This window comes from Dermacentor andersoni, chromosome 5, assembly GCF_023375885.2.
Source record: "Dermacentor andersoni chromosome 5, qqDerAnde1_hic_scaffold, whole genome shotgun sequence".
Lineage (NCBI taxonomy): Eukaryota > Metazoa > Arthropoda > Arachnida > Ixodida > Ixodidae > Dermacentor > Dermacentor andersoni.
The window spans coordinates 154,513,916-154,651,712 of record NC_092818.1 but is presented as its reverse complement, the minus strand read 5'-3'; the positions used below and the strand labels follow the sequence as shown (position 1 = coordinate 154,651,712).

The following is a 137,797-nucleotide window of genomic DNA, read 5'->3' as shown; positions in this document are numbered from 1 at the left end:
TGTTTGTCTTTTATTTTTTTGCAATGTCTACTTTCTCGCAACCTTCATTTGCTTTTGTGTTGTGTATTACTACTTGAGTTCTGGTTTCTTTTCACTGGTCTTGTTCCTTGTTTGCCGACAATAATACCCCGTCGCCACGCCAAATTTGCAATTTGCAGGCGGGCTATTCACTGGCGGCAGTCAAAAATAAAGTGTAAGGCAACAAACTTACAAAAAGAAACAACAATCTGGGCAAGAAAAATGAGCAGAGCTCTTTATATCAGAATACATCAATATTAAAATTGGGTACGTCGGTTTGTGCATTATATTCCTCGAGTGGTACGCCCTTTACTTCATTCGGGCTTCTCCCTCTTTCTGTTTCTATATCTTGCTTCCTATTTTGTGGAGTATAGAGTCAACTGGAAATTATGTCCACCTAATCTCCCTGCGGTTCTGTATCCTGAACTGACGTTGCAAAAAAATATACTTTATTTACTGGCTAAAACGCACTTATTGAACTTCACTTAATTTTTCGAACTGCCGTCTGCGTACACTGTTTCCTTGCTTAAAGTTACAAGTGCCATCAAAAGTTTTACGCTTTTTTGCGACATTACTGTGCCAATTCCTGCCTCTGGGTGAAACTTACAAAGGTTTACTCGTTTTTCATGGAAAATAGGTCAACACGCACTTGGAACTCTTGCGGTAGGACTGAACCTCTTGAAATCATTTTCTATCTTTGTTCCCAGTACGACATTGAGCGTGAACCTATCCCAATACTGTTAAAGCGACTGGTCTCTAGACCATTTTTTCAAACGAAGGCCCTAGGATAGTGGCCGCGGGAGTCGCTGGCGCAGAAAGCAATGAAAGCATTGCTGCAACATTTTAAGTCGACAGGCCTCTGCAACCGCGTGTAGACTTGATGTGCATCTTCACGTATTCGCACTGAAGTCAGACCGGCCGGGGTTTAGCTTAAATATACACTGCCACGCACTGCAACGTACTGCTGACGCCCACCGGATCCTTGGTCTTCACTGGTGACTTCAACGTGCATCACTGCACCTATGAACCACCTAGATTGACGGCAGCCTATTGTATCGACGGATCACTTTCTTTGACTTGACTGATTTCCAAGCACTTTGCTGCGTGCACAGACAGTGTTCCCTCTATCCCGCTTTCCTCTTTCTGTTCCTCCTTTTCCTTCCCCTAGTGTACGGTAGCAAACCAGACACTCGTCTGCTTGACCTCCCTGCCTTTTCTCTCTTTACTGTCTCTCTCCTCCTCCTCACGTGAGTGGGTAACTAGTGATTTTTCTCTTGATGATTTCTGTCTGTTCATTCCTAAATTCTGTTCCGTAAGTGCAGGATAGCCTGCTCTCTCTCTCTCTCTCTCTCTCTCTCTCTCTCTCTATATATATATATATATATATATATATATATATATATATATATATATATATATATATATATATATATACCGGCGCGGAATTATTTTCAAGTCAAATCATTATTTACTTTTGTTTCAACAGAGAGTTCTTCCACAGGGCCGTTCTTGTGTTACTGATCAGCAATGATGACCTTTCATTCGAGACCCATCGCTCTGTCTTGCAGCATTTACTTAGTATCTTTTTTCGATGCAGGCAAAAGGTAAAAAAAAAAACGATCGCGCGCTTGCATATAGGCGCAGATTAATTAACTACAGGTGGTCAGAAAAAAAATATGCATTACCAATTTAAATCTTGGTATCTATGAGAAGCGAAGCTTTCATGCAGCGGGCAATCAAACGTTATTAATATGTGCCTGTCATTCCCACGTCCTTGGCGTGAAGGAAACTGGCACGAGGGCTTCTGCTCTCGCCCACCAATGCTAGGTAATGTGACACGCGCGGCGATCATCTCAAAGAGCTGGTTGGAGTTCGCACGATATAATTATATACGCGCGCCATTGTGGCGTAATGGGTGGAGCAGTGGGTGCCGTGCTGAGTGACTGAGGTTCGATTCAAGCATCGGCCTCGTAAATGAATTTTTTTTAGCTATGAGCTATTCGGCGCGACACCTGCAGCAACACCCAGCAGACACGGTCAGGAAAGTTCCTTAAGGTTCGAAAATACAGGTTCGCTGTAATGTTCCTGAGTCCTTCATTACTGTGTCTCTTCTAGCGCTGGTGCTATGTAAGGACGTTAAACCCTGCTTAACCAGTCTTTTTATTTTGTTCTCTTGTCTTCACAACCATGCATTTCCTTGATTTGAGACATTTTGAGTCGCACAGTATAAATTCGGGCAGCACCCTCAGGAAATGCGACTAAGGGCGTCAGTTTGTCTGAATGGGCAACATCACCCAAGTACATTTCACACTGTACCCGGGAAAGGTTGAAAAGTGTGTAGTAAATACAAAATGCAAAATTATGCTTAATATGCAATTGCAGACGCGGGCAGTAGCAAGACAGAGGTGTCTACGGAATGCAAAATGCAGCTATTACAAATAACATCTGCATTTAAAAATTGTGCGCTGCCATGCACACAAAATTATGAGATAAATAATCGAAGGTGGTCACATGGTGCTTGCGTGTTGAGCAAAAGTCAGAGGCTGCTCATCAAGATTGTCCTTGCTGCCCCTTTAAAGGCACAAGCCAAAAAACCTGCCTTCAGTATTTCCAGTAGCAAGAAATTCGTGTTTATTAAAGAGGCAATTTGAAAGACTAGTGTTTGCGTTGCGTAGTTTGCACGAGCAGTGCTGTTCAGCTTTTCTTGTTTACGAGATTGAAGCAAATATTGTTTTTGAAATCTTGTCTCTGTACTTTCTTTGCCTACTTCTCACTTGCACTGTGTTCATTGTAAACGCGAATAAATATGTAGAAAAAAAGTGATTCTAAATAACCTATCGCTATCTTTTTATTATTATGTTCTTTTGGGATGGTGAAAAGCCACATATAATTTCCATGTTCTGTGCCCCTTTTATCGTGTTATGCTGCCTTATCAACATATTTCAGTACATCTCGCGTTGGCTGGAATGTACGAGGATTTTAGCCATTTATTTTCTTTAATTATTTGAATGGAACCGTTTGCAGCCCAACTAATACAAAGTATTATCCAGTATGAAGATATGTGCATTTTGCCGCGCCTTCTGTAGAGCTTCTCTCGACTTTATTGCGAACAAAATACAGAGAAAGTTAAAAGGAAAGAAAAGCACGGTTACATCCGATGGGAGGATATCTCTGCGGAAAAGAAAGAAAGGGTGTACAACAACGATTCGGGCAAGAATAGGCACAAAAAATGTAAAGTGATCATACTGGACAATGGTCCGTACACCCGTACATGGGCAACGGTTTTGTCTCAGCTTTGTACATTCCGAATTTTCATGGGTGTTTAGAACTATGTGGGTGTTGCCGGAATGGAATACCCGTGTGTTCATTTTGGTGTTATGCTGTATACGTGTTTTTTTTTTCTTGGTTTTGGTAGCCTGAGCGCACTTCCTCCTTTCAGTTACGCCCCTAAGCCGCAATGGCCAGTATCGTTCATCGATCTTATTTATGGATAATTTAACAACGCTGGATATAATAACCAAAGATCAACAACCTATTTTCGTATTTTGTTTCTTCAGTTCACCTGGACCTATTCCGTGCGACGTAATCCGAACGTAGCGAGAAATGTCTCCATAGCGCACCATTGTAATTTCTTATGCTATTTATAAGTATCTGACCAGCGGCACATTTATCGATTTTCTGGAGTACTGCTGGCAGTGAAAGTACGGGCGGAGAACATAAAATTTGGAATCATATAAAGTGATTGTCGCCTCGCCTTCTCCTTCAGTGATCTTAACGGCTTACTGCGCATATTAACAGACTCTCTTTCTCGTAATCTCGCAGAGGTATTCTATATTATTTATGAATTTCCCTTTTAATCCATGACTTGGAGTTCTTTCATTCGATGTTTGGGTCCTGGGCTGCGTTTTATGAGCTGTAAAAGTTTCAGGCGCGCTAAACTAACTTATGGCAGGATCTTCGTCGGAAACCCAGGGGATTTAATTAGGGCTTTCTTATGCGTTACAACGAAGTTAAAGCGTTGATGTTCAAAAGGGACGTCATTTCTTGGCGTATGTTAAGCTTGGATCGTTCCCGTGGCTTCTGACTGCTGTTTTTATATAGCAGTTTCCGCAAATGTTATCGCCAGGGGTGACACAGGCGAAGTGAATAATGTAATATGTCGTAAAATTAATGGTTCTAGCGCGACGAATACCGTATTTTTTGGACAATGGCACTACCGTAATACTCCGCTTTTATTATTCTCTGTTTTTTCCTTTGTAATTCGCTTTCTTGAAAACCCACAGAGTTGGCGCTGCGCTAGACCAACGTTTTATGCAGTGTCACTTTACATACGCTTTACACCACTTGACGCCACTTTACATTCGAACCCAAATGAAGTAGTATTCAAATGAACAGATGTACGCGCACGAGAAATGCTTCAGTGAGGTAGCGCAGCGCCATTGCAAACTTGAACATTGCAAACTGAAGTATGCGAGTATACTTGGGAACACATCTGCAATACATGTGAGGACAGCTTTGTGTGAAGGTGTTACACCTGTCTTTCTTGCCCTTTGACTTGATAAACTCGTGACAGGTAACGTCGTAAGGTACAGTTGCCTTTCTTTTCCTGTATACACTTCTGCGTGGTTTTATGTTAGGCAAGCTTGCTACACGTACCATTGCTACTGTATTGTACATTTTTCGTTTTGCACAATTCCGTTGTATTACGTCATTCTACAATACCATACTGCCATAGGTGATCCTCGGTCACGTTATTGCTGTATTTATACATGCAAAATATAGTGCTAGAACATTGCTACTGTTGTGTCATTCGCACAGTATTGACCAATTCAATAACGTGTTTTGCGAAAATGAAAAATTAAAGCAAGAAATGTAATCATATTTCTTAGCTTTTTGTTATGTGACTTTTGTGGGAATTCGGATAAGACGCACGGGCTTGCACACTGCCCAAGGCTCGTTAAGAGAACCGGTAGCCCGCATTTCTCCTCCCTAAAGCAAAAGCACCACGTGAACATTAACTGAATAATGCCTCCAGAGCAAATGGTGGTTCCACTTGTGTTCAGCACGGGAGTGGGAGTGCGTCTGAATGCGGCCATTTCTTCTCACTGAGAGCTCCCGCCGCTGACGCTGCAGGCCGCTCTCGGAGTCCACCGCATTGATTCCACCTGTTCCTAATGGAGCGGCGCCTAATTCGGCCTAATTCTCCTGGGCTCCTTCACCGCTTCCACTGGACATGAGGCAGCACCGAGGCGCGGCTTTTCGACGGCCCGGAAACTCACTTCGAGCACCAGCCGCGCCATTCTTGCACAAAGCGCCCGGGTGGAACTCTCTCTGCACGCGGGCAACTCTTAAAGTGTGCTGTGTGCTGCCCTGCGAACGCCTTCTCGGACGCCCCATTACTTTGTCGACTTGCACCCTGCAGCTCTGTTCTTGCATGCAAGGTGTGGGCTAGTTGGTATTCCATGATGATGTAACCAGCGCAAGGGGGGACAGAAAACACAAGAAAGGCGACAAGCACAACCGCCGACTTCGAACTGGTGTTCATTACAAAAAAGCATGAATATATAACCTGGCGCACTTGATCACAACCATATATGTTTGTCAGCGCTTGTGTTTATCGCCTTTCTTGTGTTTTTGTCCCATTTCGCGCTGGTTGTATCATTCGGTTCTTGCAAACTTTCACATCCGGCTGAGCGCTTTGTTGCATCTATTAAAAACACTGTTTAAACAATACGTTAGTTATTACCGTTCTTCTCTGTATTGCGGCAGTTGGCAATGTAGTTCAGGAGTGCAGATTGCTTGCGATTAAGGATCAGCAGCAGCAGCAGCAGCAGCAGCATTACTATCATCATCATCATCATCATCATCATCATCATCATCATCATCATCATCCTCATCATCATAATCTGTCTACTGAGGCCTTTGTCAGCGATCTCCATTTACCCCTGTCTTGCACTAGCTGATCCCATCCACTGCCTACGAATTTACTAGTTTTAATACGTCAGCTAATTCTCTGCCATTCTCGGCCATGTTTTCCTTCTCTTCGTATACATTGTGTAACTATAACAAAACACACCTTTATCTGCCTACTCCTTACACGTCCTGTCAGACACCACATCTTGCACTTATTGTCAAGTATAAAGTGTCGTTTACCCCTTTTTGCTCAGCGATCTACACCACTGTCTTCTTATCCTTGACTCTTCCTGCCTGTCATTTTTCGTTCCATCCCTCGTTGTGTAGTCCTTAGATTCATCTGAAGCTTCTCTGTTTACCTCCAACACCTTTCCCTTCAATGATATTGGTAAGCCGCCGGTCATAACTTCGTAATGCCTAACGTTTACGCTCCAACACATCTTTATTATTTCGGAAATTTCCTTCTCATAATCAAGTTCCCCTGTGAGCAACTGCCGTAGATAAGCGAACTATTGAACAGATTATAGACGCCGGCAGCCCATCACCAATCCTGGTTCTCTTGCCAGACCAGACGAAGGTTAAGATTATCTAGTTGCCGCAGCTAGTTCATCTTCCTCTATTTCTGGTAAAGTGGCTATGCGGATCGCTAGAACATTGTCTTTCTAAAGGACAGTTTATCTTGTATCCCTTAAGCACTTGAATTAAACTGATTGTTTTCCGAGCTACCAGAGACAGCAGATACAGTAGCCAAATCACTAACTGTTACGTAGTTCGTAGCAACACCTGTCGCGTGGAGTTTTCAAGCCACCGCGCTTCAGCGACGAGAGCTAAGCCTGTGAATTGGGAACGGACAAATGAATAGTGGGATCATTATACCAGAGGTTTCGAGTCCGTACCTCAGAACTTGGCAACGATTGTGTGTTCACGGCCCTGCTGTACTCATGAGCCCTATGCGCTAATGTTTTCCTTATCAGTGAGCTAGGCGGCGTCACCAAGGGCAGGTTCTTTGGGTTTCTACGCGGGATCCGTATTAACTGTAAGTTACGTTTAACGTGCGTTGCTGGAAATAAAGAAAAACATAACGCGGACCAAAATAGGGTTGCCTAAAGATTCTTTAAGAATTTTTAGAACACCCCATTTTGGTCGGCGTTCTATTTTTCTTCCTATTATGCCGCTACTTCCCAGACAGAAGAGATTTCTTCAAACTCTTCATTTCCTACGTGGCTGGAGTGGGGAGGATAGAAGGTGCCATATTAAAGGACACTACATTAATTTTACCTATAGCTATGATATATGACGTAGAATTCGAACACGTATAAGCGCATGTGCGAACAGAGGGGACCTATTGAAGCTTGTTAGAGCTGCCGGTTCTGTCCTGCACCTCTGTGGGAAGTAGACCTTCACCCCACCTTAGGTGTACATTCCCCAGAGCTGCAGACTGTTCAGCGACGTCAAGTGCACCGTGCGGGTCTACATCCCAACCTGTCAGCAAACTTGCTCCTCTGGAAGAACCACATTTTCGCGCTCTTTTTTTTTTCTGTTCATTCATATGCCAGAGGCAGTGCTTCAGGATCGCGTGCAGCCATCCTTTTTTTCTTATTTTTTTTATGTCGAAGAGCAAACTACCGTATAAAAGAAAACGGCGCCAATCCCCCCGGAATGTGCTACTATGATCTCGTGTTCACCGGCGACGCACCGCAATCACAGAGGAGAGTCGGTCAGTGTAGACAAAATGACGTGCTAAAAAAAGAAAAAAAAAGAAAGGAAGGAAATAACGCATAATAGGGAGCAATATTATGCTACTGTGTTATGCAGTGTGTTAAAGCGTGTTCTTATTATGCGGTGTGGCAGAATGCAACATTTTTCTTTCTTTTCTTTCTTTTTTTTTTTTTTTGCAGTGGTCATCTTGGTATCGGGGCCGCTGGCAAATTTGGTCAGTATTTAGTCTACGTACATCCAGCTGCTGATACACACATTTTCACTCGGCAACATTAAAGAAAAAATATCATCAGCTGCGTATTGCTTCCGTAAAGCATTGCGAATGAAAACCTTTAAGATTAATCACAATTCCGAAAACTTAAATATACGCGATAACCGATCTGGCAGAATCGATTGCTGACGAACGTTTTCCTCCCGTTTCTGCCGGGGACAGCTCCTGCTGTCCCCGCTAATTAGCTTTTCCGTGTGTTTTCGGTTAAGCCAAATCTCCTTCCTTCTCATGCGTATGCCTCTTGCTTTCCACGGCTGATCGGAACTTTGAGCTCTCATTTCATGTTATGCGTTTATTCTTCCCGCGCCGCTGGCCGATATTTGTCGAGGCAAGAATTAATTACGCAGATTGCCTAATCTGGTCTGAACATGGCACCCTAATTAAATCCCTGCCTCCTGCACCTATCCATATCAAACTGGACGACAAGAAAATAAGATAGCCGTGTTCGTAGGACACTTTCTAGTTTTAAAGAAATGTGTTTCTTTTTCCAGTTAAGAACCTTACGTTCAAGACATAGTCGTTTCGGCTTTATAAAAAATGAGGAAAAATTATGCTGACCTTCCTTCTCAACGAAACTTGCTCGAATAATTACTTTATGCCTCCTTTAGAGCGAAAGTGGGCCAGTGCTCTGCTTGAACATTTATGGAAATGCTCCCGGTTTCCTGATGCTTCCATATACGAGTGATATTTCTTAAAATAAACTAGCCAGTCTATGCTGTTAAGAATGACCGTTCCTGCTTTCACGATGGAACATCAACGTCTAACAGTTCTCTTAGCTTTTATATCACTGTACGTTAGAGGCAAAATATAAATGTCCGCACCCTTTGGCAAGCTCGATTATGGAACGGCAGCTTTAAATCGCATTGTAACATTTATGCAGGCTGTCCTAACTATCAGGCACCAAGATTAAAAAATATGCAAATGCCTCGTAGGTAGCCAGAACCTAGGCAATGTTGCTTGCCGTCGCTTCAATATGCTCAGATTATTATTTGCGATCCGTCTAATTACATAACTAGTTTTATTTAATTAATCAACTTCTCAAATGTTATAATTCAATGAAGATTATTCATGCGGAAATTGTAGACCAACATGAAAAACTGCCCATACTGCTGTCTGTTGCTCAATACGTGTTACATAAAAGTCTTTTTTTTTTTTTTTTCCGAGCGTTAAAGAAGCCCGCGAATGCACGCAAAGTGCACCGAGCTGGCAGTCGCGCGGCTATATTGCGTGTATTCAGGGGCTTTTTTTCACGCTCGGAAAAATACTCTTATGCAGAACGTATTGAGCAACAGACAGCTGTATCGGGAGTTTTTCATGCGCGGAGTTGGTAATACCTTGCAGTCAGGTGGTGACTGCTGCTTCGTTCACACCACCAGGATTGAGAGACCTGACATACTGCCCTAATTACCTCCTCTGGAGAGACAGCTTAAAATATGAACGGTGAAGTTCGGGATGAAGACGGTGCTTCTAGTGACGAATACATAGATACTCGTGTTCCAGTGCTCGTCACTCCTAAGTAAAACAATTGTTGGTGATTTTTGTTGGTGTCTTTGTTTTGTTGAATGTTGTTGTTTGTAGGTGTGTTCCGCTTGAATGAAACTTCAGATAAACGGAAGGCCTTTTGTTTTAAGTCCCTTCGAATACAGTTTACGCGGAGTCCACTCTATTGTTAAAGAAACCGCGTATGAATGCTCATCTGCGAATCTTTCCTTGTTCATTTCAGTACCTTTGATCTTGCTTATTTGCTGGTACGCATATTAGGTGAACAGGTCCAAGGTAATTTTGTGGCGTGTCAATTGACGCCGCGTTCCTATATATATATATATATATATATATATATATATATATATATATATATATATAGTGTGCGTGTGTGTGTGTGTGAACGAGACAGAAAGGGACAGCTGGGAAGTTAGAATGAGATTCTTTACTGAAGATCTGGCTTGCAGTGGTGCCAAACTACTGCTTTCAAGTTGCGTAAACGCTGCATATGTTGTTTTCTAGAACGTTGATCACCTGAAATATGCTTATTGACCAACCAAATGTATGTACCTTTTCACGAGCATTTCATCATTCTCATATCATGAGTACTTTGAGAACTTCTCTTGCTTTGTTACTTGTCATACAGCACTTTAAGCTTCAGTGAGACTTGCTTATACGCGGTGACATTCCACGAGACACCAGCATGGCTTAGACCTGTTCGCGTACAGGCAAATAAGCAATATATATGGACGAAAAGGAAGGAAACCGTGGGGCCTGAATATTATTAGTCAAATATATGTTTTGCTTTCGAGAGTCTAGGTGCTAGAATACCGCTTCTGGTAGCCATGGAATGTGCGCGCTCTTTCATTAGGTTATGCACGTACATACTTATAAAAATTTATTGATTATTTTGGGAAGTTACCGCAAGAAAACGCGAGACTTGAAGAAAGGGACAACACGAAGTGGTCGTTGTCCCTTAAAGTGTGGTGTTTTCTTGTGGTAACTTGCGAAAATCATGAATAACCAACTGGCCTACACCCACACTCTATGTAAAATTTATTGGTTAAACAGTTAATTCGCATATCTTCTTAAGGCTCTTTGATATGTAAGTTGATTTAGCCAGTGCTCCCGTATGAGTTTGGTGTTCTGATAGTCTATGATTTTGTTTTATCTTGATGTTTGGCATGGCTGATATTTTATAAATATTTCGATGTCCGAAATAGTGAGCTAATCATTTCTTGTAATCCATGTTGAACTCGTCTTTCTACATTTTACAGACATCTGCTATATATACCATGTGCAAATTAAAGTGGGCTCCGTGATCAAAGTTGCATTTGAGCAATATGGGATGTTTACCAAGGTTAATAATTGCCATTTTAAAGAATTAAGGCATTCAGCGAAGGTCAGGGTGATCTAAAAAAAGAATGAAAAGACACAATCCCGTCCTGTGTTGTTCATCATTATTTGTGTCTTTTTGCCCTCTCATGAGCGTGTAGAAGAAATATAACCCGGGTAGATGACATTTTGGCTTAAATTAGGTGGACGAGGTTAACTTAGGCAGGCTGTGTGATCTGCAGAATGTATAGTCGATGGTATACCTAAGTAAACAAAAGAAAAGTTGATGCCAAGGACAGGGATACAGACCCGAAAGCAACCGCAGGTTGAATTTTGTCATAAGATTTTGAAAATTGTAAGGGTAAGCTATGTTCCCGTTGCAACACAGGCAGGGGTTCACTGAATTTCTTTCACTCAGAGCCACGGCGATCATATTTCGATGAGGGTCGAATGCATAAACACCTATGTACAGTGCACTGGGCCACCGATAGAGAACCCCAGCTGGTCAAAATTAAACCGGAGCCCTCCACCACAGCGTACCTCATGACCAAATCGTGCATTTAGTACGTAAAACGCCCGAATATAATTTCATTTATACATCTGGAAAAGATAGTCTAAAGGTGACACTTAAGCAATGTAACACAGCTTATGAGAGGGATAAGCGGAGACGGCATACGCACGCGGTCTTGTATGTCGCCTAGTCTTGTCTCCTTCAATAGCGCTTATTCTTCAATCAAGTAGGTACCGAGCTGCCCAAATTAGCACAAGATTGATAGCGATGACACCACTTGCGATCGCCTCGCAATAACATTTGTGTTTGATATTTTCACGAGGTGCGTGTAAAGTAGTAAGGCTGACAATATTGCTTAGACTATGATTTCCCTACCCTGTCTGTCATTCAGCGCTGCGAAGAGTCGAAGCTACTTTTCCCGTACTTCCAATAAATAAATACCGTAGCTGTCCCCAGATTTTGTTGTTGAATTTGACGATATGGGAGGTTTCCGTAATGATAATGTTCTGTTATGCAAATTATCTACAATGTTACAGTATAGATTTATTTCTGACGTTGTTTTAATATATTTAGCAGATGAAGTTGATCGATACACTCAAGCTAAATTTATGTCACATTACAAGTTGTGCTAACAACACAGCCTACGGTGTGAAGCCATATTCACAGATGAAGACGTCGATACGTTTCTACTTTGCTCTGCATACTAAAAAATTTTAGATACCCTCCAACTGTGCAGATTGACAAGGAACTTCATTCAGATTGTAAGAAATATGGGTGCCGGACTATTCTTACATATTATAGCATTGTTAGAACTGTGTTTCACTTCACGGCGTTAGTTTAAAGTATGTGCAATAAATTTTTCTTGCACACCGTGACATACTGACGTGGCACCACTACGCTTACGCATATGCGCACTTACGCGTCGGCTGGATTAATGAATGCTATGAGCGTCCCCTTTGAAGTGGGGCCGTGGGTAGCGCCACCACGCTCGATTTTTATATTGCCTAATGACTTGCTTACGTAAATTGTTTTAACAGGCCAAGAATTCCTGGCATCAAACTTTCTGAACATTTCTGTCATTCTCAGCGAACCTCGCAGCTACACGGCCAATTTGTTTGCTTTCCTCTTTGCCAAAACTCACCCAAACGCGTGACCACTCGGACTGTACAACGAAACCCTGCCGAAGGTTGCTCTGCTTATTGTTCAGCTCTTCAGTGCCACGACCACCTTGTTCTGCTCACCATGCTCAACGCTAAGTATATGCATCTGCTTATGCCAAGATTTGCCTGTAGTGCTTTGGTTGATATTGCACCGCACATTTCTCTGCCGGTTACACATAAATATTTAATTAAAAGGGCACATAAATGTATGGCACAGCTAGCGGTGCTAATGGCAACAGCGCACTATCTGCGCTCCGTTAACAAGCCCACGGAATCCGCACCTTGTCGTTTCCTTGGCGAGATGGGTTCACTGGGCTGCAGTACGGTCAGCAGTCATGCTTCAAAGTTATTTGCGGTCACTAAAATCAAAACATGCCGTCAGGTCAGCAGTTCCCCGCATTGGTCATCGCGGCAGAGATTTCTGGCGTCTCTGAGGTTTTCTTTCCTCCATGTCCTGACAGAAATCTTTCCTCCTTCCATTACAGTAAAGCAGGGGTCAGTAGAGCTATTACGACATGAATGTTCAAGATGAAAAGTTACTGCTTGGTCACTTAGATAAACACATGTACGATACACACTGTTTAATTTAAGGTTCATGACTTTCAGTCTATGGTGTATTACAGATCTCCTTCGAACAAAAAACGGCTGAGGAAGTCGACAGTGATTCATACCTTTTGGTATCATGAAACCTCATGTTTTTCTTACTATGCAGCAATTTTCTTTACGGTGAGTGTCAAAATTGAAGAAAGGAAAGAAAGCTTCAATGTATTCAGCGCAAGTTGCTTCCTAGTATTCTGGTCTTTTTTTGATCAAATGAGCAGAGCCTGTACTGTATTTCACCTGTGTAGTGTCTGGGGAAAAAAAAGAAGCCCGCGAGCAGCAATGAGCCTCAAGTATGCGGCCTATTTCAGCACAAAAAGTCATTTTAAGCTTCGTGCACACCCTACGTACCAAGCATTTCAATGTAGGCACTTGGTGTCGCAGTGCCCGTGTAATATTCACATCTTGGTGTCATTGAACACACATGACACACTTTGGCGCATAGGCAGTACTTACGTGCTATTTTGTTGGATCCGAAATTGTACACTGAAATAGAATGCTACACCGGGCTAATTTACATCGCAAGTTGTTGCGGCAACAGCGCGGAGAAACGAGGACTGAGACACTCTTTATGTGGTGTGTGTCAGCGCTGGCGTACGTGTTTCATTCCTCGTTTCTCAACGCTGCGCCTACTGCAACATAGTATAGTACATGATGATAACGCCTTTCAGGGTGTCTGCCAACCGGGAAAACCGGCAGTTCTCAGGGATTTTGGGTACTCTGGAAAAACTCAGGGAAAACTCAGGGAATTTATGCCTCTATCAGGAAAAATTAGCTGTAATTTTATTGGAAGGATCGAAAGTCCAGGTAATGCTAGCTCGAGTAACAAACACGAATTGTAATGAATCGTCTTTGACGCCCTGTCGTTGGCTGGAGGAGTTGCCAGTGTGCAGTCAACGACCGACTTTCCGGATGCGCGATAATTTGGACGGCTTCGCGGCTCTACCACGTACCCGATAGCGTCAATGTATCAGAACGTCTGAAATTTCGTACGCAAGAACCCTTCGACGTCTGATTTTCCGGACTTTTTGCCATGACCGCAGGTCCGAAACGGCATTAATCAAGGCCACCACCACTGCCATTTTGATTACTTCGCCGCCTCGAACCGGCGCTCTCGCAAGCAAATTTGCTGGCAGCCGTAGCCACCACTGCGGCAGCGCTAGACCTAGCTGTTTCGACATTCGCTATTAAGCTTCTTGCCATTGGGTGCCGCATTTCTCATTGATATAATTCGCTGCTGTCAGCAATGGCACCGACTCCGCCTTTGTGGTCCTCGCGATTGGCTTGGAATCTTGGAAAACACGATGTGTTTCATAATGCCGGTTTTCGAAAGTCAGCTTTGCCTTTTAACAGAAATGTTACTTGGTGAAGCAAACCTAACGGTATTGCTGTGAAGTGTAACAAGCGTGGGAAGGGGCTATTGTCACGGGACACAGTATGTATTCCTTAATTATACACGCGTGCACCCGGTATCTCCTGTCACAGTACGAGCACCGATATGCATAAATACGTGTACCGACAGGCCTTCACAGCGTGTTAGAATGTGCCTGTGGTGGTTGGAGCCCTTAAGGGCAGTAAATGATTTGCATTTATTTTTTCGAGCTGGCCGATTTTTCGGACGTTTTCGCGGCCCCTCGAGTGTTCGAAAAATCGGACGTGGGCTGTGCAACTGAACAATGCTTGAAATGGTCCGTGGGGCGAACGAGTGGCGGAAGGAGTACAACAGAAAGGACCTACGCATTGAGGAATGAACGGGAAAGTAAGCGTGCAGCCACCGTTCTGAAGGAGCTTGCGCTCAAAAAAAAAAGTGCTGGCTGATGCAGAGATGCAGGTGTCACTCATCCAAACCAAAACAAACGCTTTAAAGCAGTGAAACACAACACTGAGGCGTCGCGCGCGGGCTGAGAGTATGTCAGGAGACAGTTGAGGTTGACTTACGAGCTGTTGAAAGAAAATTTCAATTGTGACAAAGTTCAGGGCTCATACCACTGAGCCTTCTATCAGTGGATAGAAATAGCTCATATTCGAAAATATTCCCTTCTGTATGCATCTCCTTTTTATTCGTATTTGAGAATGTCTGACTCGACTTGCAATTTTTTTAAGACATTTTATTTGCTGTGCATTTTACTAACCCCTCCCTTTTATTCTCGTTTTGAATAACATAAGCACTGCACCTTAGTGTTCAAACTGGATTAAGTCATTTTTGTTTAATTTTTTTCATGTGATTACCGGAGAGTGACAGCATCGGGCGACATGGTTTGAGCCCGGCTTGACATAAAACATAATTCTGCGTCACTCAGCGAATTTTTCAAAGGCACTCAGGGAAAACCTGGAAAACTCAGGGAATTTGGAAATGTCAACTTGGTAGACACCCTCGCCCTTCCACTGAAATGCTGCACCTGTATTCCTCCACTCTCCTTGCGAGTAGTGTGCACCTAGTATAATACGTTACCGAGCGAGACGCTGAGTAGTAGATCAAGAAAACAGGGATGCACTAATGGAGACAAATATGCTCATTCTCTGAGTACCCTCGTATCACTGCACCGTCCCCAAACAAGAGCGTCAAGTCTCCAGTAAACCTCTCTTTTTCAGTAGTCACACTCACTCGTCACTTTCACTTCGTTGCTCAAAAATCGCGACACCTAGAGCGTAGTGCCGAGCTACAGACACACAGTTCGTTTGCTTCTTTTCAAGCATACGTTTGCTGCCTGAACCAACCGTAGCTACCACTTCGTACTATCAGCTCTGAATCTTAAGAGTGATTTATGCTACAAAATAACAATTTATGATCTCTTTTCTACGTGTAACCAGTGTGTTGCAAGAACTTAGCACCTGATGGACTTAGCACTGCTGTTACCTATACATCTGCAACAATTTTGACTGCTAGTCACATCATAAAAAAAATAGAAACAATACCGGAGATGAGGTCGCTGATAAATGAAACTCAAGATTGCAGTTAATTATTGCTCTGGCACTACTACAAGAAATATTTCTGTGTACATCAAGGAAAACGATATAAGCACCAACATGCAATATTGTCATTAGAAAAACACCTCCGATGAGTGGTTCAGCCAGGCATGGCTTTTTCAGCGAGAAATGTGGATATTGATATCTTCAGCATCCTTAAGAAAGATGGCTTTTTGATGTATAACCACAACACAACAGGAATCGACGCAATACTGCCAATCGTGTTGGTTTCATAAAAATATTTATTATTTGTTTGTCGCGATTGCGGTAGTTCCCCAAGCCAGCCCGGCCTTCAAAATCGCCACTGCATGCTTTGTCCACATGTCCATACGCCAAAACAGTCGACCGATGTGCTCCAAGAGATACGTGCCTGTAGAAACAACCGTTGCATTCTTCTTTGGTGTGCCCTCTTGGTCTCTGCTTCGGGTTAGCATAGAGTAGTCCACACAGCTAAGCAGCCATAAAAAGGAAGTAGTTATTTTGTCTTTGGTATTTGAACGAATGTTGACTACACAATGCGGGGCTGTTAAACATGTACTGGGCTTCAACAAAAAACATAGTTCATCACAGTAAATGGACGATAACAACGAAGGAAAGCCACAATAATTGTGGTGTTTCCTCTTAAAGGAATGCGGGCGAAACAAAGAAAGCTGTAACCATGTGTCGCCTTTCTGTCTTATATCATTCTTCTCCAAGAGAGGATACCAGATAATTACAAATATATGTGCGTATGTACATCTTAATTACAAAACTTTGAACGTCCGACTAGGCGTCCTTCAAGCTTCTGGCACAGCTTCTTCAACAAACCTGCAACAAAGGCAAGAACCAAGTGAGAAAGCAACAAAATTACGATGTAGCGCACTGTGACAAGGATGTCGGAAATGAGCGAGCCAGTGATTGCGAACAAGATCTGTCATTAGCCTTTGGGCTGGGATACTGTACTAATCCTAATACGCCGAAGATCACGGGCCACATAACTATCCTCAACTTCTGGAGCTTTGGAGCAAATGAAGGCTTACAAGGAACTCGACACAAAGTTCCTTAGTAGGGCTTGTCAAGCACGCAGTGGCTTGAAGTCTTTTCACAAAGAATGCACGCATGGTTGCAAAACTAATATGCGGCCATGATATAAGTTGGGGAGGACATCTTATCGGTTATAACAAAATGCTGCTAAATTTAGCATAGTGCCTGAACTATTGAATTTGGAGGAACGTCTAAGCAGCTCTTACTGTGTACTTAGATGAGAGGAGGCCTAGCGAAACACTGCAATTTGTGGTAAGATATTAAGTTGGCCTCTAATCTTCGTTGTTTAACGGCCGCGAGCAGTAAGCTCCTTGCCAAGTAATAACGTGAAGAAAAATAAAGCATTCGAGAGTAGAGAACGATGATGTCTTATCTTATGATGGGCAAAATTTTGTTTCAGTAATATTTGGTCGTGCCAGAAAATGTAAAAACTGTTTTTCTTTTCATAAAACTGCGGTATGATCTTTTTACTGTGTTGCTCAGCAGTAGGGAAACATATAGGGGACATATTGCACAGCAGAGACCACTTTGTGTATGCATTCGGCCGTATTGGCAAAATTCACCTTAGTTACATCATCGCTAAGGAAGCTTTATTAGATGGAGCAATGATCTATCAAAACAGTATTAACGACAGACCTACATCACAAATTGTAGCACATACCTGAGACTAGTCTTCAACTCGTAGAGGTATAGGTATCCTTTAAAAGCGTGAGGCCAAACATCAGGACCAGTAAGCTCTTTCTTGTAGTGATTTGTGGAGAAGAACCTGAAAATCAGAGTAATTTTTAAGACAAAATATTTATTTGCATATACGTAAAAATTTCAAAGTCTAGCCTAAATATACGCAGCAGAGACGCTTTCGCCTATCGCGGAACGTTCATGTTAGACACAAAGGCAATGTCAAACATATTCGAAGTAAGATACTCAACCTGAGTGCCGTACAAGTTCATTGTAATACTAGCACATGAAAACAGAACATATTGATAAATAAGATAATCGTTGATGATAAAAATTTTGCAGATACGGCACACAAGTTGGAATTTATGTGTATCGAAGCTTTACAGTGAAGCGGTTTATTAATGGCTGCGCAACTAACATTGATGGGAAAATTATGTTTACTTTCATATTATGCAACCTAAAGTGTAATCTCTAACAAGTGTTTCGGTTTAGCCACCACAAAGGTCAGAGCTTTAACTTCAGGTAATGTTTCTGCTCATGAACTGCACCACCCATAAGCTATACCTAAATGCAAACACAAAATCAGGTGTCTCTCTCTCTCTCTCTCTCTCTCTATATATATATATATATATATATAATATGTATATATGGTTGAATTCGCTGAACCTCCAACCGACCTAGCAGCAGCCAGCAGCCGCAACAATCAAGCAAACGCGGGAAAGTAGGCGAAGAAATGTTCACTTTCAAAGCCATACATAGGCTACAGAGCCCCCAGGGTACAAGAAAAGAACTGACACGACGTAATTTATATGTTCGCGACGCCAACACGTGAACGCAATAGCAAGACACCTAAAGGTCGATATTGAGAAGGAGCCAAGAAGGCCATGCGCATTCATTTTTTTTTTTTTAGAGAGAAAGAAGCAGAAGTATTACTCAAGCTGTCAGTTTCATTTAGCAAGCCAAATTGCTCCTTCTGCAGGAGCACATACTTCCTATTTCCTTCTCCAGGAGGACGTCCGTGTTACTTATCTTTTTGGCTCAGTTTTTTTTTTTCTATACATGAGGGCCGTGTTGCTTATGTGCGATTGTTTTATGTTGACAGCCTTTTTCTCCATCTGCTTCATATACGGGTACTTTTTTATTAACGTGTAGCTTTGAGTCAGTGTCGAAGTTGTGTATGTTAGTCTGCCGTCATCTGTTTTCGCGCTGTTCGTCGGGTATACGCATGCATATTACAGCCAAGCTACTAGTATCCCGGTGGTCGGCAGTTGTGGCTCACACCCCCCTAAGCAAGAAAAAATGGAATGGCTCGTCCCCCTCGTAGTGCCGAGGCGACACACACTCGGCAAAGTGATGCGAACCGTGCATACATTCGTTGGAATCATGCATACAACGTAGAGAACATCGTACGCTTCAATAAAGAACAAGCTCAGAACAAGCATCCGAACCACCAAAAATTCGACGGCATGTTACAGTCCTGTAACACGTGAAGGCGAAAGCCTGCTGTCAAAATGGTAATGCGTTAAGTTAGGCGATCGGAGGAGCCAGACTTCTTGCAAGACATAACGAGCTGCAGCGTCAAGTAAACGTATTGCGCTGTAGGTCAACCTCCTCAACGAGACATGCGAGCACCTAATGCACTACCTAAAGGTTCTTTCCTTCTTTCTTTCGTTCGTTCTGTCTTGCTTTTATTGTTTCGGCCGTTCTTTTTTTCTTGCTTTCTTTCTTTCGTTAAATCTGTCTTTCGTTTGTTCATTCATATTCAGCCATTGCATATTTGCTTGCTCACGCGGGCATGAGCCATCCCAGTTGATATTTTTTGCAACACTGGACTAGACGCTGCTTTTTCGGGTATGAGCCATTGCTGATGATGATTTTTTTTCATTCGTACACGTTTTTTTTTTTTTTATCACCGGACTGGACGCCGCTTTTTTCGAGTATGAGCCATGGCAACAAGCCGCTTAAGGCTCCCGCCTTAATAAAGTATTGCATGCCCGCCTCACCAGTTGTAGGGATGGTTTTCCAACAGCTTCGCTGGACATCCATTTTCGCAGGACCGGGATGGCGACTCACTTTTTCCCCATTTATATATTAAGACTTACCTTCAATCAATTAGGCTATCTCGCAAGTACTTTAATACGAGCCAAGGTAATGCTTGCAGCTACAGTTCTCCGTAACACAATATATGCAGTAAGCTTTATAGTCAGAAAACCTGCGTTTTTGTCCATAGTTACATGTTTTATCTCTGCACCAGCCACTTGTGGCTTGACCTTTACTGGTAACTTGTTCGTTAGCCCAGAAAGCCATTCCAGCCCTTCTTCACAACCTGAAGGCAACCGACTTGAGTGCCCGGCTGTAGACATCCTGCACCTAACTTCGCGCATGTGAAGGTGCGGTATAGACTCATGTTTTCTCTCTCTCTCTCTCTATTTCACCCCATCCTCCTCTCTACGTGTAGGTTAGTAAACTGGACTCAGTTTAGTTAACTTCCCTACCTTTCCTTCCTCCCTTCTCTCTCTCTCTCTCTCTCTTGTTCGATGTCCTACGCTACTGAAGATGCCACCAAGGTGCACTGCAAGAGACGCCCGGAGAGTGTGGTGTCTAACAGCAAACACAAAAGCGCCCTTATCAGGTTGTTACTACTCTAGTAGAAATATTGTATTGGCAATGCTTCACAAAACTCAGAAAGAATCTCCAGTTGAGGCTACTATCATGACTTAGAACTTAATGTCAAATCGTCCTGCTGGTCTTCCTCTGACTGCACTGAAGCCTTCGAATACATTGGGTAACGTTGACCCGTGATACAATCGGGCCTGTAGAAAGCCTGTAGCTTGAACTACGATCTACAATCTCTGTAGAAAGCCCGTTCAGCTTCAACTATCCATCCTTTAGCGACGATACTCATGCTTTACTCATGCTCATGCTTCAGTACTCATTCTCATGATTGAAAGCTATAATTCCAATTGTGTCATAGTTTTCCCAACATCTGAGCAAATTTCTCACCAATGTCAAAGAATGAATGAGTTTGAGTCTCCTTTATTACATAAGCAAATATTGTATACTGCTGAGGAGTAAAATGAAATAAATAAATGTACGTACCCGTCAAGTAAAGGTACCCTGGAATGGAAAGAAAGTGTCATGGTTAAAAATAGGCCAACGGGTGCTCTTGCACAGTAACAAGCACAAGACACTCAATAGCTCTATATAAAATAATGAGCCATGGCTTCCAAAATCAATATGGAAGTGGTAGAGTAGACGAGAAGACAAGGCCCTCGGCACAAACGCATAAATGTATACATACACTTACCGGAATTACTTTTAAAGAAATCTTTCAGATAAAAACAGAATTTAACTGTTGGTTTATTACATTTACTGCTTTTCAGAGAACAAAGTATGTATTTTTGCTTTACGCATAACTTGCCCTGAAGTCACTTCGAATGCGAATTTATCGCTCTTGCAGGAAACTACGTTGGCAACCACGTTTCATCTTCACTGAGGTTAAAAAATATCTAAAACAATTACAATACGCTGCGAGTTGGTGAAGCGTGAAATTACTCTTGAGTGCCGCCCTGCCTTTTTAGTCGAGCAAGTAAATGACATAAATGAATCTCATGGTGTGTCATATTCTTAGATTGCTCTTCAAGCTTTATACCGTCGTTGGACAGAAAAACTAAAGCGCTGACACTTCCATTACCGGCGCGTCACTCTCACGTTCACTTACTGTTTTTTCCTCATACACACATGACTGAAGCTTTCGTATTCTCCGTCACAATAGCTTTTTCTATTGGACTCTAATTATATTGACCGGCCGTGAATCTTTGTGATGGCATTTTAAATAACCTTATGGCATGTCCCCTTCGTGGTTAGAGAGCATCTTTAACTAAGGCGTGAATATATGCAACAATCAACAAAAGACACAGCTTTTTTTTTTTATTATTATGGCCGGTACTGGGAAAGTATTCTGTAAGAGTCCACCTAGTGGACTGTCAATTTCGGCCGTTCCTGATTGGCTAGGACCGCTCGTCTCCTCCTCGCTCGCACAGCTGCATCCACTCAGCAGCGGCCGAAATGGACAGTCCTCTCGGTGGACTCATTACATAATACCCCTCCTTTCTCGCATCCCGCATTGGCTCTTTGCGTAACGGGTGTTTCAAGAAATGTGTCCGAAAATCCTCAAAAATAATGGAAACGCGATATTTGCTCGCTAACTTTGACATTACTTTTTCTGTGGCGGCAGACGTCCTAAGATGAGTGGATACATTAATCAATTGCGGTAATAGTTATAGAAATTAAAACAATCAATTTTTTAACCGGATGAGGCCCACGGTCGGGCCAAATGAGTAAATCGAAGCACTTTCTGCAATAAGTCCATAGCCATATTGAGATGTTCCAAAAAGCGCGCGTTGGTAAGTTTTGCGGAGTGAAGAAATCCGACCGATTTCACCTGCGAAACCGAAACCGAAGTGAAACCAGTTCCGACAGCAGATCCCGGTACTTGCGGAGTGACTTTGTAACGTTTCGTAATGACTACGTTGTCCATACTTGCGCACACACACACTCAAATGCTTATTGCGTGTACGGGCATGCACATGTTCGTATTTATGATGGATAAGAATCGCAAAAAAAAAAAACAAATCTGTGCTATTCCACTGTGTGAAGGTAGATGACCAGCAAAGCTGCGTATAGTGATGACTATATTGATTTAATATGGGGTGATTACTGTATTTATTGAATAAACACCCATACATGCGACTTCTGGATTCTACCGTCTTTTATTGTACTTTGTTACCATAGTGATCATCGCTTTATGGTCACTATGGTAGAGGCCATAGGCTGAACGATGCTGTAAATATTTTTAGCAAATGTCAAGTCTCTACATCACCGATGACGCGTAGTTGGTACATTGACATGCGTATAGCATTGAATACCGAACCTATCCAGCAGGAACAACACTGATTAATTTCCGCCCGGTCGCGTCAGATCGATGTTGAAATCACCTACAGTGACGGTGGACATAGAGTCGACAGGAGTGATCCAACCGAACACGTCTGCTAGAAACGTAACAATGTCCCTCTTGGACGCAGCTGGTGGGATAGCATATACATAACGCTTCCTCGGTCTGCGCGAACCTCTTCTACGCACGCAGAAAAGAACTGAAAACTACCCATATACAGCATCGTTGTAAAATAATGGGAGAAATACGAAGGGGGCGAAACGCAGCGCTGCTTCCTCTCACCTCTATCTTTCTCCGATTTTCGCACTGTTTTTTCGATCCTGAACCCAAACCAGCAAGCTTAGGTTATTATGATACTATGCGCATATGCTTGAAAACTATTAAAATATATCTTAGCTGTGGAACCATATAGTTGAATGCGTCCTATAAGCTTACTGTTAATTATTTACTTTCAAGGTAAAAATTCGAGGGCACCTAATCATTTATGAGTTGTGAATGTGCAAGCATTACTGTCCAATTGAACGCCGATGAGCGGTACTTCGAGTTATGAACTCTTCGCGGGACAGCGAGCGCCGTGAAACGCTTGGCGCGTTTCGATTTGGCCCTACCGAGGCGCAGTTAGAACGCAGGCCAAAGCTTGCACGGACAAGGAACGAGCGGATAACACAGGCTTCCGAGAGCGAGGACGAGGGTGACCTGGTGTGGCGGCGACTCCCTCTCCCCTCACGCAATAACGCGGCAGTAGATGTGCCCTTTCGCCCTGTCTGCTTCGTCGAGGCCCGAGCGAGCAAGCGCACGCCAGAGTCACGAGCGCACCTCTCGCGCTTGTGGCGTGGCGTCGCAGCCAAATGGAAGCTAGGAGCCGTTTCACTGCTACAGACGCCGCCGGCTCGTTCGCTCAGCGGGCCACATGAGGCTTTTGCATGAACAAATAGGCTCACCGGGATTGTAGACAGTTCGCCGGCGCACCTCGTAGTCGGTGCCCGGTATCTCGAGCACGCACTCGAACGTCACTGCGGGCGGCAGCTGCTCGGCGCTGAAGGAGCGTGACAGCTCGATGTCGTACGTGCCGTTAGTTTTCCGTGTCCGAGGCCTTCCACGTTGAACCTCGGTGCGGCGCATGTCCGGCGTGATGCTGAACAGCCGCAGCGTGGGACGCGGGTGCAGCCCCAGGGCGCCGCAGTGAACCTCCACCATTGTGCCAGTGCCACTGAAGCTGCCCGAGCTCGAACTCGGTCCAGCGGAACTGGTGTCAGTGGGAACTCCCACGCGTGCGTGCGCGGCGGTTCCAAGGTATGGGGCGGCAGCGGGTGGCACAGCGGGCGCTGGTGTGGTCACGTAGGTCAGAGTGAAGTTTTTCGCTGGTACTGCGAGACGGCAAGAATGGTGCGTGCACAGGTTGAAAGAGTGAGCATAGTGCGACAAAATTACTCAGTTACCTTATATCTTCGACTGCACCAGAAGCTTCCCTCCAGTAGTTTAACTTAAGCCAGACACTTTACTTATACGAAAGGTTGCGGTGGTTTCACATGAACGAGATGCATAATTTCCAGCGCCGCGTTGTCTACAGCAAAATGCGTAGTGTCGGCAAATTCAACTACGTGATTCAACGAAATCTAGTAAGGATTGTAAGATGGGGTTTACAAAGTTTGAGCAGGTGATCTTTAAAAGTCAGTAATAAGCTATACAGCTATATTTTCGGGCAAGCCACCAACCATTTATATTTTCTCGATACGGCGGCACATAGAGCCAGTATGTGGCTCCCCAAGAAGCGTTGTCAGCTAAAAGAAACAAAGCATTGTGGTCATAAAGGTCAATGCTTCAATTTCAACAATTTTCCTAGCCTCGAAACAATGAATCTTTAATTCGTACGCACTCCGAACATGACCGGTTTCTTAGGAAAGTGCATTAACTGGAAGGAAACACGAGCTCTGTAATAAATACAAACTTTCATAGATCACTTTCAAAACGGACAATATCTGTCCGGCACATCGGTACCCAATCTTTAGGCACGCCTATCAGGCTGAATTATTACGTACACTCCACAGCATGAAATGTCGTTTCGGGAAATGTGCTTTAACTGACGCTACACTAAATTTACAAGGGAAGGGAAAGAAGACAAAGTGTTACACGATGGCGACTTGGCCATGCGCACGAACTCTGTCCAAACAGGCGCGTCTGGCGATGAACGACGCAGTGGGTCTCAGATTCATTCGACCCGCGAGCACCCGTGTCGGGGTCCTCATGCATGAAGCTCGCGGGGCCGCCTTCGCTACGAAACTGAGCAAAAAAGAAGCTCTCCTCTACAAACGACGCGGAGAAAACGGATGTGCGCCGTTCCAAGCCTCCTGTCGGCACGTACGCTCACGCGTGCTGGTTGACAGTGGACACGCCCAGAGGTAGGGACGGTGCCTGTGCCACTGTTGAACGTGTCAGCGCTACCGCACGGCATTTCGCTTTCACTTTGTATTCCTGCTTCCATACTTGGGACCCCTCAAACGGGGAGCGCCTGAATGACTTCCCACACCTCGTCTGGAGGCCTCTAGCCCTCCTTTAGTTTTTTTTTTCTTTTTCTTTCTTTTTTTGCGTGTCGCCTCATCGAGCAAACGTCGTTCACGAGGCGTGAGGATCCGAGGACCACGACGCGCTGTGGCAAGAGTATCATGTGTATAAAAGCAGGACGTGTAATTATTCATTGCAGACGGACGAAGACAATAGCGCTGAGCAATACGCTATATGTGTGTGGGGTTACTTGTAGATTTTAGTTCTCTCTTTCGTTCACTTCGCCCTTGATGATGATACTATCTGACATGAGGATGCTTTTTCATGTGGGTATTGCCAACCGAGGCTGCAAACAGAAAGTGCCTCGCCGTCTGCCCGAGAACCAACGGTATATCTGTGTGTCATTTAAGGGGGGCAGGAACTGGAGGGGGGAGGGAAGAAGGTGGAGGCTGAAGCGGCTCAGGAGGATGAAGCAAATATAACAGTGCACAAGTAGCGAGCAGCGGGTCTTTCGAGAGGCGTAGAAATAATAAATGAGAAGGTGACAGCAACTTGCAAACATCCAGACGTTCTCGGGAAGTGTGGCGAATGTCGTTACGCGTAGATGGCTTTCTCCTACACGTGTCTCATCTTGAGCAGTGTATGCGCACTGGTCCTGAAACTGCTGGAAGCGTCATGCTTTATGCATTGGGAGTAGGCACCATCCTTGTCTCTCAGCAAACAACGTAATTACTGGGCCGAGTATCCCCTACGAAACTGCTCTACGCAGACTTCTTTAGTGATAGATTCTGCTAAGCCCTACCCTTCAAAGCTGTGCTTCCGAATAAAAAGAAGGGTACCATATATGAAACCAACAGAACGCTTGGAAAGGGATGCGGGCATCGTCTTAATGTCGTATTTAATCGCAAACGTGCACATTATTTGATTATTTCATCAGAAATTCATCAGATCTAGAATTGTGCCAACGTTCTATGAAATACGGTAAGTATTTTGTATTTCTCCCTGTGCAATACAATACCCACATTCCATGAACCTAAAAGCGCTGATTTACATTTGAAGACACCAGAATAGAGATTTGTAATGAAGCAGGAAAAGGCTCGGAGGACTGGGCAGAAGCGACTCTACGCGACTACGCCGATGAACCCTGATGCTGCTTGGCCTCCGAAAACCTACAATAATTTCAGATCTCGTTTACGTGCTCACGCACGCACATTTAACTGTTGGTCAATGTGAGAGACGGAGAAAAAAATTGCGATAGTAAAGGCGGTGAGCAAAATACAGCGATGTATAGCCTACAGCGGGTGCCACGAGCTAAGCAGTGTGAAGAACAAGAAAATATATAATAAGTTTGACGTGGTGGAGCGACTGTGGTGCAAGGACGTTATGACTCCGTAGCAGTGTTTTCGAGAACAGCTGGCCATGATTCCATGGCGGACAGCCGACAACACACCGGCATGTCTCCTGCGTGAGCAAAGGCACTCTATCCCGTGCCTTGGTTGAAGAGCCCACTCATTGCAGTGTTCTCCTCTTACGTCCCAGCAGCCAGATCTAACATGTCTTCACATGTGCGCACAAAGCTGTCTTACTAGAATTATATATGCAAAATGTACAATTATCTTGGATAATTTTGTTGAGCTCTGTCCTAATCGAAGTTGTTGTCTAAGAAGCTCTTTATGTCTACTTGGTCTGAGTCTTGCAGCGCTACATGGCCTTCGTTTTAATGTTCTCTTAACGAATAAGCGTTTTGTTGGCCATTCAGCCCCCACTTTCGCCCGCAAGTAGAAGACGAAGGCCTAGGGTGCAAGAAAACGTAGTTTCTCGACAATACATAGCACCTTCATTTGCTTCACATTATGCATGCCCCACGCACCACTTTAGTACTGCGTCTTTGCTTGCTCTACCTGAATCTCTCGTAAGTTCTCCGATCTTCCTCTCAGGAATGATGCCGAACATAGCACAAACCAAAAACGTTATCCTGTTTACCGCGGCCCACTCATGTTACTCACACGCATCCTGAAAGAGTAACTATGCGAGTCTGTTTACACGATGCTTATTTCTGGAACCAAGCAGCTTCTATTTTTGGCACCTCCGCGCTACCTAACACTCTTCGTCGCCCATTAGAGATTCTAAAATTCTAGTTTCACTCAACCTTACTTATATAACTAAAAGCATACCCCATTCATATTAAATGCGTGCGTTGAACTTGACTACATTAGCTTTCATTTTCCGCTTCTTCATCCACAGCTTGCTAATCCTTTTACGCGAGGCAAATGCGAGCCAGTGCGCTTCACTTAGTCCGTCCATTCAGGACGGGTGTGTCATAGTCTGAGCCCAAACATGGCAGCGCAGACTCCTTCTCGCGCTTGTTTCTTAAGATCTCCTTCGCATCTGCCCATCTATAATTCACGTAGTTCGCATCTCTCGGTGCTCAGGTTGAGAGCCTCTTGCAGGATGTATTACTTTTTGCTTTGCTTGTGACATGCTGACGCCTCGGGCGCAGCCATTCGCGGCACCGTGGAGCTTATACGAGGGGATTATGCGGTTTCGTCGAGCCAGGGAGTGACTGGTAATGAGCTATGAGAGGGGCTTATGACGGGTCGATAAGTTTAATAAGTGCTGCCAGGATAAGCATCATGCATAACACGTGCGGGAGCAGAAACGGCGAGACAGAAGTTAAAGAAAAAAAAGAGAGAGCCCTTTGACGTGGTTGAAAAGTTCTTTCCCTTCAAACTAGCGGTTTAGTGAAAAGGCAGAACAGAACGGAAACGAGAGTGCTACTTGTTTACCACCACAGTGGTTTCATGCGTCATTTTGAGGTGCCTCATCTGTATAGCCACGGTCTGACATCGCCCCCACCGCGATATATTCAAAGCGAAAGCATATTCATTGGAACTTGAAGACTTGAAGTGATCGACAGTGGTCGAACAAGGGATGATTTAGGATACAAAGAATACGTTCAGCACGAACTTGATTATTTGAGGGCTTTCACGAGCTTTGGCGTCAATACAGCCAACCACAGTGATTCATTTATCAATTGCGCACACAAGCTCGCAATAAAAAAGACACAAAAGATGCGGGGTCCCCATTTAGGAAGTAGATATTGCGTATTACTTGTTCGTAATCCAAGGGTATTATCGCTATTATTATTTAGGCCCTCATGACTGCCCAGCTGCAACTTTTACTAAAACGGTACTCTGCTTTTCCTTGGCTCTACGAAGTGTCTACAGAGTGGCTCAAGAAAACTTAGATAACTAAATGACAATCTATGTCAGCAAGTCATACTATGTACAAAGCCACGCAAACATAGATTGATTGGTAGGCTTTATCTTCCCGAGGGAGCGCAGAAGCTTCAGAAATACCGTAATAGATGATCCCAGACAAATTTCGATCTTGTTATTCTTATGAGCGTACACTTAACGTTAACGTGCCCAAAGGAACTCTTTCTTTTCCATCCCACTTTTATTGGAATGCTGAAGCATCGGCTGAGAACTGAAATGATGACCTGGCGCGCATCAGCCGATCAGCTATAGCTAGTAAGCTACCGCAACCGGTAAACAGTCACGGGAAAGAAAAACGCCGCCTTAACGCAGCTTTGACCACAAAGGCTGCAAGGGACAGTGCGCAATATTTCGGATAAAGGTAGAGAAGCAATTCGCACGAGGCAGTGTAAGACTGAGCTCAGCACACGGAAAGTATGGCAGTCAGAGAGCCCAAAACCGAAAAGAAAGTAACTGCAATGAACAAGATCCCAACAAAGGACATCGAGCTTGTTCCTAGAGGCACGTTGCCAATTGCAAACAAGATTGAAGCTCACTAGCGTAGGATATGCTCCATGCAGTAGTGAATGCAAAAGAAAAGTTTAATTTCGCTCCAACTGTCCGCGTTTTTCTGAACCATCTCAGAGTGCCCCTTCGCGTGTTTGCGCAGTCCTGTCGTAGGCGGGTCCCAACCGGGCTCCTCGCTGCATAGATTGAGACCGAACACAAAACGATAACAAACATCCGACGAGAATTCAATATCAGCGTGAGAGTTGCCAGCTGTCGAAAGCTCGCGGCCGCTTAGGTTAAAGTCAGGCCAAGGAATTATTGATGTCTAAAGTAAAGCCACGAAACCGGCAGAACGTTGCACGAAAAGCAAAGAATGCCCTCTTTGGCGGAAAGCCCTGGTGGTAGAATGGACGGAGCAGCTGTTTCAACAATTGGTCGGCTCGTCTTTCGCAACGGCGACGTTGTAGCGTCCACGTATTTGAATTGCACCGCAGCGCCTCTACAAGGGCAGCTCGCTGGATTTCGCGTATACATTGGAAAGCTATAGCTTTCTCTCGCGTTGAACGCCTGGCTTTTATTACCACGCGAAGACTGCGCCCACAAACAACGCTTCAACGCACCATCTTCCCTCGTTCCCCGACTTCCTCCCTCAGCTTTATGTTCTTCTTTTCTCTTTTCTTTTCTTTTCTTTTTTATTGCTTCATGCCTACGAGTATCTTGCGTAACGCGCTACACGTTTCTTATTTTCATTATTCTACCACAAAAAATTTCTCGTCTTTCAGAGGGCTCATGTAAGTTGCTTGCCCCTTTTGCATTGTTCGGCTATGTTTGTTTCCTGTCGGCCCTTTATATTTTCGGGCAACGTTTACAAGTTTACATCCTTAGTTTCTTTTTTTTTTTTCATTTCCCAGTTACATCATCTCACCTCTGCGCAACTATACGGGATGGTAATTTCAAAGTTTTATGGTATATTGAAAAATAGCCTCTTACAAATCAAATAGTTCCACTCTCTGAGCTGGATAATCCATCGAGGCCAACATTCCTTGCACGAGAAATCGAAAAACATATTCAATTAATTAAAAGATGCACTAATTAGTATATTTTGAATTATTTGCTTTGCGGTAGATATTGTAATTTAGGAATTGTTCGGGTGAGTTTGCACGGCGTATCCACTTGGAATTAATTTAGAGAATGACGCTAGTTTTGAGATATGCGCCATCAAACTTGCCGTAAGAAATATGCACTGTTGCACTTACCTTCTTATCAGAACTCTCCTTTATGCACTGAAGCACAGAAGTAACTGGAACGCCCATGTGTTTCGTTCTGCACTTTGGCAAATAATACCGCGAAACTGGTGTCATCGTAGAATTTTAGTTCAAGTGGATACATCTTGCAAGCTCACCGGCTACAATTCCTAAATTGCAATATGTGCCGTAAAGTCATTAATTAAGAAATTTATTTGCGAATTTTTCTCAGTTAGTTGAACATCGGTTTCTCTTCGAATAATCCAGCTCATATATATATGTATATATATATATATATATATATATATATATATATATATATATATAAGACGGAAACCGACCAAGATGCCAAGCATTTTTATTCCAAAGACAGTGCGCGAGCCTAGCGCGAATTGTATAGAAAAACTTACGTCAGCAATGGATTTTACGGTGTCTTTTGGGAGGAGCCATATGTAAGATTACGTGAACAAAAGGGACTCGGCGAATTCCGACGGCGGGATACTATGCGACAGAGAGGATCATCAGTTGGGGAGTGGATTTTCAACAGAAACAAATGATAAGGTGTTGGGAGCATTCCCTTGTGATTAAACCTCATTGCACAATGGGGATCTCGCTGTTCTTTTCGGATTGTTCTGCGAGTGCCCATAAGTAAAGCCCGTATCCGTCCCACCTTATTTTGTCGTTACCTGTAGCTTTTGAACAGCTGGACAAGTAAAATATGCGGGAAAGAGTTAAGCTGCCTGCTTTCGGCGAACTTAAGCGGTCTGATGACCTGCACGACCAAAACATAATGACTAGACGGCATATTCGGAACAAAAAATTGGACGAATCAAGTCATTTTCTTCTGAACATAGATTTCTACGGCTCTCTCACGTGCCTTTTTAGTGTATAAACTTTAACGAATGGGGATGTTGTCTAGCATATATGGCACCGTATTTGTTGCTTGTAAAGTTCAACAAGCTGCTCTGGGCTTCACATTTTACGATATCCTTCCAGGTCGCCCGCTAAGACAAGACATTCTTTTTTTTTTACTGCTCTTCAGTTTTATTGGTAAACATTAGCGATGTGAACGTCTCGATTTCACTGCGCAACAACAGGATGCACTTACCAGTTAATCATTCATTGCACCATTTTAATGTAATTGCTTTCTTCAGTTACTACGCACGCGTTTGATGGAGTCGACCAATCTCACACAATATAAGTAATACGCAGATCCAACGCAATGATAAAATCTAAATGACGGGAAGCTTCCTTGAGTTACCGAGGTAGCAGTTGTAGCAGTGGGTGCAAGAAAGAAGCCTCGTCGTGTGTAGCTGTTAGCTCTCCGCGTCATGAGGACGAAGGCAATGTATGATGCTTTTGAGGGAAGAATTTCGATTACAGATGCTTTAACAAAAAAGTACGACGCATATCTCATTGCATTTAAGGCTTCACACGCCTACTGTCACATTAGAACATCCATTCTAAAGGATAGGCCATGAATTCTCGCTGACTGATCCAAGCTCTCTACTAGTCAAGCAAGAAACAGTAGCAATTTGCCTGATCGGGCAAATGCCCGATGCCAAACCCCGGGAAATGGGCAAAGACGGCTTTGTCTTACAAAGCGAGTGGAGAACCAACATGGGGTGCGAGGCATGCGCTGACTGCTCTTTCGCCGAGTAGACAGCTTGAGCCACTGGGTTCGAGCTACATTTTTCATACCCCCTTCGATTTTGTTCATTTATAAATTAATCTTTCCGATATAACAAGCAAGTCCTTTTGGACATCTCCGACTAATGCGAAGCAGGCAGTGTCGCCTTCACTGCAGCTCCTTGGTGACACCTGCGTTGAAACTAGATGTGACTGTCTGTGACAAGCTGCATTCAGCAAGGTAGTCCTAAGGAAACAAATAATATCTTCATTCAACAGCAACGTCTCTCCATCTGATCTGTTAGGGGGTGCCAGCATGGTATAACTTCACTTCGAAACACCTACAACTGTTCAAGAGGCGCATTTTCCGAGATGCACTTACCATAGACCATCATAGACTGCTGCTTCGAGTCGATTCCGGCCAAGGACGAGACGACACATGTGTATAGACCACTCATCTCGGTAGTGGGCCTGATGATCCGCAGCGCCCGGTACTGTGAGTCCCGGGGACCGCCCACAGTGAACGAGTCGTCAAGGCGGCCTGTGAGAATGCCGCTTGTTTGCCGCGAGTTCAGTTCCGGTATCCATTGGTACACCGGCTCCAACAGGTCATTGAAGAACCACTTGACCACAAGACGAATATCGTGCTCATTGTACACGTATTCGCAGTCCAGCAGCACGGGCTCCTCGGTGCCGTTCTGGACCCAGCGAGGCACCGATAACTTCCAGATTGCCACGCAACGAACCCCTGCAATCGTTAAAAAGAAAGAAACAAACAAACAAGAAACCATAGCGTCAATTCATTTTAGCAAAAGGAAATTAATGCTAGACAGGGACGACAACACAAACAAAAGAATGTCTGCGAGGAGCACTGTGAAATAAGCCAATAAACTGCGCACCATAACTTGGCACACATTCTTTCTTAAATATATAATGTCAATTCTGACCGTCATGTGAATAAAATTATGTACCTCACTACATGAGTAATCTTACAGTAGGAAAAGTGAAGCTTCTGACTATTATGTTTAGTGAGGATTATGTTTAATTTCTTTTGTTTGAAACTAGGAGGACACACTACTAGCTTTGGACATGCACTAGTGGACATACCACTAATGTGACACAAGATACTTCACGCTGCCAGCAGTCGTAGTATCTTTTTTTTTTTGTCCTTTAGACTTTGAGTGAAAACCGCAATGAATTCTATGACGACTTCACTTTGTTACAGTTGGAGCATGTGGCGTTAGGCGGTTGTGTCGTGCCCCTTCTGCACTTTAAGCTTACGGTAGGTTCTGACTCAGGTATGGGACAGCATGTACTCCCCATTGCGCGTATGAGTCTGCATATAATTAAATTCAGATTACTTAACACACACCTTCCACATTACACGTCATTCCTTGTATCTCTTATAACAGCATGCAGTCGGAGACCGCATCCTAGTCGATAACCAATCTGAGATTACTTTCTCGGTATGCTGCTCCCCCTACACTTCATAGTTCGCTGCACTTCCGGCAAGGGCCTTGCAAGTATATACTATGGAAATTACTGCATAGCATGGTCGCCCCATCAAAAATACAGGGCTAAGAAAACTGACTAGAAGGAGGCAGATTCGCTGTATGTCAGGGTTGCCTGTAGGATATAGTGTTGCGGCAGCTGAGAAATCTCGTGTCGTTGATGGCGAGACACCAGGACGTGCATCGCTAGATTATCGTGCAAAGAGAACTTAGTGCTTTGAAAGTCGTTCCGTGTTTCCTAATTCCGGCTTTTTCGCACATTTCTAGCACCCCGATGGGGAATAGAAATGTCGCAGCGTTGAGGAACGTCTACTTGATGGTTAGCTAAATCAAAGCAAACAAGCAGAGTCACGTAGGTAAGCCGTGCGCGTAGCCCAAATTCTGCGCCACTTTCTTTCGCGGAGCGCGTTGTCAGAGTTTGAAGAACCCACCACATTAAGCTGCCTTCCTGTTTCTGTCCAAGCATTGTGCTCGCATGATACCGTACTCACATAGTCTTTGAGTGGGCCTCCTGCGATCCCTGTCCCTGGGAAGATTGATTGGCCCATGGTTCAAATAAAGGCAAGAAGAAAGAATGACGGCGCGAGTTTCTACGCACTCCCGGGTTTCCGGAAGGCCGTCGCACTACAGCTTCCGGGTACAAGGCCATCCGGTAATTATGGCGTGCTTGGTGCCACAGAGCATGCTATATAGGCGGCCAGCATGTGTCGGTGAGGGCACTTCTTACTAGACAGGAAGGCGCGCCGCTTCCCTGCAGGCTTATTCGTAGCTTCGGCTCCTTCTCCAAGCAACGATCATATATTATATTCTATAGTCACACCTTCCTATCTAAAAGCCAGCTGTGTAGTCAATGCAAGGTGGTGGAAAAGTAATGGACCCCACCCCCTACCCCACAGCATTTTTCAAGCCTGAAGAACATCGTCAATGCAAAACAGCAACGACATCTCTGCTAGCTGAAGCAAAAATTAAGCTCAAATCCGAAATATGGCATTGCACGTTGCTTTCATTTACCCGCGTCGGCACCATATTGTATTTCTGTGATGCAGCTGAAAAGTTTTTATAGCAGCATAGGAACACGTCTTAGCGGATTTTTTTCTTGTTCAGGATGGCCCAGTGACTTGCCGTTGCACACCTCGGTGAGGCTCCAAGCTCAGACCGGCAGATATCCAATATCTATCTGTTCCAAGAACTGCGCTTCATTCAGCGTTTTTTAAAGCTTAGGTAACCATTGTGCTAAATAACGGATTGGAGGAAGGTGGCTACTTTGGTTGCACGAGCGCTGTAAGAGTCTGAGCCATGTAACAGGGACTGGAGAGGCAGAATTGCTTGATTGGGTGCAGAAATGTAACTTCTGCACGCACTAATGACGCACAAATGAAAAGCTGAAGTGCTTCTGTTTTTCTATCACTGAGCACACCCTAAATTGCAAATTTAAGAGTAATATTCCTCTCTGGTGACTGCTCACAGATGAGTATTTAGGCCCTTAACTATTTGATTCCCAAAAATCCGCAACTGATCAGATTTTAATAGCATATATTCGTGTCATATTAGAAAAATGGAACTAAACATTAAAAGTGTAAGTCGATGAGGGTTTCTCGTTTGAATACAACTCGTCCAACTTATTATCTTGACAGTCATCCCCTTGGAAGCTTAACATCCTACCCGCATCTCGGTGCCCATATAATTAGCATGCTGTACTGAAAATTGCCATATTGAACATATAGCATCAAATGCAAACAGAACCCTGGGTTACTTTCGAAGAAACTTTTTTCTTGCTCCATCATCCCTAAATATATTATTATACACCACCTATGTACGACCACACATGTAATGTGCTTCATCTGTATGGGTCTCTGGACAGGTCACACTAGCACTCAAGCTGGAAAATGTGCAGAATCGTGCAGCTCGTTTTATCTTCGCTAACTATCATCGCTCGGCTAGAGTCACCAAAATGAAAATGTCTTGAAATCTCATTCCACTAGCTACCCGCCGAAAGCACATCCGCATTTGTCTGTTCCATAAGATTTTCTACCATAACTCTCATCTTCGCTCCCGATGTATTTAACCAGCACCTTTCAGTTCTCAACGCCGAAGTCACCTAGTCTGAGTGCCCCATTGCAACACCGTAACATGTGCAAAATCATATTTTCCAAGAACTTGCAAAGAATGGAATTGCCTACACGCATCAGTGACAAGCATCACTGATTCAATTCAATTTAAAGATGTCCTTACAACGATGATTACCCAATTACCGCTTTTGTGTTTTGTCCATCAACGGATCTTAGTATCCTGTTTGTGTTCTCTGCCTAATATTATTGTTCATTAACTGTCTTATAAAGTTGTAAGACAATTGTTAGGATTTTAAATCCTTTTTCCTCAATTGTATTATATTCTTGTATGAAACGTGCTTTGTGTTCTTTTTCATTGTTGTAAATTGCCCTTCCTCTCTAACATGTACTCTGTACCCAGAGGGTAGCATAAATAAATAAATAAATAAATAAATAAATAAATAAACTGAAGAAAAAATGTAGACTCGCGCCTACAACTTTGGACTTCAGAATTCCATGACAGAAATAGATATGGTTATTCTGTAATTTTTTTTCTAGTATTACTTTTCAGGAGAAGACACCCTAACAAGTATAGCGCTCATTACTTCAAGAAAAATAATGTTTCATGATGATTAAATTGATGTACGTATAGCACATGAAAATTCATTGTTTGAGCTTCGTGCACGCAATGAACTTGCTAAAAGAATAATATAGGCTAATAGGCAGGAAGCTGTTCCTAATCATATTTAATTGCGGGTTAGTGCATAGTGTCTGTCTTTCTTTCCGTCCCGTTTAATGTTTGCGTTTTCCTTTATCCCACTTAATGAAAGACGCGTTGTTCACCTCGCGGATTATAATAGTAACGGTACAAAAACTATATGCATGCGATCCCTCCTTCTTCGTGCCATTCGTATACGCGCAGAAACTTTAACGCGGTGTTCTACTGCAACTAAGCATTGACAGTTCACCAGTGATGTATGCAGCTGCGTTAAGTTTTAATGGCTTGCCTTTAAGTTAAATGAAACAGAAATGGCACATAACGTAGCATGGAAGGCTTACACTGGAGCGTCAGATTTTAGCTTTCAGTCATCGAGAGGTGTTACGGTCACACGGGTAACGCGGAGCCGATTTTCCGCATCGAGTAAGCTCCCCAGCGGGTGCGTTTCAAAACTCACCATGCCATGCTCATCGTTTGCAGGCTTAGCGAGTACCAAACGGGTTAGCGTGAAGTGAATCTACAGCCCCTAGCTGGCCTTACACATTTCTGACTCGAGCTTGAAACTTGCTTGCAAACTCCCCGCATAAGTTGCATCGCTCGGCTGCCTTAATTGGAAGGCTTTTAGAACATTGAGCCGGGGATTATTTGCGTACTTCCCAGAGGCTAAAGCCATGTTTAGGAGGATTTAAAGCGTTCGCCCGCATGCGTGTTCTCTACCTTAACAAGACCGAGGGGCAAGCTGTGGCACTGTTTCTAAAAAAACCGGATAGTAAGAAACTAAAGTGGCCTGTTCGTTGCTATCTTTTAGGTTTTGTGTCAGAAATGTTTGCGTGGGTTACATAGATTTGCTGCATTCAGTTCATGCGCTTTTTCTGAAATGATTCCCCATAGTAAGCGACACTTTAATTTGTATAAGCAACACGTTGTCTTCAGTTAGTTGCACTCTGACACTTTAAGAGTAAAGCGAGAGAGTAATCCCTTTGAGAGTAAAGCGACCAGCTGCGTCATCGCGTCGTCTTTCCACATATAGCGAGGGTAACGTTTGTGACGTATCCATGCACCCACAGACCTTGAATGTGTTTAAACTATTTTCGCCAGATATGACAGCCTCAATATTTAACGTACTTGAAGATCTTTTTTCAAGAATCAGGCGCATTTAACGTGCACTAGGCGCCGCATTTTGTAGAGTTATGCAGCAGAAGCCCGCTTTCCCAGCTGGTGTTTATGTTCGGTTGTCTATGTTTATTATACGCATCCTTGCGCGTCTTGCGTGATGAAGCCCGCTTTTGACTGTTGTGTCTGCGTACATGTATTATGTCATCTGTACATGTCCATCCCCTGTGCGCCTTTTCATCTAAGACCACATCGCGGCCTCGTGTACGTGTTTGGACCTCGATTTATACCGATTGTCGAGACTGATAATGGCGTGTAATGCAACTTGTCCTTGTCTTTTGTCCTTGCATGTTGGAGTGTATGTAAGATTGTATGCACACTTAATTTGCTCTGATAACTACCTCTCCTCTAGAACTTCTGAACCTATTATGTTCTGAACCATCTTAGAATATTTCGTTATTGTTATTATTATTATTATTATTATTATTATTATTGTTGAACGAAAACGAGTAGCTGTGAACATTATGGGGTTACTTAATCCCGTTAATTTACTTTTATTTCAATCATAAAAAAATGGTCGATAACGATGTCCGAGTGCTTTAGGTATCTTTTCGGCACTGAAAAGTGCATGGAAGTGACATTCTCGTTGCAATGTAATGTTCGTTGTCACGTTGTTGGTGCAAACTGAAAATAAAACACAACTTTTTAAGTCGCCATGTTATAGACAACCTCACGTGAAGTTTCTCTTCGCCGACGCCAGTGGTGGTCTTTCCGCTATACCGGAACGAGGCGAACCCACAAAGGTGCTCACGCCCGTCCCTTCACCATCTGGCTTCACAACCCCGCTCACGTTGCGCGTTGCCGCTTCTTTACCAAATTTTGGTGAAAAGATCAGCAATTGTGGAACAAGAGATGTCTTTCGAGCCAGCCTTTCAACAACGGGATTTGCCTTCATCGAGCCAAAATCTGCCACGGAAGCTAGGTGGAAGCATGCAGCCGTGAAATTGCTAAGTGCGTGTGTAGAGTAAGATGATAGCAGTGAAGCTGTCCAGAAACCAAGGTACGTAGTTGTGTTAGCGAGAAAAGTGGGGGGGGGGGGGGGGAGGGGGGGGTAAAGGGGCATTGCACCTGATTCTTTCATGTGGTAGCAAGGATACAAAATTCACAAGGATCTTCAAGTGTAATTGCCCTGTCAATCCTAGGATTCAATTTTTGTTCGTAAGAACAGAATAAAGAGATATACTGTTTTGAATGTTCAGAAAACAAGCAATAAAAAATGGGAGAAAAAAGTTAACAATAAGATGCGCTGGCACGTAACATTCTTCACTCTTCTGTGTTTGAAGTGGGAATCTATAATGGTAGGTAGCTCAATAATTTACAGGCACACTAAACAAAGAAATCAAACCACCACAAGCACTGATTACCCTATTAGCTTCCAAACGGTTGTTCTGAAATAAGGAAGTGGCATGTGCAGGCTACACTCACGTTGACATTCGTTGCTTTACCTCGACATTTTACTGTCCGCTGCTTTCGCGTATTCCGCGCTAGCTTTTTCCCTGACTGCCGTCGAGAAAATTGCGGCGAGTGAGAAACTCGGAGTATCCTGCATTGCAGCTCAAGATACGAAGTCGTTGCTTTCATTTCACATTTGGTCTGCTTGCTCTATCCTCATTGCTTAGCACAATGCCGTGGGTGCTATTCTCAGTCACAGCGGTCAAATTCCGATGGAAATTAAATGCGAAAACGCTTGTGCACCACGCTTTTGGTTCGCAGTCAAGAACCTCAGGTGGTCAAAATAATCCAGAGGCCTCGAATACAGTGTCTCTAATAGCACACTTTTAAGCTTCTGGGCGTTAAACGCGACAAGTTCTTATAAAAAGAACACCTCTCGCAGTGCAGTGAAGTGGAAGAACAACAGAGCTTTATGAGTATTTATCACATGAAGGCTAACAGGGAAAATAGCGTGAATTATCAGTTCATTTTGTGTTGACATATATATATACATATCGTAAAAATAAACGCAATATGCGGAGGCACAATAATTAAATCCCCGCCTTCCTGCATTGAAAGTACGGACTGTAAATTTGACAGAACGCACATTAAATCAATAAATACCTACAATTGCTGCAGGCTCCTGAGAGTGAACATAACCTCCTGCTGACCCAACGAATAATATTTTGAAGCATTAAGTCACCGTGAGGGCTTAAAGACAAGGACTTAGACACCAGGAACCTGAGATGCGCGTTGGTACTGTATGTGTTCATTAAAGTCTCTGTCAAAATAACTGTCGTTATCGTGTTCTACATGCATGTTATACTTGCATCACGTTCACTCACTTCTATCGTTGGGGGATGCATCAATATGAACTCCTCAACGTTCTAAACAAACATGTCCTAACCAGAGTATCTCGTCTTTTCTTTTCCCACACCTCATTTAGGTAAACTGAGCTGTGAAGAAGAGTCGGTGGAAAAGCTTGGTCTCTGCAGCTTCGTTTCACTTCTGAATACAGAAAAAAAAAATATAATTCGTTTAAGCAGACAAAGTACATGCTACACCTTGAGAAGGTGAAGCCATATCTCTACCATTTATTTCTGCCTGGCTCAGTGAAAGGAATCCTAAACGACGTTAGATTATAATCACACGTCATTTAGTGTTATTTTCGTTGCTCCAGAAAGAACATACCACTGCGATTGAACACTTCTCATACGAGGGCCTTTAGTAATCAGAAACTTCGAGGCAGAGACTTTAATGGCTTTTTCTTCTTTCTTGTATAGCAGTGCTAACGTCCCAGTGGTAAAAACAGTCATTAATAAAGCAGCAAATTACACAAAAACATTCCTCCAATCTTACTTCGTTCACTGTGCAAATGAATGTGGTATGTTTCTTTAATATTTATTTTCTGCTCATAAGCGCAACAGGCCTCCCCACAGTTACGGCCGAGAGCGATGTACAAGTGCCGGAGTAGAATATCGTCATGGAAATTGACCTGCAAAATAAACAGCTTATCTGAAAACGCAATGAGCAGACAAGAAGAAAAGAAAAGAGGGAGAAAATCGACGGTGAGAGCATAGACAGAAAGAATAGACGAGCGAGCTGCAGTCGTAAACTTGTTTAGGGCAAACTACATAGCAACTATCTCGGCTCGTCAAATGAGATCCCGGTGAAAGCACCGAGTTCTTGATCACGCAACTGCTTCCGCCTTGACTTCGCGAGCTCGTTACGCGGCCATTTCAAGAGACTTTCGCTCGTCAACCAAACTGATCTCCCGATCCTTCTTGCGAACGAGCTTTCCCGGCAAATAAAGCGTGGTAGAGAAGCGCGCAACACAAAACGAAAACAAGGGAACATCGTTGCGATGAAGCCAGGAAACAGGAACTACAGAAAGAAGAAAAAAAAAGGGGGGGGGGGGGGGGCAACTTGTAGATGGGCTCTAAGGTCCACTATACAACGAAATAGCAAAAGCCAATCAAAATGCTCAATTTTCCTCCCAATTTGCTGCGGTCTTGGTAACAACTACAATCTGAGTCATCTATGTTGGCTCAATAAAAGACGTCGCATTATTCTGCGCTCTATTTGAGCGCCTTATGCGTCTCTTGGTTTCCCTTGTTCATTTTGGTTTCTCTCGTTTTCTTTATGTTGCCGTGTACTTCTGAAGAGGAAGAGCCATCGCGCTTATTTATAAATGGCATCGATACTGGTAGTGCATTATTTCCAGGTGGTGCTCATGGTCTGCGCTTGTGGCCCACCTGATGATGTCTGCAGTAAAAGGTCAATGGCGTCATCAGAGATCAAAACGGCACCAACGTCCGCGCGCCACGATACTAATCAGCGTTCCGTTTATCCTGTGTTGCTCTTTTATATTGAGTTAAAATCTACACAGCGACATCCTGGGCGTTATCGTGCCCAGTGAAGAAACATATAATGAATGACCCATCGAGAACACCAGGGCAATTGTTACATTTAACCAAAATGTAGAAATAAATTGAAGAGAAAAGAAAATATAGGAAAAGGGAAGCTGCCGAATGTGGGATCAGAACCGATATGTACTGCAATCACGCGTGCAGCTACCTCGAGTTTTCTAGTAATTGCTGACCCACCAGTTTCAGTCATACGAACGTTTGAGACATGCCAACACGTTTATCGCATCTTAACTCAAAACGAAAAGCATTCATTAAACGTCGCACTGAGCAAACAAAAGCATAAGTGACGATGTTGTTCCACAACTTTAAGCATTATGACCAAGCTTTCAATTATTCAAAGTGGATTTCGGCGACCCTCTTTGGATGTTAACAAGTTCTAGAATATAATTATCGGTCGAGACGATTAAATCTAAGAAAGACATACTCAGGGTGGCCACGCATCACCTGGCACTATTCAAAATTTACTCATTATATCCGCAGTGCATGCACGTGTGTACAGACGGTTCGTGTCATACAAATTCTTCTGCTTCAGCATTCGTCATTCCGTATTTGACGCTAGAGCAAACATTTAAATTACTCCGAGAGGCATCTTCCACCGTGGCACAACTGTTGGAAGTCCTATGTACTTTGCGTTTCATACCATCAGTAAAAAAGGTGCAAAAATGGGTTACACTCGCTTTACTACAATCCAATAAGAAATATTCTTTGAACACGTGGCTATTTCATGAGAGGCTCGAAGAATACACGAAAGCAAGCGCTATGAATCACGTAGCTGCATTTCAGTTGATACCCGGTCATTGCAGTATTCCTGGTAACACTGCAGTAGGCAAAGCTGCGATTCGGGCGCACAATAAGGCAGAGACAATCAATCTTCCTCTTTTGCAGAGTGAAAGTCGTCTGCTTCCGGGACAGATATCTGTCGTCTCAGCAAAACTACCTAGTTTGATCAGCAATCTAAGGACTCGGAAGTACACTTTATAGACCAATGTATTCACCTATAATTTTCGTTAAATCTGAGAGACAATACAAAATTCGAAACATTAGTGCACGACCTGCGGCTACTGCATTTACGTGACACATTTTGCACAGGATAAAACGTGCCTTTAGTCCGCAGTGTTCTTTGCCCATCCAGACGAAGATGTGTATCATCTCCTCCTCGAGTGCATAAAATATGATTCAGACACGCAGGGGATTGAAAGCAAATTTGTTGCTTTTAGATAGAAGACCATTCGCACCAGAAAAGCTACTTGGCCCATGGTCAACAGCTGGGCTCCAGAAAAGAGCACTTCTCGGTTTGAAAAAGCTTTTTGGAAGAGACAGACATTTTGGGGAAATATTAAACTTCAGTTTATCCTAGTGAGCTAAATGAGTGATATAAATGTTGTTTTGTGTCCGAAATTGATGTGTGTTGTGATCGTTCTCTTCACGCTATGTGTAATAACTTGCGTTCTGAGTTTTGCAGCGTAAGTACTTGTGTTCCGTGACTTGGCCATTAAAAATGTTTGACTTTATATATGCAGCTGCGTACTGAAGTAATGCACAAAACTTTGTGATTCATGTGCTGTTAGACTGTATTGTATTCATATATCTTATGTTCTACTGAGTCCAATATTTCGTGACAATATTCGCGCATTTTGCGCATATTTGTTTCCTTCGCTAAGTTTATTAATAGTTTATTGTACTCATGCTGAAGTCATTGAGCTCAATGCAAAGCGCATGAAAAGACACCGATGGAGAGAAGTTTTCACAATCATTTACATAATATGCGCTTTGGCGTACAGTGTGTTCTTTTATCTCAATTTTTTTTTATCTCAAAGATCTCGTGGAGCATTCCATCGGCCAAGTCGTCATGGTTCAGCGCCCTCTTTCGTCGCTGAGGTATTACCTCAAGCACCAAAAATGAAGTATAGTTGCTGAAAGAAACTTTCTTTCTTTTTTCTTCACCTCACAGCTCCATGGAATTATTCTTACTATTTGCTTCTCTTTTGTTCCCTGTCTCGAACTCGCGACTTCTCTGGCCAAGTTAACGGTGGCGGCTCGACACCTTTTATATAGGAACGCAAAGTTTGAACTGGGGGTGCGATGGCATTGCGCTGTCGCACAAAGGAAATAGAGGGCCGAGCGAAAAGATAACAAAACGTGTTTTGAGAGCCCCTTTGCGCCCCGATTCCTTCTTTCTTTTTTTTTTTGGATTCCTGCGCTTTTCCGAAGAAAATCCCCGGGGGCGGTTCCCAAGAACCCCCCGCTCCTTGCTCTCGGAGAGAGTTTGAGAGCCCTGAATCTGATTTCATTCCACGTGATCATCACTCAGGAGCACACTGTGACGTCTTCCCCGTCGTTCGCGAATCCGACCTTACGCCCCTGCGTTCGGATTAGCACCACCTGCGCTGATAGCCTCGGGGTCTCGAGACAGTGAGATGGCTCAATATAAGGTGGAATGGCACGGCCCCACCGCTACGGCTTACCACATTGTTTACTTCTCTGAGTGGAGAAGGCGGGATTTTCATTGCACGAGGCGTCGCTGCGGTTCGTAAAGCACGAGGTGACGGTTATAGCGGGTGCCAAGGCGGATGCAACGGTGAACGTTGCACGCATCTTTATTTGTTTTGAGAACTGGAAAGAAATAAGGTCCGTTAATGTGCTTCATTTCACCAAGTTATAAACGTAGCCAAGGCTTCAAGTACGCGAGCAGCAAAGAATGTACACAATACCAAGCCTTGCAGGTCTCCTTATTTTTCTCTTTCGTCTTACTTTTTTTTTGCGTAACTGTTATAAGGGGGGGTATTGGATTTAACTCGATCGCGCTATCAGTGTGTTTGTGCTAGAATAAACGATGCATTTTAATTTGTGTAGGCAGAACTTAGTATGAAAGCCAAGACTGGTGCCTGAGTGAGATTGATAGCCAGGAGGATTATTTTGTTCATTTATTTTGGTTTGACATTTTATCTACTTGTTACACAGAAATGCCCATTCTGCATGTGTTCTAATGCGCCACTTTCTGTCGGTTGGGTACATATACTTGCGGCATTGATAAGACTCTGCATCGTAACCCCAGTGATTTGGCCCTGAGGTTATTTAGTTATGTTGACAATTTCTGCGTTTTTAGTGTTTGTGGATAGCTCTTGCCATAAAATAGCAGTTGTAGATGCACTTAAACATTTAGAAGGATGCGGCAAAATGCTTTGTTTTATCTTACAGCTACCTACTAAAAGACATCTGCATTATTTTTAGAATGTAGTCTATTCACAGGGTGTCCCAGCTAACTACAGCCAGAGTTTAAAAATATACCGATGCACTCCAAGACGACGCGACCAAATGCATGCTGCTGATTATTGTATGGAGTACGTCACACCATTCTTTGTATTCTGTTTAATTGCATAAACCTAGGGTGTGATCAGTCGCGCTGCACCTTCGTTTTAGTTTTTCCTGCTCTTTTCCTTCTTTCTTTGCTTTGTATCTTGCACTCCATGGGCGGTTTATATACGTTCGCATTAATATTAGTAACAATAATAATTTGGTGAACTGCCTCTGGAATGAGGAAGCTTAAGCATAATGATTACCACGAACTTCAGTACTTTCTAGACGAAGCAACAGATAACCCTGGTAGGCGCTGTCAATTTATGAGATGTGCAAACGCCTTCTCATTAATCGCCGCGTGCCAATAACTATTATTATTGTTCATTCAATCTTGTGCCAAGAATCAGACGCAACGCTCTAAAAATTGCAGTTCATGTCCCAAGCCTCCACCAATGTACAGTCCGCGCTATTCTTACGTGCTGCGGTATCGCAGAGAAAAAAGAAAGAAGGAACATTTCTGCAGCCTCGGCACGCAGCCTAATATTCGGATGTTCAGTTTGTGTGGTAGTATATGCAAGAATCATAATATTCCACAGCTTTTCAGAGGCTGCTATTACAAGCTGTACGGCAATTCGACGTTTTTCAGCTCCCACAGTGCGCGAGATTTTGACGCTGACAGCGCAAGTAAGGCGGCCTCCTGTACATTGCGCGCGCCAAGAACAAATAAAAAGGCAGATCTATATATCGAGCCACACCGTCCAGCCGACAGGCTTAGCTTTTTTTTTTGCGGGGGGGGGGGGAGGGGACATGTCTTATCGCGTCTCGCTTCTCTCGAAATGTGCCGGCACTGATTTGACCGTGCAACGCAAACCCAGTTCATGTTAAATACCTGCGTTGCACGCCATGTTCTTTTTCCTCTTATTTCGAGCGCACACAAGCAGACATGGAGGCGATGGCAAGCCCGATTAATGACAGCACATTCTGCTCTCTCATACTGTTTACACATGCTCTTATCACGGCAAACTTTAAACAGGCGCACATTTTCAATTTCCTATAGTCAATAGCCGCGCTCTTATCTTAAGTAATGGTAATAGCCGGGTCTGCACTGGTTTACTTTTTTATGTTGTATCTGAAGGTGGCATTGACCGAAGTAAATAAAATACAAATGCAACGTATCTGTCCGTAAATTTGTGCCGATAATGCGCTTTCGGGGATTAAAATTTAAGTGAACTTATTCAAACGCTACATAACCCATGAATATTAGGTTCGCATAGCTGCTTTTCATTCATTTGCGAATACACTGTACGGTGTAATTTATTAGGCACAAGATTAAAGTTAAGAGGAATAAAAATGTATACAATTATAAGGGTGTACAAATAACTATACTTCAGCAAGCTTCGACACAGTCACATCCTAGGGTGCTTCGTTTGTTTTTACGACAAGGTTCGTCTACCAAGGTGTTCATACATGAAAATTGGCTGTGGTAATTTCGCATTCTTAGAGCGCGGATATAGTACGGCGTTTCCAACATGCCAGACAGCAGCCGGCGAAGTCGAATACGTTATGCTAACGACGCCAGGATCACCGATGTTTTGGCCTCTGTGTAATCGGGAGCATTGAACTTGGCCCGCAGTAGTGCGGCGCTCAGCTGTTACCGCAGCGCATGCGCACGAATGAGCGGCGAGCGAACACTTTTCATCTGGCGAAGGCGCAAATTGCGCACGCTCTCTTCAGTGCGCCCGAAACGTAGGCCAGCACGCCAGCCAGATAGTCCAACAGCCGGCCAAGATATCCATAGATAGCGTGCAATACACTCCGGTCTAACGGATCCGGTGTGAGATACGACACGTTCTATTCCCGCGCTGGCCACGCCAAAGCCCACCGCTTAGCATACTGGCTGCGCATTGACGCTATGCGCTGCCGTAGCGTAAACAGCGCAACAGTGCAGCCGGGTTATATCCATGCTAAGTGTATACGTGGTAGCGAAGCTTCCATAGAAGCTCGTGCGTTCCGGAAATGGCAGTTCATCAGGGGTTTATGGGGCTTAGCGCCATCTATGTGAGGACGGGACACTTCCGGTGGAAGAAAAAATAAAGCGGAAATGACGCCATATCCAGTAAGAAAACGAGCGAAGCCATTTTTGTTAGAGGCACTTTTCTTTTTTTTTTTGTAGGTGCGTTATTAGGGCGGCATCTTTAAACATCCTGTAACTCGACACGAGTTCGCTTTGCACTGGGCAATGACATTTTCAAACTCCGCTCAATGGGTGCGCATTAGATCTAAAGCTTCATCAAATGCGGACTCATGTCATGTGGCAAGTTAATGAAAGTTCGCCATGCTGCCATTCCGCCTTGGTTTCGTAGCAAGAATTAGCACTCTGCGTGTTGGTGACCTTGCCATTACCTCGGCCCTTGGTCAATATCCATTTTACAGCCCGCCAAGCACACCCAGTCACGTACCGTATGTTTTTTTACAGCGAAGCTGTTAAGGGCAAGTCCCAAAGGATTGTGCACATGTGTAGACACAAAACGCCCATACGTGGGCCGATCCCGAAGTTAGTGCAACAGAGGGTGGACCCACGGCGGAGGTGACGCAGACGTTAAGCACTTCCCATACGCGGGCCGATCCCTAAAATAGTGCAATGCCGGGCCGACCCACGGCGGAGGTGAAGCAAACGTTAAACACTTCCCATACGCGGGCCGACCCCTAAAATAGTGCAATGCCGGGCCGACCCGCGGTGGAGGTGAATCAGGCGTTAAGCACTCCCCTTACATGAGCCGATCCCGAAGATAGTGCAATACCTGATCAACCCACGGCGGAGGTGACGCAGGCATTAAGCACTTCCCATACGTGGGCCGATCCCGAAAATAGTGTAATGCTGGGCCGACCCGCGGTGGAGGTGAATCAGGCGTTAAGCACTACCCATACATGAGCCGATCCCGAAGATAGTGCAGTGCCGGGCCGAGCCGCGGTGGAGGTCACCAAGCATTAAACTCTCCAGATACGTGGGCCGTCCTGACGATTTCAATCAATCAATCAATCAATCAATCAATCAATCAATCAATCAATCAATCAATCAATCAATCAATCAATCAATCAATCAATCAATGGAGCAATCAACCAACACCCGAAATGTATCATGACAAGCACGGCAAACACTGATCGTACGAGAAAGCAGCAATTTTTTTACAAATTAGTTGAAGTCTTGCATGTAGGGAAACTCGTCATCAGAACGTGCCCCTTGCGTACACTGAGTAACCTCACGTGCTGCTCAGATGCCAGTCCGTCGGTCACAGCATTTGCACGGAACCGCTAAGGCCGACACTTCTCCGGTGCTGCTTACTTGATTCACGTGAAAACTATTCACTCAACACTTTGACTGATGATCTAACAGACCTCGCAAACACCCAGCTCAGCAAGCGTCACAAGAAATAATGCGCAGGGGCAAAACACCAAAACAGTTGAGTGGGCTGTATCGTAGCAGACGAACTTTACGAGCACGCTTTTCCAAAGAGGCGTGAACGCCCCCGTTTTCCTGCAGGGGCACTAATAAAAATATATTTCTCATTAATACTAAAATACAGTGCGATCGTCCCTTCTTTGCTCATCACATCTATTTGAAACTAATTAAGAATTACATTTTGTTTGAATAAAATTAAGCTTGCCACATTTTTTTTCTCTTAATTCAACATATTATTTTTTTCTTAATAATGTTTTCCCCCTCACATAGTCGCGGTTCAATCACAACTCCCATAACCCCTTCTTGTGGATGTCGCTGACAATTGGCACTGAACCATTTTTCGTCCTAAACTTTGCGACCACGTAAATTTACTTGCTATGTCCTCTGCTTTAGATTAGATGTTAACGCCGGGGCAATGGTGCAACAAGTGATACAACTTTTCACTTATTGCCAAGCAGACTGAAAGCAGGTTGCAGGCACTAACAGTTGCACTGTCGCTGTCGCCTAATGATGATAATAAACAACTAGACGCCAAGCTACGCTATTTTGGCTGCACGTCATAGGAAGGAAAGGATCACCCAGAGTGCGTACACATAGCGCTGCCCATCACATCTGCACTCGGCGATTGAAGCCAATCGATGTATGCACACAGCCGGTAGGTCAGAATTTATATTACTACACGGCGCGGCAGTTCTGCTTTACGGCTACGTGGGTTCCCGTAAATAGGTTAACATTAAGCGAAGTGTCTCTTTGGACAAGATAATAAAATAACATCAGGAATGAAACAGAGAGAGAGAGAGAGAAGTGGAGGAGGGGGAAAGAGAAAAGTAGAAGGCAGGGAGGTTAACCAGAATAACGTCCGGTTGGCTACCGTACACCGGGGGAATGGGAAAGGGGAAAACAAAGATCACAGAGAAAGAGAGGAGGGAAGGAAAGAAGGAAATTGCGGCAAGTTCGCTGACGCGTGTGGGAGAGAGAGAAGTAATAAAGGGAAAGGCAGGGAGGTTAACCAGGCTGAGCCCGGTAGGCTACCCTGCACTAGGAAAGGGGAAAGTGGATTGAAAGAGGAAAAGGAAGAAAGAAGTTAGTTCGAGTTAACATATAGGTGTACAAGATGAAATACGACTCCCAACCACTACTGCACTTACAATTCAACCACTCAGCATTCCATAATAAAACAGCCTCAACTGCTTTCCGTGTGCCTAGTTTACCTTGCACCAACTTATCTTCCCCTCCTCAGGTTGAGTTACATTTATATTGTCATTTATAGTCAAGTGCCATCTGGTAACACGTCCTAAGCAATACGTATAGTGACAGATGGCGCCACCTGCCAGAAATTTATGCAACAGCATATAAGCTCAAACCTATAAGTTGGGGCTCTAAATTCATGCCTCAGAAACGTTAGCCCCATATTCACAAAACAAACCAAAACATCTAAGCCTGCGTACCTACGGCCACAAATGTGCAAATGTTGGTGCCTGTAATGGCTGACGTGATAAGAGTGCATGCATAATTTCCCGCGCTGTCAGGACGGCACCAGAAACTCTTACTGATATGGGTACACAGGCGATCACGACTGTCCAGTAAATATGCCTATCCTGTAGTTCTAACCAAGTAAAACAGCCTACAGTTGCCAGTTCTCGTGTAAACGAAAAGCACTACCGTGCCCTGTACGTGGGCGCTATATAAGGTCGCATTCGCGTGTACAGTGTGCAAACTCTCGTGTTGCCTGAGCCGCCGTGGTCGCTGATGGTTGTTTAGGGGGAGTGGGACAGCGAGTCAAGCCAGCTACTTGCCCCGCAGTCTCGATAGCGAGCCGCGTACATTATGTAGCGCACATAAATCAAGCCACTGACCTAAAGGGCAACGCACGCAGGCGCGCAAAGCGTTTTGCTAATAGCGCCTCGCCGTCACCGAGACGCGGGCCCCGAGTTCAGGCGGCAACGAAGGGTGCACGCGGCCAAAGCAAAGGAAGGAAGAAGGAAGGAAAGCTTGGTCTTGTCGTTAAGCGAAAGGCAGCCTCCCTCCTGCCATCAACCCACCCCACCCTTTACCCATCAGCTTGATAGCCGTTGCGCTTGATCCCCGAGCCCCATCCAAGCGCCTGCTATTAAGAGCGAAGGGCACAAGCTATAACAAAAAGCGAACCAACAAATGCATCCACGTTTCCCGGGCTCCGATGGCTTTGACGAGCCTTGCCGGGAAACGAGACGGCAGGGTGGCGGCGCGAGCGCCTGCTTTAATTACCGAAGCGAAAAGTGAAAACGCGGGAGCAGCGAGTCTTGATTAGAGGAAGAGCGAGAAAGATCTCAAAGCAATGGAATACGTATAAAGAGACGTTCTAAAAGCGGCCTTCTATATGTTCTCATGGTGGCGTACGCAACTAAATCTGAGCGCCACCTAATTCTTTCCCATATGTTTGTATTTTTAGGATTCTTTTTGTTTTGTTTTTCTTCTGTTCCGCACCGCGCAACCTCGTCTCCCAAACATTCCCGACTCTGCCAGCCTCTTGGTTCCTACTTTGCTCCGCAATTCGTTTCCTCGCGTCGAGTACGTTTTTCTCGGCCTTTATTCAGGGGGTTGAATTCTTTGTTGCCTTTCGCCTTTTTTCTCTTCTTCTGCATTTCCTTATTCTTCGCTTTCTTTGAGTTGCACAAAATGTCCCTGCTGTTCGCACATGCATATACCGAACCTAGCCGTGCTGCTGATTACTTCTCGCCTTTGTTTTCAGATCCCCAGTTTTTCTTCTCACAGTGCTGAAACTCCACCGGCCCTTTTCGTCCTCTTTTATCCGAGCACTGCGAAGAAAATCATTTGTATCTCTTCCGCTAATGACCAGAACGGTGTAAGAAAACTGCACAGGACCACGGCCCATTCTTTTATTCGCAGAGCCCACGAAGCTTCCTTGTGCGCACGCTGACTTCTTGTTTGCTTCTTCTGTTTCACTGTTTTCCTCCTCGACCTTGAGCAGGAAAAATGGTTGTGCTATCTTCTGAGCTGTTTATTCATTTAGCACAGTAATGCTCTTGTGCAAATGTGTAACTTTGTACCTTGAAAAAGCCAACCTTTAAAAACGAGAGACGCGTCGCAGTGATTCAACTAGCAATTCACTAGCCACTTAAGTTACGGGTGCAAACGTCTGCATAAGATGTCCATAATAACGTAATAAAATTTCCTGTGATTGACTGATTTATTTCCCGCCTTTAAATAACAATGATAATAAGAGTTTAAACAACAAACAATTATGCAGGGTGTTGAGCGCAGGGTGACCAATAGCCTGTAATTGAAGGGCAGGAAGAATAATTCAAGCAGTTGTTGTTCCTAGTCCAGCTTCAAAGAAAACTCAACTAGCTTACGCAAAGAGAAACTGGCAATTATAAGCGATGTATTCGTAGTATATAACTTATTAACCGCTGATCACCAATCGGTGCGTTCAGCCGCTTGTTGTCTTCTTTTAAGGACGGCTCTGACCAATATGTTTTCCTTATTTTTCAATGCGTTTTCCGTATCTCTCTATATTTAAGATGAATTCTGGCTGAAGTTTAACAAATATCTCCAAGAATGCAACCTGTAGTACGGCGAAGATGTAAAAGCACGCAAGTTACATTAATTGCCATGTCATAAGTGCTTACCACTGGTCTTCACTTTTTCAGCTTGTGGTAATGTCTCACGCTAGGCAATGACACCGACTTGGAAACTTCTCTCGCTACCTAATACTTGCATTTCTCTAACGACAGGTAGCCATCCACGACGCCGCCAACAGTATATTTAACCCCTTAAGCAAATATAGTTTAGAGTGCTGAAAATTTAGTTTTCAAACGTTTCTTCAAACTTTCCCATCATTGAAACACACAAATCTAGAACATATCCTGAGCCGAAAATTTTCAGTGAGTTATGTTGCGTCAGTGAACGCTGGCGTGAACGACAGTCGCCAATGCTGTTTAAACGTGGACTCTGGCTGCGCTTTACAGCTCGTGCGAGGAAACACATTTGACCATTTCACGTGCAGTGTACTTGAACCATAAAAAATTATGAAAATATATTAGGATGGTTGCCTGAGGTAATTCCTAACTGTAAGAAAGAACAACATGATCCACGACATAACGACACACTGGCCGCCCAAACGCCCATACGTCTACGTTCAAGCTTTTCCTTTTTTTCTTAATTGTACTGGTGGTGCTTGAACAACTTAAATCATTTGACCTCCCCCTCCCTCCCCCCCGCCGAAGCACATGTTCAATAACGTTGCTTTACGGTGTACTTATCACGTCTTAAACGTCAATATTCAGCATTAGTAATGACGTGTATGGCAGCGCATGATAATTGTAGGGCGTCATTCGCCGCTACCATCTTCAGCAAAAAAAAAAAAAATCTTTTCTCAAGGATCTAAAACCGCGTAAGATCGTTTGAGCTGCTGAAATCTGCCTACGGTAAACTCAACACCTCGCTGCGGAAGAACTAATGTGGTCGAATTATACAGTGGCGTAATCCCGGATTCGGCAGATCTCAAAGGCTTGCGGCTCCTCAACTTTTCGCAGGCAGCAAACTTTCGATAAGCGGCCGCTTCGGTGCGAGAAGACGGCGCCTGCATGATGTGGGAGTTATATTTAAAGTCGAGTTCTTGCCAAAATAGGTCTATGACCTTTTCCGAACTGCGGGCTTATTATACAATCATTCTGATCATTGCATGTCGACCGTAAGGCCAGTCCGACTTTAGATCACAATGAAGGAGAGAGAGGTCGCTTCGCGCGGCAGTGCGAGTTCCTCCGGTGTGAGCGTGCGCGTTTTATCAAATTTAGTCGAACGCACGTCTCCCCCGCCTGCTTGGACTTGCGTGCTTCTGTTTGCTGCAGAAACCATAAGTCGTTATCCCACATCTCTCTCCCCTCAATTCCGCTGACAAAAGTGTTATTCTACGCGCACTTCTTCGTGGGACGTTGAAAGCGGTTACTTCACCTGTTCAACTGATGGATGCTTCATGTTTATTTGTTCAAGAAATATTCAAGCAAGTTACGTAATCTGAATTTTGTTTTTCATAGAAAACCACCATGAAAAACACCCTTCGTGGTCAGTGTTTTCTAAGATATGTCATTTTACAGTAAGCCATCGCAGCAGAGGGCGACGAAGGCACTGTTGCAATTTTTAAGGGGAACAGAATTGGACAAGCTGCTGTAGCATGAACAGATGTTCATAGTGCTGCAAGTGCTACTGTGCTCTGCGGTGACAGTATGCGGCGATAGTGACCGACTGTGATTGTATGTCTGTGCTCCTTTCTTTCTTTATCTCTACTTTATCACTGTACCTCCCCCTCCCCTCTTTCCCTAGCGTAGGGTAGCAAACCGGATCTTCCCATCTGGTTAACCTCCCTGCCTTTCCCCTTTCCTCTCTCTCTCTCTCTCTCTCTGATACATAGCTCTAGTTTGCCGCATTGTTGCGGTCGTACATGCAATGCAAAGACTATAAAGTAACCGTTTCCAGTATTATTTCGGTTTGATAATCAACGGATAACATAAAAATATTGTGAGCACAATATTAGAATCTCATCTTCCTCTTCTGTACATATCGTGCTCACCACAAGCCGCGACTTCTTTACCATCGTGGCGCGGCATCTTCGAGTATACATACTAGCCTAGTTAACCTTTTTTCATTTCTTTTACTTTGCGTTTGCTGTCTTCAAAAGAGAGAGAGAGAATAAAGAGGAAAGGCAGGGAGGTTAACGAGATATGAGTCTCCGGTTTGCTACCCTACACTGGGGATGGGGAATAGGGGTTAGAAAGATGAGAGAGAGGAAAACGCTAAAAAAAGGGGAAAAAATACGCACACATGGAGACACACACACATAAGGCGTTCCAGTTGAAGTCGTTCACACAGGCCGGTAGATCGCAAAAAGCGCAATAGCGCTTGCACGGCCTTCTTCTGTGACGGTAGGTCCTTTCGATGTTGTAGAATTCTTTTTTCGGATAGCGGTTGGTCGTCCAGTTGGTCAAGTTCGTGGGAAGGCATGCCCTCTGTGGACTGTACTGCGGGCAGGCGCACAAAATATGGCCAATTGATTCTTCATGGCCGCAGTGGTCACAGGTTGGGCTGTCGGTCATCCCTATGTGGAATGCATAGGCTTTGGTAAAGGCAACGCCCAACTAAAGTCGATATAAAAGCGTGGCGTCTCTACGGCGAAGCTGTGATGGCGCTCGAAGACTTAGTGTGGGATCAAGTGATTTCCTTTAGCTACCTCCTGCCGCCCGATTCTTGGCCTACCCCCCCTTAGTGGGTGCGAGCAATGGCAGAGGTTCATCATCATCATCATCATCATCATCATCATCATCATCATCATCATCATCGTAGAGAACTTCCTAGGAAGTGGTGGTGGTACGTTCGTTTAATACGTGCGTTTACAATTGTCTCTATATTTCATTGCAGCCGTCAGCAGCAAATGAAAGCACTGCCGCTAACCTGTGAATGTTGGTGAAATGGGATATGTATAACGTTTCCGCTACACTAGAATATAAAACAAGAAGTTGCTGAGAAAAGTAACAAGAAGAAAAGTTCATCCTTTAGGAATCGAACCCACACTTTATGCGCAGGGGGTGGAGGTGGTACTGCTTCACCAAAGTCATTTTCTTTTATTTATTGCATGTAAATATGACTAATACTTTGCGAACATTATTTACCTTACAGTTAGAAAAACACACGATGAACAAACGCAAACATGTTACGCAGTACAATGAAAGCTCAGGAATCGGTTAAACATACACCAAAGTCTAACTCAAGATGGCGGCTTTCTGACGGTTGTTATGAAACGTTGTAGATCACGTTTATGTACCTTTGCAACGTTTCCCTTTCTTTTTTTTTTTTTCTGGATCTCTGCTTGTTATACTATTTTTCTGCTGTCATTGGGCCCAAATTATATGCAAAATTGGCTCGCCTATAAATGCGGAACCTGAGGTTACCGCCGAAAGCGCCTGTCCCATTAAGATTGCGGGTAACCGCTGTGTTGACCAATAGATTTATGTTGACATTGACGCGCAGCGCTCGCGTCTGCCCCAGCATGTAGTCGCTGCAGTTTGCTCCCCGCACACACCTGCGGTGCAAGACGGGCGTAATACAGTGCTGGTGCTATTCACATTCCTGCCGTCAAAGAAGACATCGCTACTCGTATTTTCATGCGGGAACCCCTTCGCGTGCCATCGACTGCCATTGTCATAGCTGTAGCAGACGATCCGCATTCTCACGCACAAGTAGGTCATTGGTTTGAAGAAACACACAAATTACTATGCATATGTATGCTAATAAAATAACCATAATGCAACGGCATGTTTCAAGCATTCCCGACGACGAAACGTGGGTAGCCATTCGCATAGCTCGCCCGACTTACGTCAGGCACGCCCCCTTATACGTAGCAGGTGACGGGGCGGCTGAGAACTCAGGGGAGTGGCACCTCTGCAATGGGTAACGATACAGCCCTTTATAGCTTTATAATAGCTTACACTATTTATGCGGAGTGCTTAAATTTTTCACTTAATGATCAGAAGGACCTCACCTAGCGACTCAGTACGTTTGTAAAAAATTGTCAAAATTGTTACAGGTTCTCTTTAAAGGAGTACTCGCATGGCATTTAGGTATTTTTTGTGTTGTACGGATGTCTTGGATCAAAAAACAAACCTTAACGAAAACACTTGAGAGAAAAAGGTCACGATATCTCCTTTCTATGGATACCAGGTCCTTGCGGTATCATTGGAAATGATGACGCAGATAAGGAAGCTCGGACGTCAAAAAAGACCGCTGCGTCCCCATTCCTCTCTCAAGGACCGATGCAGCGAGACAACTTCGCATTCTACCACGCTCACTCGCCTTAGCAGAGTGGAATACCGTCCATACAAGGCGCACAAGACTGCACAGACTTAATCCTTCACTGCAACTCAGGCCTCCGGCCGGACTGCACCGACGCGAACCGCCTCTTCTGTATCGGTTGTGGCTGGGAGAAGCCTTCACGAACGCTAACTCAGCACTAATAGGAATGACTGATAGTCCTGCATGTAATGTCTGCGGATGCTAGGAGAACATTGACCACTTATTGTGCCACTGTCCTGAATTTCAAGCACAATGACAGTCTTTGTCCAACACATTGAGGAAATTAGATTATCGTGCTCTGAGTGAACAGACAGTACTAGAGCACCGTCCCCACCGATCATCAGCTCAGGAGGCAGTGAAGGCACTTTTGTGCTTTCTCAGAACGTCTGGTTTGCACAAGTGGCTTTCACTCAATGACTGTCTGTGCACGTCTTTATACCCTCTCTCTCTTCTCTCTCTCCCTTTTCCCTTCCCCCAGCGTAGGGTAGCCAACCAGACACCTGACTAATTAACATCCCTGCCTTCCTTATATCCCTCTTTCTCTCTCTCTCTCTCTCCCTCCTAAAAAAACGAAAACAAAACAAAGCAGTGGCATGCCTCAGAGCGTCGTAAACAGAGTACCAAATATATTTTCTACGATGTAATTTTTGTTTCGTTTCTCACCAAATGCATATGTCGTCATGCGATGACGCAAAAGGTGATCACATGGGATCAGAACATGGCGAAGTTTTGGCACTCACCCTGTCTGGCTCGCTTGGTCGTAGGTTATGCTGCTACATCAGGCCGCGCAAAAAAGTATCAGCCTAGCAGACGACCAAACGATCCGGCGTGGATGTCATAACCACACTATGTTCTGCTCCCATATGACAAGCTTCCGCGTCATGGCGTCACAATGCATACAATTATTGAGAAACGAAGCCAAGAAATGTCCGCAGAGAAGCTATAGCTGCAAATTCTTTACATCGAAGCTGTTAGCCTCTAGTTGGTCGGCATTATTGTGTCCGCGTCCGACAGTAAGAATGTGGGCCGATCCTGGCGGCAGTACAGAGCCAGCAGCAGTGGCTCGTACCCCCTTAAGGCAGAGGCTTTAAGCAGCAAGCAAAGTGAAGCGAAGAGCTCATACATTCTTTGGAATCACCCATACAACATAAAGAACAGCGTATCCATCTAAAAAAATCCACGCTCATCTAAGCGTGCGTTTACAGTCTTTTTACTTGCTTAACCTAAGCGTGATAATTTTCCACGCTTACCGATCACGCCTGCTAGGAGTGATCAGCAACCACTCTTCACGCTTAGCAGACGTGATAAGGACCCCTGTTCCCACGTTTATTATGGCGTGACCAATCTCCAGGCTTAGAGAGGGTTCCCGAGGGGGCAAGGAGGTTGGAGTGAGGAGCATGCCCAATGCCCCCTCGCGCCTTCGCGCCTTCTCTGCATGCGTTGGAAGCAACGAAAAAGCACCGGTTTTTGTCAGCTTGGGCGCTTGTCTCGCTTCTCTGAAGCAAGCTTTGCTCACCAAGCTCTTCGCAGATCTCTTCCTTAACTTTTGCTTCGACAGCGCAGACTATGACGAACCAAGACGCTAGGACAGTGGCAGCATGCCGGCGAAGTAGAAGCTGAGTATGCTGCAGAGAGATTGCGCAAGACGCTCCCGCCGGTGACACTGAAACTAATCCATTAAGAAGGCGCTTTGCAAAGCCTTGGCACGTTTCAACGACGCCAAGGAATGTAAAACGCAACTAAGCCCCTCAGTATATCCTTGCACAAAAGGACGAATGCCCTCTCAACCATGCTCTGCGGCGCGGCGCGTTCGAAGATAGCAAGCCGTGTGTAGGATAGAGACGTCAGGACAGAATTTCCCGCATTAAAATTATCATGCTATTGCACTCTTTCTGCGACTGTTGGACCAAAATAGCTGATCCAATTCTTGTTCACTGGCCTCTTTCTCTAGAAAAGACGAATATTCTTGGCAGCGAGGAAAGTATTGCGCACATATTTGTTCCTGGGGTAAATATTTTATTCGTGATATTCATTCCCAAAAACTATGATACAAAGAAATGTTGATGCTTAGAAACAAAACTTCAGAGTTAAAGCGTTTTCATATCGCTGAGTAAGCGTAAGTCTTTATACGAGTTTGATTTAAATGCGCAAAGCAGTGAACAATTTCTTTAATCTTGTTTGCGCCCATGATATTTCTTTGATTCCTATTCCTTCAAGTTTGTTGCGCAAGAATTGGCCATATACCACCGGATATGTTACATAGTACATACCATAAAGGTACAGGCACATCACTAGTGCCTTTTCTAGGGATGTGTCATGACTGATCTCAATACTTTCCTGCTCACAGCCGCAGATGAGAAGCCTTGTCCCCCCCCCCCCCCCCCCCCCCGGACAATGCATGATCTTATAAGGTCACTTAGCGCGATATGAAAAAAAGTAAAATGTCGCAATACCGAAAGTATAATACTTTAGAGGTCAAAAAAAACATGTTTCTTTTAGACTAAATGTGGTAACGAAGACCACTTCCTTTTTCACTGCTTTAATAACTGATTGCACTTCTAATATTTCTCCTACTGACTGCTCTTAAGATGTTGCGGTTTTTAGAAGTCTTTAGAAGTAGGCGATAGGGGAAAGATGGTTAAATCACCGCAGTAATGAGACCATCCATTGCAATAATAAACTTGAACTTGAAAGTGAACTTGAAAGCGAACTTGAAAGCGAACTTGAAAGCCTGTGTCGCAAGCACGCTTCTAAAGCGACTAAGAAGGCTCATTAAATTTGAGTATTTTCGATACGATTAGAAGGAACATTTTCAATTCTTGTTCATTTTCATCAATCCTACATCCAAACCTTTATCCCCTTTCAAATGTGACCTGAAAAACAAAATAACAATGTGCAAGACGCATTTAGATGAAACGCATAGAAATGTTTTGACTTGTTAAAATTCAAAACTTGTTAAAAAATGACGAGGCTGACTGCTCTCCATTTCAATCGACGCTACTGCTCCCGTAAAAGGTTCTCGCTTTCCAATGAATGTACCATTGCGGCAAATTTTGCACCGTACATCATACAACCACATACCGGAAATCATGACAAATTGGCAGTTAGCCACTATTTCATAAAAGCGAACCATAACTAATGCCTTTACCTGTATATTTCGGTCGTCCATGAATAGCAGGTGAAGGACCGCAACAGATCCATTATCCGTATGGAAATGCTGCTCTGCAGCCGTCAGACCACGGTGGATTCTCTCTCGTAAACTCGGCACAGTGCACAATGTATGCATACACCACCCGCGTTGTACGGCATGAATGTCTAGAAGTGAACATGGCGATACACACCAACTCTGACAATTAGACCGGAAGCTCTATGCTGCAATGAACGAACGTCGCTCATGGCAGTCCGCCGAAAAATCCACACCACAGATGGCCCCCGAGCGCAGCCTTCAAAACCCGACAGTCTCCTTCAGCCTCCCCAAGAAATGTTTCGCATTCCCCGCAGGGCAGTGAGAAGACGCAGAGCGTTGTTCTCCCTCGCCCACGCTCCGCGCAGATCACGTGATATGTCACGGACTCCCTATTTCGATTTTTACAAGCGTGATGGAGAGTTACCGCGCGAGCACTCCGCGGGATGTTAAGCGCGTAATTTGCGTTTCCACAAGCGTACGCGGCTCGCTCACGCTTGCACGAGACACAACAATGGCAGGCTGTCTTGCCCTCACGCTTACATGAAAGAATGTCACGCTTATTTTCGGTCACGTCGTGCTTGAAACGTCATCTGCGCCTCATTTACATGCGTGTCACGTTTAAACTTAGTTTAGCGTGAGATTAAGCCTGTAATTTTTTAGAGTGTACGTTTGAATAAAGAACAAGCACAAAACAATCATCCGAACCACATAATTGATGATAAGGGGCTCCTGAGAGCAATGCGAAGCACGTAGCGCTCCCGTATACGTTTCCCAGTAAAGATTATTGTTGCGCAAACTGCCATGCTCACGGCAGCTTGCGACGCGGGTAGGGACGTTCCCAGGCTTTCATATATGAAAGAACCAGCCTATAGCAACTGATTTCTATGCTGTTACAATACCGCTATGGGCGGTGGCGTGCTGTCAAAATTATCATTACTCCCATTACTTCCATTACTGTGGAGCGATAGCGCATTGTATACCCCCTCAGAAGTTATAGTGGTGGTCTTCAACTGCTTCGCTGAACATACACTTTCGCAGGGCCTGGATGGCAAGTCAATTTTTTAGCCACTCTGAAACTGGCTAGTATTTTTTATGGAGTTTCAAAGTCTAGCAACTTCACCGCAACGTCGACGCGCCATGTAAGGGCAAAGAGAGCAGCAGGCTGCAGAGCTTAAATGAAGCTCGCGACTTGAACTGCGGCAAGGTAAGTATAATGAAGGGGAAAAGAACCTGTCATACCCACTCCTAATCTCTGTGACCAAATTTCAATTAAGGAGGATAATTGTGCGCGTAGCCTTTCATGTGCCCTTAGTTAGCTTTGTCTTGCTTTTGTTTTCGTTCCACCTAACCATATTTATCGTCCTTCATTTCTTGAAGGGGACCTAAGAAAAGAAGCAGACTTTTTCTTCGTATAGAAGGACTTCCAACAACACACTTCAATACAACGTATTTCCGTTGTTTACTGTAAATTAACATCAATTTGCCGTCTAATTCATTCTGTTAGTGAAGTTACGTTGGTTTCAAGGCACTGCATTAAAGGCAGTTCACACACTGAAGTGGTGTTAAGCTCCCTTCCCAAGCAAAGCGAGTGAATTCCTAACATGTTGCATGTTACTGAAAAGCCTTTTAGAATACATCACAATATTACGTAAATGCTAAGCCAATCATTTAGGCGCTGATGTGTGAAAAAGTCCACTCTGGCAGACCACTAGAACAAGTGCGACACTTGAAGCCAGGGAGCGAGTTTCTCGTATAGATGTTCTTGTGGCCTCTATAGACTGATTCATGTGGTCTACTAGACCCCAGTAGAAGGAGCGCATGATAATATGTTTCATGGGTAAAATTCCTGTCACTGCACCACAGAAGCACTTGGAACGATCCAACATTACATAGTGAAAAAAAGGGCTTCACAAAAATAGATTTGTGCTCATATATAAAAACTATAAATTGCGGCAAATAAAAAGCGGTGGTGCGCAATTGCCGTGTAAACAAAATGAGTTCCCCTTGGACTTAACCCCTAGTCGACTTCAATTCCCGCCGTGCTCGTTTTCACAACGTATTCATTTATATCTTTCATTTCTGGCTGCGCATGAAGGATCGCACGCCTTATTGAATATTAAGTTTTACTAATAAGTCGGCGCGGCTACTTCCCCATGTTCCGACACCGCCGCCGGCCTGCCTTTCACTTCAACTATGAATAGCAAACGCACAAAACAATGTTCTGAGAGAATATAACAAGATCGCCAATCTGCCAACACCGCTTCCGCGTTTCTCTTTCCTCCAGGTGGAGAATAGTAGAGAGGTTTAGCGTGTACTCACAGAAGGAAAACAAATTAAAAAGAAGGAAGCTCGTAACGACGGGAGAGCGCGCACGGTTGTACATACACGAAATAAGATCGCATGATAAAGGGAAATGGAAATAATTTCGACGATAATTCCCCCAGTCTTCCGCGGGCTACCACGTTTCCCCTTTACGGTGCCATTTTCCCGGACCGCGTTTCGTTTTTGTACCGGCCACGCTTTTCCTTTTCCCCTGCCTTTGTCCTCCCTCGGCCGTCCCGCGCCAACAGCGTGAAACGGCGTCAGAGATTAATGGCTCGGCGCCACAATTTTAGTTTCCTCATTCCCTCTCGCTTTCCTTCACTCTGTCTTTCTCTCTCTCTCGCTCACATGCGCGCGAACAAGGGCGCGTGTGCTCACGTAGACGGGAGGGCGCAAAATAACAGTGACAACATCCTGCGAGAGGGACACGAAGCTGCCGGCAGCGCCGCCTGGTGGCGGCTGCTATGGCTGCTGCTTCACCCCCATCGAGCGCAGTTAATCCCTCAACTCTTTTGTTTGTCCTTTTCTGTTTCCTTTTCGCTGTTGTTTACTGTTCGTTTCTTGCTTCGTTTAGTACGTTTCGTCTATCGATGGCGTCGTTATGGACCTAGAAGTGCCAAGCGCCTCTTCGTCCGCTATACACACGGGTCCAAAGGCGAACCGTTGCCCTGTTGTGATGGAGGCTGAGGAAAATTAGTCATCCCGCTTTTGAAGAATGCTAAAGAAGAAGGCTTCAGTGGAAGGATGCTCCTTCTTGAAAAGCTGCTTACCATGGCACTTCACCATGAAGAATGTCGCAGATTTCTAATTTCTTTTTCTTTCTCTCAGACCTTCTTTCTAACTCTTCTGTGATGAACGACCGTGGCCACGCACACGTTTCTTCTGACAAGCGTCGGTGGTGAGGAAAACGACAGCAGCGCAGCGTTGGGTATTCGTCTCTCTTTTGTGAGTACGCGCGTAGAAATACGTGCACGTTGAAGCCGCGAGACGTGTATAACTATGCAGTACGAGATAAAAATGTATTTGCTGGCTACGTCGTAATTTCGTTTTGGTTCCAGCGCATGCATTAAAGAAGTCCATCGAAGTCCATCGACAGATCACTTACGGGCGTGTGCGTTTCAGCAAGTACGAGTAATTTACAATTGGAAGAACATGTTGTGGGCCGATGGAAGGGACTCTCAATAAATGATTAGCATTCTGTCCAGAAATATATAACGACTATGCGTAATTCGCGCGTACAACAGTTAGTCAAGTACTATATTGACAACTATGTTGTCCTAACTCCCTGTACGCAAAAAAAAAAAAAAAAGTTGCATCTCTGCGAAACTTTCAAACGAGCAGGTTTCTACAAAAGGCTGCACAGAGGGGGCTGAATGAGAAACTTTGTGTCAGCGTAAGTCGCCACGAGGAGCAGACTCTGAAGGCCATAATCCGTGACTTTAAAGTTGCAGACCTAACTGCAGATAAAACCCAGATATCAGAAAACCAGCGCTGACTAGAGCATTTAGCTTGCTTTGCAAGAAATTGTTTTCAAGATGTTACAAAGTTGCCCACAGTGTTACGAAGAACATTTGTTTTCCGATTTCTTGTACCGGCAGGATTGGAAAGGCGCGTCAGCAATATGAGAAGGTTGGCGACAGCGGTAGGACAGTAAAAGCGCTGGGAAGGTGGCGCCGGAAGAATGGTACAAGGTTGCGGGATTCGATCCGCGACCACGGTGGTCGCATTTTGATGGGTACAAAAAATTATTGTGTTTCGTGCTTTGGGTGCATGTTAATGAACCCCAGCTTGCCTAAATTATTGTGTCCCTGCCCCTTTCTTACCTACATGATGTCTCTCTAAACACGTGTGCTCCAATGGAAAATTATACCTCACCATCTTCATTTTTTCCCCATCTGTAATAGCTTTCTTGTTGAATTTAGCCAATGGGGTAAATAATGACAGAAAGATGTTATTGAGCATCCAGAAAAACACCGTGTGCACAACGGGGCCAAAGATGTCGGCAGTAGTAATGAGTCGGTAGAATTATCTTCAGATGGGCCATTAACAAACAAAATTCGGTGAAAATAATTTCCTTTGATTCCCTCCAGCAACGTGGTTTAATGCTCTGCAAGATTCGCAACTAATGCTTATAGTAACCGCGAAAAGCGTTAATATATCATTTTTTGCAAGCATTTTCCTAAATTCACTGTTACCGAAAAACTGGGTATTCGGACTGGTATTTTACTCACTTATATTGTAGTATTTCATACGTATCATAGGCCAACTACGATATGATGATAAAAATTTGTAAAAAATAATTCCGATTATACTAGTTAGCTATAGGGACTGAATAAGTATACCGCACGTATACATTGCTTCAAGGCTCTATGTGAAAAAAAAGAAAAAGCCATGGGAGTGTTACAACTTGATGTCACATTTAACAACCGAAACAGTTTCCGCACCTGTCTTCAAGTTATGCATTACCTGATAGAAAATAGCCACACGAGCCTAAAGAAATTCTGTTTTGGAAAAGCGGTGTGATGGAACAGTTGGCGCTTTTAAACGTGGCACCAAAGTTCTGGTTAGATAGCCGTTTATAACATTATTGCCAAATTTATTGCCGTGTATAACTTTAAACGATAGATGCTAAATGTATTACTTCACGGATTAAAAATTCTGGCAAAGCTCTGCCCACGGCAGATAACCCAGATACTCTGCCAAAGCTGTTGTGGTAGTGTGTCATGCTGTAGAAGAGATTGCGATCACTTGTCAATACAATAACGCTATAGGAAGAACTCTTTCATGTTTCTGTTTGATTAATGAACACAACTTTTTTACGCTCTGGAGCTGGCTTACTACATTCAAAGAAGCATTCGTTTTTTAGCACGATTCGCCTAACTAATTTTGGGAAAGGACCGAAAAGGAGAGTTTGCGCTCACACAGACCCACACACACACGCATACGCACGCACGCACGCAGGCACGCACGGCTCCGGAGACTTTTTTCTGGTGTGCGGTTTCAATATATTTTCCGTTCTTTTTTTTGTTTTTTTACAAGTAGATATTGCACACTAGCCAAAAAATAACTATTCCTGAAGCCCGATATAGCGATAGTGCATGCAGTAAAGGGTCGTCGTGAGGTCCCTAGATTGATTCCAAGGTAGTGCCGTTCACCTTTTCCCTCCTCCTATATTTATCCTTCTTCAAAGGGCGCCGCACTTTGAAGGTTCTAAACCTCTCCACACGTGTGCAAAAATATAAATAACTTCTAATTTGTATTTTACACTACATTTATTATCAATACTCATCTTGAAACTGTATTGAGTGCAGTAAATCCTTATTTATGCAAGTGTTGTTGTAAGCCATGGAATGTGCTAAAAACTTTCGAACATTTCGCATGCCACGTGACCACACCAAGCCAATAAGGCACGAACAATGGCGGAAGAGTACGGGGCTAGAAGAAAGAATGGTGCTACCTTGAAACTTTTTTTTTTCTTGGGCAGAAGGTGAAAGTTCCATGGAGCACTTGCTCTGGCTACTGGAAAATAAAACTGAAATGTTCATTTATTCCGCGCTTTTCTTTTACCACTGTGAAATACTCTAATAAATAGCAATCTCTCAAGACAGCATTTCGCAGATTGTTTTAGAGCCTGGCGTGCTGCATCGAAGGTCGTTTTATGGATGAAATAAGAGAGAAAGCGGAAATGAGGCGGTGTCGTGTTGGGTCAGTGGTGGAGAATCTTGTCGACAGGAACACTTGGAAAGAAAATAAGAGTTCGCAGCGAGTGGAGGCATCCACGTGGGAGCAGTTGTCCATTGGCCCTCGTCGACCCGGAATCCAGGCTGCCTCGATGTCTCGACCACAGGCGGCTAGTGGCATTCCTTCTAGCCGGAAGGAGGTGGCGACCCGGAAACAAGGGGAAACTCGCTTCCGTAAGCCGCTGCAGTCATCTCATCGCCTTTGGCGCACAGGCTTGCAACGTAGGCGACTTTTATCGGGCACAATTTTTTCTTATGTCGAAGAATACATTGTGAACCAAAAGCAGCAATCCAGGGGGATTGCTGCTTTTGCTGCTGGATTGCTGATTGCTCCTGATGTTCTCGTTGTCGAACATAAAATAATATGCGAAATGCCGTTTACTCTACCGAGAATATTTCTCAACTCTAACGCTCGGCATAAGTGGAGTGTCATTTTTTATCGGTCTCAGTTCCCACTGAGGTGTTGTGACGTCGTCGCATTTCACTTTTGACGCCATTTTTTGTTAGCCCTCAATATCTGCTGCATACTATCTCTTCTTCTAAATAGGCTGAAGATATAACTGGGAGTTACTTCATGACTGCTTCCTAATTTCACAATAGTTGGTGCGTGCATATTGTGTTTAACTCTAGTTAAATTCATATCTCAGCCACACATCAAGCTCACGACCTAAAGAAATGTCGATTCAGATCCAGGCGAGCCGATCCCTCCAACGAACGAGACTAAGGCCGAGGAGACAAGTTATCTGCGTAGGAGACAAGTTAGAGGTCATATCTACTTGAATGTTCTACCTTGTACGCGTTCTGATCAAATTTGTGTGAGAGCACAAACTTGTAACCAAAGTGCCCGACGTCAGTGCTGTCTAAACGTTGTGTGATTTCAGCAGCGCATGCTCTACCTCCCCCCCCCCCCTCCTCCGCCCCTAATACCCTATTACCAGCATTGATAGATCGATCATGGTCGGAGGACATACACCTAGCTCACCTTTTCCTAAATGTCTTCCTATGTACCTGTCCCTTGTTTTCTTTCTTAAAAAGGAGAAGCTCGCTCTTCTTCGTTAATCATCTGCGTATGCATGACTTAGCTGCGACGGAACTTTGCGCAATATACATTTTGGGTAATGTATCGAAACACAAAATTTACTGAAAGAAAAAGGGACATTTTACTTCGCCAGTGCTGTCGATGTGAAAGCACGCGTTGTCTTCAAGGTCCTTTCTTTTTTCACTATGCAGCTGTTTTTCAATGACATCGAGCAGTGTGATATTTACTCATCCCGATAAATAAAAGCGTTATAAAATGCATTTGCACGCCAACTTTTTTTTGCAAACAAGCTATTGTCCGTTCTTGTTCATGGATCGATAAGAATCCTGCTTTGTATTGCCGTAGTGGTGTCAACAGCAGACGTCGAATGGCAGGTCGTAAAGCGGAACCTTTACACTGTTGCGGAGAGCGATGAAGGGACAGGACTTGAGCGAGAAAACAACACACGACACCTGAGCGCAAACTATGAATTGGTTTATTTTCGGGAATTTTCCGGAAAACTTTGATAGTAAAAAATTGGTGGGGTGCTCACGTCGTACTTTGACTGTAGTTGCGACCACTTCCAGTAAGGTACGAGAACTAGTAACCACACGAAAAGGCCGAGTATATGGATGCTGTTGGGGAAAAAGATTGTTCTCAAAAAGGAAAAGAAAACATGGTACTAAACACTTTTATCTCTTTATTTTTACGTTACGGTACGTATCTGGAAACTGTTAGCAGTTAACCGCGCTGCATAGAAACCGTTCGCAGTTGAGCATAATTTATCTCTTGTGGTTTTTATTTCTCTTCCTATTTTCGTGTTGAAGTGAGGAAGAAAAGGGCCCTGGCAGATAATTCAATGTGCTGCCAAAGCAGTCCTTGCATGTGTTCCTTTACATTTCACTTTTAAGTAGAAGTGCAAGCCTTGAATGGCTGCAAAGCTCTTTCTCTCCCCTTTCATTGCTGTTTTTGATTTTTTTTTTTTGCGACAGTGAGGACATGGACCACAATGCGCATGGGAGCGCAAAGCGTGTAAGAAAGAGACGTGAATTTCATGGCGCCATGAATAAGCTACGTCTAGCGCCAACTTTATTTTATCCACTCGTTACTGGTCACGTTCAGAAGAGCAACTGCCTCTTACAGAAGATTGTCAAGACATGGATTATTACTTTTAGTAAAAGAGGCTATTAAAGCATTATTTGCTGATCTCTGCAATGTCGAAGACACGTTCCAGCGCGAAAGAAGAATGGAAAGATGTGGGGACAAAAGAAAAGGCGACAGAAAAGCCAGAGTGCTGGACTCTAGACCTCTTTCCTGTAATGACGCGTACCTACATGGCTCAAGTAAGTTTTCTACGCCAAAAGGACGATCATCAAAGTCAGCATTTCCGTTCTCAAAGCGTACCTTTGCTTTTCAAACTTAGGACAGCTTATGGGAACATGTTCTACGTTCTTCCAAGAATGTCCGCACGTGCAACAAGCCATAACTGAACGACGTATACGATACAAAAAGCTGCCGGTGTACACCCCTTTTGACCTGAGACAGCAAATCTGATGAGCGAAATCTGATGAATCTGATGAACGAAAGTGACATTGTATATATGTAATACTTTGTATGTCCTTAATCAAGAATGAAGCCGACAGATGCAGTGGTGCACTGTGGTAGGGAAGTTGCATAAGAAGGTACAAAGTGCCTAAGAAAGGCTGCTCTTTCTGAGGAACTTTATCTTTGTTCATCGAACTTCTCTACCACACTATGTCCTTTTGCGTTTATTCATTTATTTTGTATTATACGATTTACTTCATCGACTGACTTTTGTTTAGTTGCAGAAAGAATCGAATGTGCCTTTTTATAGCTGTTTTTTTTATACAGACTGTTAAACACGTTTAGAAATGAGCTTTGTTGCCGGCACCTTTTTTATGCCACCTCATGTTATCTTCCCCCGTTGATTACTGAGCAATTTATTTTTGTGGGGAAGTTGGCGGCACATTAATTAACAGCATTTTCAGCTTCAGCCAAATAAATCATTCGCTCGTAGGTTATGGTCGCCGGCGTGAAGGAGGACGAAAAGAAGAGGGAAAAGCCAGGAAGTTACCGAGTTGTTAAGATGTGGTTCGGGGGGCAGGTTTAAAAATCTGTTAGTCACAGACGCCTCCGAGGGCAGCAAGGAACGAACGACAACAATCACCGCACACAAAAGCATATTAAAACATCCAAAGGACAAATATACAGGCACAGGGCATGGGGCAAGCAAGATCAGCGTCCCTATACAGCGTTCATCGCGACTACGTCCGCGCACTCACATTTTGGGGTTGCGTCGCTCGGCGAACGGTAAGACTGGAGGCGGCAGGCGGGCTCTCAAAGACAGGTTGGTTAGCTGGTTGACGGGGGCGCAAGGCGTGTCGATGAGAGGTCCTCTCGTGTGTTGACGTTCGACCGGGTCCCTCCGACAGCGGTTGGCCTCCGGAAAGTTGACGTCCGACACGAGCCAATGCGTCTTCCTGGCTCCTCTTCTCAGCTCCGTCTCCCTGCCGACGGGGTCTCTTCGTCTTCTCTAGGCTGCCTGAGCCACGCGTTCCTTGTAGATTCGCTAAGCGCTATGTTCTTGTAGTTGCCGATTCGTCGGCGTTTTGCTTCTTTATTTTTCTTCACTGCACGTGCAACACCGGTCATTTCGCGCTTCCACGCTCGAGCGCGTGCACAACCACGCGCGAGGTTCACTGCTGCGGGTACGCCGTGACACTGGGTCCTGTTTATGGCGCCGACTCGGCATGCGCGCCAGCTATCTCATCACACCAGTATAAGTACCTGCTGGCTACTCTATGCTGGGGAGAGGGTTAAAGGGAATGAAAAAGAAAAGGGGAAAGCAAGTTAAAAGAAATATTGATAAAACATGCCGGTCCACACCAGTGTTCTAGGACTCTCCCCTTCGTCAAGGGACGGTCGTCCAGTTTGTCAAGCACGGTTGAGAGCGTTTTTACTTTTTTGCCACACTGTCATGGGCACAATCACAGAGAAGGTGCTCGATCATCTCCTCGCAGCCGCAGTTTTCGCAAGTAGAGTTGTCGGCCACTCCAGTGCGGAAGGAATAGGCATTCGTGAACGCCACGCCGAGCCACAGGATGCACAGAAGTGTTTCTTCAGCTCACGATATCCTTGGTGGAAGACGGAGTTCCAGAAATGGGCGTGAGCAGAGGAGACGCGTCAGGAAATTCGTTTGAGTTCCACTGAATAAATGCAAGCTCGAGCGCAAGCAAGCGAAGCCTCGTGGCTGCATCTGTTCTCGACAGTGGCAGTGATATACAGCGGGCGCCATCAAAAGTGGCATGAGGCGGCTAAACTTCCATTCATTGGTGATTTATCCTTCACGCCATATAATTTTGTAAACATCCAGAAGTGCACGCCGGGCTTTTTGACCGAGAATGCCACGAGCCGCGTATCCCGCCCGATTGGAGCTTGTTTGAGTTTGAGTGGTTGTAGGCTACTGGTGGGAATTGAATTGAATTAGGGGGTTTTACGTGCCAAAACCACTTTCTGATTATGAGGCACGCCGTAGTGGAGGACTCCGGAAATTTTGACCACCTGGGGTTCTTTAACGTGCACCTAAATCTAAATAAACGGGATTAGCCTTGCAGTAACTGCCGGCAATTGCTCCACCGTAGCGACACTTAAAATACATAAATAATATAAATCAGACACAGACCTCACAACTATTCGGGCGTCATGTGGACTACGTGGGATGCGAAGAAACATGAGCGCGACGGGTGAAATTGCAAAACCACGTCTCTCAATAGCAAAGGCATCCTTGTAGTTAATGAAACCTTGTAGGAACAGAATTGTTACCTTTCATCAGTAAGCCAATACGACAAAAACAAAGTAGACTGAGGCAGTCACTGAAAAACGATATCCGCGCCGTCATTCTTACTGGAGGAAGCGTCATTGAAAGCAGTGAAAGTGCATTTTTGCTTAATGTCTTGATGCATTGACTCATGTAAGACAATTCTCTTTGTGTTTTGCGGAACTTGTACAAGGGCTAGTAGTTTCATACTTAAGGCAATAGTTTTAGCTTTAACAATGCATAACACAGAGAAATGGCGTAGCGGAGGCTTTTAACTTCGGTCTCCAAACAGCCACCTTACATTACTATGGCGGTGGAAGTTGCTTTTAGGAGACTTCGGGTCAGGGTCTCCCTATACCGACTGTTCCATATGCATGGAACTGGCCGTACTTCCCGCTGGGTGCACCGTGTTCCTATTGTCCCTTTTCAGTGACGGAAGCTGGTGCTTATCATGTAGTATGGATTTGTCCCGGCTCGCAAGCGGAATGCATCCGTCTCCTACTGCAAGCTAGCCTACAGTACAGTGCCACTACCAGCTGTGATGACTGGATACATGAAAACAGATACCGCAAAACACTGCTTGAATTCACACACAAGAGAGGCCTCACAGCACACATATATGTGCGCACAGCACACATTATCATTTGAGGCAAATAGTGATTTAAAAAGAACGAAAGACCAGTACTGACGACGGTCACACGAAAAGTGCCAGGAGGAATGTTACAGGACACTTCAGGGCGAATTTCTTCATCACTGAGAGCACTTGTATGATTCGTGTGCGCACATGCATGTGTGTGGAAGCAGGAGTCGGATAGATTATTTTGATGGCATCAGTTATAGTGGCAGGCACGTACAGTAGAACCGCGATGAAGAGCATACGCAAAAACGGCACTTCCTGTGAAAGCACAGAGGGGCCACCACACTTGCGCCTACCTTATCGTTGAGTCGGCAACATCATTATAAGTTCGCATAATTTAAATGCAATGGCAGTCAAACAGAAAAAGTGGTGCCATGACGCTGGCTTAGTGCACTGAATGGAACGCCTAGGTGCTCTTATTAAAAGCAACGAGCGTGTGCCGAAGACCGACTCAAACTTTGAACGTTACCGAAAAGTTACCTTTCCTGTGTTACCAAAATATGTTACCAAAATGCGTTACAAAAAAAAATTCGTACACGGAGCGACAAGCACGAGTGCCAGTGTTCATCCTGTCAGGTCCAATTGTCGCCAATCCGGCAAAAAAAAAAAAAAAATATGGATGTACATTTCTTTTTTGATAATTGAAAAAAAAAATGTGTTCCTGTCTTTTCTTACTTCATTTTCTACTGCACTTATTTATTTTCTTATACATTTGCGCGTGTAGCCAGGAAAAGCGTACATTACTTTTTGTTCTTCCGGCGAAGAATACGCAATTTACTTCTCTTCGGCCAGTTCGTTGCTGCTGAAGTGATATGTATACTACATATTTAGAAGAAGCATGCTGAAAAGTGATGAACATTTTCGGCGTTGGTTTGCAGTTTCCCCACTCACCCGAAATCTTAAGCATTCAAAGTGTTCACACCGCTCTTAGGAAGCGACACACTTGCTTGCAGCTATAGGCCTGTCATATCCGCTTCTGACATGTCGCTGTAACATGCCAGAACATTATTCATTTATTAACATTATTAATATTATTCTTCCGCAGATTGATCAGATCACACAAATTATTAATTATACCGATAGTTTTTGCTCGAAATGCTACTCATCCCCTCACGAAATAGAGAAAATGGATAAGGTGTTGGTCACGAATAATAGAAACGCTAACGCGATGGTCAAGCCAATCGAGCTCTATACACGTGCAAAACCATTTTTTTAAGCCCGCGTGGGGTTCTGAGTAGCAGGCGCATGTATCAAAATCAGCCTTTCCTCTTAAGCTTACGCAGACACAAATCCCTGAGCCCGCACATGCGCGTATTCCAGTCACGCACACAAAAACACGCACGCACGCACGCATGCAGGCACGCAGGCATGCGCATCCTCTGTACACTTTCAAAAGAATCAGAACCACTCAAGTAAGCTCAGTACCGAGGAGGGAATCACAGCAGGCCGCATGATATAAAAGGAAAAAATAAAGTGATCCGTCAAGAGCACAACGAATGCGATATAACAACTAAAAAGTATTGAAGGGAAGTCAAGGCGGGCAAACGTGGGGTTTTGTGAGCAGGCAAGTCCGCCAGCAAGCAGTCATAGGAAAGCCGCCGCCTGCGAGGAAGCGATGTCGGAATTGCCGAGCGTCGCTGTCGGCGCGAGTTGCGTGTTTCGAGGGGAAACGCCACGCTGAGCGGATTCATATGAGGAACTGCCTAGTCGTGACCAGAAATGCGTTTGGCGTCTCTGGTGAACAGTAGATACATACTGTATTCTCGCAAAAATGCGGTACAGAGCTAAATAGCCACTGAGGCTGGTGAGAAAGAGGTGAATGAGGGCAATTGCTGGTGTGGAATGTGGGATGTGGAAGGGGCAGGAAAACCGGCTTAATGGTTAGCGGAATCTAGGAAACTTTCATGCTGCTGCCAGAGCGAGTACTTCTAGACATTTGGTCTGGCGCCTGGAAGTTCGTCGAGAGTACTAGGACGTGATGAACATACGGGCAAAAAAAAAAAGCAAAAGCAAAACAACGCTAGAAGAGAGGGGCTGTGTGGACAAATCGCTGTTTCGAATCACGAAAGACAAAATCATTTTATTGCGTCTTCAAGGCACACTATTCTGACTTAAAACTGTAAGCAGCCAGGGATTTTACGAGATATAAACGCTGAATCACCTGCCCGTGTTTACAGCTTTAACTGAGCCTCATATTGCTCAGCTCCGAACGTGCGCGCTCAGGACACTCCATTTATTATTTACTATTTTTCGGCCCTTAGCCTCCACCTCCCCACGTAGGCTTGCAAACGACACGTGTGCTTCGCCGGACTTCCGAGTTTACATCCCCCTTCTATCTCTGTGCGTCCAACCGCAGTCAGATCGTGTCAGATGTCCTCGTCTCGTTCAGAAAGCTCGATTATATGGAAATGAAATTCGATTGCGACTCGACTGTGATATCGGAGACGACAACTATCCCTGCTGACGGTAGCTAACCCGATGCTGTGAGTGAGGTCGCTGTGTTTACTGTGGTTCCTCGACTTATGAGACCAGGAGACCAAATCGGTAAATTGATATCTGCCGAATTCGAGCGAGCTCCGTGGTGACTTGTAATCCGGTGTTACCCAGATCCAGAGGATCGAGGATGGTTTCCCGAGGCGTACGGAGCTCTAGTGATGTCCGTAGTTGCCACGCATGAGATCGAAGAGATTCCGTGAGAGCCGCTAGGTGGACTTTGAGCTGGATTCGCGTCACCGCCACCTGCCCGGCGAGCGACGTTTCGACTACCAACCGGCCAATTTCGCCCCAGCAACGCGTCACTACGAATTGACTGAGAGTACGTGGGTTGTGCGTTATTCAAAACTTGAGGTTATCTCACCTTTGTGCGTCCTTGTGCAGGCTGCTCTAGTTTACTTTCCTGTGTGTCAGTTCTTAGAAACGCTCAGACTCCTCTTTCTGAAGGCTCGCTTAGTCTTAGGTAAAGTTCCAACTCGCCTGTTCAGGTTGTGTACTTTTTTTCCTTTTTCAGTTCTTGTGTTCTTTTACATGCCTCGCCCAACTATTCTCCCTGTTCCATAGTCTGCAATATACCAGAGATGTTAGCGCACCGGATGACTACCTTTAGTCTGTCGTTCATGCGACAAAATTGGTATGCTCAAAGAATAAGCCAACTCAAATACAGGGTAAGGAAGACGTGTTGTCATCAATACAGAAAGTTTGGCGATGTTCGGACAGAGGCTAACCTAGCGGCATCCCTGGTATGCTGGCATCAAAGGTTACAATACAACCTATCCCCAAGTAGTGTGTTTTCATAGAATATGCGTTCCCGTCTACACGCTGCGTGCTGTAATAAATCGCCGTTCGCATCGCTCACCCCCACCCCTCCCCCCGCGCATATTTTTTTTGCCTATTACGTTTGCCGCAAGTGCAGCATCCAGCTACGCGTGTAAGCAAAGAAATATATTTCCATGTAGCCGGAATGACATTCTTCTTTATAGTCACTGACGCAAAAGAACCAATTCTATCGCTTGTGGTATTCTTTTCATCTCTCCCAACAGGAACTGCACGCAGTGTTCTGCAACTAATAGAAATTCAGGCCGTGCCATGGCCGTCTTGCTCAAGCTATCGGTCCCTCCTGTGTGCGCGAGAAGCATAGCGCAATTCGGGAGTTTCTGATCATCACAGTGACCAGAATATAATTTACTGTTTTCCCAGTGAATTTCATCATAGCCAATGTAGTACACTTAATCTGACCACACGAAGAAGCGCAAGCGCCACCGCGTCACCCGAAAAGGATGGTATAACAAAAGTGAGGAAACTGAGTCTGAGAGCAAGCCAACTGCCTGATGAAACCAAGAATCAGCGACGAAGGTTTGGGTGGGAAGAGGCATGGTTGGTGCAAACGCAAACATTACGCAAACAATAACTTCTTGTTGGTCTTGCACCATCTGCGAAACGCTCTTTTGGCAAACGTAGCTTTTTTCTTCCTATTATACGAGTTTTTTGCCTGTTTATTTTCTCGCAGTGACGTATACCTCTTTTCGAACGTAAACAAAGAGAAAGCAGGAAACCAGCATTCCTCGGGCTAAAAACAACGGCTCAAAGATTGCTGTTGCATCCACAGGATTACGTCAGTTGTGAGCTATAAGTATCAGTTTTTTTCCTGGTGACCAAACTGTAATAAATTGTTGAACATTTCTGGATTTTTGGTAAACGGCAGGTTTGGATGTTCATTTCCTTTTGGGCGTGATATCTAGGACATGAAGAACTTCTGTTAGAGCGTTTTGACAGGTATGTTACCTAAGCAAGGTTGTTCGTGCACATTACGAAACTGTTATGCTAATTCATTGTGTACAATTATCACGGTCTTCAGCGTTTACCTGACATTGGATTTGTGCAATGCTAAGTGCGGCATTATATGAACCATGACGGAAAGCGGACAGGGAAACACACGCAAACATTATGTTCTCTTTCACAATTTTTCACAGCTCATTTGTGCTTAAGTCGGAGTGGCTGTAGGTTTCCGAAATCAAAGTCGATCAGTGCGTCTGCGGTTTATTTATTATTGCGTTATATAACACGTCAGTTGAGCGTTTTAAGAAATATATGCACGCATGTTTGGGCTAAGATGAAGATTATATGTTTGTTGGCTACTGTAGGAATACAGAAACTGGGCGCGAACGAAGAGGGGAAGCGTAAGGTCTAAGATGGACCTCACAACGCACGTAAGAGCACCCGCATGCAAGCAGCCAAACACAATTCTGCATTGCGTGAACGCGAGCAGCGCATTCCAATCTTGTCTTCTACATAGACCGGTAGCCGAATCCAGGCCATGTCTTGGAGAAGAGCTTGCTTCCATTTCGTACCTCTGTTTTAGATCTGTTTCTTGCCTTCATGCGGAAGGAAGTAATGATAAAAAAGGCATTCGCTGCCCACCTCGTACCCTCCAGCAGCTTTCTTCTATGTGGCGTATCAAGTACGAACTCCACTCGGGAGAAGACGGCTCGATGCGCAGCCGCTATCAGCGACGAAGCAAGGATCTCTCGCGGATTGACGGCGCTATGCATGTTTGCTTGGCGAGAAAGGAAGGAAAGGCGAGGCGCTGGAGTGCCGAAGAAAGAAGAGAAGCTAATGCAAAGGCAGAAGTCGAGGAGCAATGCGCTCTGCTGACGGAGAGAATGGAAAGAAATTTATGCAGCGCGGCTTTGGGTAAACCGTGCTCCGAGGATTGGTCCGGCCTTGCGGCGGATCTTCTTGCCTCTGCTCAGCTTCTGCCATTCTCGTTTAATCACTTTTCTTCTCGCATTGTTGTGCTCTCTCTTGTTGTTGCTGTTTCTATATTTATCTTCAGCTCCCCGAGTTCTGTCACTAGCTGCTTCATTCTGGTTGTTTCAACTTTGTTTTTTCTATTTCCTTCTCCTACACAACGTGGTTTCTGTTCCCACATCGGGAGGCTCTGTGGGCTTCTCTGAATTCCAGCTATGCATTCCGCTGCAAATGTTTTCCTCAATTCGGGCGTTGTCTTGAGTTTCCTGTTCTTTTCATAACTGTTTTTGTACCGCTACTGCGAGTCTCACGTTCACAACAATAATCCAGCGCCTAGTATATTCAAGTAGTCAAATATTTTCAAGTCCTGCAATCGTAAATTTATAGCATTATCCGTCTTCTGAAGATATTCGTTTTGGTTTTGCCTCAGTTTCGCGAGGGGAAGTGGTGACTAACGTCATAGGTATTAGAGACGCGAGCCATTTTGATGCGAAGCTAACACATAGAAGCTACAAACTCTCGCCCTAACGGGAGAATAGCGGGAAAGAAAGGTGGAGACCAGCGAAGAGCAGCAAGGCGGCGTTCAACTCACAGATTGGCTGTTTGTTCATTGTTTATTCACCCAGTGAGACCCGTAGGTAACGTGGACCTCGCAGAAGCACTTGAATTTAAAGATGGACGGAAGTATAAATCGGTCAGCAGTCGGAATAAGCAAGATACGTTTATAGTATTGGTGAAAAAACAGTAGGAAGGAGATTGATACGATCGGATCCGTTACAGGAATAGCTTGCGGTATATTGCTAGAATGCTATTACTAAATTGCTAGAATGAAAAGCATATATAGCATACCTGATTATCTCAAGCAGGCTAGGTGTCTCTTTGTCACCGCGCCGTTTCAAACCGGATGCCAATAAGCCATCATCATCATCATCATCATTATCATCATCATCATCGGCTGGTTTGGCCCGTTTGCCTTCCACATACGTCGGTTAACGCGTGAGGCGATATTATGACAACGTATTTGGTTTCTACGGATAAGATAACAATAATATGGCGAGCCTTCGCTTGCGTATGCGGCGAACGAATGACGCTTATTTTCGCCGTTTTCTCTTATTCAGCAGAGAAGTTCGACAAGAGTAAAGCAATTGAAAAAGTTGCTGTCGAAAGCTGTCAGATGTTGCAGCGCCTGGAAGGCTCGCAAAGTCAGCAAAAGCTGAATCAGCAGATGCCACCTCTCGCGACTTTTGAAAGCCTGTTTCTCATTGCTTGCGATTTTCGGCACATCGGATTTCACGGCAGAATGAAAGCTGGCTCTTTTGATTATCGCGCCAATGCTTGCAAAATTAAAATTCTGTTTTTGACATTTTATACTTTGTTTCTTGTCTTTTAGTAATTGCTGCGAATAAGGTTTTTAAAAACTAATATAAACTCTGAACACTTACATAGTTTTCTTTTGCTTATTCAGTATTTAGGCTTTAGAAGTCACTCCACAGCTAGCGCGATGTTGGTACTTGAAAACCAGTCAAGTAAGGCATTTCTAGTGCACTGTTGCTTGCGTTTCGATAAGCGATTGTGGAGTTAATTTCTCAGCTGAGAGGCCACGCGACGCTGATTACAGCAGTAATTTCACCCGTGAACTATAGGGCTGCCATTACAGATCACAAGCAGTTACACTTAGGCAACTGCAAACACGCTTCTATTATTCACCTGCACAAATGAAGGAATGGTATAACATTGCACACATGAATATTATATGCAAACCTTGCGAAAAGGAGATATGCACGCTTGAACATATGCCTTGAACAGCAACTTTGGGATTGTGGTTGGCTCACTCCTGGCATTTCGCGGAATCGGTCTTCAGGAATGATTAAATCCCAGGGTCGTCAATCACTCAAGTCCTGGCTGTCCGGTACGCCCGTTATATGGCTAGGAGACTTGACCTGCCGGTCCAAACATGGGACTAGCCAGGCAGGTGGCAACGCCTTGTACAGGACCTGAATAATTTTTCCCTCCTCCTCCTCCTCCTCCTCGTTATGTGAGGAGTGATCACCATGGCTTCTTGAATGCAAGAGATGGTGTCGTGTTCACCCAAGGAGGTCTTAATATGATTCCGTCCCGCTGGACATCTCGGCACAGTATTGTCTAGAACGTCTGCGTTGTACCTGATATGAATACGTGGCCACGTTAAAGTCTAAGGTAAACTGATAAGAGGCATGCCATAAAGGGTGGGGCACATTTCTTCCAGCATACTGCCGCCGCAACTCGGTGTTTCTTATTAACGACAGGAACAGGTATTGGCACCCGTATTATGAGGCCAGGCACACTTTACTCCTTACGGTTCAAGGCGCAATGCTCAGCGTGCATGAATTAGAAAGCTTGCCCAAGAAACCGCCCATTTATACACAGGTGATACATTTACATCTACAGACTTTGTAGTTTCCGCCCAAGGGTACACATTTATGCATGAAAATGCGTTTTATGGAAGGAGAGAGACAAAGAAGGAAGGAAGGCAGGGAGGTTATCTACGCTTTGTCCACTTTGCAACCCTACGTGTGCAGATGGTGATGGGGGAGTGAAAGAGAGAGAGAGAGAGCTCATATAACTTCGTGCTCATTCACATGCGCTTACCTGGACACATCATTACAACTGCAGTTGCCACCGAATCATTCACAACGGAGTTTTTAAACTGTTATTTGTTCTTCCAGGTAAAATTACACTTAGCTACCCCCTCCTCCCCCCCCCCCTCCTGCATAGAGCTGAAAAGGTAACTTCGCGCTTCAAACTAGTTGACAACATAAGGTCGTATTGCTTTTCACTGAGAATTCAGCGTCTGCTGCACGTGATGTTTCCAAACAACATTTTTTATACAGATGAATATAAATGGAGGAGTAGCTGCCGCCTTTCGCTGGCGACGTGTACTCCTTTTCACTTGGATTATTCCCTTTATATGTAATGACGTTAACTGGAGAGTTATCGTGCCTTTGCTAGTGCCAGTGAACTAACTGTTGCTTGTCAAACTGCCAGACAAACGCAGAAGTTGCGTGTTTTGTATGTATGTAGCAACTGCAGTTTGTAGAACTGGTGCAAAATATGTGACTTCTGTCGAATGAGCGCAGGCAAATATAGATTACAGAACAGCTCACGCTGCCACTAAAGCCCACAGTATTCCTACGAAAGAAAAGAAAGGTATTGCGTGACTGTCGTATACAGAACGATGAACATGTCAGACCACTCGCCCTTCTTCTTTGAACCAAAAAAATCCAAGCTATATGTGTCACTGTTTGTTATATACGCCGTAAAAAGCTCGGTTTTCAGCTAACCTGTATGAAATTAAGTGCTCAAAGCTGCGGCCACGTTGCGAGTTCCTCGCAGAGGTACAGCTGGAGAGCTTAAATTTTTCTCACGTGGAACTTCCGGAAAAAGAAGTGCAGTTCCACATCAAGCCCACCCGGCATATCGACCTGAAAACTTCTGCAAAGTTAGGAAAGCATACACAATTTGTATAATCAGACATAACAAAAAAACCAGGCACCGATTATATTGATTAATGTGACGGAAGTTCTTCACGTGGCAAGCGAACCGTTATCGATCTCTTGGGAATAGCGGCGGCTTTTTATACACTATGCCAACGTCGAGTACAAACGTCCATGTCGATCTATCTACGCGCCCGTCCACACGCCACTTTTCTTGTGGGCAAAGCCTACCTCGTGAACGTGTAGAAGTATAAGACAAGTTACTGGGATTGGCGTCACTACAGAAGACGAAGAATTACATGTCTGCCCACTTCACCTCTTTGTTGCCATACAAGATAGAAGGTTTCCTTTTTTAATCGTAATATCAACGTAAATGCTAGAACTACGACTACCACCTAAAAATTTAGGCAATGTTTTCAGGATCAGGCCAACTTGATAACTGTATGAAATAATGAAACTCTAGAAGTGTGGTGCTGCTTTTGTTTCATAGTGACTGCCATTCATAAAGTCCATAAGTGTAGATATTCGGGCTTATTGGTGTAACATTTTGCAGTTTCTTCCTGTGGCGCAAATAGCACAAGCACGTCCTTGTGCTATTTGCGCTACAGGAAAAAATAACTGCGAAATGCTATTCGTAGGTTACTGCACCGACTTTGGCTGGCTGCTGCTGTCTGATATCTAGTCCCTGAAACGTCACTCCCGCTAGTGGCACAAAAATTAAATTGCGTGCCCGAGTGACGAAAGTGAGAACACACACTGATCTAGCTTACAATGAACATAAACCTTACACTTGAAAAGGCGCCACCTATGCAATCGCGCCAAACTTCACTTGAAGTAAGTGCCAGTGGGACAAGACTGCAGCGGTGGTTGGGAGGCCTTGTTTAGAGCAGCTTTCTTTATGGCGTCCGAAGTTGTAGACGTTGTCGTCTGTGGTGACGTTGTGGCACGTGAGTGTATCATTGCGATTAGCGTTCTTAGCCTATTTCTTCCACTGCAGATTGTAAATAAGGATGTCATAAGCAATAACAGTGTGTATTGCTGACTTGCAATGTACGGCGGTCTGTACATTGATTTAATGCTAAAGTCATGCTGTGATGTTTTCTGCCAGATTTTTTTTTTCTTTAGCCTTTCGCAAGTGCTCCAGACTTTATGTGCGCGAAGTATGTGCTGAGCCCAATTCGTGCTACAGCTACAGACGGTCTTACGCCTATTAAAAGCATCAGAGGAAACAGAGATAGCTTTCTTTGATCGTTCTTGAAAGAAGACATAGTGGAGAAGTAATCAGCCCTATTCTTGAAAACTCGAGCCTCGAATGTCTTCGTTGAAAGCACTGCTTCGTGATTTCACCAGACCAGCACTGCGCAATGAGACATGTTTTCTTTTCCTTCGCACTGACCCCGTCTACTGGGCTGTGGTCATCGTTTACAGATGACATAGCATAACGTGGTGCAGGCGGACTCGCGAAATACTGCGATAATGCGCCATTCTAATTCAGCCACGTCGTTCAGCAACCAGTTCGAACGCTTTCGCCCTGCTTTGCTGGGCTCATTCTCCGTGTGAGGGCAGCACGCGCCTCACCCAAGAAGCTTCACGCCGGCGCTGTTTACATCCATGAGATATTTCGGTTCTGGCCAGGAACGACTCTAGCATGCACTGACGTCAGAGGGAAGTGATGTTCTGGACGTGTGACACATAGGTGGGAACCGAGTGTTTCGGTTGTGGAGTTTCCGCACATTTTATTCTTCGCCGCAGAGGTATTCCGCGCAGAATTAATTTACTCGCATTGACTGAATTTTTATGCCTCAAGTGAATTATTTCAACTGTCAAATAGGTATCCGTATATCAAGCTAGACCATGTAAAATTGGGTTCGCGTCAATTTGTGTTGAAGGCAATATCTGTATGCCTTACACAAAAAACTGAAAGGAATGTCTAGTGCAAAAAACGTTATCTACATGCGCTCTAACCGCACGTCCTTCGATTTGAAAGCCGGACAGCCTGCCATCTTATGGCATCGTGTAAGGCAGTTGGTGCATTAGTAATTCGTGATTTGTTTTTCATATTTTGCTGAGTGTTCAGTTGCATTGAGTGCTCAGGCTCCACGGAAAATACTTAAGTAGTCACATCATTTGGAGCCAACCGGAAATGAAGCCAATAATACCGTAGGGAAAATCAACTGTGTTTTTAATTAAAATGTGGAAATAGTAAGCAAAAAAGGGTAATGAAAGTGTACAAAAAGACAACTTGCCGCCAGTGACGATCGAACCAACAGCATCCGCATAGCGTGTGTAATGCTCTAACAAGTCAGCTATAACGACTGCTATCCTTCCGTACACTTTTTGGGCATTCACGTATGTGTACCATAGATGTGGCCCTGCGAGGGTTCGTCAGCACCACATATGACCACGGCAGTGCATGGGGCGCGCCATTTTACTACAGGCGCCACGTAGTACGCAGCTGTAGAAACAGGCAGCTCGCCCAGAAACCCTCGTATATGCTAATGATGGCCGACACGATTTTGTTATAGTATTTTCGTGGAGTGGCGATGACGGGCTAGAAGTTAATATCCTCCAAAGTAAGGTGGGCCTCTTCACATACTACTCCGGCGCCATGCAAGCCTTTGGCATTCTGAGAATCCGAGCATCTGCTACTACCTTTCTGTAAACAAGCATGCCGCGGGGGCGCTCTCATTTCCAAATTAATTAACGAGAAGCTGTGAGTTCTCAGCGTAACCCGTATCCAAATTGCACATGCAGTTTCATAATCCCTACCGTACTGGGCGCTCGCAATACCATCTTAACCCTTACGTTCCGTCCGGTATTCCCCTCGGTTCCCCCGACACACGCATTTCGATATTCGTAGTTAACAATCCGTCAATTAAAACGGGACTATACGCAGCTACTTCTCTAAAGGCGTAAGCAATGCGGGAGTCCACTGAACACCCATCTGCATTAGCCAGCAGTGTCCGCTGCTAGGCGCGGCATCAGCCTCACTCACACTTTCTCGCAGAGTCATTGCCCGACGGAGACTCGCCCTTATTGAATCGGCCCGGGCTGGCGGCAGAAGCGATTGCTCAGCATCAGACGCTTGCAGCGCGGAATAGGCATGAGCTGAGGCCGCGCTCTCTTCGCCGCTTAGGCTGTTTCTTGTAGAACTTCGGCCTCCGTCTTCGGCTGACGGAGGCTGACTTCATTATCATTCCTTTCTTGGAGTTGCGCACGGCGTCAGCGTCAAGGAACCGCTGTTGTGTCGTAACGACCGAATAGTGCAGAGTGCAACGTCATGCGCTAGCTGTGTGCAGAGTGCCGCTTTGTGCAGCGCAGCACGGCGTACGCGCAGTTTATTTCAACATCGTGTCCCCGCGTCGCGGCAGCTCTTGGCGGTTCTCCTAAGGCAGACCAATAGGCAATACCGTTGAGCGCGCTGTCGGCAACAGAATGAACCAGCCGAACGTTGTATAAGCTAGAGGCATGAACTGTTGGATTTTTAGTTGTTGTTGCGTAACTCTTGAGAACAATTAGCGCTAAAAGAAACGCACATGTAGAAAGGGGGCCGAACACTGTAAACCTAACTCCTTTTGCGGGCCAAGCTTCGCAGTTATGTGCAGTGAGAACACTGCCGTGAGATTACGAGTCTCTAAACTTTGCCTCACCTTGCAGGAAAATGCCTGCTGTATCTGTGGAAAACGCTCATGTGAACTGTCGATATTATTGCAATATAATGATGAGAAATCTTTACGACAGGGACAGCTAACGCGTGTAATTTATAAATTGCTCAACACGTAATATTAATGCGTGTACTATGCCTCGGCTTAGCTTCCTCAAATACAGCGTACACCATGCGACCCATGCGCTCGCTATACACTCACGACCATCTCGAGCTATGCGTTCGATCCTAGGTAGACCGTAGTATAATCTATTTATATAGCTTATACATTACAGGTTAGTTTATATAATATAAATTCAACTATGTGTGAAGGTGTATGCTGCTCGTACGCGGCGTCGCGGCACATTCGGGTGCGACAGCAGATGCCTGAACTCACAGGCGATTTTCATTGCCTGCAGCTGCTCACCGATTTGACTTTCATGTATTAGTGATACAGAGGAAGGTTGGGGGAGGGGAGGTGCGGAGGGAGAAGTGTAGGTGAGCCCGCGCAGCAACATACGCAGCTAGCGTGCGCCCCTTCAAAGCACACCACCAACGTCTGCCTCGTCGTGAGTCACATGGTTGCAACCTCACGTATGCGACGCCCCCCCCCCCAACTCGAAGTAGCCTTAGAATAAACTGCGCGATTGGAGAGGGGGCGATAACCGCTCACGGGCAAGCCGGCGAGAAGTTTAAAAACGGAGGGAAAGACGGAGAGGCATTTCCTTCACACAAGTGCGAGTACCGAACGCATTCGCAGGCTGATTGCTTCACATGGTCAAAAACATTGAATTTCTCTCTTCCTTTCCCTTTCTCCCATTCCATTCTTGGGGGAAATGATAGTGATGAAGAAACGAAACAGCGTTTAGAAAGTACACATTTGACCGACATTCGAGTGAGCGGGAAAGGGAAGCATGAAATGACAGAAGCTAAAGGCAGCGATTATGTCTGCGGTGAGTAGCTGGCGTTTTCATGGCCGTTCAACGCAGAATCATTCGTCTCCCCGAGACTTTCTCACTTAACCTGCGCAGGGCAAGGAATCAATAAGAACCAGGCAATGGGTTTTTACTCCCTTGAGCACGCGCACATCAGCCACATTTGTTAGTTTCTTTTTCGTTTTTATCTTTTTTCAGTCCACTTCTCACCACTTTCCACTATGCTTGCCCAGTACGCCTCGGACAAGCAAAGAGCCGATGAGGCAGATCGCAAATCGCGGAGAAAAAAAAAAGAGTAAGAAAAAAGAGGAAGCCGTGGAGATCGGTGCCACGCCCCAGCCATTAGGCAGCGTGGTGGCTATACCGCTGCTCCATGTTGGGCTGCGCAAACACCGCGACGGTCTGTGTTGTACGCTGGCCAAACTGCAGACACCTGCCCCGCGCTCCTTACGCTCGCGATTCTATTTCCAGTCGTGTATTTGGCCTTATCTTCCCCCTCGTTTATTTCTGCCCTTAAATGGAAGTGCGGGGGTCGCGAGGAAAGAATGCTATTGATTTGTAGTCGCGCACACGAAGCCGCAAAACAACGGGACAGAAAGGAGAGACAAAAAAGGAAAAATACACATATTCGCGTGAGAGAACAGTATAGTGAAAGAGTTCATTTCGGCTACCGCAACTGATCGCCATGCTGCGTTCACCGAAAAGAAGATCAGAGAATGTAGATTGTGCACACTTTCTTTTTAACGCCTGTGCGTGCCCTTCAGTCCTCCCTCTGGTTTTGTGCTTTGTATATTTCTACAGCAAATCCTTATCTCCCCTTCCCCATCCGCTCCCGGCAGCCCTGCGGCTGGTTCGCGCAGCGAGGTTGCATGACCGTGCCCCTCCCTGAAGTCCCTATGTGGCTTCCCATTTTTTAAGTGAGTATGTGCCACGCCGTGACGGCCAGAATAGCCGCCGGCAGATATCGCCGATGTAGCGGCGAGGTGGGGGCAACAACCTCCGCTGTGACGACCTGCTGCGAGCAGCACGGTAAGAAAAAGAATGAAAAAAACACGTAAAGGGGTCCAAAGCCCCGTTTTACGCCGGACAGTGTTCGGGACGTGAGGAGGTGGTGCGGGATAAGCACAGCCATGGGTCCAGCTGTAAGCCTATTTGCTTTGAGTGTGTAACAAAATGTGCACTTAGAGGCAAAATTTCAACTCATCTGCGAGGCGAACTCTCTTCTGAATTGATACTTAAATATACCAATTCGATGAGAGGCACAGTGTGACTGTTGACGGCGAATGCACAACGGAAGCAAAGAAATTAGTCGTTTATTCGAAACATTTGTTCGCATAGTTCAAACGCACGAACTTATTTTTGTGCTTATAAAGGAACCTTTCTCTTGGAATGCGGCATCCGCGATTCTTGTAATAAAAGATAAGAAAGAACGGCGCCATATTGCTAACCACCGAGAACGACCTGCACAGTTTCACGGTGGGAAACGCTGTGTAAATTTGGTAATGTTATGATGTTCTCTACGCACGTAAATTTTGGATTTGCGAAAACTAAATTATACTGCGAATCGTTGTCCTGTATTAAGGGACAAGCAGAAGAAATGCATAAAGTGAATGGCTGTGTAATTGTAGCTCTATAGTTAAAACGTGTAATCATAATCGCCTAACAGGAAGTGAGTGAATATAACTGCTCTTATTTGTGTATGGAACAAGACTGGTGTACTGGCAACACGATTATCAATGAAATCAAAATACATTTTCTAATAATGCTCACGTATCTCTCCTTACGGTCCTATTAGGTCTCGCATGGGCATGTGTTCACGGTTACGTTTTTCAGAAGCATTGTGCAAACTACCTGCAAATGCTTGTAGATTTCAGGAGAGAGACCAAAAATAGAGAAATTAGGTAATAAAATTCGCTAACTTCTCCGTATTTTGTTCTATTAAACAATGGTACAATGGGGCATGGAGTAGTTCGACTACTTCACTAGTTTACGTTCTAGGGGGAAAAAACACAAAGATATCAGTTTACAAAATTACAAAAACAGGAAATATATTTCTGGCTTAATTTTTATGCGCTTCTGTTTCTTTTTTTGATTTTGCGAGGTTTAACACAGTTTTGAGTTTTGTTGAGGCGGTCAGGGAAGTAGCTATAGTCTATAGACTATAGTCCTTCGCACACGGAACAAGACAATCTAAAGTGGATATAAATCGCATTAAAGCATTTATAAAACACAACGTCCTTTTTGTTGGAGCGAAGTTGGCTCTAGGTGATGAGTTGTTTCTTCTATGGCGCAATGTCGGTGAGTCATGGTGTCTTCCGCAATGCCGAAGTATCACACTTGAGATATGTTCGGGAATGGCAAGTGTTACCGCACTCATTGCGTAAGTGCGACAGGCAAAGGCTCACTGAATAAGACATTTATTATGAGATGTAAAAAGGCGTCGCTTTCTTCTAACATATAATAATGACCAACCCTTCTTCGTGCCTTTACGCCTACTATCCAGATGCACTGAAGCTTGGATATTCTTAAAATTTATCCGCGTCTATGTACAGGTACCCCTACGCCAAAAAAATAAAAATAAAATGAACGCTTTAGTGAAGCACATGCCATTTTTATCCGTTGAGGGCGCTTTCGATGAGAACTTAAAAAAGCTGTATCAGGAAAAATTTTCTATGGAGCTCTTAAGCTATTGCCACAGCATCATATAGTTCATTGAGCTTTAGATGAGATCGAGATGGTAATTGTATTATCTTCAACCTCAGAGTACCTTATTTTCGATCGCTATTTCGTATAAAGCATCACATCTGCCTTATACAGCCATACCAGTACAAGACCTTGACCAGCACTTCTAAGAACACCAACGAGTGGTAGCTGAGGCGTAGCCGCAAGCAACGCTGCGTTCACTACATCTACGACGTCCGACTGTGCCGTCGCATCCTGGGAAAATGTCGGCGTCACCATAAAGTTTATGCCGCATTAACTCTCCCCCTGGTTCTAAATTAGCGCCATTTTATGTCCCATTCCGACGACTGCGCTGTTCGCGACGGCTCTGGCCAGTAAACCACCCTTTGTCTCCTGCTCGGCGCAGCGGATGCCGCAAGGAGCGCGGCACTACGAAAATCCCCCTTCGCTGTCGTCTTCCACGACCGCTTTCTTGCAGGCCGTGTCCGGCTATATAACGCCGCCGTGGCGCGTCCCTCATTCTACTGCCGGCATTGTGCCGCCCCTGCTAGCACTCTCCCGTCCTTTGCTTCCTCGAGACGCGTCCGCGAGGCTATCGACTCTGTTTAATCTTGTTTCTCCGAGACCCCAGGAATGGCGACGCTGAGTCCGAGGCCGCTGGGGTGAGGCGGAGCGCGCTGCGATATTGGCTCGGGGGGGTTAAGGCTGTCTCCTCTCCATCTTCCCTGATTTTCTTGCTTCGTAACCCCAGCTTTCAGTGACAACCGAGACACGCAGATGCGTGCCCCGTCCCGTCTCGACCCACGCGCCCTTAAACCTTCGCCCGAGGAAGAGAACGGGCTTACACGAGGCTCCGGTCCCTTTGTTCTTATTTCCTGTCGACGCTCGGGGTTTTCATAGGGGATGCGAGGTGCGTAGCACGTGGTCGTTTTTAAATCTAGCTGCAAAATAAGCTAAAAGCTGTTTTTTGCAACACATTCGTCGGCGTCCTTCTTCGGTAAGCGTGGGCTCCTTTGTCTTTTCTCTTCCTCTCTTATGTATATATTTTTTTGACATTGTGTCTGAAGCAGCTTCCCTGGATGTCTTTATGACACAGCACAAAATTAATATTTTTCCAAACATTGAAAGAGAAAGTAAACTGTCAATACATTCTGCATTCGGAATGAGGATAAGTTTAATGTCACTCTGGCACGCAAGCTAGCAGAGGTGGCTGCGGAGTGTCGGTAACTCTCTAACTGCATGCAGGAGAAGCAAATGAAGCGAGCCATGTAAGTTCAACAATTTTAAATGACTACAAGACACTGAAAGTAGCGTCAGGTTGCCTTCTTTCTTTTGCCCGCAAGCCCGGTCCCAAGCATTTCGTACCGCCGCCTGAAACTGTGAGCAGAAAGAGGCGGTGATAAAATTGATTTCAAGGGCACTATTTCTCCTTTATGCATAAACATTTCGAACAGCTTCCTTAATCTGTCTGGCCGTCTAAATGTCACACAGTAATAGGCATTGCTGTTGCTTAGTTGTTTTCCGCATCTGACTGTTCCAATAACCAGTGCACATGCATACAAATCGACAAAAAAAGGTACACCAAGAAATCATTCTTTTAAAGGACCCCTCAACCGCCTATGGCATTGTAAACGCGCATTAAATAAAAATGCATATCGTGTACATAATGACGCGATGATCATCTTTCTGACAAAAATGGCAGTTCTACGCGCCCTTGAAAAGCCACACATATTCAGAAATCAATCCTCTCCTCCTCTGCGGGCTTTTCCGCTCCCGAGCGTAGTGACAGCTGCCACCATAGAATACATTTTAGTGGTCAGAGTGGTCTAGGGGCTCTTTACGATTTATTACAAGTAGATGCGATTAGGCTGCCTTGTCACACATTGGAAGCTTTGCAGACTTTCTCACACAAACGTCGTTGCGATCCTAGCCAAGTTGAACCTAAATAGTTCATCCGTTGGCTGGTGGCGCATAGATGTAGCGGGAAATTGCTACCTAACTTCTGCTTAACCTTGCCTTACACTTTAAATTTGGATGGTATTAACAATAATTTCTAACTTGTATCAAATGATGCATCTTATTCTTTTTCTTTTTTTCGTGTGCTAGCGTTTTTGTTTTTTTCGAAGCTGCGTTCCGAGTGTACACTACAGCCGGAAATGCTCCCCTGGTTCCAACATATACGTTAATAAATTGCAAGTAAACATTCATCACACTTCTTTCCTCAAGCTATGTACATTGTGGTCTATGTGCTTTTACAAATCAATGCTTACATACATCTGTAATGTAGGTGATGCCCATTTAGTCTTCATCATTCCTTTTTTTACCAATAAACGGACATCTGAAATATTCCTTCCAGTGTATTCTAATTACACTAAGTCTGGCCTCAGAAATTCGGCACATATATCATCAAAGCTATGATAAGGGACACAACATAATCTTTCAGTGGCTTCCAGGACATTGTAAAATCAGCGGGAATGACCAAGCCGACGAAGCCGCCCGATCGGCACATGAAAGTGGTCAACGAGTCTTCATTCCGCTTTCGCGAACAGACGCTGCGGCTGGGCTGCGATTGATGTCCCGTGAGTGTACTTTGCCCCTGTGGGACTCAAATGTTTTCACCCTGTGTCGGTTGCGTTCGTTGTCTCCGGACATACGGATGCACCTCCCGCCTGGATTACCACGACGTGAACAGACCATGCTTTACCGTCTGTGGCTAGGCGTTGCCTTTACAAACGCCTACGCTTTCCTCATAGGAATGGCCAACAGCCCCACGTGCGACACATGTAACATCGACGAGACGCTCGCACACATTATCTGTGTCTGCCCGCGATACAGTGCTGAGAGACAAGTGATGTGCAGGGTACTGGACCAGCTGGACAATCGTCCACTTTCAGAACTAAAAGCTTTAGGCCAATGCTCCGAAAGAACATCCGCGTTGAAGGCCTTACTCGCGCTATTAACGTTCTTGCGGTCTACGGGGCTTCACGACAGACTCTAAGAATGCCGCCCCCTACCGTTCTGTAGTGTACGCGCTTTGTTCGTGCTTGTCTCCCTTTCTTTCTATCTCCCCCTTCCACTCTGTTTCTCTTTTTATCCCTCTTAACCCTTCCCCCTGCGCAGGGTAGCCAACCGGAACTACCTCTGGTTAACCTCCCTGCCTTTCTCTGCCTTATTTTCTCTCTTTAGAAACAACTAAACGCAAAAGGAGGCGTAGAATTACGCCTCTAAGGCTCAGAGCCTATATATATATATATATATATATATATATATATATATATATATATATATATATATATATATATATATAGGAGCTTATGAGAAGACGCAGGTACCATATTTCTGCCTTTTCCAGCTTCAAGTTCTGTCTGTCTTAGAAAAAGAAATAGCTAAGTTTAAAGCTATACATTACCATGGTATAGATCATTGATGTGAAAATGTAACAAAATACAGAGTTTCGCCCGAAGGCGAACCAGTGAAAGCAATAGCAAAGTATTAGACAACTTAGTTTTATTACCTTAGTTAATTACCTTCGTAGTTTTATTGGCCGTATAGGCTGCAGTGAACATTCGCTTACTAAGAAAATTAACAATCGTGTTACGCATGCACAGGGAAACATGAATGCATCTCCCACGTTTACCACGCGCACTTGGTGTCACAACAATGACATGATCAAGAGCGCCGACAGCGGGGAGCGAACGCTTCGTCCTGCCTCGCGCTTCGCCGCGTCTCCAAAACTTTAAATTACGCGACCTTCAACACTGAGCGCATGGGAGGACAGTGCGCGTGAGGCCACCAGCAAACTCGCCTCACCTTTGCACCCAGCGCAGATTACCTACAAGGAAAGGCGGGAAGGCCGCGTATGCACTCATCCGCGCGGAGGGCCTACGCAGCTACGAACAGGTTATGAGAAAACGCGCGCTCTCCACCCATAGCGCACGCTTGATCACGTGACCTTTAACACTGTGCACGAAGAAACACGGCGCGCCTCAAACGGGCACGCTTTTCGAATCTCCCTCGCAAGCTTTCTCTCGCACCACACAGCATTGGCGCGCGGAGCGCTATCTTAACGCACTTGTATTTTGTGCGGAACATCATGGCGACGGCAAAAATTTGCCTGGTGTGTAAATATAGCTACTACCGCAGTAATACGCAAGAACTAGTAGAATATCCTGTAATCTGAGCGTAACAGCTGCCTAAGTAAGGTATCGTTGATAATTATTGTTATTTAACTGAGTATGTCGTCTCTGGCTTTCCAATACATTGAGAAGTTAAATGCAAAAAAAAAAAGTCACGGTTTCGCCCGGAAGGCCAACCAGTGATAGCGTTAGCAAATTATTAAGCAACTACGCGGCGTCGTCAGCCGTGTAAATTACAGTGTACATTCGCTTATTAATTAAATTAACACGAATTCTGTCACGCGCGCACCGGCGAAGTGGGCAGGCGTCACTCGATCACCCTGAATACTTAAGAGCCGCAGCAGCGGCGAGCTTCGTACTGCCTCTCTCTTCAACGCGTCTCGGAAATTGGAGATTGCGCGGCCTCCAACACTAGAACAAGGCGCCCACGAAGCCACCAACCATCTCGGCTCGCCATCTTGCACTCGCCGCAGATGAGCTCCAAAGTCGGGCATGCGGGGCGTGCTCTGCAGCGCCAGGAAAGATGAGACGTGCTCTCAATTACCCTTTCCCTCATCCCTACACTCGTCGAGCGGCAAGACGGAGCGCATCACGCCAATTCCCCTGAGATAGCACAAGGCCGGTGCATTTAGACCCATGACGCCTTGCTACCTAGTCAGACCTCGATAATATCTAATGAGAATGCACTGGAGTTCTCGAGTAAGCTGCGGGTATTTTGACGTCACCTCATTCGTCACGCTGGGATTGCCAATGAAAATTTCGGTCCAAGTAGCGTGGCGTCATAAAGCAGCGTGCACAGGCATGCTATATAGGCGGCTTTGATCATGCCACCATCCTTCTTTTTTAAAAATTCCTGATAGATATGATCCAAGGAAAACACGGGGAAGGCGGGAGATGGCAATTCAAGACGATTCGCAAAACTAGAACAAGGTAAAAGCGAGAGGAGCCAATGTTTAGAAAGGTGGCCTGGTCGAAACGTTGGCTCCCGCTTTTACCTTGTTCTCGTTTTGCTCATCAGATAGATGTGGTGTCAGATACGCTTGTATAGCTCTGGGAGGCTAGGAAACGAAATAGTTTTAGAAAACACCGTTAACGATCTCACCAGTTCGCCGGAATCCAATAAACTACACGACTGATTTCACGCCTTTCAGTGAAGACAGAGATCATCACAATCGACAATCACAAAATACTTTGCTTTGTTTCTTTCCAAAAATATTTTGATAGTGACGATGACACTACGACGCTGGTCCTCTTATGAGAGACATCTCGGGCGTAGCGGAAACCATTGCGAAACTACAACAACAATCCTAAACACACTCAACTACTCCTTTTGCTTCCGAATTCTTCCGCCGTGACATGACAATAACCTTTGTGACAGACGCGATGGAAAGCGGTGATGGTTTCTTTAGTAGTTGTCACTGTAATACGTCGCATACCACGAATTTGCACAGTAAGCTTATTATCACTAGTTTTGTCATCATATAGGCAAAAGCAGAGCGCCTGTATATACCTAATATTTAAGCGCTGCATTAGTTGAACGCGCCTGATTAAGCTGCAAGATAAAAGCTGCTGAAAGGTAATCCTCATGAAACAAGAATAGTGAGGACGTGGAAAAGGAAGCATGAAGACAATAGCGAGCGTGCCGAGAGCAGGTCTTTCCGCTTGAACGGCGCTACCTGAATGCGGCACTTGGCCTCAGCGAACCGTGGAAAAGGCGCTGTGCGTGTCTTTAATAGCCTTTGCTTAAATAACGGAAACAATCGAACGGAGAGAAGAGCATGAAGCTGCCTGAAGTGGATGCTTCCAAGAAAACTATAAGACGGAGCACGAATGGAGAAGGTGCCCGGCGTTTAACCAAGAAACCCTTTAGCTTTTCGAAAAGGTTGAAGAGGGTGTAGCGGTTCTGCCGACAACGGCGGCCCACGAAAAAGAAATAGAACTTAATGGTGCGGAGGAGCGCCTCGCGAGGATGTAATCACTTAAATTTTCTCTCGTGGCGACCAAGACGACGAGGGAAGCTTGCGCTTCTCCTGGCAGCGTGAACTGGCGTATCTATGAAGGGCGGAAGGCGCGGAGGCTACAGAGGAAATGTTTTTGCGAAGGGTATAGCTCGGTCGCCTCAAAAGAGCCGCCGCGCCTGTTCCACGATCTTGCTGCCTTGCCAGCGCAGCTTGCCTTATAGCTATTGCGGTAGTTGCAGCCCGGACTAGCTGTTCCCCCCCCCCCCCCCTTTTTTTTAGTGTTTAGTCGGGTTTGTTCTTTATTTATTTTTTTTAGAAGAGTAAGTAAACTTTAGCTTTGAACAGCCGAATTTTTTCCCACCTTCCTGTGCACTTTCTTGCTTAACGTATCCTTTCCTGCTCTTCTACTCTTCTATTCGACTTCCTCTCTTTTCGAGAAACCAAAAGGAAGTCATGAGGCGCAAATAATAGGCACGCTATACTTGACTGATGTAGTTCGTGGCCGCTTGATATTTTGCAGCTGGGCTTCATTGTCAGTATCTCGGCGCTGATGCAAGCTCTCTAAATAGACCACGCTCACGGTAGCTTTCTTCTTTTTGGCAGTTTTCTCGACACACTAGTACAACGGCAGGCCAAGAGGGAACTTCATTATCATTCTAGCCTTTCCATGGCTTGTAAAGGATGATAAATATTATGTTTAACAAGCAATGAGGCAAGACAAAAAGCGGGAAAATAAGCTGCAAAATAAGTGCCCTTAGGTATGAAAAAAGGAATTCAGAGATGACGGTTCGTTTTACCGAAAGATGTATTCGTCTGTTGAAATAGGTGGCATGTATATGAGAAGAAAAATGGGCCCTTAGCATATATTCTTAGACGTATAGCGCAATAACATACAGTCGCGTACTGTTGAAAGCCTTGCGTCCAAAGGGTGGATGAAATAAGCAATCGCTCTGTTGTCAGTCCCTAACACCGTGCATATTCAAGTTCACTTATTTAATTAAACTTTGTTTAAGTCACCTGTGGGCTCACGTTATCCTATACCACCCTCATTCTAAGAGACGCGCGTTTTATCACTGCAAGAATATGTTTTGATATGTTTGATACAATTATTTAGTTCAATTTCTACAGAATTCGCAAGGATGCAGCGAACAAGGACAAAAAACTCGTAATATGTCAGCTTATCAAATTATAAAAAAATCATAGAAGTTTGCGGGGCCCCGAAAGCAGCAAACATGTTTGCATTGGCCAGGGCAGATTGTTCGGCTTATCTTTCATGCAAGCTTAGCGAAACATAAAACAGTCGAGTGATCCCGAATTATAGGGCAATGTTAAACACCACCAGAAGACGCAGATGCTAAAAAATTGAGTGAGCATTGAATTCTCAAAGCTACCCGCAAGACAAATGACCGCAAGAAGTCACACGATATAGACAAAACGCAGCCTACGAAAGCAAGACACCAGAAGTCCGACGACTCAAAAGCGCGTTCGTCTGGACGAGTTGGCGTAATTCATATCTCCACTTACATCCGCGGGTTTATGATGCTATGACAGCGAGGAGGACGCAGTATATGAACACAGCGGCTAACATGATTCGACCAGAACCATAACGAGACAAATAAACGACGCTGGTTTAAGTTCTCAATCAAGAACACGTTCAATTGCTGACTTAGCTATCCACTTTCATAGCGAGTTCTCACTGGGGAATGCATCGTACTGCGGCTTGTAAACTGTCTCTCACAGTCTTCAGCAAGGCACCTAGCATGCCAGTCCCCCACAATTAACTATCTTCCCTATGCACACGCGCCACTTTAGTGCTTTCTTTTGGTTTTTGCTTGAATGATAATAAACGTCCGTGAGTAATCACTCACGTCTTGAGCCCATACTTGTAGCACGGGGACGTGGTGACACCGGATGGTGGATGTATTCTGGCTCCATTGCGGACTGTGGTCTCGCTACTTTTTGGACTTCCCAGTGTTGACAGACGCCCGTGAAACATAAAGGTTGAAGCCCTCGTGCGAATGAGAGACGTCGGTGAGCTCTTGTTGACTGCCTAGATACAATGCTAACTTTTATTTTACCGCAGGAAAGATTTAGAGTCTGCAATGGTTACTTCTTGCCCCCGCAGCCTCTATGTGGAAGCATGACTCCTTGAGAAATAGTAAACACGGCAATAGTCACTTTTATAAAAAGAAATCAAAAGTATTAATGATTGTTTCTTTTGTTCAATGCGAAAATATGTCAACGTAGATGGTATTATTTCCAGCGTGTGATTAAGTAAAACATGTTTTCTGTTTCCTTTTTGTGCTAGTACCTACTTCTGGATCAAAATTTTTGATGTACTTTAGTAGGTCGCTGCCTGCCTAATCCTTCACATTAAAATTTTACAAACTGTACTTAGCAACCTTGCTGAGGTGAAAGACCACTAGAAAATGAACGTAAATTCAAGAGAGCCTTTGTAACTGGAGATTATAGCATAAATTGGGACTCTGGTTAAAGAAACAGTTTAGAACAACAGGAACTAATCTGTGCTCTTTAGGTATTATTCTTAGAACAAGGCCTTCTACAGACCTTGCAAGGAAAGCTCTGCTATGCGTTGACCAATTTTACTGTTTGTTTTTTGCAGCCTAGATTCGAAATGCCGAGTCTGTGTGGGCTTGAACTTTATTTATTTATTTATTTATTCATTTTGACCCAGCTTATCAGTGTGACGTCATGTCGTTTAATATTTGTTTCTTTTTAATATTATTCAGATATTATTTTTTTGAGTAATTTTCATCCTTCATAGCGCCCTAGCCCATAGACAAGCGAAATAAATTAGTAAAAAGCCTATGCTTCCATCCTCTCTAACCTGATCCCTTGGCTAAAATCTAACACTCGTTTATTTTCATCTCCACATCCTACCTTCACTGCTCTGGAGATAACAATGTAGTTCATCCCACTTTTCTGAAGTATTCAGTCTGTAGCGTCCAGCTCCTCCAGGCTTTAAATAATGCGGAAGATACCTTTCGCACGCCTCACTTTACATCAAGCATCGCAGATCTTTATTCGAAAACTTATTGCGAACTCAGAAGGCACGCATTGATTCCAAAACAACTGTATTCTTGGTATTGAGTTCTTCTGCACATTGAACAAAGGGGCATGCAGTTTGACTACTAGAAACAAAAAATCGGAACCGAAGTGCTAAGAAGAGCGCAAGTGCATATGCACCCAGTTTCATCCATTACCCTTGAGCAAAGCGTTCTGAAGTATAGTTGAGATTGGCGCCTTGAAACATATGCTACGGTCATAAGTTTAGGAGGCAGATACGTCGAAGCGTCTTTGCATGCCAGTATGTTTAGTGTTTCTGAGGATATTCTTGTGTCATGTCTTCAAGAGCCTGCACAAACAGCCTTAGCATTTAGTGGTGTTCATTGTACTGCGCTGTATCCTGCGCTGTGATAACGCCTGGTATTCGTGACCAGTCAAGATTGTGTGTCTGCTCTTTCTCTCTCTCTCTATTTTCTGCGTATGTTTCTTCCTCCCCCGTTTCCCAGTGCTGGGTAGCAAGCCGCATTTTCCTTTTCGTCAACCTCCCCTCTTTCCTCCTTTCTTTCGTTCCTCTCTTCTGAGGATACCCCCGTAGCAGTGAATTGAAAAACGCGTTACCCCTTTCGTTTATTTGCTTTTCTTCCAGCTTATCCCTCCTCCCGCATAGCGTAGCAAACCAGGCACAACCTGGTTATCCTCCCCGACTTAACGTTTTACCTCTTTTCTCTTGCCGTTTTCTGTCTGGTGACAACTCGGCATCGCTGCTAGAAAAGCAACACAATGTGTTTTCAACAGAACTGAAAGCAATTTGGCGCAGCCATGGGACAGTGCGCCTCAAGAAGTTATTCTGGCCACAAATTCAATCTTGTCTCGTGTTCTCTTTCGCTGGCATTTAAACGAAACTTAGTTATTCATTTGATCGTTCTCACGACAACTTTCCTTAGAATCTTTCATTTTCGATATCCTTGCTCGCAAGTGGCCTTGTTCTCTCATTGGAAATCGAAAATATAGGTCGTCATTACAACTGTCATAAGCGGTATGATGGTTAGCAAGCAACACGGAGAAGGAAAATTTACGACATCATCGTCAGAGCGTACGTTCGTTCACCTCTCAGCCGTTTTCGTGCAGCGCTAACAAATAAAGAAAAATAAAAGGAAGAAAAGAAACTCGTGTGCCTAAGCTCGTAATCAAATTCGAAGTCTTCCGTCCGCGCTTACATTTCTGGCCCGTGCTTTGTCAAATCCCAACATCCAGGAAGCGTACGACCGCTTGCTTCTACAAACATTGACAGCTGGCTTCGGAAAGTGGTGACAGAACGTTTTCTACGAAAATTAAATTATGTTTAGGCGCCGTGTTTCTTCATTTCTCAAAGTAAGAATGACTTTCCGAACGCTGTCAAAATCATCAAGCCCTGGTACATCCATTTGGATGATAAATGTCTTTGCAGTGAGGCTAGATAGAATTTATATTAAATGTAAGGTTTTCATGTCTTGTCGTGAACAAAAGAAACCATGCTCTCCTAATGCTGCATTTAGTTTCATTGTAAAATTTATTTTCAATGTCCTTCCATACGAAAAGAACTTGATGCAACAGGAACATTCTTTTGCAGAATCACACGAGCCTAGATGGTCGATGTCATTTTGTAATTTAGTTCACGCCGTGAAAGGGTGGAGACAGGCATCGGGGATTCCTTTTATCTTTGACATTCGAAGTGTTTACAAGGTTTAGGTGACCTGCCACCCAATGTAAATAAACAAATTTTTTTTGTCTACACTATATAATCTTGTTGGAACGTAAAATCGAGCACATCCTCCTCGCCCACATCCCTCTTCACCTCTCCACCTTAAGAGGAAGCTTTAGCTTGGGTGCACCTATCTAAATACACGCAAAAGGTTAATTCGTTTTTCTCGGCAACCACTGCATCGAAATTGACGAGGTTTGTTGCATTTAAAAGAAAAACTTAGAATCTAGTAACTGTTGGTTTCCAATTGTTAATTTACGTCGTCCACATTTTTATTTAAAATTGACAAGAAACTCAAATTTTCAGAAAACGAAACTATCAAATGTACAACTCTGTAACTGAGAAATGACGAACGATGTCCCAATTCTGTCAGTTGCAGCTAATCGTACATCTAAAGCGGACAAAATTAATATGTGAGACATGAATCCCAAAAACATTAGTAATATGTAAATACAGCTTTTGCAGAACCCTCGTACACAATGTAACGAATTCACGTAAGATATAAATTCACATAATTAATTCGTTCGCTTTGAATGATCTAATGGGTGCCGTATAAAGAAATACGATATCAGTACTTGATGCAGAGCAATTCAATTTCGAACTTCGTGTTTCTCGTATATTTTTTTTTTTGAACTTCCAAATTTTTTAGAATTCTTTTAACAACACCTAGGCCCCAAATCGAATTCCGCTTCCAACAGTCACTATAACTTACCTTTCTCTCTCAAATGCAAGAAATTTCAATAAAATTGCTCAAGGGCTTATCTCACAAGTGCATTTCTGCGTTTCACATGCATTTGAATAGGCCGCGTCGGAGTTGGGCCCCGAGCCAAAGCTTCCCCCTCTCTCTCTCTCTTTCTATATATATATATATATATATATATATATATTTGCTTTCTTTGCGGGAGGAAACAAAATGGGAATATCGCAGTAAATCATAATTTATATTCCTGCACTCTTACTCTCCTTTCACTCAGGTTACCGCAATAAGAAGAAAATATTTGAAAAATATTTCCAATTAGAGCTAATACGCTCATTTACAGATTGAGCGTATTATAGCTTTGCTGCCCTGCGACGACATCACGAGGTCGCTTTTCAGCGTTATTGATCAATACCTTTTACGTCATTGTACATCTCCATGACAGACGTCAGTGAAAAATATTATTTTCTTCCACGTGGACAAGACGACTCCCTTGAAGGGACAATCACGTTGGCCACACGTTGTCGCTGATTGCGATGCCTTAAATAAAATAAAACCTTGTGGCTGCGCTTATTTTCTTCTTACAACTTAGGTAAAGAATGCTTATATCAGAGAGCACTTATCACTGTCCTTAAAATGAGATTTCCTTTCTCTAACATCAAAAGTGTTCTATGTGCACCCAATTAACTCGTTTACTATGTATGAATACTGCCAATGTCGCGTGTATGGTCTACTTTTCAATTTCTGTGACAATTTATGGTGTTTTGCACATGTGCCCACTATGTCCTTAGGGTTCACATTCGACGAATCTGTGATCTACTTCTGTGTTCCGCTGACGTTTTACAGATCTTCTGCTTGCTTTTATTAATCTTATTTACGTTCCATCAATATTCAATTCGGCCGTTTACTAGGGTCTTTCGTGGGCAGTGGCACGCACGTTTATGAGCATGTGTCCTTGATGAACACATAATGTTGTGTCTGATGATTAATATAACTCACTTGCATAGGAGAAAAGAAACACTCTGCTTGGTTCTGGCTTATTTTCTTGCCTTGATCCTAACTCGTGTGTACTTACATATTCCTCTCTTTTTCATTCGTTTCACGCTTTCTATTATTTATTTTCTTGTGAGGTTGATAGTCTAATATTGATTGTGGTGAGGTATGCCTGTGGCCAGTAGCATAACTTCTCACCTCGTCATCACCCAAAGCGCCAGCAACCAAACTACTCGTTATAATGTAGAAACACATAGCCTCTACTAAATGCCAGAACACGCTTACCTTGAAGCGACAGGCAGCCTAAAGTCCAGCACAGTAGCCACCAGAATGCTCTTGAGACGGACATAATCCGTTCTGCGCAGGAGAGGCCTTTCACGCACGCGCACGACAGAGCGCGGCTCTTGTACGGTCAGCCAGTGCAATCACCCCGAAGTGACAGCAGACACTTTCGGGAACTGAGCGCTCAGCGGCGTTGCCGCACTTCAGACGACGGCTCACGCCGGGCCAGCCGGCGCGAATACAACGGCGACGTGTGAGGGCGTGCGTCCTAAGCGACCAGGCGTTTCACGGCGCCAACATCAACTGTCTGTCTTGTCCTCCCGTATCGATGACAAGAAAAGAAAACGCGCGCACGCGCGCGCCCGACGACGACAAGGAAAAGTGTGAAGAAAGGGCGTTGGTCAGTTCAATAACACAGCTGTCCGGCAGCGATAGGCGAAGCGTCCGCTCTGCTGTCCCTACTTCAAGGAAGGTCTTCTAGTAGTCGTAAACTAAATTTGACGATACTCCAGTGAGAGTTGTTTTCTTTGACTCTAAAAGCAGCACTGGGCGATTGTTCCGTGCAAGTTTGGGACCGTCAAACCGCAGCGAACCGCGGCGACCTCGGCAGACCAGACAGGAACTCCGGCAACAATAGAATCTTCCGTCAATAATTTGTCCCAACTTATTTCTACACTCCAAGCGCAGCGGAGGGCCAAACGCTGGCGGGACGAGCGCGAAGTGAACGAAAAGATCAATTCCGGGCTCTTTGGGAGAAGCCGCCCGGGAATGTTCGCGAGGGAAGAAGTTGCGGAGACCACGCCGCGGCGAATTTCAGGCTTCGAAGGAGAGCCGACGACACTGGCTGGCCCGGTAGGCAGTGGCTTCGGCGTCTTCGTCCGGGGAGCGAGAATTCATCGCGCCGCCGAGAAGTTTCGGGAGCTGCGAGCCGCGCGCTGATGCCGGGGGTGAAGCTATCGCTCCACTGGCTGCGACCCGAGGAGAGCGCGACGCAAGCCGCGAGCCGAATTCGCTACACACGGCCGTTGACGCCGCTAGCCACCACGCGGGCGGTTAGGGGTGGGGCCGGGAGAGAGAGAGGAGTGCGCAGACGTCACCACGAGCTCGGAGTTTCGGCCGGCGCTTCTGCCGCCATCTGCCGGATGCCAAGTGCAGCTCGCGAAGCCAGAACCCCGGTCCGCTGCGCACTGTTTCAAAACGTGTACTATTGAGTGCGCGCATATGATATGAAATGCTCTATAGACGAAGCCATAGTAATTGGAGTTAGCACAATTGTAAGTCGATGTCACTAGCTGTGAAAAATAGGCATAAATTAAGAAAGCAAGAAAGGGCATGAACAGCAGTAATACGACAAACGTTAGGCTGCACACAGAAGTATTTGAATTTAATAAACTGCGATAAGTTCGAATAGTTCGCAGTCGAAAGGCGCAGTACGTAGTTACCAAGACTACCGCGTAGGCCTAGTAATCAAGGGCCAAAATTGCCTTTAAAACGCAAGCTGTGGGCTCATACCGCTAAATATTTGAACTCTGCCGTAATATGAACCAGTAAACAACTCAGGTCTGGGCAAAGATACTCTGCAATCGTATCATGACAGGATACAACATCCCCGGGCAACAAGATCCCCGAGCAACAAGTATTGGAGATACAGATACAAGATACTACCGCAATTATTATATTCGATATGATACTTTCTCTGTGTGTATTAAGATGCTTCGATGTATTTGCAAATTTCTTATTATAGATCTATATAATCTAGCAGCAAACCCGTATGCAAGAAAAAGAAAAAAATTACCCGCCGTGGTTGCTTAGTGGCTATGGGGTTGGGCTGCTAAGCAAAGGTCGTGGGATCGAATCCCAGCCATGGTTGCGATGGGGGCGAAATGCGAAAACACCCGTGCACTTAGATTTAGGTGCACGTTAAAAAACCACATGTGGTCCAAATTTCCGTAGTCCCCACCTACGGTGTGCCTCATAATCTGATCGTGGTTTTGGCACGTAAAACTCCATATTTTAACATTTTTAAATGTTTCCTTGGAAACGTCTTAACTCTCACCAACCTTGCTTCATTCGAATGAAATGTCTGTTAATACCTCAGAAATTTTGTCGTTCTTGCTCGAAGTGTAATATTTTCATTCCGAAACAGTTTATTGGGTCGCTTTAGCTGCTTAACATGAATACTCTTTATACGCTGCGCTGTCAGCGGTTTTTGCTTGTCGCTTTTGAATCTGATGGGAATCGTTTGTCTTCTTGCCGACCAGCTACTGGGTCGTCATCCAATTGCAAGAACGCTAATAAGAAGCTTCTGCACGATGGCGCAAATGCCGCTGGGGAGTTTTACCTCGTCCGTAAACGTTGCTTTTGGTGCTTCGAACAAAAATTACGCATACAAAATAGCCGCGTCATGTACAAGTCTCCCAGAAGCAGCGCCATGCACTCTTTGGTTCAAAACAGTCAAACTTACATCCACGAGATCCTTCATATTGCTGATTTGTGAAAGCCACTAAACGCAAGGCAGCCCCATACTTGCATTCTTCAAACTTTGTAACAATGCACCACGCAAAGAAACTTTGATAACGACACCATAGCGGCATCAAAATTTGCGCGAAAGACGCCGCACGCATTGGTATGCGCAGCACAGTGCGCTGACTATGTGCAAGTACGCAACTAAATACAAAAATCAAGAAAACAAAAGGTCGGCCGTGCGCAGGTGTTCGCGCGCTTGTATTTGTCAAGACGGCGCGAGCGACACCATGTGACTCTGCTCCACCAATGGCGACGCGCCATTGGTGGAGCATAAAAAATGTCGCTGACTTCAGTTTTATTCAAATGGCTTAGTGGCAGCAGTATGAGCTTCGGAAGGGGAGTTCAGCCAACGCTTATAGTTTCGCACAGTGGTGTTTCGATAGCGGTATCTTGTGTCTTAAGATATACGATACATTCTATTATGTCCCAGAGATACAAATACTAATGCACGTCGTGCCAGATGTATTATGATACAGATACAAGATACCCAACGAGTATCTAAGGTAGTATCTAGGCTACATGTATCTTCGATACCACCCAGCACTGGGACAACCAACCTAAGAAAATTGAAAACGATATCATCGCAGTCATGTCAAGGAACCTGACAATCTTTCAATGGCTTCCGGCACATTACAACTTCAAATGGAATGACTAAGCCGATGAAACCACCCGTTCTGCACATGAAACCCGTCAATGGGTTTGGATCCCAAACAGACGCTGCCGCTAGGCTGCGCTTGACGTACCGTGAAGGTATACGTTGCTCCTGTGGGACATTCAACGTCGTCACCATGCATGTGCCGTTTACGTTCGTTGTCTCTGAATAGGCAGATATATCTGCCACATGGGTTACCTGGACGCGAAGAGACCATGCTGTACCCTTTGTGGCTAGGAGTCACATTTACAAACTCTTATGCCTTGCTTGTTGGAATGGCCAACCGCCCCACGTGTGACACATGCAACTCCTATAAGGCGCTCACGAACATTGTCTGGGTCTTCCTGCGCTATAGTACCAAGAGGAAAATGATGTGCGGAGTGCTGGGCCCATTCGACAATCGCGTACTATCAGAAGTAAACATTCAAGGCCAGTTCTCCCAAAAGAAACTCGCGTAGAAGGCTTTATTCACTCTACTAGGGTTCCTGCGGTTTACGGACGTTCATGAGAGACTTTAAGAACGCTGCCCATTTCCACTCTATAGTGTACGCGGTTTGTTTGTGTTCTTCTCTCTTTCTTTTTCTCTCACCTACCACTATCTTTGTCTATTTATGCCCCTGCCCCTTTTTCCCGTGCAGGGTAGCCAAACGGAATAATAGGCTAACCTCCCTTCCTTTCTAGGTATCCTTTGCATCTTCGCTCTCTCTTTTTCGTAATACTTCACTCCGAAACCTTTTCCGCGAAGTCTACATTTTTTTCATCGTAAAGAATCCTTGGTGTGGAATTGTCAGTGATTATATGTTACTTCACTCAAAACACAAGATGTCTCAGAAGATAGGTAAACGTATTTATATATATGTCAAGTCAAACGCCTCTACAACAAACTGACCTGTATAACGAAGGATTGCTTATGTCTCGGCCGCATTCCCGTTTGGTATGCATTGTGAACATCGATCTAGAACGAAGACCACTACGATGAATATGTCTGCCCAAAAAGGAGTTTACGTGTCCCCGAATGTTGATTTGTTGCTTTACAACAAGCGCGACGTAGCAGGACCGTCACTACCCTCTGCAGGTGCCACTGCGCTGCAGTCTGCGCGCGCGATCACAGCAGCGCTAGCGACGCACTTGACGAGCGTGCCGATGTCAGCCAGTGCTTGTCTTGTTTCAGGGCTCCAGGAATTGTTCAACTCATGCGCCGGCTGTTGTAACACACAAGCGGGTGTGTTGGCTGACGAATACCACGCAGTTGATGCCGACATTGGAATGTAATCATAACTAACGACGCCTTCAAAGCGACCTAGGACAAATTGGACGCGAATGTAAACAAAAGCAACAGTGATGAAGAGCCCGTAAACGAACCGAAAATTTTGACGTTATGCGGCGACAGGGACCAACTGTGATTGTATGTCCATGCTCCTTTCTTTCTTTGTCTCTACTTTGCTATCACTTTACCTCCCCTCTTCTCTTTCTCCAGCGTAGGGTAGCAAAAGGGATCTTCCCATCTGGTTAACCTCCCTGCCTTTCCCTTTTCTTCTGTCTCTCTCTCTTTACACCAAGGAAGGGGATAGCGGAATTTGACGATATCCAGCTTTTCCTTGCGTCGCCCCCATGTTTTTCTGTAGCGCATGCCGTGAACTTCGGTGCAATAAGGTCGGCTGCAGTCGCCGTTAGATGAAGCGCGCGAGAAAACTTTTACTAATTTGACATGTTCTCTTGAATTTAGCAGGAATAAGTGTTTCTGATTGTTGAACGTTCTTTGAGTGATCTATACAATGAAGTGATCGGTATAACAAAGGAATTTGGAGCCCCCAAGCACTTCATTTTAAAGGAGTTCGACTGTATGCCGTTCAGCTCGTTCACCGCTATACAACTGAGCTTATGAAGTTCTGAAGTCGAAACGTAACAAAACAAGGTTAAGGGAGCAGGCTCAAAAATAAGGAGACATTGCGTTCTCTCCTCTACATTTGGAGATTTACAAAACAGGGCCATCATGACGTGTTTTCGGCGCCTGCAATCGCTCCCGGCTGCTACAGCACGCGAAAGCGAGGTCCTTGCGATTCATTTTCACTTTGAGGTTGCCGTCGCTACTGGATACAACGTCGCCAGGGAGTACCATTGCCAAGGTGATTATTTTGCAAGTTCATTTTGGTCCTGTACAGCAAATAATTCAGCAGTTTTGCCCTAAGGCGCAGCTTTGAAAACGATAACAAAGTCTAGCGCTGCGCTTGAGCTCCTCACATGGTGCTCTAACAAAAATTTAGAGGACGCTCAGGCTTCGCCTTTGAGAGTGAAACACGATTGCATTCAAAGATACCTGGCTACTTTTCATGCTCCACGGCAACTGGAGCTTATGTAACCGTAATGTTTACCGGGAAACGCTAGCAGCAAAAGCTCTGCGTGAAGGCATAGCGTTTGCCTTTGTTTCTCTTTATAAAGTTTGTGTATATATTCACTTGGTTAATAATAACTATAACAATAATCCATTCTAGCTTGAGTTCTGCAACCAAGGAGAGTTTAGAAAAGAAATATGCATTGTTTAAACCACTTTGGCTGTAACCAAACAATAGTGTGTAAGAGTAAATAATTTGCGCTGGGAATCTGGGGAAAATCTCTGGCGAATACGGTACTCCCTAATGCGAAATTTGACCGCAGCTTTTTTCATTTCGCGATTAATTCAGGCAAGGAATTTGACACCTAAGTCACCGCACCGAACCGACTGTCAGTGGGTCAGTGCCGTCAGCGCTTCCGCAGAGGTGTAGGGGCAGTACGGGAACGCTGGCACGATGAGCGGCATCGGAGCCAGCTGTGGTAGAATACTACGATGAACGCGCGAGCAGGGGCACCCGCGCGTTCGTGCGGTTACGCGGACGCCTAACCGAGGAACGGGCGCCTAGGAGCTGCGTTGTAAAACAAGCCAAGTGAGAAGCAATGGCTCATAAGAAAAAGACAGTCGCAGGCCACAGTGCTGCTCCATTACAAGCAGCCCACGGATGCCCAACAGTTCCTCTTTGCCGCAAATTGAAATTCGGTAGACAAGCGTTGCTACAACAAACGCGTAAGCTTACACATGCCTGTGCTTGAGAAATGATGTCAGTTTATTTCATTATATTATATGAATTTGGACGCTCCGCCCACATAAAGCAAAAGGAAACGTACTCATCTTTCCTCGCGAAAGAGAGTGCGAAAAGAGAGCAAAGTTCGTTGTGACCACGTACTCGCCTTTGCGGCGCCATGTGTGAAACCACCATGCACAAACGATCGACGATGATCGTCAACGTAAGCAAATAGCCGAACGCTCCAAGAATCCGCTTTACTGAAGTTAGAATGCCCTTGATGACATATATGTGTGGCAGCGAAGATATTTAAGTAGCATTCGGTATTCATTGCGCAACTCCAGTGAGGATTTATTAGTGCATGTGTGATCTTTCACATCTCCAGCGTAAAACATTTCTCATCTTTTCCCCCTCATTGCAATCGAGATGAATACAACCGACCGCTGACTTCTAAAACAAAGTTTCCTCTACCGCTTCTTTGCTTTCTTCATGAGAATCATAGCGACAACCATAACACAATAGAGATGCAGTCTACTGAAATTCATAAAATACTTGAAGTAAAATCATAGCGACAATGATGGAGACAATTCATCATGTACATATGACTTGACGAACGCTTTGCCTATATGCAGATTCAAATGTTGCACATTGGAGCTGCATGACTTCTTCGAATCTTTTCAAGACACTAAAACACGGACCAATACGTTTCTCTTCTGATAACCTTACTCAGCCGACATCGTAAGTCAGTCACGTGAGTATAGTTGATTTTGTTTACGGCGCTCTCACGAAGCAACCACTCAATGCAACGTTCGTATTGGTAAGTTTAAGTTCAAAATCAGGCGCTATCATGCTATACCTCATTATACGCCACCATTTTCTGTCTTTCTTTATTTATTTTTATTGATCCAGGACTGTATAGGCGTACCCTTTCTTTTCTCCAACTGCCCTTGTCCCGTATATTATGCCGGTGCTCGTGTGTCGGCTTTGCCGCACAGACAGTCGCCGTCCGCGAAGGGTTGCTGTTATGCGTCGCGTCTTTCCGACCACTTTCCTTTCTCTCTGCTTTCGTCCTTCCACTTCCAATTTATTTTCTTCGTGTCGCTTGCACGTTACAAGGTCTCCTTCTTCGTTTTACGCTTATTTCTTCCGGCGCACGCCAGTCGTAACTCTTCCCCATAAGACTCAGCTCGCCATTTCGCCAGTCTCACCCCCTTCTTTCGCGCTGCTTTTGTCATCCTGCTTTTATTAGTCCTTTATTTCTTTTTCCGCGATGCGTTTTGGGATCGATAAATCTTCTCCGGCTGCCGAACGCGTGACAGGGAAAATTTTTCAGCGTGGCAACGGCCGCACGGACAACGAAGAAAGAAAGCAAAAAAGAAATGGACACGGACACAGTACACCAGGGACGCCGTGTGAAACGGAAAATGAAAGCCTTCGGAGGCTACGACGTACGACGACCAACACACAGCCGAGGATACGGAAAAGTCGTAGCTGTTTAAAAGACGGACGCAATGGCAGATCGTATACAGTGAGAGTGAAAGTATAGCGTGGAGCGGCTCGTTTCCTTCTAGCTTGTTCCTTCGTGTTGGCGAGTGTTCCAAGTGTCCTCAAAGCGCCTGTCTCGTCTTCTCTGTGTTTTCAGTTTTTCATGAAGTGTTCTCGTGCTTCTTGCATTGAGACTAAGTCATATTACTCTCCGCTGCCCTCGCACATTGCCGGGCATTAGTCGCGTAGTGGTCGTTTGCATGTTGCAAAAGCTTGTTTGGTAGCGACGCAGAGAATTTGTAGACACCTTTCTGTGAGGCCTGCAGACTATCTATAGACATCATGCGGTGCTGCGGCTTTACACTGTTTGTCTCTCGACATGCTACGCAAAATTGTGTGGTAGACGGAAGTCGTTTTTAGCGGCTATATTGTCGATAAACACTTAAGTCGTTTTGTAACACTAAAAAAAGGACATGCCTATAGAAACGGCTTACGAAGGGAGAGCTACCAAAGAAAAGCAAGGCAGCCTATAAGATGGGAATCTGGAGCTTCCAGATTACGTAACTCTAGTTTATAATTTGAGTGCATACGTGAATGCGTAATAGCTCGCACTACTTTCTCTTCAGTGACTAACGTGCCCCTCCGATATTGGACAAGTATATGTGCAGGCAAAGCATTCTATCTGTAGTTTTTATGCAGTGCATAGACTTCACAAATCAATCTTCAGAGATATACAAGTCTATAAATCTATCTATGTAACAAGCTATGTCACATCTCTCTCACTCTAGTGAGTCTACCCATCACCACTTGGTCTACCCACACGCCATTCACTCCCCACAATCCACTTCCCTCAGCCCTTCCGACCCCCCCCCCCCCCCCATCTTTTTTATTTGACTACGAATATCCCTATTCATTCTCCTGTTCCTCTGAAGTAGAGCAACGTACATTCGTGCTCCCAGCTCCCCTGACGCCATTAATACGTTTCCTTATTACAATATTATAACTTGCGCACTGCACACAGCTCGACCGAAGTGGCTAGCTGCGAAACCTGAGTCGCCTCGCAATGAGGAAGCAGAGGAGCGTTAGTAATGGGAAACTGGTTGCCAGCGCAAGCCGACTCCTGCATGCAGAGATCTGGTGACACTTTCCATCAAGGCTGCACGTAACACTGCGTTTTCGGGACGTTCTTCTACGTGTGAGAGAATTTCCGCTTCAGTCTCTTCTTCTGAATATTTGTCGCGCTATGAACGTCATTTCACGGCGTCCAACGTTGCCACGGCGACCCTAGGTGAATCGCAATACGACACGCCGGGAGAGGTGGGACAAAGTAGCGAGAGAAGAAAGGGGAGCCAGAAAAAATATGATGTTAAGAGGAGTTGTAGCAGCTTTTTTCGTTTCGCATCAACGCTGCGATACAAACGCGAATACATTTTTTTCTTTCTGTGGGGCTTCTGCTTCAAAAACCTATGTGCACTGTTCGCATGCGCATCGTAAGAAACTCAGTGCTGCGGTTATTTCGCTTCTTTCTAACCTTTCTTCATTTCTCCGTTAGCAAGTTTCTATCTTGTACTTGTTTCCTTCATTTTTTTTTTGATAAAGGGTTGCATCCTTCTACACTTGCATTTCTTCTTACGAAGTTGGTTTGGTAAGGGTGAAGAAAACGCCGTACGACGCCACTGTCTCGCCGGGCGAAACACGAAAAGCGTTTCTTACGGCATTACCCCAGAAGGCGGGAGGTGACAAAGTCGTTTCTGAGAACATTGTTCTCTCGGCATGTCGCGAACGCGCGGGAACAATTTTGGCGCGAGTTGCAGCGTCGTCGCCGCCGCCTCCGCCCGAGCTGCCGAGCTGCGAGAACACGATCACTTCGTCGTCGCCCAGTTTCCGGCTGTCGTTCTCACTTCGGCGGCATTTGCCATTTGCGCAAAACGGATTTGAAGATGTTCGAATACCTTATGCAACTCCGCACATGTGCGCCCAGAATGGCAGGCCTGTTTGCAAGCTTTTTGTTTACCTGTTACTTCTTTTTTTCGTTCTATGATGCACTTACTTTTATATGTATAACGAAAGAAAGAGAACGCGAAACAATTGTGAAGCGACGTCGTAAAATGAGGTCCTATTACATGTTTTTTTTTCATCTGGGTCTATTTCAGAACGATCGCCTTTATGAGTCAGTGAGTCTTTCTTTTTATTTATTTATGTTAGGTTAGTAGTTGTCTCTATTCTTCGTATCAAAGGACAACTACAATTTCATGCAAAGTCTTCTGGTACGTGTGAACACTAGCTCATTACCGTATAGCTTACGGAAGATTAAAGGCGTTGGTTGGTTGTTACCTTGGTTTGTCAGCAACCAAAACAAACAAAAATTGATGACGAAAGAGTTTTCTACATGCTTCCTCTGGTACATGAGAGCCCTGTAGGAAAAACGCAGTGCTTTCGGCTCGCCAGGTAGTATACTAGACTTTATCATACAATTTATACGCAAGTGGGAGTCATTGCGAACACCATTAATACTATACTGCGCGCCATCGGTTAGAGCAAATCAGAGGTTTCGATTGACTACACGCTACGGCACGATTACTGAGCGCGTTCAATAGCTAAAGCTAACCGGTGCTCATTCACTGAAACTGGACAGTATTCATGTACAAATCGGCTTGGCTAATCTCTCTGGCTTCTTAATAAGCAATCTCGGACGTGGCCGGCTTTAGAGCGATCTCATTGTGCAAGGCTTAGATTGTTTTCATATTGGCGCGACACACATTGACATCAATAATTTGACAGCGCATCGCAGCAAGATAGCATGGGAAAGAATTTCCAGCCCAGCAAATTCAAGACAGCTAAAAACGACGTAACATTTGCGCACTCAGAGCACACGCTTCGAATTTGACTGTGTGAACGCTGTAACTTGCCCGTTTATTAGAGATCATGCAGCTAGGCCACTGTGATGGCGTAGTGTACTGCAATAACTTATCCTTATTCATGTGAAATAAAATATTTATTCCTCTAGGTTAACGACGTGTTAAAAAAAATGGCACTATATGTCGGGCCTGAAACTCGGCTAAGCTTTGTATAACCATCAAACCTAACTTCTTCTTGCCCCCTTTCCCCACTGGTGCTCACTGGTGCATTGTTCTTAGTTGATCTTCACGTAATTCTGACATTTTTTTCCCCACCTATTACGCGAATGTTCATGTTGTCTATCTTATCGGCATGTCACCTCATTTAGTCTTTTCTCTTTTAGCAGGCGCTAAGCAGGGCGTCACTATGTGACTTTCTGCCTAGCAGGGAGTGACGTCAAGATGCAGGGAGTCACTACGTCATGATGAAACGTCTAAAGAAGGGACGTCAGGGTTTAAAGATTACCTCGAATCACTGCGAATGGATCTTCTCTTAGCCAACGCTTGTAACTTAAGCAACGCGTCATCCGTCAGCATAACGTCATCTTTTACACCGGCGGCGAAGCCTTCATCTCCCCTGTGGTGCCTGCGACAGCCTCAAGTGAATTTTGCTATTCCTGGAATTACAAAAAAGGCCAATCATCTATCGCCGGCTCTGAAGCAACTTACGCTCGTTTTACTGCAGCAGACGTATCGTGACCACATATATATATATATATATGTACTGATAGTTCGACCTCACCTACCATATCAACTGCTGCATTCGTCGTTCAAGCTAAGTAGGTTAGAGTTAGATTCAAATTGTCACACATGACTACATCTACGTTGGCGGAACTTGGAGATAAGAAGTTGATTAACTAATTAAGACTAATTATATAATTTGGCGGAATGAAATAATAAGCTGAGTATCTCCAAGCGATGACAAACATTACCTTTGTTCTGTCCAGCTACGTGGCAATTGTATATTCTAAACGTCTGGCTCAAGTTTCGGGGGACACCCTGCATATATGTAGAGTAGGAGCGTAACAGCGGGAAATACATTACCAAGTACGTTCTCTGATATCACGCATAACCTCAGCTGACCACGGGGCTTAGCAGAAAAACCATTTTCTCTCACGTGTCGACAAGAAGCATTAATTTCCCGGCTACAGCGCTATCACTACGCATCATACTTCCGACATGAATTCGACAAATTTAGACACAAGATCATGCTAACTATAGCAGAATTCCAGCTAAAAATTCATTCATTCCAACGTTACGCCGTGCTCACAGTGTTTTTGTGTGGATTACAGACCGCAGTTCGCGGAGAGAAAGATAGAGAGAGATGTGGCAAGGAAAAAGCAGGGAGTTTAACCAGGGTTAAGGCTCAATCGCACCGGCGACTTCAGGAGGTGACGCGACCATTTGCGACTGCCCACTAAAAAGCGACTGAACGCGACCGATGCTCACAGCGGCAAGCGCGAGCGAGCGCGACCTGTTAGTCGCGATCCCGGCGATTATCGTTCTCAGCGAGAACTCTAGGGATCTACGCAGTTCGCGCGCACTTCGCTGGTTTCGCGTTCAAGCAAAAGCCATGGATTTGGTTCGAGCGAAGAGGAAGAGGCCGTCACTGTGCTGATGTGCCGTGCGTGGTCTCAGCTGTGGCAGTGCGTAAGTTTCCGAATCAAAGGCGACGCTAGTGTGTGCGCCCATGCCGCCGTTGGCGATAAGTGGCCGGCCACACAAAGCGGCCTCGTGCTCGAACTCCACGCGCGTGACGAGGAGTAATATCGAAAGTAAGTTGTGATTTTTAATTCACGTTGCGTGGGAATTGGTGCATAATTTTTATGCCTTCTTTTGCTGCTGTTTAGTTTCCTGCAAATGCTACCACGTACATTCTACACGTTGTTGGAACTGCTGCGCCCCAACATCACGATGCAAGACACCAATTACATTTCTTTAGTCCGCCATGGTGGCGTGGACATTATAATTAGATTCCTGTAGACTGCCATGATGGCATGGACATTGTATTAGGCGCAACACAGGAGGTTGCGGGATGAAAACATCTGCTAATATAACTTTCGGCGCGCCGCTGATCGATTTAGCAATTTGGCGACCACGGTCGCGCGACTGAAAAATCGAGCTGCGACTGACTGGCCCAGAATAGTCGCCATTTGCGACCATTTGCGACCGGTCTCTTTGCGACTAACTTGGTCGGAAGTCAGCTGTCAGTCGCCGGTGCGAATGAGCCTTTAGCCCGGGAAGAGGGAAAGGGGACTGAAAGATGAGAAGGAAGGAAGAAGTTCCCACTTCGCACGGGTACGCACACAATCAAACATTCATCATTCAGTTCACTATAATTCGTCATACAGGCTGGTGCATCTCAAGAATCGCAGCAGCACTTTTGTGACTTTGCACATCGCGGGCGCCATGATGCCACATTCCCAAGATATATCTTGTGAAAGCCCTGTCGTCTAACTGCTCTAACGCTGTCCGAAGGGCAATCGTCCTATCTTCATATGTTGGGCAGTCGCACAGGAGATGTTTGCTGGTTTCTTCTACACCACATGCGTTCCAATTGGCACTGTGTGTCGTTCCAATTAGCAGAGAATAGGCGTCCAACAAAGAAACTCCTAGGTGCAAGCCCGTAGTCTGGAGACCCTATACAATGTTAGAACTTGGGTATATAAGACGGCAGAAAACATACAACATACAATGCGTGGTTGGGCTGCACTATTTCGTTATGTGAGCTTCGTAAGTTACATAATGATAGCAAAAGTAGTGATTTCAGACGCAGCCTGAAGACACAGACATATATTATGCTTAAATGATGGCCCTAAGCCTATTAGTGGAAGTAGGGAAGAGTAAAGAAGGTAGGTGCGGCTCATGACTACGGAACCTTCACCCGCGAAACTCCAAAGTGAGGACCCAAGACATTGCGGAAAAAGTAGCGAACCAAGGAGGTGACGCCGTTTGATTACCGGGTCCGATCATGGGCTAATGCCAAATAGGCACTTAGCTCCCTATGTAGTTGAAAGACACGTAGGGCGTTGCGGATTGCCAAGGACATGCTTCCTCCAAAGTTCACGTCTCCAGAAAAAAAAGAAATAACAGTGAAGAGATATGAACTCTCGTTAGCTTCGCCCAAGTTGTTGCACAAGATAAAATTAATGTTAAGACTGTCTGCTGCACACGTAAGTAGAAGGGTTTTGCTGCGAGCAACTGCAAGAAATAGCTTCTCCTGACAGTGGCTTACGAAACAGGTGGCGACAGGTCGAGGTACTCGTGAACTTATTGAAAGAAAAGGAGGTCTCTCTAAGCAATCAAAGAAAGTTCTTACCCTTTCCTTGCGTAATGCGCGAAATACGTCTGATAAGATTACTCGGAAAGTCAATTTATACTTGTTACGTGTTCTCCCACAGTTACATAATCTTCATTAATATATCTTTGTCAAGTATGACATTTAAAACACCTCTTTTGTAATGAATCAATTATCTTCCGCGTCCTGTTTTCGAAGGCTCTTCTCCATCGAATATTTCATATGAAGTTTATATAAGTTGGAAAACGAATTTATATGGCGTTCACCTTTCATTTGCTTGAACGTCCTTTAATACATCTCGTGGCACAATCTTCGAAATAACTAATCTATTTACTTTCTACACTATTTACTGCGACATGTTTAAAATTCGCCTCTCAAAAGCGATACATGTTGAGCGGGTTTTTTTTTTCTAGTAAATACGTGAAAGGGAAATTCGACTGACTTCATCACCTTCACGAACTGCCTTCTATTTATGTATTCAGGCTCTACAAGGAGCTCTTGCTTAATTGGAAACTTTTGCTCGGGGGCTCCTATCAGATACATGGTAAAGGAGAAATCGTTTTTTTTTTCTGCAGTCACTGCACCAAATGTGATGAGGTATGTTGCATTAAAAAGAACGTTGAACTGAAGTGACCGTAGGAAGCGTATTTTTGATTCAGGTCATTGATTACTTCACAAAAATTGTTGAAAATCGCAAATTTTCATAAAAGAAGAAACTATCAAGCTTAGAACTTTAAATTAGCAACGTAAAACGGCATCACAATTCTGTGAATTCCATGTAGTAGTACATTTAAAGCGTACCAAAATACACAATTATTGCGGGTCATGAGCGTAGGACTTTTGCAACACCGTTGTAAACTTCATAACAAATTCACGTAAGATGTAAATTGGTACGTCATTTTTTTTGTTTGGATGTTCTAACGAATGCACTTTCTAGAACTATGGTAGCTGTTCATGGTGAAGAGTTACGGACTTTTAAACTTCGTGTTTCTGTTCTTTTTTCGATCTTATCAGTTTATGGCGATTCTTGTAAAACAATTCAGGCCCTAAAAAAAACTTGCACTTGCAACAGTCACTAGAATTTCTCTTTCTATCTCAAATGCAAAAAAAACGAACAAATAAATAAATAAATGAATAAATAAATAAATAAATAAAGGCGAGGACGAATTTATATCGGAACGCTACAGACTGAGCGACATCCCCTCCATGTTGCTCTGGTGTCCCACAGACACGGTTCGTCATCCACATTTTAGCTCGGTATCAAGGAGGAATTCGAGATGGAGCCAGAACTCGGTACTTTTCTATGCCTTCTCTCGGGTCGCATTTTTCATGCTGAGGCACAGCCGGCCACTGTATATATACTGTGGTTTTGATGAGGGTTCCCGGCAGGACCACAAGTGGTGCGTGGTTGACTTTGCTGCAAAGGTAAGTGTAGGTAAATGTGCGCTAGACTGCTTTTCACTTGGCTGTTCGACTGATATCGGCACATGCCCGTCTCACCTTTTTGGGCAGCTTCATTGTGTTGTACTAGTGAAACATAAGAACCGCGCAAGAACTTTTAGATGTGGCTGTGTGTCTATACTTGTTTTCGACATTGATTCCTTTTCAGTTCACATCCTAAATCTCGCAGAACGCTTGCACCTGCTAGTCCCCCTCGGCACTCTCTTGTTCCTACGGTGCCTTTTCTCAAGACTATTCCTATAATAAAGGAAGCCTCTTCAGAATAATATTTCTCACTACAAGGCAAAATGACAACCTGACGCCATTTTTCCATAGAATTTTCGAAGATATGTGTTCACGGCCGCCTAACTTTCGAAGCTTTGCTGATTTCGAGGGTACAATGGCGTGGTGATTTGCATAACTATTGCTATTAATAAAGATTATCTTTTCGAGAGGCGGTGTAATCGCAAGATTTCTCTGCAGCATCACGACAAGGAAACTGCTTTAGTGCGGTTCGAATGTTTTAAGCTTGGAGCGCGTACTCCTGTGTATCTGAGTACGAATCTGTACGGAACTTCATCTTTACTTAGCCGTTTCGTAAGCGCGGTCAGAAAAGCCTAGACAGCGCAGTTACCACTAACATCGCTCAGTGGCCTGTGCTACGCTGCAGCGACGGCAAAATCCTTGCGCCTCAGGGTCGATATGCCCGATTACCCATGGGCCGTCGTGGTGATCGAACGTTCGATCTTAACGTAACGCGTTCCTCATTCGTAATCGAGCGTTTGACAGGCGCTGCGCGATGTTATTACGCATGTGTCTGCTTCGAGTATGATAGGCCAAAATAGGCGAATAAAAAGGGGTGTAGTCAGGGAAATGAGATACAAGCCCCGTGCCATGAGCTGGAACCACTCTTCCATCACCGGTTTCTTGACGTGCTGAACAATGGGCGATTGGAAGGTTGCCTCGTGGTTCGAATTCGAAGTGGGACGCACCTTCTTGCTCCCAGTACAGGCTTCTTGTGCACCGGGCTCACTTGGTGTTCGTGGTGTAAATGTCACTTAAAGAAGTTCGATAATTGTCATTGTTGTCTGAGGAAGTTATAATTCAAAGATATTAGAAATGTATCTGTTGCACATATTTTGTTATTTCATCGTCGCCATCATCAGCAATATAATAAAGCTCACTATACAGGAAAGACCTCTCTCAACTACCGCCGCAATGAGGGCTTTGCTGCGTGAACCGAAGGCAGCCTACACCAGCCAGTTTTCCAATCTTGTCACCCTGTTTATTTTCTGCACTCCACAGCTGAATTTTTCTCCCTTCGACGGTCGTTCTGCAAGTATGAGAGGTTATCTACTCCACCTTCGCGTGACTCGCCTAACTACGTTTTGCTCCTTGCGCTTCTCCTAATTAACTTATTTCCTTCTTTCTTTCTTTCTTGTTTTTTCGTTATTCAAAATCAGTGTAAAATTTAATTGGGAGACATGGCTAAAAGCTGAGGTAATGCTTGACTTGACCGTACCGTCTACAGCCCGAAGGTAAGCAAGAAGAAATACAATATACAATATGACAAGCCAATAATTCTGCTAGACAAGTTATAAGAAATGGGAAGAGAAAAGCGATTTTTAGCTATGCATATATTCAAATCATGAGAGAAGTGGCAGGACCATACAAAATGTTTTAGACGCTATTACACAGTTAAATATGTGCAACGCTATAAATTTATAGATGCCATGAAAAATTTCGTATTCCACAGCCACCAAAGTTTAAAAAACATTTTCTTACAATATTTATGAAGCTCCACACTCTAGTAAATGTAATATGGAAGTAATATGGAAGTGTATTGGTTGGTATTTGACTGTCTGACTGAATAAACTTTATTGAAACCAGCAAGAGATGGTGGCTGGGCCTAGGCCTCCCACGTGGGGACGTTCGAGAAATTAATTTTTAGTCTCCATATTTAGTATGTGGTCGAGGTTTGTACGCTCTTAACGCTATTAACCGGTGACAAATCAACCCCAGCAGATTTTGTAGGACACTGTAAGGAATGCCTTCTGGTAATCTTCTTCTACAACTGCCAGTTGAATAACCCTGCTGTGCAAATTCTTTTTCACATAACGCAAACTTCTGCGACAGCATGTTTCCCCATCCGTGTGCTACCCGTTGGTCAGACTTGCACACTTGGCCTGATAAATATGTTATGTGCTGTTCCGTGAACGCTTGCGCGGCAATGTAAAGTTAATATAGTATTTTTCGAGACAACAAAAGCAAACAGCCTAAGGAAGCGTATGGAAGCCCATAATGAAATATCTAATTGAACTGCTGGAAATTATGAGCAGCATTACATTTTTTTTTAACAGTGAGAAGCTCACCTATCGTGAGTTGTGATTTTTGTCTTTGCTTGAGTCTACTTTTAAGGCAGCATTCTAAACGAAGAACCGTGGTGACGCAGGGCATGGCATTGCGAAATGCTCGATTTCCTAGCTGTTTTTGGTAATCCTGAAAAAGAAAGAGGAAAGCGCAGGGTGGAATCTTTTGACGGGGGCCTTACAAGCAGCTAATGTCAAAAACTCACTGTCATGTGAAATCCAACGTAATGGAATGCAAATCGCCATGCCAGTGCAAAAGATTGAAAGGTTGTCAAGATCAAAACAAGAAGCAATTTTGTGTGTATTTGTTTCCATGCGGTGTTGAGGGACAATCTTCGAATTCGTGCTTATAGATTTTGCAAAGGCAGTATCCTGCTTTGAAAATTGTTGCCCTGATGCATTGCAAAACGCTTCTTTCGTGTGTATATAGCTATCAGTAACGAAATCAGAAAAACTAGTGACCGGTATTCTTTGTACAGGACACAAGTAGTTTACCAACGGAAGGCTTCACTGATTACTAGGCCTGGATGTGAACCCTATGTTTAAGTTTTATTTATCAGAGTGTATGCAATGACCTGAAGGTTTGCGTTCCTCTCAGTTGAAATGAGTACGTAGTCAACTGCAATACAAATTTCGTCTGAAATAAAGGTTCTGCGTTCTAAACACACGGGCATATTGTTTCCTGTTCCTGTCATTCTGTACATTGTTCACGCGGCCAGTATTGAATGCAACTACCAGTACAATACACCAAGACTACGCAAGCAATCATCAAACTTTTGTATCGTATTCTTGTGGTGATCGAGAAGCCGAATTTCGCGACGCAAATTCAGGGGTTGATTTCACTAAAAATTTACTTCGTATGAATTGCAAGCCATAGGCTATGTAAATCAGCCAACATTAGAATCATTCTCACAATGACCGCTGCCTCACCTAACGAGTTGATCTAGCGCACGAATTGCTATGTGAATTCGCTGCCACCTTTTTCATCGCACTAAGAAGCATATTATATTGGTCTCTTAGAGATCGCCTTGCTTTCTCAAGCATTGCAGTGCGATGCCTTGCGGCTGTTTTGGATGGTGTGTTGAAGAACATGTAGGAGCACATAGGAAAGAAAGCCTATTATTTTCAGGATCTGCAGTCTCTGAATCTGAAGCATAGCCTCGCATTTTCTTCTTGCGGCGAGGTGCAACATTCTTCGAGAAATGGAACATTATTCACTTGAAAGGATTAGAGCATTGCTCTACATTTGTTGCTCTGCGTTTGTTTTTCTGTCTTGTCTAAATGCTCATTTGGAATCGCAGCCCGACATTTGGCGCACTTCTACACTCCCAAAGAACCAAATAGTGATTTAAGTAAACCTCACCGACTGTACTTTGAGGCTTACGGAGCAGACTGCTTGGTATATACATGACTAACGTGTTTTGGCACTCGACAGCAGCTCTCAGACACAGAGCAGCCGTGGATATTATGCGCCTGTGCGTGTTTTTTTTCTGTGCGTTTAAGTGTCCTCGCTACATTTTATCTCAAGATAGAGCAGGCTGAAGAACTCTGTTGGATATCACTTTCTGCATGCCACACTCTAAATGTATGATCGCCATGCGATGTACTCTGCTCGCCTAACCAACACGTCAGTCATCGTTTACGCTGCTGCATTATCATCACCCGCCACACCACCACGAGACACCGTATACGTTTTCTTATTTGGTCTTCTTCGCTACCGTGACGACACCCGAGAAGTCGCTGTGGAAGATATCCGAGATGCGTAGGTGGCACAAATAAAAAGAAAAGAAAGGAACATGAAACACGTATGGGCCGTTTCAAAGAAGCACTAAGAGCCAGAAAAATACTGACGTCCATGACGTACGTAGACTGGACATCGTCAGTAACTCGACGCACGAGCTGTGGGATGGCCTGTCACCGGTCATACGCCTCTTAGCAAAACCCGACGCGCGAGACTTAGGAAGCTGGAAAGATGAAATGGGATAGACAGCGAGGAAGAAGAATGTCAAACGGGAAACTCTGGGAAAATGGCGAGCCAAATGTCCCCTCCTATCAGGCCTAATGTCCACTGGGCAGATGTCACCGAGTGTGTAAGACTCCTCTACGAGAGGCTGGGAATACACCTCGATTTCTGTTATGTTTTGCTGCTGCAGCTTCCTTTCGAAGGACATTTTACTTATACATGAGCGTGAGCGACAGTGTGCTGCAAGAGGAGCATGTAACGTGGGCAATCATTCTTCCGAGTGCACTTTTCTTTAATTGATTCTCAATTTTTCTTGTACCTGAGGTTTTTATTACTTCTTTTTTCTTATGGAGAAGATTGCGAGCACTGCTGTTCTTACTTTGTCATTTCTCGCGGAGTTTTGTCTTTCCTTGCTTCGCGTTGCAAGATGTGGTGCTTTCATACGACTACTGCCGCAGTTTATCTGCCTAAGTATAACATTACTGGCGGGCATGGATGGAAACAACTGCTTAAGAAGTAACTAGCAGAGAGCAGGAATGCAAGAATAGTTACTCCTCTACAGACGTGCACTCTCGCCCAGCAACGCATAATGCAAGTTGTTCTTATTCTCGTCATTTCTTTCTTTCTTTCTTTATATATACCGTGAAGCCCACGGCATCGCTTTGTTCTATATACTTACGCTGTATGGGAACACTGGCGACTACTTGCGACACTATGAAAAATGACGCTTTGCCTTTCCTGGCTTCTGTCATGGTCCGTTCCCCCATTTCCACATTCATCTGTAAGTTATCTAGTTCTTTGGGTGATGGGGAGAAAGCGACAAGAAAGGGGTGTAATGAGAGTCGTCCGAACAGAATTACGCTTGCGCGGAGCGTATTCGTGCGACATCAGCGCTTGCCTCATCTGCGCGCATGCGCGTTTGGTCTTTGTTCAACATCATTCCTTCTTTGTTTATGAGAGCGTTTGTCTGCCCACACAGGCCTGCTTGTCTTATGCTGCAGTATGAGCTCACGTGCCGATGTTCTTCACCTTCGAAAATGGGCGCAATTTCAGACTCTTTTATGTTGAGTTACCTTTATGTAAATAAACTCAACTAATTGTCATTTCCAAATGTACGATGGTCTGTATCCGGGGTATCTACACCACTTTCCATTTTCCTCTGTCAAATCAGGCGAAAAAAATTTAGCTTGCTTGGTACTAGAAATAATTGTTTTCGTGGGAAATGATTCTACGTACATTACGTCATGAGAATGTTGCACTATGCCATTTGACCTGCCGTGTAGGCGTAGTCACTTTGGCACGGCGCTGCTAAGCCGGAGACCGCGGGATGGAATCATGGCCACGCCCGCCACATTTCGATGGAGGCGAAATGCCAAAAACGCCCGTGTACTATGCACTGGGTGCACTTCACATAACCACAGGTAGTCAAAATTATTGCGCAGTCCTCCACTACAACGTCGTTTTTTATAACCACAGCGCATATTTCGGACATGCTTGGTTTTGTTAGCACATGCTTTAGCCGAAACGCGGTGGCCACGACCATGATCAAAACTTTTTCTTCAGTTTTGCCATTGAAGGCTTCTCATGCATTGCCACACGTTCGTTCCAGAAACTGAAACTCCCGTCTGAAACATCGCACGCCGTTGCACGTCCTTATTATACATTGCACCGAAGGAAAGTTATAGTTGGTGCCTTCATTGTATTATGATGAAAACATCTCTTAAGTTATTTCGGCAAGATTAATAAGAAAGTCTTGACAGTTTGCAGCTTACATAATAGAACCTTACTTTTCTGCTGGCGGGGAATAACGCATTAGAGAATGGGAAAGAAACGAAACATTTTTCTCAGAATACTAAAGCTGGTTTATATCCATTTAAACGAACGCTGTTTCTAAGCTGATTAAAGATATATTGCATAAGATAATATAAATTTGCTGATCACAGAAAGCTTTTATTAAGTATAGTACTCAGACCACAATTAATTTCGTACAGTACATGAGGATACCGATTATTAAACTGGCTCAAGTTGCAGGAGTATTACAGAATGGTCCCGCCTCAAGCACTACGAGATTCATTTCCACATTTTAGACATGCGCCTCAAAGGGACTAATTCAAGAAATAAATTGCAGCATTGAAAAAATAAATTGCAGCATTTCCACTACAAACAAATTAGGTGATACAGCCAAACGCTTTTATAGCGAAGTGCTTGGGACATGCAGAACCATTCGTTATACATGTAACTTCGTCGAAAAGGTCGCACTTCGTACCGCTCACAATAGAGCACGCTAAGCACATTCAACAAGAGCTAACCTTTGCTTCATATAAATTCAAGAGACACTTAGCAAAATAAGTCGGTATTTTTTTTTGCACATTTCATCTGACGCAATGCGCGACTATGGCCGATCTTATTCCACCGAGGTACGTCGCATGCACCACGGTGAAACGCGGTACTGACGCGTAGTAAAGGTGCACATCGTGAAACCCCGCTATCTCCTTGCTTGCCATGAAAATTCTTGGTTCGTTTACACGCTCTGCATCAGTGCTTCCTTTTTCGAGACTCACGTCCCGTTCGCCCTATATGACGCTGAAGACGTTGTTGGTCGTCACTTTCAATTATCTCATTACCTATATAGTCGTCAACTGTTACGTATTCGTCAATTGTCACACCCGCTGCTGTGTTACAAGCAGCATACAAGTTGATCGATTCCTGGAGCAGTGCACCTGGAGTGTAACATTCATTGACGTCGGCACGCTCGTTAAGCGTGTCACTTGCACTTCCCTTAGCGCTAGTTCAGAGGGCAGACCAGTGGCGTTTGCTGAAGGCAGTTACCGCCAGAAATTATTCGTCGAGGTACCTAAATTCTTCCGTTGTAAAGGCAAATTCGTTGTAGTCACCTACGTTGTAGATGCAGTCACAATACACATGAAAAAGAGTACTTCGGCAGGGACATAATCAATCCTTCATCATACAGGTCATACAGACATACAGTAGAAGCGTTCGTTGTAAAGGTGTTCGACTATAATTTCGCAAGAAGGGTAATATCAATCCGACCATTTAACACAGCCAGAGCCCAAGTAAGGCAATCGATAGATCCTTCATGGCCAGTCTACAGAATATATAGAAGGGTTTCGGGATTGCTACTGTGTGTGGATTCTATGCACTTGGACAACAACGTCATTGCAGCTGGTATTCCTCTATGTGACCAAATTCGTGTGAATTTGTGTGGCCTGACTTCGTGCTTTTTTTATGGCTGAGGCTAAATATACTCCCGACCTACCAGACTTGATGACAGGAAGGCACGCGTGTACGATTGGCAGCTCCGTACGTATTCTAAACACTGTACTCTAAAGGTACAGCGAAAGAGCGTTGTCCTTATTGATCCGCTGGTCTTTAAGTTGACAAATTGGATAGTTGGCGTGCACGTCTCACATAGCTTTAGACACCTCATATTTGTATTCAATGTATATCTGAGAGTTGACTTTACGTTCTAGTGTGTATTATGCGACTTCTGTTGTGATTTGCCTTTATTGTATTTACGTGAGCTGGCCTTACGTTCTTATTTGTTTTTATTTGATCCTATACGTGAGCTGTCTTTTCATAAGACTGTCAGGGTACGAATTTATCATGTCATCAACAAATGGTGCATGCAGCAAAATCGTCGTTTTTGTTCGTTGTGAACTCACCTATGTTTTGCAACCAATTGCGCCCCACGACGACAATCAATATATATGCATCACAGTTAAAAAGAACAAACTCTTGTTTACTCTCATAGGCGTGTATATATCGCCTTCCAGCAATTTCTATACCAAAAGATTTGCGGATATCTTGAGTGTTTGTCCCGCCCCATGGCTCATCATAGGACATCTCAATGCACACCATCCATCAAGGGGAAGTGCAAGGACAAATGCAAGAGGACGAAGATTAGCAAGCATTGCCTACAACTATGGCCTTACTCTCTTGAACGATGGTAGCCCCACCTTTCTTCGAGGCGTGACGTACGGCAGCTGCCTCGACCTTGCTTTCGTCTCCAACTCTCTCGCCAGATGTGTGAAGTGGTTTCCAGACATTGAGACACATGGGAGTGATCACATTCCCACCTATCTGAACATCTAAGGCTTGTCGTCTAGATCAGGCCCACGGAATACCATTTGGACGATTCAATGGGCCAACTTCAAATCTGAGAATGAAGATGCCTGCCGCGAGGGCCTACCCTCTGGGTTAGAGCAAACGATTAAAATTACGATGCAAAACGCCACTCCCTTGATGACGATCTCTTCCACGCGAAATGACTTCGACATAGAATTAGAGCGACTTCGAGCACTTCGTCTCCGCGCGGAACGTCGATATCGGCGTACAAAATCAATCCATGACCTTAGGGCATCCAGGAGGATGCAAAAGAAGATTCAGCGTAGTATGGATAGATTAGCGTCGGAACGTTGGGCAACGTTTTGCCAGACACTGGACCCCCGCAAGCCAGTGTCTCACGTTTGGAAAACGGTGCAAGGTCTGCGTTGCCTTCCGGAACGCCGTTTTCCATTCAAGGCGCTAGCGCTTTTCCAAGGGCGGCAAGACATCGATGTCGCAGAAGACTTATGTGTGCGGATCGCAGACCAAGCGACTCGTCTAGATCCTCCAGCCCGAGCTGACGTCCCCCATTCCCGTGATTGCCGCATGGACCTTCCTTTTACAATGGAGGAACTCGAAGCGGCACTAGCTCTCTGCAGGCGCTCATCATCTCCGGGTCCAGATGGTATATCATACCGGGCCTTGAGCTATCTCGGAGAATCCGCACGGATAGAATTGTTGAGCCTTTAAAGCTCCTCACGGCAGGAGGGCAATGTTCCTGAAAATTGGAAAGTAAATCGCCTGGTGCCACTCTTAAAGCAGGGCAAATCCCCCCTTGAGCTCACCTCTTACCGCCCAGTAGCGCTGGCCAGCTGTGTAGGAAAGATAATGGAACGGATGATCCTTGGCCGCTTGGAATGGTACCTTGAATACTACAAGATTTATCCAATTTCCATGGCTGGTTTCCGACGTGACCTCTCTTCCATCGACAATGTAGTTGATCTCGTTTCATAAGTCCTGCACGAAACGTTCCGCAAGCGTTTATCTGCAGCTTTATTCTTAGATGTGAAAGGGGCATACGATAACGTATTGCATGAAGCCATTCTCGACGCTCTTGCGACGGTTGGCCTAGGTGGTCGAGTTTTTTTGTGGATTGCAAGTTACCTATCTGCAAGATCATTCTATGTGTTAACTGACGATGGCCCAACTACGCGACGCTATACCAGCAGGGGCGTTCCTCAAGGCGGTGCTCTCAGCCCGACGCTATTCAACCTCACTCTTGTTGGACTTGCTGAATACTTGCCAACTACCATCAAAATTTCAATATACGCCGACGACATCTGTGTCTGGACTTCGGCAGTCACACGTCCTCAGGTACGTGCGCGGCTTCAAAGAATGACCACTTTGACAGCGAACTACTTGTGTAAACAGGGACTCAGCATATCACCAGAAAAATGCGCACTAGTGGCATTTACTCGCAAACCGATGAGGCCTTATGTCATCTCAATCAATGGGCGGACCATTTCCTATGTCCGAACCCACAGATTTCGTGGCGTAATTATTGACCGAGACCTCTGTTGGAGCCCGCACGTGGCCTACATGAAACGGCGCCTGACAGCGACTTCCCATTTGTTTAAATACTTGACAGGAAAGACGCGGGGGATGTCAGTAAACGCAATGCTTAAACTCTACAGATCTCTTTTTCTCGGTTTTTTAAGATATACTATACCTGTACTGAACAACACCTGCAAGACAAATATTCGTGTTCTGCAGGCAGCACCAGCTCAAGCACCCAGAATCTGCCTTGGTTTGCCCAGATGCACATCAACAGAGGCAACTCTTGCGATTGCTCGGGACCATCCAATGCGAACTCATATTACGGTGGAAGCCCTGAGAACGCACATCAAAGATTTTGCACGTGCCCCCTATTACCACCTTGCAACACTACCTTCAGACAGGCACCTAACATCATTCTCTAAAACTATCGTGAAGTACAACGACAACCTTCCTTCGGGCTCCACCGCTGCATCTAAACCATCGATAACCCCTTGGTGTCTTATCAGCCCCACAGTCCATCTCACTGTACCAGGAATCGGGAAAACGTCTGAACTGTCGTCGCCTATGCTGAAACAACTGTCTCTGCTTCTTCTGCACGAGAGGTACGCGGACAGTGAACACATTTATACTGATGGTTCCACAAACATACAGTGTTCGTCCGGTGCTGTGGTTGTCCGAGCAAGAGCTATTACCATCAGCTTTAGGACTGACCACCCAACACCATCGACATCTGCTCAACTAGCTGCTCTTCGCGCTGCACTTTGTTTCGTCAATCGGGAGCCACCTCAACAATGGTCAATCTTCAGCGACTCCAAGGCAGCCCTACAATCTGTGCTATCAGCTCTGCGTCGCGGGCCATTCGAACAGCTGGTATTTGATATTAGATGCCTACTCCATACATCACAGGAGAAAGGACGCCACGTGACGTTTCAGTGGCTGCCAAGTCACTGCGGCGTCATAGGAAACGAAGACGCCGATAACGCCGCTCGGGCAGCTCTTGAAGACGCACAAGAAGAGGCCATACCACTTCCACGGTCCGACGCAGCTAGCAGACTTGGAGTGCTTGCACAGGAGATCACGCTCTCTCTATGGTGCTTACCAAACAGCCAGACCAACCGGAGCAACCGTCAATACCACCTGCCCTCGTTGAGGCATCTCTATATGCCAACTGGACTCCGCCGAAGAGAGGCGACTCTGCTTTATCGCTTATGGCTAGGGGTGGCTTTCACGGAGTCTTACTCATTTCGCATTGGAATGGCCGACAACGCTCTCTGCACTGCCTGTCTTTGCGAGGAGACGCTGGAACACATTCTGTGCGACTGTCCTGAATATAATGTTCAGAGACAGTCCCTGGCATCCGTTCTAGCGCACCCTGACACTAGACCATGTCCCTCGACACGATTTTCACATGCCGCCGACAGAAGACATCGCAGCTGAAGGCGACGAAGGGACTACTTCGGTTTTTGAAAGAGATGGGATTGGACAAGCGGCTGTGACAGTGATATTACGTACCACGCCAGAGTGATGGACTATAACGGACGATGTGTGTGTGCTGTGCTATGTGCTCACTCTCTCTCTGTCCCTTCCCCATCTTTCATCCCCCCATCCCGCTCCCATGTGTAGGGCAGCAAACCGGTTAAGCTAAACTGGTTAACCTCCCTGCCTTTCCTTCTGCGCTTTTTCCTTCCTACATTTAATTGTGGTGACTGTTTGAATGGGTTTCATGTTAATATTGTCGTGAACTGTGTTAGTGCGTGTACGTCACCTGACTGCCTGAAGTTGTCGTTCTTGCTACCGTTCTTGTGCTCATTGCTGTCTTGTTATTTCATATCTTGCACATATTCGTTTTATCTATGAACGAGAAGCCAGCGCCGCCTAAAGCCACCATCTAATAAATAGCGCGTATTAAAAAAAAAGGTTTGTCGCCATCATTATTTTCTACATTTCTATTACAAGCACAGGTAATTTCCTCCATGGTTTCCTTGGCTTCATCATCTGTTGGCTTTGTACGATCATGATTACCAAAAAAAGCGAGCCCCTCGGTTACCCTTACTCTTTTGTTCATTCATAGCGAGAGTCTCGAGTCTGACAGCCTTGATGCCATTAGGTAGCATACGAGGGTTTATTAGCCACGTGCCTCCTCTCCTAAGTTCACGTGTTACGTGACGTCATCAGACAAAAAGGGACGTTGCACATCCGCCCGTCATTGCCCTAAGTAGCGCTGGCTAACACAACCAGGGCTAGATATAGTAAACATAAATGTACAAGATAGTGGGCGGAACGATAGCCGTCGTGGCGCAATTAGTAATGCAACGTACGTGTAATGCGGAGATTGTGGGTTCAGCTACCACCGGCGGCAAATTATCCTTTCGGCCACTTTCATTTCCCTTTCCTTCATTGTTTTCTACATTTCAATTACAACCACACCTAATTTCCCCTATGCTTTCCTTGGCTTCACTGTCTGTTGGCTTTATACAATCATAAGGGGAATATGAAACTGAAGCGATGCTGGAGATGAGGAACCAAGAAGAGAGCGACGTACGTGCTCTTCCACGTGGTCTTCGTCGGTCCTACTAACTGACATTGCTTGAGTTTTCGCATTATGCGTGTCGCGAGGTGTTTATAAAGAGAATAGGATCAGTAACACTTTCCTGATGCTAAAAGAAACGCAGTGCAACGCCGCAGTTCTTGTAAGTTTTAGTCATGCGCGCTGATACTTCGAGCTACATTAAAGTTTCTTTTACCCTCAAACAGCATTCTCGCGGCCATGGCTAAACTTCACTGCCGACAGCTGCCGTTCTTTCTTTTCTTTCTCGACGGAGTCTCGCCGCTGATGCGGACAGTAAATGGAAGAAGCCACACTGATGACACTCTCGCGAGGCAAAAAGAAAAAGAGGGCGCGCAACAAGAAGCGGCGAATAACACATCTAAAGCCAAAGGGCCATGGTGGTCCACGAGCGAGGAAGCCCCCGTCGCGCGCATTCCCAGATGAATAACTTCCCGTCATTGCGCAAGCTTTTCCTTTCTCCTCCCATCCTGCTTTCCCCATCTGATCTCACTGTCCACCTCGCGCGCGGTACCCGCAGCATTTCGCGTGTAGCTGCAGTACCCACTAAGTCAGAAAATAAATGACTGAAAAAAGACGACGAAGGATAAGGAAACGAAAGTACAAACAAAATATGTTGACCATAGAGTGACCTCTGAATTGGGAAGGAAGTCCGGACAGAGAAGAGGGCGGATGAATAAAGCACAATGACAGAAAGCAAATACACAACGGAAAGATTACTAAGTGGATTGATCCTGACGACGACGACCCCATGCGACTGCCGCCGCGACGTCGACCCCACTCCCGGAAGCTTTCATCGGAACATCCAGCCAGCGCGGCTGCCTCACGCGACACGCGAACACGAGATAGAAAGCCGCGGCGCACATTTTTTTTAAAGCTCTTCCTATAAAGGAAATCGAGGGCTGGTCACAGTGGCCGAGAGTTTCGCTCTGCAAATTTATGTATCTATATGTTTTGCTAGACAGATTTTTTCTTGCTTTTCTTTGGGGGGGGGGGGGGGGGGGCAGGGGAGGAGTATGTGGGAAAAGGGGGCGAGGTGGGTTCAACTTCAGGCCAACCGCGCTGCTTGGGAAGTGAAGGAGGAACCGTTAGTCATGAGGTCGTTTAGAATATCGCGCCTTTCATGTGCCATAAAGCTTAAGCCGGTCTTACTCATCTCGTAAATTTGCTCCGCTAGAACCCGAACTTGCCTCTTTGATATTCCTTTTCCTCCCTCTCGCTGCACTTGCAGTCGCGCTCCCTAAAAAGTCAAGTTACCAGATTACTTACATTCCGGCCCCTCAACAGCAAAAAAAAATAGTTCTTGTTTTTCTAAGTGTTCGTATGAATCTAAGTTTGGGTGGGTCGTTTTATTTGAATTCTGCGAACATCTTACAGAAATGTTTCGATAGGATGCTTATTATGATTAAGTCAAGGTCAATTGAATATAGGCGTATACTTAAAAAAACGCTTTCGCTTGTGTTCTTTTATGTAAGCAGTGCTTTCGAGCGTTCATCATAACATCGTTATTGGCTTGCGAGATAGCATTCTCCGAAGGGTGTTTAAGATTTGTCGGCTATTGTCGTTTGTCATGTGTTGACGCATTCACAAAAAACGTTACGTTTAATGTTCATTAGCTTGATACTTAGTGTTCATTAGCTTCAGATTCGAAGTTTAGCCACAGTTGAGCCGGCTATGTCAAACTCATAGGTAGGATAGTTCCTGCACCACAAGTCCCATGAAGTGCCCGCGCCATAGTACCAGCACTAGCATAGCATTCACATTCTCGCATTCGTTTACGCGCTGTATCAGTTAGAAACCTCGCACTTGGTACCTCTCTGTTAGGTTTCATTATGGGAATTCCAGGAACTACTGTAGTCTTGCCTAATGACCTTTGTCAATTGCGCGATGTGAGCGTAAGTGTTTACGCTGGCAGCTACACATTAGCGGCATGTACTGATGCTTTAGCCCAGATTATTTATTGTTTATCTATAGAAAAGTCAGTTTTTTAAAACGGCGCAACGTAAGAAATTAAATTTAACCCAGCAGAGTGACTAAACGGGAAGGGGGGGGGGTCTGCGTAAGGTGAACATGTTAGAAGCATTTCCTTCCTTCTACTCTACTGTACTTCTATATGGGCAAAATCGCTATTAGTGTTAGAAGTTAATAAAAAAATGTTAACTGAGATGCAAAAACTGAAAACAAGGAAGTCGTCGTTGAGATATTCTCACACTTGAGCATAAGGTTTAAAAAAAGTATGAACATCGTCAGTACTTTAAAGCTGAGTTGCACAAAACAAAATATTTTCGCACAGCAAACCACATATTGTCTTTCTTATAATATTTCTAGAAGGCCGTGGTACAAGAATAGTTCCTAAAGAGAGCTTAGGGTTCTCCGTGCATTGTCCTAATAATTCAATCAGTTGTAGCATCAATCCGATTTAATCGCATACAACCAATAGATTACCCGTAACGTCTCAGAATTCGATAAAGACCAAAGTATTTTTCGTCCTATTAAAAAATCGGTTTGAGTCAGGACAAAGAGATAACAGCTTACCGCTCAGTCCTTCATGTACGATGAAGCTCCGACTTTGTATTGATATTTGTTGAACTGCGCGACGGTAAATGGGTGATAAGACGTGAATTGGAAGTTTGAAGTAAGCAGCTGTCACTCTACCTCACCACCAATTTTTTTCCCTCGATCTTTTCATAGCTCTCGTTGTTTCCAGTTTCGCACTGTGCTTGTTTCGTTCCCGCTCTCCGGCAGACGCTCGCGCAGTCGCTCACAATGGCGCGCATTTGAGCAAAGAGGAACAACAACAACAAAAAAAAAAAATGCGCCGAATGTCATTCCTTTATCACATTACTTTTCTTGTGTCATCCGGCCTCTCGCCGAAGGGGGAATGGCTAGCGGCGGAACATCGCTATAGCTGGCGATCTGCTGGTCCCAACGATGGCCTGTCGAGAGCCGCCGGCAAATTGCCCGGGCCTAATGTGATGTCTCCGGCCAGCAGACGGCGGCGTCTGGCAGCCGCATTGGGCACCAGGCACGACAGATCCGGCGGGAGCCTGACGTACGCCGGAACGATTGCGCCATCGAGCGGAAGCGAACCACGCGCGTCTCGTTAACGGTGCGCGCCAGGGGGAGAAAGAAGTCGGGTGATCGGGGAGGAGGAGGGGGGGGGGGGGAGGTGGATGCCTTAACCGCTCAGGCCAATGTCCACTGGCCACACGACACTAGGAATTCCTGGCTCATATAAGATAGAGCACGAGACGAACAACTGAAATACTGAAGGACGTAAGAAAAGAAGAGCGAGTAGGCTAGAATACCACGGTCGTGAAGCCAACAGGCAAGCAGTGCATTACGTACCTACCGTATGTTTTCGCGTACACAGTACCTCGAGCAGCATAGAGCTTCTTTACGAAAATCTTTAGCACGTGTTCTTACAGCCTTCGCCTTTTTGCACAGCCGGAATGCGAAATGCATAACTCGCCTTCGCAAGGACCATATAGAGTGAACAGGAGTAGGCCACGCTTTTGCACGGGACAGCTGAGCTATTCTGATATTGCACTCAAGTATGCTTTCCTACAAACCCGTATACAGAATAATGGCATGCACCGTGTTTCTGTAATGCACACCGAAGATTCCGTTTGAATGTGCATGGCGCGCTAACTTGGGGAGTAACTGTCTGTTACTTTTACCTGAAAATGCTTACAGTGCTTCTGAAAAAATAATAATAATGACAGTAGAGTTTACGACAGTCGTTCACTGGTACTGAAGACGTAAAGAACTCGTGGTATCCTAACCTGACAGTTATGTGAAGCCTTCTTTGTCCAGAGCTTGAAGTTGAAGGTTGCTAGAAGACGGAATTTTTAACAAGCACTAGCTTCTTGTTAAATCTTGACAATCGGTGACACTAACATTACTTATCCCCTCGTGTGATAAATACATGGATGGCAGTACCGATGAACCAATACCGATGAACTTACTTCAATTACATTTCAATGAGAAAACGTAATTTTTGCTATAAGCACGTTTTTCAGTCGCATGACTTTTGAACAGTTCAAAGCTCACAACAATATCCTCTACCCACTAGGTTGTCTCCAAATGATCCAGGCCTCATTACAGTACAGCTCGTAAGCCTTACAGGAAGCACAGCTAGACAAATACGCCTGTCAGCGCATCTTCTTTTAAGCTGCGAGAAAGATAAGAAGACAAGTAGTTCTTCGGGGTTCGCAGCGAGAACTTAATTCGGCGCTATATTTTCGATCAAGAAGCTTACTATGTATATTGCCCTTATTTCTCTTGTTTTTATTTTCACCGTCGCGCCCGTGACGCACCGTATGCAACAGCAATAACAGCGGTAAAGGCGCACTCTTACCTCACTGCCTGCGTAGCAGTGTGCGACACGTCACTAAGCGAGGCCCGAGCTCCACTCGACCGAGTGAGTAGGCTGAGCGCGTGCCTAGTAGGCACGCCTGCCGAAACAGGCGGAAGCCATTCGTCTTTGCGCCCTCTTGCCGCCGCGGCACACTGCAGTTTCGGAGTTCTGCTCCGACATCGACATCGGTGGAACCGAACATGAATCACGACAGGACCCATGCCAGGAACCCGTCACAGATGATTCATACTGTACAGGTCTCCCCGTAGCTGGCCCTGCTTAGCTTCCAAAATGAGAAAAAACTGAGAGCCTAACCATAGACGATGACTTGCGGGCAGGCCTGAGGCACGGGTCGACAGTTACCCTCTAGGACTTCTTGTATCTTTGGACGTCATTCCAGATAACGCTCAAGGGAGCAGCTCACTTCAGGGCGCTCTGTGAGAAGTAAACTTCGGCCTTGTGATAAAGCACACTTCCTTAAATCGCTCCGACATAAGGCTACTTGAAGAAATAGGGTTGGAACTATTGGTAGCACGTGTTATAAAATTATGGGGTTTTACGTGCCAAAACCACTTTCTGATTATGAGGCACGCCGTAGAGGAGGACTCCGGAAATTTCGACTGCCTGGGGATCTTTAACGTGCACCTAAATCTAAGTACACGGGTGTTTTCGCATTTCGCCCCCATCGTAATGCGGCCGCCATGGCAGGGATTCGATCCCGCGACCATGTGCTCAGCAGCCCAACACCACAGCCACTGAGCAACCATGGCGGGTGTAGCACGTGTTGAAGTGAGGTGCGCCACTGGAAATCGAGAATGAACGACGGAATGGACGCTCACGGCACACAATTGTCATTTCGCGCTCATCCAGGCGTCGTGGGTGTCCTTTACGTGATTCACTCTTGTTGCGGCAGCAGCGCGTTTCACTTCAACAACGCTATTCGACCACCAGGCGGAATCGCGCGAGGCTTGCCCTAATGAGTAGTTTGTGTGAAATTTCGTGACATGCACAAGCGGAACCACAACTACCCCAGTTGCCTTGCCTTAACCTGATGAGCGATATTATATACCATTAAAATGTCATCATCATCATCACCATCACCATCATCAGCCTAGTTACGCCCACTGCAGGGCAAAGGCTTCTCCCATACTTCTCCAGCTACCCCGGTCATGTACTAATTGTGGCCATGTTGTCCCTGCAAAGTTCTTAATCTCATCCGCCCACCTAACTTTCTGCCTCCCCCTACTACGCTTCCCTTCCCTTGGAATCCAGTCCGTAACCCTTAATGACCATCGGTTATCTTCCCTCCTCATTACATGTCCGGCCCATGCCCATTTCTTTTTCTTGATTTCAACTAAGATGTCATTTACCCGCGTTTGTTCCCTCACCCAATCTGCTCTTTTCTTATCCCTTAACGTTACACCTATCATTCTTCTTTCCATAGCTCGTTGCGTCGTCCTCAATTTTAGCAGAACCCTTTTCGTAAGCCTCCAGGTTTCTGCCCCGTAGGTGAGTACTGGTAAGACACAGCTGTTATACACTTTCCTCTTGAGGGATAGTGGCAACTTGCTGTTCATGATTTGAGAATGCCTGCCAAACGCACCCCAGCCCATTCTTATTCTTCTGGTTATTTCAGTCTCATGATCCGGGTCCGTGGTCACTACCTGCCCTAAGTAGATGTATTCCCTTACCACTTCCAGTGCCTCGCTACCTATCGTAAACTGCTGTTCTCTTCCGAGACTGTTAAACATTACTTTAGTTTTCTGTAGATTTATTTTCAGACCCACCCTTCTGCTTTGCCTCTCCAGGTCAGCGAGCATGCATTGCAATCGGTCTCCTGAGTTACTAAGCAAGGCAATATCATCAATGAAACATTAAAATGTAGAGAGTGATAATTTATTTGAATGAAGGCACAGAGGTCGGCCTGTGCTAACACGCTCTAGCCTGCTGCTCTGCACACGGGGAGGGGCAACAGGGACATAAAGGTGTGATGAGGGATGATGATGACATAGAAAGAGGGATGCGCAACGGTGAAAACAAGTTCAACATTTTGATAATACACATTCAGAAAGTTCATTCATGAAGTCACTATCGGGCATTAAAATGTATGCACTTATGTAAAAAAGGCAGCTGCTTTCTTCTGAAGTTTCACCGCAGAACGTTGTAAACTGCTTGTGCTGATATACTTCTGTATGTATGTGAGAGATATAGCTGCATCAGGAATAGAATGGGCGGAAGTGTTTTTAAACAGGAAGCGTTCCAGACTCAACACATTTTTGGATTGCCACTTTCATTCCTGAGAATGCTGGAAAAGTACAGAATTGCAGAACTGCATTTGTTGATAACTAAAATCTTTCAGAACACATAAAATAAGCCATGCTCAAAAATGTTCTTAATACCTTAATGAAGAAACATGTGGAGATTTATGCACACATATACAGATTACGCGACAGTAAAAGCAAGAGCAAATTTTTGTGAATAATATTTGCCAATTGTACTTTTCAGAATCCAAGGCCCATGTCAACATCCATTCATAAACTCATGTTCTCAGACACTTTTCCCTGTAATAAGCACAGAATACATTTGTACACAGTATCTTCTCGTACAACTATTGATGTACAACTTTTTGCATCAATTTTATTTTTTATTTTTCATCCCCTATTTGCTTCCTGGCTTATTATGACGTAGCCACAAGAGCAGTTCGTGAAGGTGCTTTTTATACATAATTAGGTTTTCCTTCTACCTAATCATGATGCGTGTTGCATTTGCCAGCGACTCGAGGACTTTGAAGATTACCTTCCAGGCTGCATATGGAAGCAATATTTCTACGCCGATTACACGAAATCGGCACCATGTGTAAGTGCCAAAATCTCGATATTTATTCGGGTCAATAAAAGAAGGAGGGATTAATGAAATGTCAAAAAATTTGTCGTTGGTAGAGCTGAAAAATTGCCCTTGCATCAGCACGGGTCGGTAGGGACAATCGGCATTCTCTACTGTCCTTAGATTCAAGGTCGCATCTGGCAATACATTGTCGCACATGCACCCCCATACTGACTGATACAGGCATTCTGTCGCGACATAGTGACGAACAAATAATGGATGTGATAGAAGGTTTCCAAAATAAAAAAAAAAACTGAAGACAAGAAAGATGTCTCAGCCAAGCATAAATACCTCTTTCAACAAAAAGAAATACTGGCGCAGCCGTTCTGTAGCGAGATAGTGACCAACAAGCGAAATGATAGAAACCTTCCACATTAACGGATTAGAAGACATCTATCAGTCAAGAATCAATACCCCTTTTAACGAAAGAAATTCAACTCATTAGAAATTCCCCCACAATATGCGGGAACTCCGCTTGATATGAGAATATTGGTCTGCTATACCAACCTACCTTATTTCTTCTAGGGCGCATGCCCCTGCTTTGACCATTGTCACTTTCCACCAATAGCATCGCTTATGCGAATTCCCCCTAAATTTAAACATTAGTTTTTCAATAAAAAATCAAGATTGCCCGGACCGCGTGTTCTGTCAGTTGAGCTTCTTTCTCCTTTATTTTGTTTCTTTTTGTCCTCGTCCCACTAACAAAAAAAGTTATGAATCCACTTTAACACACGCACCTTTGTGCCATATTGTCATAATACTGTAGCCCGTTGACAATTGAGTAAAAACTGCACATGGAAACGAGATTATGGTGACATGGTGATGAGTTGCAAGACCGACAGCTGCAATGCCAACACTCGCTTCCTGTAACGGTGTGCTGCTGCTGATTTACTATAATTCAGTTACGCCTCTTCAGCGTTCCTGTGGGTCTCACCACGGGCTTCCAAATCCCCAACGCCCCCTCATCTTCGTGTAACGGCATCCACCTCTTCTCAAGGAGCAGCTCTTACCCGTCACCCGGCTGCGTTGGTCTACACCGAAAGCTACGACGTTATTTCGGTTTCCAGTCCCTCACAGTGTAGGCCGTCTGTTTCGCACACAGCCAGTGGTCTTAGAAGTAATATTCTTTCTTTCCAAGCATGACGTGCAGAGATCTCGTAAGTCATTTGCACTCTACTCGACTGCGCCCTTATGAGGCTCCAGACAACCCTAGAATCGTAGCAAATCTCTGGATGAGCAGTACTGAAACCCAAGTGAAAAACGGGAGAGCACGTCTGCTGTCCATCGCCACCGGAGCGAAGCACCCGTTATCTTGCCTAGCGCATACGGCTAGCTGGTCATTTCGGAAAATGTATTTCGCTATTTCGCGAAGCTGGACGCAACGGCTCAGTTCGCCACAGCAGAGAAAATGCGTTTCACATTTCGTTTAGAGCCCCGTGCGAGATGGCCTGAGCTACTAGCTCGATCTATCTTCCTCGCCTTCCGGTAGGGCCTCACGTGCGCGTATTTTCTTCGTGGAGCGGATTTGACTGTTTACGCTACGGGGTAAACTTGGAGGTCGGCATCTGATGCTTTTCAAAACGAGAGGACAAAGTACTTCGGCGAGAGCTATAGTCAACTGACATACAGCGTATTTACAGTACAAGTAGCAAAACGTGTGGGCCATTACTTAGGTCACGTAGTTTTCTTTGGCGAGTTTAGATAGATTGGCGCTGGTCAGTAAAAAAACAGTAAGACACGTGAGACAAATATCAACATCTTATTGATAATGGTTTGCAAAACATTAGCTGCATTGAACTCATTTACGATATTTATTATACAATTCTTCGATGCCTGTTTAGAAATCTTTAAACTCAAAGTTGGGCAAAAATAGGGAAAATAGAGTTGAAAACGTCAATCTCATCAATGGGAGATGTCGGTGACACGAGATTGATTGATTGATTGATTGATTGATTGATTGATTGATTGATTGATTGATTGATTGATTGATTGATTGATCCAGCAGAACATTGCATCAAACAATGTTTTTCGTGCATTTCCTGCTGTCCCAAAATTGGTTGTTTCCAATCGTGAAAAATTCCGTATCTGTTGTTTTAAAGCAAACAAAGATGCGCCAGTTGTGTTTGTATCATCAGCATGCATTAACATTCAGGCCGCGGCATTACTGAAAACGTAAGCACGAGTTCAATTACTTCAAGAATACCAGCTGTTGTAACTAAGACGCGGTGCTGAAGTACCCGCATGTTCTAGTCTATGCAAAAGGCGGCGACGCAAAAATGCACTTTACTGGAGCATAAAGCGGTGACAGGCCTCATAACTTGAGAGAAACCGCTCTCCCACAAATTACAAAGGAGGCAGTTTGAAAAAGGAACACGACCGAGCAGCCTACTTTCCTAGTCGAAGCATGCCATCATCAAAATCCCAAGAAAATACAGTGTGCGGCAGAAATAAGCCCAATCTCATGCCATTCCTATAAACGCCACTCTTGAGGAGTGACGACATAAACTGGTTATTACGTTCTGGGAATAAGCGTGTTACTCAAGAACGGCTGCATCACGTAAATGGCAAGCCTCCTCACAGCATTGCTTCTCAAGCGCCCCTCTCGAAAAGCATCTCGTAAAAAAGAAATAAAAAAAGATAGAGAGAAAGGTCAAAAAGCACGCTAACGGAGTTTACAAAACTTGTGATAAATATCACAAAAAGAAAAAAAAACTCATATTTCCCGAGTCTTCGCGTCGAAAGGGACCCTTATTTATGTCTTAAAGAACACGCGTCGATTACATCGCCCACGCAGCAACGGCGATGTACAAGAGTGTATGCAGCCCCGGAGAATCTCGAGATACAAACGATGCCGGGGTCTCCTCGCATTCCTCTCGTGTAGCTCGCCATGGTCGCACGAGAATGACGACGTCGAATGACGCAAAATGGGCCGTTTCGTCACTCGGCCGCCGCATAACTGCAGCCTCTGAAGGGAGCCACCAAAACGAAGGACGACGCATAGCTGCGAGCGCAGGAGGAAGTTTACGCGTGAACATAAGAGAGCGCTCAGAGAAAGAGAGATAGAGAGAGAAAATGAAAACTTCGGGACGAAGCGGGCGTGAAAAGGACCGTGGTGGGGAGAATACTGCAACGGGCGAGCATATTGTGAGCGCCCAGGCTTCTTGTGCGGCATTGAGAGCGAAGCGATGACGCGCCGCGCTTCCGTCTTGCGCCCTCGTACGCGCCGTTGTTGGCGGAAAGAGCCTCGACTTTGATCGATGCGGTCACTTCGATCGCCCGCTTTCAGTGCTCCTCTCTTTCCCGCTCGCTTTCCAAGTCGAAAGCGAAACAAAGCGGACGTGTTGGGATAGAAATGCTTCGATGAACCTGCATTCTCCGCTCGTTCTTGCGTTTTCGCCGATAGATATTTCCATGCATAATTCTTTTTTTCAAATCA

At 44.9% G+C, this 137,797-nt stretch overlaps 1 protein-coding gene across 1 annotated transcript; it reads right to left on the bottom strand.

The window, feature by feature from the left end:
- Positions 1-16,200: 16,200 nt before the first annotated feature.
- LOC126532146 (uncharacterized) lies at positions 16,201-100,277 on the bottom strand. Its single transcript, XM_055071157.2, has 6 exons — positions 99,248-100,277; positions 32,156-32,521; positions 23,573-23,998; positions 20,777-20,794; positions 17,661-17,765; positions 16,201-16,783 (listed from the first exon to the last, which is right to left on the bottom strand). The coding sequence occupies exons 1-5, from the start codon at positions 99,309-99,311 to the stop codon at positions 17,674-17,676; spliced, it is 966 nt and encodes a 321-aa protein (XP_054927132.2). The 5' UTR covers positions 99,312-100,277; the 3' UTR covers positions 16,201-16,783; positions 17,661-17,673.
- Between the last annotated feature and the right edge of the window lie 37,520 nt (positions 100,278-137,797).

Excerpts from the sequence above, each read along its gene's own strand:
- LOC126532146 (XM_055071157.2), bottom strand. The coding sequence starts at position 99,311 with ATGTCCGTCTCAAGAGCATTCTGGTGGCTACTGTGCTGGACTTTAGGC. Across the intron at positions 32,522-99,247 it reads AGGCTGCCTGTCGCTTCAAG|GGGTTCGTTGCGTGGCAATC; the intron begins GTAAGCGTGTTC and ends TAACGATTGCAG. Across the intron at positions 23,999-32,155 it reads GCAGTCTATGATGGTCTATG|TACCAGCGAAAAACTTCACT; the intron begins GTAAGTGCATCT and ends GCCGTCTCGCAG.